This window comes from Centroberyx affinis, unplaced genomic scaffold (assembly GCF_046629955.1).
Source record: "Centroberyx affinis isolate AG114_WGS23_722 - 3 ecotype Tasmania unplaced genomic scaffold, CSIRO-AGI_Caff_v1 ptg000977l_1, whole genome shotgun sequence".
NCBI lineage: Eukaryota > Metazoa > Chordata > Actinopteri > Beryciformes > Berycidae > Centroberyx > Centroberyx affinis.
Window position 1 is genome coordinate 161,501 of NW_027279547.1, and position 121,896 is coordinate 283,396.

Below are 121,896 nucleotides of genomic sequence, written 5' to 3' on the forward strand. Positions count from 1 at the left end.
TGGTGTGCCACAAGGATCAATTGTCTGATTATTCTCCCTGTGTGTTTCCTACAGGTCACTTAATTAGGCGTCATGGCATCTCCTTCCATTGCTATGCTGACGATACCCAGTTGTACCTCTCGGTCAAGCTGAGTGAACTAAAAAGTTGGCCTCTCTGCATAACTGTCGGATCTTAATGTCTAGACCCCAATTTTATTTTTACAATTAAATTCAGACAAAACTAAAATCCTTGTTTGTTTCCAGTCAAATAACACCTGCTCTTGGTCCTAATAGGGGTCCTGTTTGACCAAAGCCTTTATATTGACCAACACACTAAAACGTTTTATCAGATGAGGAACGTTGCATAGGCTTCAAACATTTTTTTTATCATCTCAACAACATTATAAATGAGGGGTCACCCTCAATGGTTTTTTGTGAAATAAAGGTTTGAATGAATGTTCACTGGATTTAAGTTCTACAGGACTATGGTTCTTGTACTATATATATATATATATATATACACACACACACACACACACACACACATATATATATATATATACTGTATATAGGTTGTTTTGGTTTGTTTTTGGGAGGTGGGCATTGAGAGCCTATACTTTAGACAGGCAGACAAGATAATTGGAGGCTGATTGGAGAAGCAGTCAGTCTGTCTAATTATATACACCTACTGTATGTTTGTAGCCTCCTGTATGTTTCATTGTTTTTTTCATAATAGTGTATTTTGAATAATAAAGGTGTTTTAACTTTATACAGAGGAGAGTACCTTGGATTTTTTCTTCTTTTTTTCTATATTAAAAAGTTTGTTCAGTCATACTTTTCCCATCTCTGGAACTGGGGGGACAAACATCACTTCTTGAAATTTACTTTTATCAGAGGGCCTTTTTATAGTCTTTGGCTTTTACTCATTTTTATCCTTGTTGCCCTGTCCTTATTGTGTTTGCTGTATCCCTATGGCTGGGACTATTCATTTTTATTACCATTTTATCTCATTGTTTTGTTATTTTTACATAGCCTAAAGCTGCTTTAAAGAGAGAAATCAACTCAGCATCAAGTCAAAATTATTTTATTTTCCATAAGACTAAAAGTGAAGCACAACATTCTCTACGTCAGTGGAGAAAAAGCCCCTTAGCAATTACTGTCCTGTTGGTGATGAGCTCAAGGAAGCCTGAGTGCCATTTTCAATTAAAGATAATTATGTCAACACAACAGTCAGGATATTTAGTCCTTCATTATTGGCCTCCTTCTGCAGTGTCTCATAATTATCAACCCATAACATTATAATGCTGCTTTCTGCTGATAATCATTTGTAAAACGGAACACAAAACTGCATCTCTCAACCAAGACAACTAGTTTTTGTGTAGTGTGTTGTTCGCCATACAACTTCATACAGAAAAACAATGACAAAAAGGTTTTATTTCTTTGTAAAAACAGTTGAAAATTATCTCTCATTGCAGGCCAATATTCTCCGTATAGCACTGTAAACAGCACCATATGTTTAAAAAAAAAAAAAAAAAGGTATCCGAGTTAGAATTTTGTTCGTTCAAAACATTTACAATCACAAAATCACTCATTCACAACTTACAACTGCACTGTTCAATTTATCAGCCTAGCAGACAAAATTATCACTCTGAATAACACAAAAATAAGGTTTAGTATGTGATAAACCTTTGGCAGCAGAAACGCCATTATGGCTAAGATATGTACATGATTACAATATCCAACTTTTAACTGCGTATTTTGTTTAGAGGAAATAAAAAAGTAGAAAAATGCTACTTTGTCAAGTGTTACAATTGAACATTAAACACCCTAGATTCACCAAGTGGATTTGAATCTAAATATCCCAGATCAATCATCTACAATAAGTGCATTTTCAATATATCCGATCACTGACCTGGAATTCAGAATGGGCAGAAGCTCAATTTCATGGTTTTGTGATGACGGGCTTCTCGAATATCTTTTCAGTTTCAGTTTTATCTCAAACAGCTGCTATCTGAACCCAATGCAAATTAACAGCCAACACTGTGTTGCTTTCCAAAGATATATTTCAGCGTAACGTTTTGGCTTCTAACAAAATGCACACATTAAATAAGTTATAAAACGGGGTCTCCACTGCAGAGGGACAGGTGGTCTTTCACGTCTCCACCAGAAAACTCAACTGTAGTCTGTTCTCGTTGTCCCTTAAGCACTTGGCAATCCATCACACAACAGTAAACAAAGCAGCAAAAACTATTGTGGGATAAAAACTCATGTTGTGCTTGTTGATCGCCTAAACGTATTTTAATGAGCTGTTTAAGGCCAACAGTGCTAGGTCCAGTGGTCTCCTGTCCCCTCATCCGCTGATGCCGGCTCTCTGTGTCCTCAGTGAACTTTCTCCAGCTTGGCCTGCAGGGCCTTGAAGTTGCCAATGGTTTGTTGAAGGGCCGAGTTTGGGCTGAGAGACTGCAGCTCCACAAGGTAACCACAGATGTTGTCAAGACACACGTTAGTGAAGCGTCGTCTGAAATAAAATGAGTGAAAATTAGTCATTAAAAAAAAACAAGTTTGTCCTGGAACAGGCTTTCGTGATATTCGTTCATTTTTGAAGAGTATTTCAGAGGTCAAAAGGGAAAAAAATATCTTAAACCTCTGATAATAATGACTGAAGCTTGTTTGTCTAAGTTAAACTCCACTTTAATGTATAGACAAGACATAATTGATGCTGATGGACACAACGCTGGTTGTTGCAGGGATTGAACCATGGACCTTGTGGGTCACGGCACGGTCTCTCTACCCACTAGGCCGCCGTGTTGCCCGCTGCAGGCCAGCAGCTGAAACCAGGCGACCAAGACAGTGATTTACCTGTCGTAGGTTGGTACTCTGCTGGGGTCGTCCACATATCCTGACAGAAGCACGTGGATACACTCTACCAGGTGGAGAGGCTTCTTCAGGCGCTGCCAGCAGGGATCCTACAGGCAGACGACGGTGGTTTATGGATTAATTAAGTCTCACAGACAATTTAATGTTTTTTACTACAACATCCACTCCTAGTAACAGTAATACGTCTGTTCAAGCACTTTTAAAGCAATATTCCACTTAGTTTTAACATGGCACTTGACCATAATAAAACCATAATAAAAACTTGTCACCAAGATCAGATGCAGGAGGAAACCAAGAGGAATATTGCTTTAACAAACTTACAAAAATTCTGTGTTTAAAAATGCTATGCATTTAATCTGGACAGGTGTACCCGTGTTTTGAAGAGTTGGTCATAGACCTCCAGAAGACGAGGCAGCTGCACTCCAATCTCCTGCATGGTGAAGGTGACAAAGCCCACGTCCCAGTTCAGGCGACACACCTCCTGCTCCAGGAACTTAACTAGGAACTCTGGGAGCACGAGGCAGACAGGTACTTGTTAGCAAAGTATACTCAGTAATGTGGGGAAAAGTGTTTTGCTCTCAGTGTAATTGATTCTGCATGTGTGCGTGTATAAAGTATGTATGGCAATAAATCTTTGTCTCCCCATGGCAGACAAGTTTGAACAGGCCAATTATAAGAGGAGGATAATTATGCAATTTCCCAGAACGCCTGCATGACCCTACAAACATGCAGCACAGAGACGTGTTGACATAAACGATGCATCAGGCAAGTCTAATTACATTACTGTTAACAAAATAGTGAGCTGGAAAATTCAAACGATCAGGAGAGGGAAAATTGAACTTAATTACAGGTAGATGCGGATGCTTACCTAGAGGGAAGTATCTTGGGGTTCCAGCATAAATCTTTCCCAGTGACACCAGTTTCAAACTGAGAGCCCTCATCCTGTCTGCGGGGCTCATGGCTACACTGTCTCCCAGTTCTGAAAGACGGGACAGATGACGCTCATCACCGACATGCAGTGCACTTTACAGCACAGTAATGGCATCATCCACAGTTTTGGTAAAAGGCTCAATTTGTCCAAGGTGTTTTAAAGACATTTTACAAACCTTTCTCCATGATCTCCTGCCACAGCGAGTGCACCAGTATTGGATCGGAGTGTCCAGCGCAGTGAATGATGGCCAGCTTGCACTCAGACAACTTAAAATGGTCCGCAAACTCCCCATAGAGCTACACAGAAGAACATAACAGTGTTTATTAACATTTCTTATTCCCTGTATAAAAAAAGCCCCATAATTTATCCATTACCCCTGGTTAGCTGTTCATTAAAGTCTCCAATAAATGAACTCTCATTACTTTTAATTCCTGGAAATCCATGTATCTTGGTGACCTCATGCTGCACCAGTAGGCATAAATATAAATTCCAACCAATAAAACCATCACAGATTTGTGAACAGTCACACCCCTCCATCCCTCCCATCAAATAAAACTGCCTTTGTCTGCCTGACTGATATTCCTTTGGTTTACACTTCTGCATGATCCCTCACTGTGTTATGTCCCACCCCAACATCCTGTTTCAAGGGGAAATACATCAAATCAAGGAAGTAAAGATGCCATTTCATTGGGTCTTTAATTAACATGTTTACAATCCTTTATTCCTGATCACCATTGTCCTAACATTGCGTGTTACCTTGGTAATGTCCATGAGCTCCGAGTCCAACTGAGAGATGACACTCTTCACTGAGGGATGCTGGGAGTATTGTCTGATCAGGGTCTCCTGAATCTGTACTTGGATACGCACCAGCTAGAACAGGGGGAAGCAGAGAAACAGAAAACCTCTAAGTGACGACAAAGTAACAGCATTCACACACTCACTTGACATCAAATTCAAGGACTTTTCAATGACTTTCAAGGTCCTGTTGAGATTCAAGGACTCAAAATTGGCCTGTTTTTAGCTAAGACATGACATTGGTCAGAATTAGACAACATGGAAGCCTAATTTTTATGGTCATGTGAACTCATTTTCTGAAGTCATCTTCTCATGGTCTTGTGAAGACAAGAAATCCTGGTGACATCCTTTATTTTAAAACTGATGCTATATCAGCACAAATCTCCATCACAGGGTTTTCCTCAAGATGAGAAGTGCTGATCCTAGAACGGACGGTGAGAGGTCCAGAGTCGAATATTGATGGATTTTTTAACCATTTGTTTTCAAACCTTTAAGGCCTCATTTTATTTATCAAATCTAGTTCCTGCGGTGTGGTCACTGCCCCGTGTACCTCCATCTTCTCCTCCAGCTCATGAAGAAACTCTCCATCGGCTCCCTGGGCTGAGATGCAGGAGGAACTCTTCGCAGACAGGATGGCTCTGGAAATGTACTCCAAACGCTGCTTCAGGGAGATCTCAGTGCTGCATGGTCACAGAGAAAAAAGCAAGTAAATTAGTTTGTTTTTTTGTTTTTTTATAATGCTTTCACTTCACTTAAAACATGCATACCTACATAGGAGATCACAAACAATTATGCACCAACATTGGCTGCACTGGGTAATGTCATGCTTAAAATTTGAACTAGACTAAAAATCACATTTCTAAGCTCCTCTGTCCACCAGGCAGCTCAGTTTAGCTAGCAGCAAGAAACAAGACGCTTGTGGCTACTGAAGTCTTGTTTGAACCATGGTGCACTTTTGTTAAAAGTTGAAACAATTTTAACTTCCAGCACTAGGCGCACACACACCATGCTAAGATCTCAGCACTGTCAGGAACAAACAATTGAAAATCATAATAGTAATGTAGACAACACTGAATGTCAGTAGTAACCAGGATGTGTTGGAGGTTGTTCATAAACATACGAAAAACATGCTAAGAAGTGAAAATGTTCTACTAGAATTAAACTTAAGATGCTGTGTCTGTGTCTGTGTGTGTGTGTGTGTGTGTGTGTGTGTGTGTGTGTGTGTGTGTGTGTGTGTGTGTGTGTGTGTGTGTGTGTGTGTGTGTGTGTGTGTGTGTGTGTGTGGACAAACCTGTGCATGTCAGCAAGGCGAGCCAGGACATGAGCTGCCTTGCCAAAGCTACGGCTCTTCTCATAGTAGCGCCACAACAGGTCCATGTTGCGGACCTTACTCTGGTCCTGCTTGATCATGTGCATCAGGTGTTCCTCCAGGTACGGAGAATTTACCTGGACCACAGAGACAATAAAGACCATCAGACAGAAACCATGCTATCGTGCTGAGAATGTTAGCAGACACAATTTACTCATGTATATAGACACATACAAAAACATGTAAGATTCAAATGTTCACAAAAATACACACTGTGATGAAATGATTAATCAATCGACAGAAAAGTGATAATTTATAATTCTGATATCCATTTTAGTCATTTATCAAGCAAAAATACCAAACATTTGCTTTTCTCTGTTTCATATGATTATAAAATGCATACTTTGGGTTTTTTTACTTTGGCTGCCGGTCAGACTAAGTACACTCTAACACACACACACACACAAGGGATGTTAATGATTAATCAACAATCGATTAATCACCATTAATAATTTGATCGATTAAGCATATATTAAATCGATAATGTACATTATGTGCCATTTCTCATTTTTTTCAGAAACGATTTACCGCCAAAAGGGCGCAATTTAACTTTCACCGCCTATACAGAGGAAGGAGAAAGCCAAGCAAGCGGACGGAAGCATAACACCCGAAAAGACAACAGTGTTCATTGGAAACATTGTAATACAAAGTTGAAATACAGCAACTCTACAAGCACAATGAAAGAGAATGCATTCCCCCGGCTGGCGAAGTTGGTGCGACACTATTTGTGTCCCGACCCGGGACAGCTGTTCCCCCGGAGCATGTGTTTCAGTGGATGGACTGACTGTCACCAGGCTGTGCACTGGACTCATCCCTGACCACGTAGATACGCTCTTATTCTTAAATAAATCAGTAGATTGTTGTGCCATTGTTTCCAATACATAAACTGAGGCAGCGCCACAATATCGGCACGGCCGGCACAACATAAACAGTTAATCAATGTATAGAAATTGATCTAAATCGCTCTGTAATGCATCTAATGTGCACATCACGTCATGTCTGTCATTTGGCGATGCAGTAGCTCTGTACTCAACCTGACAGTCCGTCTCCCATTCTGAAAACGTTCGTAAAAAAAATATAAAATTCCACAATTTCTCCGAACTCGCATGTGTTGTAACAGTAAAGAGTAACTTGATACTTTTCAATCAGACAATTCTAACGCTGCTCAACACTCAGAAAGTTAACATGAGTGCAGTGCAGAGACTTCATTGCATATTCCACCAGTTTGGTTCCATTGGACACAATGTAAAGGCAATTTAAAGTAATGAACCCTAAAGAAAGTACATTTTCAGCCTGTGGGAAACACTGACGTCCGTTGTTGGGGGTCCTGACTCTTTTGAATTATGCTTGGTTGAGTAACTTGTTGAGTAGGCTTAAAGACAGGTGTAAAAACACGCATTTTGTATTTTGTATGTCAAAAGCTGTTTTTTACATAATGATTAATCGATTAATTGGTCATTAACGTGACCGACGATCGATTAAGGAGATTTCTGAAAATTTGCATCCCTAACACACACACACACACACACACACACACACTCAAGGCCTGAGCAGATACCTCCAGCAGCTTGTCAGTTTGGTCGGCCTGGATCAGCCAGTTGTAGAGGGCGATGTGAAACAGCTCGTCCTGCGACCTCTGGGCCAAACCAAGCATCTGCTCAAACTGCAAGAGAGCGGAGAACCATATCATTATATATGCAAATCATTTACACTGCGGCCGGACACATGCGTCAGCTGTCCCCTTGTTACTCACATGGGCAGTAGCTTCTTCATTACTGAGCATGTTGGGGTCAGAGGTCATGACAGGAGGCCCAGGCTGCTTCGGGACGCTGGGGGACTGAGGGGCGGCCTTGCTCTGGTTCACCAGCTCCTGCATGGTGTCTGTGATGCACTTATAACACGACAGTCTAGAGCGGAGAGAGGGGGAAAACAGTTGGTGGCAATCGAGTACAAGAGCATCCACCATGCGGCCGATTCTTCCATTTCCTGCGTTACCTTTCCTGGAAGGCCTGCTGTCCCACCCGGTCCTCCTCTGGCTCTCCGTTCTTGTAGAAGTGGGGTCCCAGCCTCTGCGGATCCTTCTTGTCTGCTGCGGTGAGGCAGAGCTCCAGGACACCCTCATAGAAACGGACTAAAAGAGTTTAACATCATTAGTATACATACGAGGTACATGGAGAGAGGAGGGGAGGCAGGGGCAGAGAGAAAGTCATGAAGAGATAGAAGCGAGTGTGTGTGTCCCTACCTTGTCTGTACTGGGAGCAGACCAGCGGCAGGTCTGTGTGGTGGCTGATCTGCTGGTAGAGCCTCAGCGACTCTCTCAGAGTTCTCTCTTTATCTGCCTTGTTCTGGATCTGCCTGGAGCTCTGCAGCAACTCGTTGGCCTGGGAGGGAGATGGAGACAGAAAGTTTAGTGCAAGAACATTTTGGGCCCTACACACAAGTTTCTGGCTGCCAGTCAGGTCTCAACCCTGACAAATGTTAGCTATGAGTAGTGCGTAATTCCATTCATAAATTTCAGCAACCCGCGCTTAGTGGGAAGCAGCAAATGAAGAACGGAGAAAAGAGTGAGAGGTGCTCCGATCCTAGTCGTCACAGATTTCACCCAAAAAACATTTGCTTTAGGATTAAAAACAAATATATGAGGTATGTATCTGCACAACCAGGGAGATGCTTCACTAGAAAAGTCACGCACCAAGAAAAAGTGACCTTTTCAGACCTTTGAAGCCATAATGAAGACAAATGCAACATTTAACTGTATCTTTTAAGGCCTTGAATTTAGATAATTCAGCTTTTAAAACCTTTCAAGGACCCGCAAACACCCTGGAATGAATGACTGCCAAGCATGCATATGTATGTGTGTGTGTGTGTGTACGTACTTTGGAGCAGACGCTGTCATCGCTGCTGTACAGCAGGGGGCAGATGTCCCGCAGGTGATTGCTGATGGCATCCACAGAGGCATTGTCTTTAATGTAGACGTTGATGAGCGCTGTGATGAGAGCTCCAGTCAGCTCCTTGCCCCGGATCACTACATCTTTAAAACTCGCTCCCTTCATTTGCTCCTGGAACTCCTGTGAACGCAGAACAATTTTAGAGCCGAGGCAGATGGAGCAGATGATGTACGAGCTTATGTCCGTGCTGTGGGGATGTGTTTGCGCACACGCATGTACCTTTGGCAGTTCAGTGATGATGAGGCTGAACTGATGATCACAGAGAAGCTTCCAGAGAGCCAGCGTCTGACAGGAGCGATGCACTAACTGCTGGATTCCCTGCAGGGACACCTTCTCATAGACCTGAGCCTTGGCTGGACACAGGAGGAGGCAGAGGTGGAAGCAAGAGAAACACAGAAAGAGAAAAGGTGTGGGAATTGGACAGGAGAGTGTGGGAGTTCAAATAACGAGGATCAGATACAAAGTCAACAGCTTTTTTTCCTGTTGTTGATACCTCCAAGTTTAAGATTTCTGTACTCCTGCTGGATAAGACTCAGAACATCACTGAATCCCACTGCACTATTTCAAATGCAAACCCCCCCAAGAAAAGAAAACGCATCGCACTCATCACTCACTGTGATATTTCCTCTGAAGCTCCTGCTGGACCTGCTGAGAGCTGGCTCCGTCAGGGCGCATAAAGCCCAGCAGCCTCTGTTGTAGGTTGGCAGGGGAGCTGAAACTACCGGGACGGAAGCACAGATGTTATTCAGCAGAGAAGGGAAACAATACCAAGCTCTAATAGAGAGCTTTTGCAGATCTTTATCCCATTTTTATAGGTTCTAATTTAATTTAAGAAGTACTCACAGCGAGGAGTAAAAACATTATGAAAGGACAGTGACAGTGTATTCATTTTCTACATTAGTTATCATAAGTTCAGAGAAGCCTTCATCATTCAAACCTCACACAGCTTATTACGCCCAACACTCATCAGCCCCAAATGAGGTGACTTACAGCATTACATGCACACATTCTTTCAAAATGCTAGTAAAGTAAAAGTAATGAAGTAAACACATAAAAGCTATACATGTAAAAATGAATTTAAATTATGACATGCTCAAATATTCCTCAAAGGTTTTACTGATCTTTATTCTCCTGTGTTGTCTACTTAATTTTCTTTCCTGTGGCTATCATTAAAATTTGACACAAACCGGGGCAGACCAATGGACTAGAACTGCGGTGATTTAGGTTAAAATTTTATGTTTCCTGAGGCAGGTTAGGAAATTTGTTGCAACATAATCGTATTGCAGCGTAATCTGTGCAGACCAAATTCCAGCTGAGCATTACATCTAGACCACAGCCTCGCAAGCTCCCCCCTGTCAAATGGATAGATGATTCATGTGACAGATACACGCTCACAATTTCAAATGGGCTTATTTTGCAGCCAGTCATAATTGGATCAGGAAAGGTGTGTGGCTGATCCATTTATCCCAACTTTCAGGACCTCACATTTTGCTCTGCCAGGCTGAGTTTCAGCTAGTGGTGAATATGGTAGCAACGTTATACAAGTGAACTCCAAGGCAAGCCTCTGCAGTATTACTGAAGGCGGCACATACTAAGTATACACATATTTCAGTCTTCTAGGCATCAACACACCTATGGGCTCAACACACGACTAAGCAGGGAGAGAGAGAGCTGTTACCTGGCGGCACCCAGAGAGGAGGGGCTGAACTGAGAGTTTTTATCAAGGAACTCTCTCAAACCCCAGAGCTCCAGAAGGATCGACTCCAGATCAGACGAGCCGACAGTGCTTTCCAGCTGGGGAGAGAGGGGTGAGAGCATTGACTAGCCACTCTTAGCACCATTTAATCTAAAGTACGATCATTATCATCTGTTGTAAAGGACTGCATAGTGTCATTATGATACTTACAATGCTGACCGTCTGATTGCCTTTGCTAATGGTCTTCTCCACAGCAAGGCTCCCATCCCAGATATTTCTGTTACAGTTAAGTTAGCAGGGAACCAGAGAGAAAGACACTTCCTTCAGTATTACAACATCATCACACACCGGCATCAACAGCTCCCACTGTGATGAGGAACCCTAGCACTTAGGCTGTGACCCAGAAAACACATTCAAAATCTTGCCGACATGTCAAATCAGTACAGGATTTACAGTTTGTTCACTTAACGGACCCCAGAATGCGGGTGAAGTAGACGCAGATGCCGTTATGTTTCCCTGAGAAGACGACCTCTGGGCCAGCTGACATGGGCGTGATGGGGGCAGACCCAGAATGCATCGGTATGAAGGGTGTGGACAAAGCTGGGGGCACAACGCCTGTGGGAAACGTAACAAACATACAACCAGTGTGAAAGGATACCCAAAAGATTTCCACCCAATACTGAAACGCAGGCCTGACCCGGACCAAAAATGCCATTAGTTGATCAAATTTTTTTTTCCTGACCAATCAACAAAGTCTGTATTTAGAACAGAGGAATTTTCCATGAAAGAACAGAGCCCGTATAAGTAAATATCACAACAAATGCACCTCTGTCTCAATAAGTTACAAAGGTCCATGTTAAACAAAGGTAGTTTTGCACAGACTACATGTCTTAACACTTGCATGGCCTCAATGATGGCCCTTTACATACTTCACTGTTAGAAACATAATCATGAAGAAATGTCAAACCATTTCCAAAAGATACAACTTCTCCAGCGCTCATACGCACGCGCACACGCACCACTACACACACACACACACACACACACACACACACACACAACTACACTCCAGTCCAGACGCGCCTCAGGCAGAGCCTCCAACGGGCATCAGACGACTCAAACATACAGTTCTGCTCATCAATGCCTAAACTTCAAATAATTCTAATTCTCTTTCTACACAGCTGCTTTGAGCAGCATAATATACTAAGACTGTTCTGGCTAGTTTGAGTTGCATCATCAGTTAGTGTTTGACAAGGGAAGATAAGTTTAAGACTCTACGCTCTGCAGCTTTTAAAAATAGGTGGAACCATTGCTGACCGTGGGAAAACAAGTGCTTTTATGTTTGACACAGCTTTACAACGGTGGAAAATAACCAAACTGCCACATGTAACACCCCAAGAGTGATTTTCTAGCAAGAGAGGCGACACAACAAATATGATGATGCATTTGTTTCAGCATGGTCTGGAGCATTAGAGAACCTAATTTCATAAATAGCTACAGTACTTTGTAAGTACTTGTTTATAAGGATTACAAAAAGACAGTACTTTTCCACTCATTTGTTATAATCTCTTCAAGATTTACACACCCATGTGCAAAAAATAAAAGCAAGCTTTAGATTTTTACTTATATTTGGCCCTTGAACACATGTAACAAATGTGGTGACATTTGATTGACTAAATTAAAAAGATTGAACATAGTTACATATTTTCAGAATTTGCAATTTCCCTTATTAGTCAAGTTTAAAATTTTGCAGACATGGTGCTCAGTTTGTGTATGAAGCACAGGAGCTGAAGTCTTAACTTGTCAAATTTGATCTTTAAGAACTGGAGAAAGGTCATGGGACAATTTTTGTTCCAAAACCATACTAATTATTCTGATGTTCTTTTCATGGCTCTGTTGCATGGTTGCAAAGACATCAATAAAAAAAACAACATACATATAGACAAAAAGAACATGAAACATGGCAAACAGTCTGGCAGTGAGACAAGTAACCAGCATGTGATGCAATCATTATGTATTTAACAGAAATCTCTGCTCTGGTATTCAGCCATTTACCTGGAGCTGGAGAGCTCATTGTGGGTCCGACGGTGCTGGGAGACGCGATCGCTGAGGGGAATCTCATCTGAGCTTCTCCTCCATACCTGATCAAGACAATGTAGTGAAAACTGACCTTAATTAGTGTGCATAGTGAGAGAGACAGAGAGAGAGCAAGAGCGCATTTCATCTTACACTGCCCTAAGTAGGCTATTTGTCTATCAGAGATGTATATTTCACCATCACTATCAGACATAAAAAAGATGAAAATTGTATTACTAGAGGAAAATAATACACTTGGCATTGCAGCAAACATTGTATATCAGTATCACAAACTGATGATGATGAGTGCATGCATGAGAGGCCGGACATAATAGGAAAACTTAAGTAATTCCTGACATGGACTGAATCTGTGTGTCTTATTTTGTTTTGGTATATTGTTTTATCACAGTATATATGTAAATATTTAGTACATGCACATGATTACTTTTATCCATATATATCTTATATCTAGCCATTCAGAAGAAGGAAAGAGAGACAGAAAGTGAGAGAGAGAAAAATAAATGAAAAAACATAACCCAGTCTGACCTGAAGAAGGCTCTGGTGGCCCACAGTGAAACCTCTCTGTCACAAGCAGCACTGGAACAAGCCAGGATCAGAGCTGTGGCACATGCTTGCTCCTCCTGAAGAGAGGAGAGTAAACATTCAAGGACATGATACACAAAGAGTGTGTGTGTGTGTGTGTGTGTGTGTGTGTGTGTGTGTGTGTGTGTGTGTGTGTGTGTGTGTGTGTGTGTGTGTGTGTGTGTGTGTGTCAAACAATGAACAAGTATGATTCTTACCCTGTGCAGCTTAAAGAAGCGTTCGATCTCTTCACTCTCTCCTCCAGTGCAGCTCACCAGTAGGTGACGGAGTTGGTCCACTGGCCGCAGCTTGTGGAAGATGTGACTCCCCTGTAGGACAGCAAAGAGTTTACACTTAGTATACAAGATTACAACATTATTGTTCCAAGAAACTACAATACATTAAGCCCTGTGCAAAGCAGTAACATGACAACAGTTGAGACTATAACCTTTGCAGAGAGGAGGACAAACTTCTGGGGAGGGATGTTGTGTTGCTGCACCACCACAGGAGAGTCGGTGATGGGGACCTGGTCCTTGTTTAGAGGCGTGGAAATCCTGGACGGCCTCTCCTCGTTAATGGCACAGAGAGCCCAAGAGTGGCCATCTACATTAGACATCATCTGCAATGTAACAGAGAAGTTTAAGATCATACCAGGGGAAAGAGAAGCATTATGTGAGCTTTTGACACCTAGATTTTAAGAGCTGAGATTTTTAGAGCTGAGGTGCATTGATTAATTTGGGTGCTGTATTTTAATTTTTTAAAAATAAAGTACTTTCAAGGCAATCCATTCATTTTCAAAACATTTAAGGTCTTAATTTAACTTTCTCAAATCCACAAACTTCCAAGGATTTTCAACCCTGGTGTCCCTCTTATGCGCCTACCTGAGCCTCCATCAGGGGTTTCTTGAAGGGGAAGGAGTCGTGGTTGATGCACCACAGAATGTCGCTGTCCTCCGTCTCAGACGCAGCCATCAGCAGAACTCCTGCAAGATTAAAAAGAAAGTTATTACAGGCAGATCTGCCTTCTTGCGTCAGGCTGGGAAAAGTACCCAGAAGTGTCCTGTAACTCAGTGAGTTGAGCATGACACTAACAGTATAATTTAGGTTTGAAATATCATGTTAAAGGGCATAAACAGCAGCGTTTTACCTTTGCTGTGTAGAGCCTTGTGGACCTTTGCAGGCTTCTGCAGGGTCGAAGAGGCAGAAAACCCTGGTGGCAGACGGACATGGACCAGGGCTAGCAGGCTTGGTCGCACTGCAACTTGCTTCTGGTGGGGGGGGGCAAAAGGTGTGGTGCTGAAGTACAGACGCACGCCTAAAGAAACAGAAGATAAGTACAGATATACGTAAAGTACAGACAATTACAGAAAAAAAGTACAGAAAAAGAGAAACTACATTCTCTGTTCCCTATCACTACTGTTTGCAGGGATCCTTCGTTATTTTGCAATTAAATTGCAAAACTTTTTCATAACTTTATACCAAATTTTCATGACTGTAATATATAAAGTGACCTTTACAAATGCTATGACATTGAAAATTTGACTATACCTTGAAGAATGACATCTTCTTTTAAATTAAACCCTAAAATTTATTCAACACTTTTAAAGTGCTCCAACTAAAAAATATAAAGAAAATCTGAACAAAGTACCTTCTGCAGTTTTTGCCCTGTCTAAGGAACATATGTCAGTTGCACAAACATGATGCCAAACATTGACAATGTTTTGAATTACATGAAAACATTTTCATGACACAACATTGCCTGAAACTGTATCCTTGCTTCCTTCATCAGAAATTTGCTTTGGTCACTCTAAATCCCACAGAGGCTTTAACCTGCTTGCTGGTTAGCTAGCAACAAGACGTTTTGCATGGCGAGAATGGCAAGAGGTAGGAAGCGTGTGACAAAGTCTCACAGCAACCACGCTACACTGCAACCAGCTGCATCTTAGCCTACTCATTTTTGTTGCATTTTTCCAAATTGCTTGTGTAATTTTTATTGGTAATGTTCACAAAATTGATAAACTTAGTAATATTATTTTAAATTTTCCAAAAGTTTAAATGATATTTTCCAAAACATTTCCAGGCCTGGGAGAAAGATATTAAAATTCCATAACTTCTCCAGGATTTTCATGACCATGGGAACCCTGTGTTTGATATCATTACCTGCATGAGTGACAGCTAGCAGGTGGCAGTCTGAGGACTCAGATCTGTCAATCACAGAGATCTGGACAATGGGTTTGAAGACAGAACGATCGATGGTCCTGTAAAGGGAGATGGGTTTTCAAAGAGCCAGGAATCAATATATACAATCTGGGAACATGATGCCTAGTCTTCCATAAGGAGAAACAATGATAAATGTGAAGGCAAGATATGATTGAGGTGCAACAAACCCAAACGTACCTGGCAATGTTTCCAGCAGCGGCCACAATGGAGCTCTGTGACATGGTTGCCACACGACTCATCCCCTGGCCGTCAGCACCCAGGTCGTACACCTGAGACACACAACAATCTGCTTAACATCCTAATCATCAATTATTTCACCACATCTAACATCAGTAGCAGCAAATATTAATTTTAGATACATGTCAATTCAATTAGAAACTGTCATACATCTGAAATACTGACATGACAGTACATGTTATACCTGCAGGACTCCTTTCTCAGAGCGTGTGAAGAGCGTGTTGCGGGAGTTGTCGATAGCAATCTGCACAATGGGGTCTGTGGAGCACAAGGCAGGAAAATATCTACATTAGTGAAGTTTAACTGGAGCACAGACTCCTTCTGCTCCACATGGAACTGCGTCCCTTTCCTCACCGTCTTCGGAGAAGGAGAACTGGAGCACGGAGGGGATGAGGAAGGAGAGGGTGCTTTTGGAGTGGTTGATCTTTCCGCAGCGCTGGCTGAACCAGCCCGCCTCGGCCTGGTAAGCGATCTCGTACAGGCAGCCATCCTTTCCTGCCATGAAGATGCGGCCCAGGTCTGTGGAGGTGACGGCCAGCATGTAGGTGTTGTCTGTCGGGATTGAGAACAGGGGGTCTGGAAGCAGCTGCATCCCACCGGACATGCTGTCATTCAACCCTACAACAAAAGAGATAAAGATGATTGAGATAAGCCAATGCAGGTAGATGTGGGTAATAGCAGTGTTGGTTTAAAAAAACAAACACTATACATGAGTAATTAATACCAAGAACTGAGATCCTGGGATTTCAGACCCAGATTCTCTCCATTTCCCACCAAAATTTATATCATGTACGGAAAGTAGCCTAAACACAGCGGACATTTCACACACCCTTCATCAGGGTGTGTTGGTTTTGTCCCATTTGACTGTCTTGTCTACTACTGCTTCCTATTGGGAATGGATCACCGACGCAACCTGAGCTCTTGCAAAAATGTCATCGCGTCTGAAGTACAACAGAAATCCCATTACAAGGCAGCATTTTGAAGCAAACAAACTGCACATTAAAAAGTACAATGGCTGTGCTTCTCATCTTCATTTTCATATTTGCCTATCTGATGAATATCTGACACTTCTTTGTGTATATTTGACTATGTGCACAGTAATATATTTAGCTCGGGCCTTCAAGCTGCCCTGCATCCTCCACATCACATTTTTTTTTAAAAGTGGTTGAGACAGCTTTTATTACATTGCTACACAAAAGGATTTTTAAACTGCATTCCTGGGAATACCTAAAGAGAGAAGTTATACTCCTGAGATTGACCGTAACTGATGCTAAAGGCAACAACTGAAATGTGCGGTAGTTGAGGTGCGGAGGGGGGACTCACCCGCCTGGCCCTTGGGAAAACAGAGCCCCAGGATCACTACATCCACAGAAGTGGCCAAGACCAAGAGGTAGTGGATGTGTGGCTGTAAAATGCCTGAGAAGTAAAAAAAAAAAACAAAAATTTAAATTATTCAAAGTAAAAAGGAAAAATTGGTAGTATGTTAAAATGTTACATACACACATACCTTGTTTTGGTTTCACCAGACCAACTGACAGAATGGTTTCAATGAGACCATCAAAATAGGCCACATCACCTCTGCAAGGAAAACAATAGAGATTAAAGTACACAGGGCACTGCTTTCAACTGGTTACTCGTAATGTTGTTCATCTAAGACAGCGGTATTCAACAGTGTGCCATGGAGGGGGCAAGAGTATTCAGGTTGTCTGGTTGAAATGAAAGCCTGAAGACACTCTGCCCTCCACATCACACGGTTAAATACTGCTGATCTAGGATGCTGTCACCCAATTTCCTAAAATGTACCCACCCATCTTCATAATTCCACATGAAGATGTCATTGTCAATGGTAAGCCATGCTCGACATATCTCAGGAAAAACTCCCATCATGCAATTACATTGCATATCTACAAAAATAGTTAAGGTAACTTTAAACTCTCTTGGGCATCTCCTTGGCAACCAAAAAAGCAATCTAGCAACAAACACAAGAAATCAACTTCAGTGTTTCCCATACATAGGTTCATCTATGGCGGCCTGCCACAATATCAGCACGGCCACCACAAAATAATAATAGCTGTTCAGTGTATAGAAATTGATCTAAAACGATTTCTAATGCCCCTGATGTGCACATCGTGTCATGTCTGTCATTTGGTAATGCACAGACCAGTAACACTGTACTTAATCAGACAGAGCCTCCCATTGTGAAACGAAAATGTAACTTTACATTCAACAATTTGCTCCAAACTAGTAATTAATCATAAATAACCACCGCATTGTAAATTGTCAACCTGTGGGAAACACTGAACTTTACATTTTGCATTGCAGGTCTAAGGTAAACTTCTGGGTCCAGCTCAGTGCATTAAATTCGTTTTTGCTGGTTGACAAAAGGATACGGCTGAACTGCTCCACCAGCTCAGGGGGCAGAGGAACCCTGCGGACTGCACTGAGCTCTGGGAGGTTTGGCACACTGAGCAGCCCGGGTCCCTGGAGGGGGTAGTCCATGTCAGACACCCCGGACAGGGACGGCATATCTGCAAGACAAGGACCACAAACAACAACTTTGAATATAAACTAGTCTCAGCCTCCTCTATGTCAACAGAGCCGTCTGCCTAGTGACAGTGCAGTGTTGTCTTGTCTCCCTCCCAAGGCTCCAGGACCTACTGTGAGACGGGACGCAGAGCAGCTCCGACAGGTCGGGGAAGCAGCGGTCCTCCTGCAGGTGTCTGTCGATCAGCCGGCCCGAGTTCTCCAGCGCCTCGGCGAGCGCAGCGGCGGGGCTGCTGGGTCCGACGCTGGACGGCATGGCTGCGCTACCACCGCTATCTGCAGGGAAAGGAGACCCAGCATTAGTCCCACAACAAGACCGTCCAGCCGCGATGGCAGGCGTGTATTCCCCAGGAAAGCGTTGTTAACCTCACCGCTTTCTACAACAATATAAATGTTTCTGGGACTCAGTGCTAAGCTAACCGTAGAATCAGTGTAGTTTAGACCTAGCTAGCTCTCAAATCAGCAGGCAAGCTAAATGCTAGCTAGCTAAGGCTAATATAAACGCGCGCTAAGTGTTTGAAAATAAACGTATTTACTTTACCCGATTAAAATGACTCCGCGCGACAATGACTTTTTTGGCTATGAAGTTTGTTCACAACTTCAGCAATATTTCTTTGAACAAACACAACAAACCCTGCTAGCAGCCCGCCAACCTCATGCACTTGTGCAAAGTTGAAAGGTGACGGCTGACGTATATCCGGTGAATCAATGAATGGAAAAAAAAAAATCTTCTTCTTCTCCTTTATTTTAAGGCGGTTGGCGTGCATTACCGCCACCCTCTGATCTGGAGTGTGGACTGGGGATTTACAATATCGGTAATCATCAAATATTAATAAAGAAAGAAAGAAAGAAAGAAATTAAAATGGTCACACTTTATTTGGATAGTCCAATGTCGATACTCAACTTCCTATCAAGTGACTATAATGTCTACTGAGTTATCTATAGACTACTGAGTAGTCTATAGATATTCAGTGTCTGGACTGGGGTTAATGTTAGAAATAAGGTCAGGGTTAGGGTTGAGTTTAGATTTAAAAATGGGGTCAGGGTTAGGGTTGAGTTTAGATTTAAAAATGGGATCAGGGTTAGGGTTGAGTTTAGATTTAAAAATGGGGTCAGGGTTAGAGCTACATAGTCTGTAGAGATGCACCAAAGTGACAGTTTGTTGAACATCTACTTTTTGTCACCTGATAGCGGAGTGTCAGTGTTGGACTGTCCAAATAAAGTCTTACCACTCAAATTCTATCAGTCAATTTTACCATTCTATTTACATTTAGTTCTACACCCAAATCTCGTAGACTAGATCTTAATATCTCTCTGTCTCTGTTGTATTTACCACAGCTGGATATGACATGATTCACTGTCTCTTCTTCTCCACAATGATCACATCATCCATCTATATGCTTCATCTGGTGGTATAATTTTCCTCTTTTCTATTTCCCCCTCCAGATCGTGGGATCCCAACCAATGGATTAATCCTGAATAAATTTCAACCCTTACTGTCTCTGTTCTATCCTTCTTGCCATCTGTTTTTAATTTGTCTTTTAATTGCCCCTTTAATCTCTGCTTTACTGATTTTCACATCAATTTGTATAGCCTATTGTCTGCTTCTTCGCTCTCTTTAACTCCTACAAGAGCTGATATCCACACAAATTTAACACATAATTCCAACCTCTGCATTCTGAATAGTGATATTAACATTTCAACCAGTGTATCTCGCCTGTGTCTGGAGTTAAATTAATCTAAACTCATTAAAACGGCACAAGTCTGAACAAATCAGCATCCTCCCAGGTCTAACTTCCCCGACCCACTCACTGCAAGGCAGCTGTCATGGCCACCAGGTCACAGAAAAATATAGACAAATCATCTGAAAATCTTTTTGAATCTTTAATTTCAAAGTCTGGAATGACAAAAGCAGCTGACACTCTTCCTGATTTAGGACTTTTGATCCATCAAATAATTTTTATGTTTTGTTTTTTTAATATACACATTTTCAAAAAACCATAAAAATTATTTCAAACGTAATTGTTAACTATAATTAACTAACTTTACTGGATAATTTTCCTTACATTCATCTCTTATTAACTTACACAGTTGAGAGTTATGGTTGTGGGTTAATGTTGCAGTAACAGCCCTGGTGGAATAGCTAGAAGAGCAACTGTAGGACTTCATGTCCTGTTTAATATTCCCATTTCTCTCGCTTTCTTCAACACATTCAACCCAAAACTTTTATTCTTCCTTCTCCCATGCTCCCAACATGGCTCCAAGACTGTTTTTGTTGGGAGATTTCTTTTGTGTCCTTGTAAATTAGCCCAATATGTCACCATTAGCTGTTGTCTTCTGAGTTGCAACAGCATTTCTCCCCATCTCCACTTGCCAGGCTCTGAAGGCACTGAGGTTGTTTTAATTCTCCGCCAGTTGGTGTTTATCATGTCAGCTTAGAGTTCTCAAAGAAAAAGAAGAACCACCAATTCCCCAAACAAGACATATAATTTGCTTTTTGTAGTAAAAAGTTACATTTTGAACGGTAACAGTGGAAAGTGGAAAGACTACTAGAATGTTACTTTGCTTATATTTTACTTAAGTAGAAGTAAGTACTGGTGTAAAAATCTACTTAAGTAAAAGTAAAAAGCAGCTCATCTGAAATGTACTCAGAGTAAAAGTTAGTTACTTTTTAGAAAAGACAATGTTGTTAGATGTGATGTTTTCCACGCAACTCTAAAATTCAGATAAAATTCTGATAAAAAAACTAACAAAAAACGAGTAAAAACAAGACAAGTAACAAAGAGAAGTAAAAAAAATTTATTGCAGTATTTGTTCCACCAGAAGTGCTGGGGCTCCCTTTTCTCTTGCTCAGTGAACTATTACATCAAAATCTATATTTAAAACAATATAACCTCCCCTGCATATAGGCACAGATACTGCATTGCTTTTTAACATAATAAATTATATCAAAGAGACTCCATTACACAGCGTGGGTGAACAAAAAAGGAGTAAAACTGGGAAAAAAGAAAACATTTAAAAGTTGCTGAAACTCAGATAAGCTAAATAAATCCATCTGGTTGTAGGTTAAACTCCAAGAACACTTTATTAAGAACATCATCAACAGACTAATTTCCAACATTCACTTAATGTTTTTGTTTTTTACAGAATTTTTTCAGATATAAACATGTGTTTTTAGTTAAACTATGATACAGTGGGAGTAAAAATCAAACAACCAAGTTGCTGCACAACAGCGAAGGAACTCCCACACAATGTTTTCCCAAACATTTCCTTCTCGTGTGTTTTTTCTGTTTAACTTAAACATGTCCTGGATTAGATTTCACCACAGATCAGTGTCCACAATACTCTCTCTCCCTCCATTAGGTCCTTACATCTTTTGTTCTAATGAGGTTTTGTCTTCTCTCTTGTTTATAAAATATTGGATCCATGTAGAGTTTGGCTGCAAAGGTTTCTGTCTGTCTCTGAGTGACTCGGGTTGATTAACCGGTATTCCCCTCCTTGGCAGCGTACAGTGCGCGTAAAGTCTGCGCCATTCTGTTCGAAAGCTTGTGTCCACTTGTCAAGGCGATTTTCTTGCAAATAATGTCCGACTCCTTGATAGTGTCCACCCAAGGCACCAGTTTGCGACCGTCCCGTTTCTTGGCCTCGGCCCAGGGCCCAGAGTAGGAGCCAGACATCCAGCGTATACTGTAGCCGGCGCTGGTCTTCTGCATGACCTTGGCAATCTGTGGTCGGTCTTTGTATTTGGGGCGGCAGATGGCGATGACGTCCATGGCCTCCACCGTCTCATTCATGTGACCCGGAGCCTCTGCGGAGTCCCCGCTTCTCCTTGATCGCCGCTGAGCAGAGGAGTAACAGAGCGTTAGTACGTTCCAACATGGAGACCAGCCCTACAAACTGCTCATTTCTGTCCCGCAGCCACGGAGCGTTAAAATACTCACCCCAGGCGGTTTGTCGTCGTCGCTCTCCTCGTCATCTGTCTCCGCTGGAGCGGTGTGGTGTCGGTGGTTGTGGTTCCGGCCGCCGGGACTGCCCAGCAGTGACGAAATGGCTTTGTTTCTGGCGTTGGCACTCGCTTCACCCTCCTCGTCCTCTTCATCAGGGTCCAGGTGCTCCATCAGTAACTTGAACTGAGAGATACAAGTGTGCAGAACTTTAAGTCCATAGTTTCTTAACCTGGTATTTTCTATGTAAATAAAAATCACTCTTCTCTGCTTCACAACAAAGATGTCAAACTGCAGAGGGTGTATCACACTGACAAATTCTGTGAAAGTCACTGAAAAAGGAAGCACCCATTATCAATTTCAGATGTAAAGCATACACCTGTCATGTTTAGAGGTGCTGCAATATAATTTTTTACTAACCAAGCACAATTGTTTTTGAGCTATCGGTACTTTCCAATACTGAGCACCAATAAGTTCTTGACAATGACAATTCCGGCTTAACTTTCAAAACTCTGAATCTTAGTAAGTTTGCGAACCTGATTAATATGCCTTTTCCATCTATTTTTATAATGCAGATGGATTTTGACCAGACCCAGCTAACCCAGAGTACACACAGTACAAATACTTTAAAAATACATTGGGCCAATATTTCATGCAGTGTTCTTGCACCACCAATTACATTCCAATTGAATTCTGCACCTAGCAATTTAAGTCCAATAAATTGATTTTGTTATAGGAAGAAAACTGCACAAACACGCATACTACCCCTTTTCTCATCAGCTCTCAGTCTCAGTTCATGTTGTGCAAACCAGCATATTTGTTAATTTGCCTCCATAAAATATGTAAATGTGCAGTTTTACTTCATCTGACAAGATGTAACTGAACAGAGAAGCAAGAGAGAATTTTCATAGAAATCAAGCTGCTATTTCATGTCTTAGCACCAGGGGAACTTGCCAAATGGCAGCCAAGTAAGTAAAGGAACTGGATCAAATGTGGGCTAATAACTGTCCCAATAACTGAAGCAATATTTCAGTGTGCCAATAACTCACTACTTATCCAGAGGTCTATGAAAACCTTACATGCATCTTTAGTCATAAACACCCTCTTCGCTACCATTAGAAAAATAATTCCAGACAGAGGGAAGGGAGAGCTGTGCTCTCGAAGCAAAGTGGGGAGTTTGCATCAATTGTCGGACAGCAGTGGGGAGGTGCTTTGGATTTATGTTGTGACCAGTTAAGGTGCAGACAGACAGCAAGCACGGATTAACTGACAACAAAAAGTTACGTGACTCTCTGAGCCACCTGAAAATCTGTAGCAGGCTGCATTCAGCCCACCGGCCTTGTATCTCTTACATGTGCCTTACACTGAAATAAATTCAAAAACACTCTGAAAGACAAAATGTGGTGTAGTGATGAATGCTTACATCCAAGTACTGCTTCACAATATTCCTCTTGATTTCGTAGCTGAGATCAGAGTTGGCTAGATTACTGTTCAGGAAGTCCAGTGTCTGCCGAGGGTTGAAGTGCACATTAGATTTCCTGTTCACTGCCTTGTCATACACCTTGGCTGACTCCGATGGCGAATACTTCTGGATTTTACTAGAGTACAAAAAAAGACAGGTACAGTTTGTGACAAGTGAACAAATGCACTGATAAAGAAAAGTTAAGGAATGCTGTATTCAGTGGCAATAGCTGTGTTTTCAGTATGGTAAACATGTTAAATGTGTGGTTGAGTCATGTTTCCCCAAGCCTGGCGTACCTGTCTGAGAAGCCGTAGAGATTCTTCAGATGCTGCTTCAGCACCAGCAGCATCAGGATTCCTTGGGAAGCATTGGCAAAGTCCAGCAGAGGATTGGGGTTTTCAGGTAGACGGTCCATCACTTTATCCACATCGTCAATGTCAGAGTCGGAATCAGAAACCAGAGACTGCGCGGATTTCTTTGGCCTGCGGACAACCTCGTCATCCTCATCACTGCTGCTGGATCTGCTGCTGTCCTGCTCATCCTCCTCGTCCTCAGAGCAGTACTTCCTCTCCCGAGGCCGCTTTTTCTTCTTCTTCTTCTTCTTCTGCTGCCGTACCGGCTCTTTCAGTAAAGTCTGCACAAAGAAAAAAATGACTGAAACACTATACTATATCAAACAGTATATTGTGGATTTAACACAAAACGGGATTATAGATGTAATAATACATAAAAGCAACCAACAGGGGCATGTGCAAAATTTAACAAAGCTTGAGTATGAGACTTTCTAATCTTTCACTGTCTATTACAGGTTTCTGCGAATGTTTCTCACCTCCTTGAAGGACTGCAGCAGGTTGCTACCAGAGACAGACAGAGTGATGTCTATGTGGTGCATGATGAACAGAGGCTCCTCCTGGCTCTGGTAAGGGAAGCAGGCCAGGTTGTCTGCCATGAACAGCAGCGTATTCACCTCTGTCTTCTGCAGGGGACAAAGAACAAGACATTTACTATTTAAACCAACTATTAATGTCCAGTCTTCATTGCACAAGAATACAGTATACTTCCCCGTGTTTCCTGTGTAATTTTATGCTGCTGTGGTGCTTGGGGGGGATAGTTCTAGTGTTGTTACTTATCTGTCGCCAATTGGGTCAAAGTTATGTTAAGTTGAGGGTGCAGTGCTAAAAATGTTTACTTATTACTTCTAAAACATCTGGACTATACTTATTTTAGCTTTAGATGATAATAAGACTAAATTACAATGCAAATTTTAATTTTTCTCATTTTCTCTAGCAGTGGTGGTAATTTCCTTGCTGTAGTGGTGCACCACTGCTAAATGAATACAGAGGAAACAGTGGACAAATCTGTAAAAAGAGAAGTGAGCCCATCTGATGGACAGAGGTGAACTTACAGAGCTGTCGTCAAACAGGTTGAGCAGGGAGATGAGGAAAGCCCGTCTGTGTTGTCGGTTCCCACGGACCATGCTGTAGAGATGAGAGCAGAGAGCCGCGCTTGTCTCATCCTGGCGGTAGCCTCGGACCATGGTGTCTCTGGACCCAGTGATGGCCTGCTGCACCTGGTAGGACATCTTCATCCCTGCCACCGCCTTCATCTGTGAATTCACAGAGACACAACACGTCATACACACCAAATGACAACTTTTAAAATCTCTCAGATAATAACAACAACAATAACAATGTGATACTTTATTGATTCCCACGAGGGAATTCTCTTTTCACTTGCCGCCTCCAGAGAGAGGTCAGAGGTCAGAGGTCAGGGACATCAACAGAACAGCACCCCTTCATCTGGTAGGGACTCAGTGTCTTGCACAAGGATACTTCAGCAAGACGGACGCTTGAGGACATCGGGGCTTGAGTGAGCTGCCTCCTTACTTCACCACCCTGCTGCCCCCAGATACTGTTAAATCAAATCTACTGTCTACAGTTTCACAGTTCCTGGTGATCATAAATCAGTGAGTGGCCACTCACATGGATGAAGCCTGAGTATTTCTTGTCGATCTCCACCAGCTGCCCATCAGCCTTGTTCTTCATGGTAAGCTCAGGGTCCGTTCCCATGGCAATCAAGTAGGGCACACACTGAAAAAAAAGTATTCCCAATCCGTGAATAGCTTATAGGTTTTCAATTTTCAACAAGGACTGCACTTGAGTGCTATGAGTAACCTAGTGTGACACGTATGTTTTGGAGATAGGGATAAGATTACATATGAAATAACACTGCCATATTAAAGCCTGTGATGCAAACAAGATAAGAGAGAAAGTCAACACTGTGTGATAGAAGAAAATCCTGAGAATCCTGAGAACATACCTGTACAGGATGGATCAGGCCCTGGTTAAGGGTCAGTGCGATGACGTTCAGGGCAAAATGCCTCACACTGGACTGCGTGTGGAAGAAAGCCTCCAGCACCTGCTTCAGGTAAAGCTGCATGATGGAGCTGCTCATGCCTGATGAGATGTCCCCCATCTCCTTCAGATCCTCCTTCTTGGACTGCTTCTTCCCTGGATAAACAAAAACAAAAACAAGTATCAGACTGAGGATGTTCTACACTATTGGCCTGCTTGAAGATCCACAGTGATTATATTAGGCGGTTGAGTAATAAAGCATAGGATGGATGTATTAAACTCACATTCGCGGTCAGCCTCCTGCATTCGAGAGTCCTCCTCCTGCAGGTACATCTGCAGGTTCTTCAGCACCTGGATCTTCAGACTGACCACTCTCTTTGTATCTGACAGGATGCCATTATACAGAATCTTCACATCCTGCACAAACATAAGTGCTGGGTGCATGATGAACTGGAAGCCTTGAGAGAGACAATGGAGATAAATTAAAAAGAAACTGAAGACAAAAGCACAAGAAAACAAAGGGATCAGAGCTGTTGATGACAGTTTGTAAATATGTTTGAATATATTTATGATTTAGCGTAAGATGAGGTGAAATATACCTAGACCAATGATGGCCTTGATCTGGACCTCCTCATCTTCATTAGTGGTGAAGTACAGCAGAAGCTCCAACACTTTGTCTTTGATGACAACCTAAGAGACATAGGAAGAGAGAGCAGCAGTTGGTTATCAAACATTTTAAGTTTAGCAGCAGTTTTGCACACAAGGTTTAAACAGACTACTAGTGACTACCTTGTTAGCACCCTTGAACTCCTCCTGGTCAAAATCAAAGTGTCGGCAGAGAGCCCCCACAGTAAAGAGCGAGCGCAGCAGAGCGGGTTTGTTAGCAGCCAGAGCAGTGGTGTTGGGGTCCTCTTGGTGCTGCGTCTTGAGCTTTGTCAGAGCTCCTACAGAGTGACACACAGGCAGTGAAAAATAAAGACATCAAATGCTGCTGTTGTTCTTCTGGGTCATACATTGAGCTTTAACTAACAATCTGGGCAGTAAAATATTGTTTGATGCTTTGTTCAATGCTCTTATTAATTTGGATGTGAAAGGAGACAATGACTATAAGGTTAAAGTCTAAGCTGTAAACTTTAATTTGAAGGCTTTTTGAAGACGTAACCCACAAGCAAATGAAAAGGTAAACGACTACAGACCTTTTGTATATGATGCTCACCATTTCAGTGTGCCAGATTAATCAGATTTTTTCAGATTCTGTTTGCCAGCCTTCCATTTTAAGGCATGAGAATTCAGCAGTGATGTAGCTTTGCTCAAAATGTCTGTCAAGCAGTATGCAGTACTGGTTTATGGTTGGTGTGCAAGACAACACAAGGGGGGCCTGAGTTGCCACTTAGTTGTTCATCCAATATTGTCTAATATACTCAACTTTAAAGCTGACAGTTTGCACATTAACTTTATAGTCACTGTGTAATTTCACATCCAAAGTAACAAGAATAAGAGTAAGAGTAAGAAACTAAAACATTAAACCATGTGTTGCTTTGCAAATGCTTATTTCAAAGGCTAATCTGCAGTTAGCAATCTGATAACTTTATCTTCTTTTATTTATTCCAAGTTTATATCAAGTTATTTTATTTATTTTATCACTTCCTGAGTGCCCAAGGACTTTTCCGGGGAAAAACCAACCAGAAACCAGGCCTTTAGAACATCAAATATAAAAGCTTTCATGAACTGGGTATAAACTGAATCACTATTGTGTTATACCAGCGATAAAGAGTAGCAAAATACAAAAATTGGCAAAACGTATTTAAATGAAAATGTTGCACAGTATTACGTTAAGCTCAGTGTATACATAAGCCTTACCGTAGTAGCGATTGAAACAAGCCCAAACAAACTTGTAGTTGTGTGTGACCTTGTTCACAACAGCACCGAGGCAGCTCACACAGTGTTGTACAACCTGAGAAGCAGATCACAACAAATGATATTATCACTGTAAGCTGAGAAGACAGTTCTTTCACATCCATTTTGCGTTTGTTTCTGAAGGCCGTCTCTGAAAGCTGTGAGCTACGTATGAGACTGACCGTCATGCCATATTTGATGATGAGCTTCATTAGGTCTTCTTCTATGGTGGTGAGAAAGGTCTCACTTGGGTGCTCCATGAGGGGCACGACCAGCTCCAGGATCTTGGCCACATTACATATCACCATGAAGTCATTCTGGGTCTGAAATGGAAGTACACAAACACATGACTGCTGCACAGTGGAAAACTGAAATGCCTTTCAGTGGTTGGAAAATAACCTGTTGAATGCTTTAGTGTTGAACACTTGTGCTTTCATTGGCCTGCCACTAGATGGCCCTACAGCACTACATAAAAGTTGATCCTGCTCATTTTTATCCTATGGGCATGTTTCCTTATAGACAATTTTGACCCACTTTCAGCAAAGTAAAAAATAAAAAGATGATACATGAAAGGCTTTGTTTGTTATGGTTCTTACGTTGCACTTGGTGGTCAAGTAAGGCTGCATAGTCATGGCATGTTTGACCATTAACTGCGCTCTGATCTTGCTGAACAGGTAGAGGGTGGTGATGCATGCTACCAGACGACCTGAGTTGACCCCTTTGTTCTCACAGTCTGAAACACAAACACAGACAGCATTGATGTTTATTACAATAACAGCACAATAAGAAATAGTGAAAAACACTCACACACACATTTTCTTTTTAGCAAAAAGCACTGAAGTCCTACCCGATAGAGACTCTTCGTATTTCAGTATGTGTTCCACTAGATTGTCCACCAGCTGAGTGCAGGCCTTCTTGGCTGGTTTATAAGAAGCGTCCTCTTCTGACTTCAGCAGCTAAAGAGTTGGATAACATGGTGAGAAAAGATGCATCACAAGACATGCACACAACAGATATCATAAACAGAAGCTGCAATCATGATGCATAAACACTGACTCACATTTTGGAGGAGCTGCTCAAACCAGTCATAGCCTGAATCTTTACATGCTGACACCTGAGATGAAATCAAAACATGGCAGGATGCAGATTATGACAATATCAAAAACTAAAATGTTTCTCATTTGAACAATGGTGCAACAACTTTTTGTTGCTAGGCTGGACGGCTGGCACTCACCACATCTGTGATGTTGAGGATCTTTCTGGTCATGGCGTCTTTATCGTGACTGGGTGTTGGGGTGAACCACAGCTTCTGGAAAGTCTCATTTACCAGTTTCTGCATGGGCCAAGATGTTAAATTATCTCAAGTATATATTACAAGCTAACAATTACCAACTGTAAGAGGTATTCACACAAAAATAACACACACCTTGATCCCCTCCTCATCGTTGACCCTTCGGATCATCTTGACACACATCTCAGTGATCTTGTTGAAGCTGGGCTGCTCCAGGCAGATGTCCCTCAGGATTTTGATGACCCTCTTCCTCACACTAATACCTGTGTCCTATGGCAAAACGAACAGCTCCAAATTAATATCCAGTGCTTCATTTGCATATTGAGATTTGCGCCAGCATAAATTATCAGTTAATGGCAACATATTGAATGTCATGGCCCAATGTGGATAACAAACACATGTATGTTGGAATAACAGAGAAGGGTAGGGAAAAGAGTGATAAAAGGTAGTAGCACAGCTATAAGCATTTTCAAATCCACTTTGCTTTCATTTAGCAAATGGTTGCCATTCTTTCTTTGATCCTTAGGGGGCAGTGTGGAGAAAAAGGATTTTACCTCAGCTGAACTTTTACACTTAAAGTGAACTCTCAGCTAGAGGTGGCCAATGTCTTGGACAAAGTTCCACTTCACTCTGGCCTGTGAGAGTTACTTCTCATTCCTTTCATCAAAGCCTTCAGAGAGGACATGGTGTGGGTGAATCAATTTAAAGCTTATTTGACCACCAGGGCAAGTGGTAATGCTTTCAAACCACATACTCAGGTGTCCAAAAGGGGTTGAGGGGTTGAACAGGGTAGCTTTAGAAATTTACCAATATCCTCTCAATGAGCATGTCATAGTATTGCTCAGTGAGCTGAGGTCGACTCAGCACAAAACGTCCCACCAGCTCCACAGCTGCCTCTCTCACACTGGTGGAGTTGTCCATGAGGCGACCGTGGACCCCACGCTGCATGTCCAACTGTGAAAGCAGACAGGAGAATATATAAAGGTCAGGCAGAGTTGAAAAATGACCAAAGGGCGTGAGTTGTGGAGCAGCTGATATAGGAGCATTTACCCGTGCCAAAATACTAGGATCCACAGCCACAACCTCCGAGAGACACTTCATGGCTTTAGTTCTGACGGCAATAGCACTCTCACCCAGCACTCTCAGGATCTGTACAGACAGAGAGAGAGAGAACATACTCAGTCCCAGCAGACACAATATAATCTCCAACCTATGTTGATGTTACGCTAATTCTCTTACCTGTGTTAAATAAATATCAAAGCTCTGCGCAAACGGCCTCATAGAGGCCAAATATCTGACAATTAGACAGGAGTCCTCATAGTCCACAGTTTCAGAGTTTATCCTGAAAGAAAGTTAAACGAGACAGTTTAGGACCAAGATATGAGCAATAATCAAAAAGGGTTGTGAAAGAGTAGTGATCCACAGTGACGTAGTATCTACCTCAGTGTGTTGAATTGTGATGGAGAAGTCTTGATGACTTTGCGGAGGAACTTTTTTCGTGCCTCGGCCCTCTGCATAATCTCGCCAGTTGCTTCAATGTCCTGATGATGTCGACCTTTCGATGAGTCCTCATCTTTCTGAGACTTCATGGCTTTGTCTGTCTCACTTGTAGTGTCCCTGTACCACTGGGCAATGTAAAACTTCCTGGCAAACTGGATGAAACAAATGCATGTTACAGAGATGATAAATAATAATTAAATAAAAAATAATTAATTAAAATTAATAATTAAATAATTTAAACATAATTTAAAACATGAAATATTACTGCATGCCAACAACATTAAGCATCCAGTAATCAGGTAATCATTAAGGTAAGCTCAGCGGTTTTTGTAAACATGCATGTTGGTGTGTGTAAATGAAACACTACCACTAGAGATGGGTCTGTCTCTGTGTTCTCATCCAAGTAGTCCAGCAAGGCCTTCTGGAGCTGCTGGGTCTCATCACTGCCTGAAGTCTGTGAATGGATCAATAAACCAGGAGCATCGTGAAAGCAATTCGATAACTGTTCATTTAAAGGAAACATACAGGTGGGATGCGTTCAGATGATTTTGTAAATATCTGGCCTACGTCTTTAAGGATGCGGTCGATTGCTTTTTGGTCCATCTTGCTGGTGACAGCATCTTTACGCAGGCGGGAAGCGACAGTGCCCAGGTAGTCCAGCGATGCCACCCTGAGGGCCATTTCTGTCTGCTTGTTACTGAACTGGTGCACCTGGTGTACACACAGAGGAAGGAAGTGTCAATAGTAGAACTTCTGCTCAACAACAACAACAAAGCAGATCTGCCTTCTCAAAGCAGCTGTCAACTGCTGGACAGATGATAGGTGTTACACTTTGGATTGAATGATGCTACTCACCAACAGCCGGCCCAGTAAACTGAGCAGCAGTTCAGCTGCAGGCCACTCAGGTTTGTTCACTGTAGACAGAAGGTCCTGGACAAAGTTCTCAAACAGAGGGCGGTAGTCTTCCTCTCCCTGCTTACTGCCACACCTGACACACAAAGAGCAATGGTTGAAAAATGAAGTTCTGTCTTGTTTTTCAATAAACAGATATTTTTTTTAACAATGAGGCAAAGTAATACAGCCTATTCCACTACAGCAGAGATTTACAAATTCTTGGATTTGTACCATCCAATATGGTGGATAAGACGGAGTTAATTTAAAAAGATTTGGGCAGAAAGAGGTGCAAACACCAAAATAGGTAAAAGTATTTATAGAGGACATTCAAACTTAGAGACTGCATTCTGTCTGCCAAAGACAAGGTTAAGCTGCTACATTTCTGCAAATCATTTTTCATCATTTTTGTAGTCAGACAAGCAAAAGTTTCCCTTTATAGCAAGGGAATTGAGTGGGTAATATTAATTCCTAAATGTTTAAACTCTGAGGACAAAAGGTAGAATTTGCCGTGAGCTAACTGATCAATAGGAAAACAATTACTTTTCTGGACATTTAATTTATACCCTGTTATACTTCCAAAAGCCATAAATAAAGATCATATATGAGACAGATTTTATTGTATCAAATACATACAGGAGCAGGTCATAAGTATATAAGGAGACTTTGTGTGCAACTACCGAATTAACAGTAGCCAAGAAAAGCCTATTAGCTTTTAGCACTATAGACCGTGGCTTGCATCAAGGAAGACAACTAATTCCGGATAGTTAACCTGGGTGATTTGACAATCATATGAGGTCCAACACAGAATTCCAGTAGTATAACTCAATAATATTAGGGATGCACCGATCAGGTTATCATGGGGCCATTCCAATGCAGATTTTTGAACGGATCAGCCAATCGAAATTGAAATGACACAATTTACCCAGACTTTCTACTAACAACGGCACATCATGTAAAAGTGCACATCAAGCATACATAGTAAATTCACATACAGCACTGTGTGTTTAACAGTTTGTTATTATGGCTGCATGACACAGCTGGCCTTTCCATGTGTAAATAAACTTTAGGTTTCCTCCAAACAAAGTAATTACATGTTAGTGTGTGCTTGATGACTGAGGTGCTTACACGCCTATTGCTATCGGTAGCAGATGAAAAGTGATTTATTGCAGCAGCATAGGCACTGACTTCTGTCCAATATATTAAACTGGTTGTAATCTATGATCATAGCCTATGAAATTCAAAATAAAGTCAGAAATGAACTGCCAGTGCCAGATGGATGACATGCCTACACTACTAATGGTTATAATGGTTATAGTTTTTATGACATACGTTTGACGGAAAATGAAATGGCAATTCTGGATGAATGTCTGGTGAACTAAGTTTGAACTAAGAACTAAGCTTGATACAAACATTAGAGTGGAAACAATAGCTTACTTCTTGAGAAAAACTGATAGGAAGTTCTGAGCTGTTCTCATGGCAGTTTCATAGGAGTTTGTGATGAGGACATCTTGATCCACCTAGGAAAGAATTATCCCATATGTGAAACAATCTATATTAATCTCTATTAGTCTAAAAAAAACATTTCCAAACAAATTTGGCTTAAGTGTCAGTTAAATCTTTGGTCCCTACCTTCTTATCATGCCTATCCTCTGTGTCCTTTTCAGAGGGCAGGTGCACCACACACTGGATGAGCTGAAGAACCAGCGCTGTGACCATCTGGATATACAAGGGCTCTCCATCTTCATCGCTGCTGTTTAGCCTAGGAGAGCGTAAGCAATGAACAGCCTTAGGGTCACTGAACAATACAGAAGCCTTCAATAATCAAATATTCTCATTTATGTCATTTTACTGAGCAAACATTCACTGGAGATATAGTCACCTAAAGTTCCTGAGGCTGCGTTTGCTAGTGGGCAGTCTAGCCAGGGAGGTGAAGATCTCTTCGAGAACGAGCTGCCTGTGCTTCTCATAACGAGAAAACACCTGAGGAACAGCAGAGTGGAAAACACCACATCAAAACACAACAATAGAGACGTCACACAGGGGCACGGCACGTAATAAACTCATAAAACAACACTAAAAGAGTTCCAGGACCCAGGATGACCCTGCCATGGTGGCAGACTTACCGCTGTCACTAGTTTGATGGCACATAGCTGTAGTTCACTGACATTCTCCACAAAAAATGGTGTAATGCCCAGGGAGGACACCTAAATGTGGGACACAAAAACAAACAGGTATATCAGAGTTCAAGGGTCAAAGGTTTAGAAGGGGCCATACATTTGAAAGACCTCAGGTCAGGGTCGGCACCTCACCTGGAGGATGGTGGTGTCAGTTAGCAGCTGGATCTCCAGAAGCTCTGAGATGTTGCCGACAATATCACACACTTTGTTGTACAGCATGACTACGGCCCTCTGTTTGTGTGTGGAACACTTCCCTCTCTTGCTCTTTGAATTATGTATGCCACCTTGGTGAGTAAAATAAGGAGAAAATAAAAGATGGGAGAAAGAGTGAATCATTTCATTAAAAATGAAGAGCAGAATAGCAAGTATCTCAAATCAGCAACAGGTAGTTTAGTAAACCGTTTCTACTATGAAACCGTGTTCAAACTGTTTCAGATACTAAAGAAATTGTAGACTCAGCTAAAGGGTTCAGCATCAGCAAATGTGACTATATTCTGTAGACAACTTTTACTTAAACAAGTGAAACAAGTCTGAGTCCACGACTTTAGATGATAAGTGGTGTTTTCAGGAATTTGCATATTTCTAAATTAGCAACTCCCTGCAGGTATTGCAACTGCTTCCAGTTCTGACTAATCACCAGATTTTTGCCAATTCAATTCCCTCACTTCCAGTTGCCACTTCATCTACTAGGAACAAAAAATTACAGGAACAATAAAAGAAAAAAATCCTACATTTTCCTGCAACAGTCTAATCAAAGAACCTGTCAATACATAAATTGGCACAAGCTGAAGAATAGCTGCTGCAAATTAAGCTTTTTGCAAAATACTAATGGAACCACTTGACCACATTCTGGAGGAACAGAATGAAATTGTTTGCTGACCTCCATGGGGATCCACTCTGTAGACTGGGTCATACTGAGGATAGAGAGTGTTTTGCAGATGGAACTTTGTGTACTGCAACACCCTCTCAATCGTGTCCTCTATATAAACAGCCTTGGGCATGCGTCGAGAGGTCATTATGTTGAGTGTGGTCAGGCAGGCATCAGCAGACTTAGTCACTCGCTCCATGATAAGGTCACGCCACAACCGCTCTTCATCCATGGCATCATTATCCTATAAATTCCAGGAACAATACATAAAAAAAGAAAAGAATAATAATAAATTTACCTGAAACTAACTAACTTATAAATGTTGCGTACACACCCCGGGGCTTGAATGATGCGTATGCCATTCTCCACACAAAAGTTGCGATTTATAAAAAACAAAACTTGACAGAAACTTTGACCCATGCATACACACATTTTGAACACACTGCTAAATGAAGACTTGGATGGCAAGGCAGTGAAATAACGTAAAATGTTGATGAGATTTTAATCAGTCCTTTATGCTTCATATCAAACTACACAGACTTCTAATAATAATATCCCAGAGGAATATCCAGACCTTAATCATTAACTTGTTGCTTTAGTCTAAAAGCCATCTAGTTTGACCAAAAAGCATCTCCCTATTTGCAAGGAAATTCCATTATGGGCTCATAAGTTGTGCGTCCTAGTTAATTGCTAGAAATTCAAGGTTTTAAGCAACTGTACGGAATGCCACAGGGTTATAAAGGGGTTTGCAATAATGGTGCATAATGATGCGTTATGGCTGCTTTTGTGGCGCATGGGGCGGACTCGAGACCAGTTGCACCCACTGTCTGATAGCCTCGAGTCAGAAAATGAGGAAAAAGTCTGTATGCTTTTTTTGAATCAAACCAAATGACTGAAGTGTGACATGTTGAATGTGTGGTTTGGTTCACTCTTTCTAAAAACAAAAGGCACAACAGACCAGTTCTTTTTTATTTCGTAAAGGGTTTGGTGCTCAGAGCTAGCAGCATTAACTGCTACTGTGACATGTTGCCACTCAACAAACATTTCATGGTTGGTGATACCCAAACTACGCCCATCCACCAGTACCTCTCGCCTCGCCCTCCCATCAAGCACTTAATTTCACACTGTGAAATTTCTCTTTTTGGTCTTGTGCTCCGAAATGCAATTTTCTCACACAAAGAGAATGGAGTGACAAGCACATTTACATGCATATCAATATTTATGAAGTACGTTTCATTAACCATTTATGGCTAATTGTGGGAGTTAACTGGGTGGGACGTGAGGTTAGTTCATGTGTGCAAAATTACAAATTAATTGGGTTTCATGAAGGGAAAGCGCACGCATGGTTTTATAAATTAGATGTTTTTACTGTATGCATTTTACCTCTTTCGTACATATGTAACCTTTTAGTGTGGAATCTACACAGTTTTATAAATGAGGCTCCAGGTGATTTCACTGATTAGCACACCTTCAACCACAGAGAAGGAACTAATCAGTTTGGTTGCAATGAAAACCTGCAGACACTCTGCCCTCCATGGCACATGGTTGCCTATCCCAGGTCTAATCAAAGAACCTGCCAATTCTGCTGCAAATTGGGGTTTTTTGCAATAAGTGCAGAACAGTTTCAGGAGAGAATGAGGCTAGACAAACTGTATCACTTCAACAACTAAAAAAAATACTAGGAGGCTGAAAACTTACATGATTCATTAACGTGGAAATTCTGGCTCCATCCTGAATGTTCTTCTCCAGGATGTTCAAAATCTTCACCAATTTGTCAGATGGAAGCTGTGGATCAAACCGACGATGGGTTGATTTCAAAATTATGTAATTGGGAATTCATGGTTTCTTCAACAGCTAAATATCACCAGTAGCCTGTGAACATATAATCGCCTCATAGTGCACACTCATACTCCTCTTACCTTGTAAAGGATGCCCATAGCTTTAATCTTAGCAGACTCGCTGCCTAGCTCGCTCAACTGGTGCTTCCCAAGCAAGAGCTCTTGAGGGATCTCATCATCATCTGTGTGAGGGCACAGGAGAGTTAAATGTTTACATTTATGAACTCAATGCTTAAATTGCAGCAATTGTAGCCTTTTTGTATTGTAGATTGTATAGAATCTAGGAAATTGTAGGAAATAGGAAATTGTATAGCGCTTAATGTTAACCTGCGGCAGTGAAGTCCACATCCTCAAGGTTGTCAAGAATGTTGTCAACGCATGCCGTGAATCTCTTAAATGTTGAGGAGTCCATCAGCTCTATTGAGTAAACAGACACAAATTGATTAACAAAAATCAGTGGGATTTATAGTGTTATAATAGGATCCAAAGGGGGAAAATAATACCGTCTGGTGTTAGCTTGGGTTCATATGCCTTCCTCTTTTTCTGTTTCTCCTTTTTCCTCATTTTTCGGGCAACTGGACAAGGAAGAAAACACAATGACAACATTAATCAAACGCTAGACTGCCACAACTGAAACCTCCAGTGTTGTTTTATGCAGATACAGACTGGGGTGTGCCAATCATGCTACCCTGGGAACTGGCCTGATAACGATTATTGGTTTCAGAAAGAATAAAGTAAATTGTATGACAGCTGTCAGAGGCAAGAATCACAAAGTGCATCGTCTCATCTTCTTGGCACATTATTATTATGAATGGATGAATGATAGAGTATTTCAGAGCAGCCTAATGCGGCATGCATGGAGGTTTATTTGAGTTGGACTGGAGCCAGTGCCCTCCATACTACAGTAAGTTATTAGTCATTTGCTCAGCAAAGACAACAATATTCATTATGATAAAAAATATTCTAACATGTAATTTCACTTTCAAATGTGTATATGTTATTGTGGAATGAAGTCTGTGTGGGAGAGGTAACACATTAGAAGAAAGGAAGAAGGCAGAAGCCATCATAGTACCATCATAATTAGGCCAATGTATGGAAGGCTTATGAACGCACTATTCAACAAAAAATTGGCAACAGATCTCTGAAATAGGGCTGCACAATTAATCATAGTTAATTGTATATCACAGTGTCATTCTTCGATGCTGAAGTGTTTGGGACTTTCAGGGGAACTGAAAAGTGCTTCTATTATGCGTAACCAGTCACAACCTTGGAACGCGCAACATCTATCCATGTGACCAAAATGAAAGCTAAGATAGAGAAGCAGGCAAGAGAGAGATAGTTTCAACAGAGAGAAAAAAGTAGTGGAAAAATGTAGCAACAGGCAAAGTGGAAGAGACTGGATCGGCCAAACATTAGAGCAGAAAGTCTTTCTTCTCTAAGGTCATTTTACTTCCTCAATGTGGATCATCATTTGTAGATACTTTGGTTTTAATAAACCAGATGACAACAAACAAGTACAGATTCTGTGCAAAGTTTGCCTTTTGCCGCAATAAGAGTGAGACACTAAGAGTGAAAACAAGCTTTGAGAAATACTACCTTGAAAAAGCATATGTTAAGGTGCAAAAGTGCAATAAAAATATTTTGTTTCTGGATACTGAGAAAATTATTGTGATTAATAATCATGGTCACAATATTTAGCGAAATATTCGGGATTATAATTTTTGGCATCGTGCACAATCATGCTCTGAATACATAGATCTCAAATGGATCAGAAGCAGTCGGACTTATAGAAAAAAACAAAAACATTGTCCATATAAGCTGTTTGTTTTGTGCAACCACTTTGTTCATAGAATACCCATTACAACCTATGCAAATGAGACTCACGATCACTTATGCTTGGTGGTGGTACAGAGGCTTCATCTGAGTCCTCTGGGCTACGTTCACGGTGGCGGCTACCGGACGACCGGCGAGCCTCGTGAAATCCTCCGCTTCGCCGATGCTCTCCAGAGCCTCTCTTCTCCTCTTGCTCCCATGTCCTGTCCTGGACCTTCTTGTGCCTTTTCCGTGCAGCTGAAATGATACAAAAACATATAGAAAGGTTAAGCCAGAAATCAAATAAAGCTATCCCTCCTCACCAAATATTGCTTTGATAAATATAATTTGTCAAGCACTCCATTCCTTTTTGACTATATTATGGTTGCATGGTAAGAATAATGTTCTGTCAAAAGTGCTGACAGCAAAGTGGATTTCGATTTTTTGCAGTTGTTATTCTTATACATTGTGAATTTTTAAGGTTTGTTGAGGTTGGGTACTCACACTCAGTCGCAGAGTCATCATCATCTTCATCTGAGTCCATCTCGGCATACTTGGGTTTGCTGTTGGTCGCGCTGCGCCTGCGCTTGCCCATCTTCACCCTCTCACACAGTGGCATGGTGGAATCTCTCTCTGCAAACAGACGAGGTGAGCGCTCTTTCAGCACAGAACAATTTGTACCTCAGAAGAAGACACAGCTAGTCACTCCCTGGGTTTGACTTTCAATACTGAATCACTCATGCCGTTTTTTAGAAGACAATATTAAGTCTTAAGACCAAAGCTTGACACCAAAATAAAAGAGAAGGTCTATTCCTTATCATTTACTGTGGATTAATAACTGTGATTCTAATGATTGCAGAGATAGTGGTAAAAAGCAGTACATTAGAAATATGGATAGGAGTAAAACACTGCTTGCACCTATACAATCCAGCAACTCAAAAAACATCAATAAAAAAAATCATATTACACAACACAAATATCCTTCCCTTACAGCATCCTGTACATATTAAATAAACATGAACAAAATTCTTACCTTTCCCTGATTTGTCAGAGGACCAGTGCTTGGACTTGGAGCTGTGTGCAGTCTTGCTGTCCCTCTCCCTAATGATCTTCTTTACCTCATCAACAGTGAGTTTCTGAAGCACAACAACAGGCTTAGCTCCTTTGCTCAAGTTCTCTACTAATGAAACTCTCTCCAGGCTGACCCGGGGCTCGCTCCAGCCCTCCAACAACTTGCGTGGGGGATCCCTATCTCTCCCATCAACCTTTAGTTTAGGAATCACAAACTTCTTCAAACTCCCCGTCTTGCCGCCTAGCAGGTATGCAGGGAAATCGACAGGTTTTCCCTCAAAAGGCTGAAGTTTGTTCCCATCTTGGCGGTTCTTGCTGCCATCCCCAAACCTCCTCTCCTCCTTCTTTCGGGGGTTTTGGAGGCTGGAACTGTCTGTCCTCTGACGACCACTGAGGTCTGCTGATCCTCTGCTCTCCTGCTTCACTCTAGGGATGTTGGGTTTAGTGTGCTGCTCAGGAGAGTGTCTGTTCCGGGTTTCCCCAGACTCAGTCCTGTGTTTCTTTTCCCTGTCTCTATCCTTGTCCCTATCCCTATCCCTGTCTCTATGCTTGTCCCTGTCCCTATCCCTATCCTTATCTCTAACCCTATCCTTGTCTCTAATCCTATCCTTGTCTTTATCCCTATCCTTATCTCTATCCCTATCTTTCTCCCTCTCCTTATCCTTGTCTTGTCCAAATTTGGAGTTCCGTTCCGCCTTGCTTGAGGATTTTAGGGTCTCTGGGTGGGGGACACGGGATTGGTCACTGTCGCGGTACTTTTCCTCTCTGTGGCCAGAGTCAGAGCGCCCGTCATGTTTCTGTCGTGGCGTGTCAGGCCCTCTGCCATCCGAGTGTCCCTTGCCGTTATCAGGTTTGCCATCATGTCGGTGCTTTGAATCCCGTCGGTTTTCCTGCTTGTGTTTGAGGGTTTCTGGTCGGCCATCTGTACCAGGCTTCCTGGAGTTGTCAGCACGCTGTTTGATGATCCCAGGTCTGCTTTCTACATCCTTAACCGTCTCTCCGTCCGTCTTTGACTTTAGGTGCCGTATGCGGTCCTCACGCAAGCACTGTGCTGCCACGGCCACTTCTGGCTGTCCTTTACCTCTGCCAGCTTGCTGTAGATCAATACTGACCATCAAAGCAGGTCGACTGGCACCGTTACTTGCAGCACTAGCCTCCTGGGGTGTCAACTTGCTGCCAACGTTGCCCCCTCCTACACTAGGCCCTCCACTGGCCCCAGCTGTGCCCCCAGCTCCAGGTTCCTGAGGATACGAGTCTTGCTTCCGTTTCTTCAGTGGCTTGTCTGCAATGAAGAACACTGTAGCTTAGTTTCTCTACAAAAACTAACAGACTGAGCGCATGAAAAAAATGCTAGAAGGCACAGGGCAAAGGCGGACACACAGAAATTCACCTTTATCCTGAACTTCTTTAGAGCATCGCTCCTTCTCGCTGGCTGACTCACGTTCTATCCTCTCAATCTCAGCAAGCGCGTCCATCTCAGCATCATCGTCCACAACCCCACTGATGACCCCAGACTGCTTGGAATTTGGGCGAATAGGAACCTGCTGATAGCCTGCCTGCTCCCCAGCACCTAACCTGTGTGACGAGTCCTGGCCTGTCCTTGACAACTGATTATTGTTCATCAAATCAGTATCGTGGTCTGAATCGTCATCTGCCCTAGGAGGGAGTTCTCCGGACTGATCCATCTCTGACTTCACTCGGGACAGTTTTAAAGTCAGCTTGGCAGAGTCTTTAGATGGAGAGCTAACAATGTCATACAAGGCATCTTTGTCCATCTGCTCATTTTCCTCTTTACTCAGTTTTTTCTGCTTCTTTTTGCGGTCAGCAGAGGCGAGGAGCAGGTCAGGAGCTGCATCATGTGGTGACATATAGGGGGGAGGAGACTGCACGATAAGAGGAGGCCTGGACCCTGCTGAAACACAAATAACATTCAAGGAAAGTGAGCACTAGAGCATCAGGCACAACAAAGAATGAATTGTAGAATGGTTTGTTATTTTTGATTCCACAGAATGAAGAAGAATTGCCTATCACTGAGGCAGCATACTTTTTGCAGTCCCTTCACTCTCAGCAGGGGAACAGACAGACTGTGGCGATCTAACTGGGAATGAAGCAGCCCTCAAGGAAGGGTCACTCTCCTGCTGAACATAAGACATTTCTAATTACATTTTAGTGTCAGTGCCTGTTTAGGTTCAGGTCGGAATACCTTGTTTCTCAATATTACCTCATTTCCCAATCTCTGGACCATGTTCATGTAGTCTTCATTGGAGCCTGGTCTCGTATTGTGATTGGATGAGTTGCTTGAGAGTTGTCCAGAGACCTTGTTGTCATGGATATTCCTCACACCTCCAGAAACCAAGGGACTAGCAACTAAAACAGACAGCAAAATAAAATCTCCACTTTATTTGTGCGGTAAAATTGTTCAGGAAAAAATGGAGTTGGTCACTTGGATAAAGTTGGTTGGATAAAGAGAATAGAGAACTGTTCGCTTTACCCTTATGTGTAGTGACCAACTAGAGAGATACTTTATTTAATCCAAAGGGAAATACACATAAAGTGTTTACTGATCAACCACTGATTCAAAGAACTTTTTTTTTTTTTTTAAGATTTTATTTTTGGCATTTTATGCTTTATTCGAGAGATATAGTGAGAGAGAGACAGGAGGTGTGGGAGAAAGAGCGAGGAGAGGACATGCAGCAAAGGACCACGGGTCGGATTCGAACCCAGGTCGCTACGGGAAGGCCTGAGCCAAATGGTACGCGCCCTACTCGGTGAGCCACCAGGGCGCCCCGATTCAAAGAACTTTTAGAATTTTACACTGTATGTAAAGCTGTTGTGATAAGCTTATGTGTTGCACTGGACAGGTTCCCTCTATCTCCCTCTATCGACCTCTCTTCCTCCACCATGAAAAATCATAGGTGAGGGAAGCATCGAGCTATTCACACACAGCAGTGAGACAGATTGAATCCCAATGTCCGCAATCTGGTGCCTTTGTAGACTTGGCTTACTTTTGGCTAAGGAAGTTATAATCAACCACGTCTGCGAGGGCAGAGTCAGAAGTCCTGGGATTCAGGAACAGATATAGAGCAGATCAAAAAGATGGGGAGAATGAGAACACTAAAAATATATAGAGGCAACTATTAATAAGTTATATTACACAATCTACATATAACTTCAATAATCTCTATCACTTTGTGCTGCCACAAATATCTGGTGAGCTAATATTACATGAAAGTCATAACTGGCACAGTGTTGCAGGCAGTCAGGCAAAGTTTGCAAAGAAAGACGACCTGTTGTGGCAGACAGACACAGACCACAGTGCAGGCAGACGGCCACATGTATGGCTCAGCCAATTAAATGCCTTGCAACACAGCTATCCAATCAGATGGCCTCCACTCAGTTTTTAGTTGACAGCTGCAGCAAGCAGTTTTCTATAAGGTAGTTAAATTACTTATTCTGAAGAGCCTTCTGAATGTATCCTACCACAATGTTCACTATGACACACAAATCTGCCGGTGAGACACAAACATTCGAGACCACTGCAGCATGATGTTGTCTGGGAGGCAGTTGAATTATTTGTGATTGTGATGGGCCCTCCGATTGTGAATACAGCCTAGCACTGTGCACTCTATAGGATTAACATTTGTCCGTGAGACAGATATATTTTTTATCACCTTTAGAGGCAGTTGTAGCATTGTACATCTGCCTATGAGATAGATGCACTCCAAATCAGTTTCAGTCAATATCAAGACTGGCAAAATTTAAAACAACAGAATTATGTTATGAAACCAGCTTCATTATCAGCTTACTCCTAGTCACTTAATTGTCTTTAAATGGAAGTAATGTAAAAGTGTTAGTTATGCAAGCTGCTCATAGCTGTTTGCTAGCAAACCATAAAAAGCATAGCCGGCTGAGTTTATCTAAAGTACCATGCTGGCTATGCATAGCTACCAGTGGAATAAAGAAAAGGAAAAGGAAAGATTGCTCCAAAAATAAGTGGGCTGACAATGGTTACAATGTAACTTTTGCTCTGTGAATGAACATGAGTGCCCCTCCTCCCAGTTACATCTTGTATACATGTGGACTAGAGCTGCAACGATTAATCGATTAATCGATTAGTTGTCAACTATTAAATTAATCGCCAACTATTTTGATAATCGATTAATCGGTTTGAGTAATATTTTAAGAAAAATAAGTCAAAATTCTCTGATTCCAGCTTCTTAAATGTGAATATTTTCTGGTTTCTTTACTCCTCTATGACAGTAAACTGAATATCTTTGGGTTGTGGACAAAACAAGACATTTGAGGACGTCATCTTGGGCTTTGGGAAACACTGATTGACATTTTTCACCATTTTCTGACATTTTATAGACCAAACAACTAATCGATTAATCGAGAAAATAATTGACAGATTAATCGACAATGAAAATATTTGTTAGTTGCAGCCCTAATGTGGACTCATGGTGGATGGCTTCTTGCCTTAGTCAGAATACATAAATGATATAGTCATCAAGATGGGAAACGACATAGCAATGACTACAAAGTGTGTGTCTTATTTAACATTCTCCACCTTGAGTCAGGTTGTTGAATAATTGGTTGTGTCTAGTCTGCAATACTGTTCAGCTATATTATTATCCACAGCAAAGGAGAGTTAAATAAGCTCCAGCTCACACAAAGAGAGCAGCTAGGGTGATAATCTGCCCCGTTCACACAAATGTAGATTTAATGCATACATATCTCTTGTGGTTGAAAAAGACTGAAATTAAGTATCCTGGTGGGTTTTTTTTGGAATGTAATTATGGTTCAAAACCTCAGTGCTTCTCAGACCAAATACTCTACACTATCAGCGGTCATCATCATCAAATTAGAACTGCTTGCTTGGGTTGTTTCCCCGTATATCAAGTGCAAATCTCCTCAGACACACTGTTATTTATAGGGCAATTACAGAGTGGAATCCCTTACCTATCCACATCGCATGAATACAGAATAAATATACAAATGTTTCTCGAAATGTTTATGTTGTAATATCAATGTCGACTTTTCCAGTAATATTTTTTGTAGTCCCCAGGAAGACTAGTGGTTACTAAGGCATCAGCTGAAAGGGATCCTAATAAAGAAGAAATAATAAGACACCCATGCACAGAAACAATCTACTGGGGCACTGGGGTCCATGATTTCATGATTTATATATAAATATATACTCTATTTACACACCCCTTTGTTGACAGACAGCACCAGACACTCCCAGCTGGCAGACATGTTCTGCAACCCCAAGCCTGATGCCAGATGTAAGCCAAGGCTTCATTGTCCAGCTGTAAAGGAGTAGAGAGGCTGCTACAGTCAGCCCACCAGATGCTAGGCTGACTGAAAAAGTGAGACACACATCACCCTGACTGAGGCCACTAGTCCTAAGTGGGAAAAGTGATGAGGTTAAAAGACATTGCCCTGGGGTTTAATATATTGCCAGTTTAACATTTTGAAATGTGCATGCCAGGAGGAGTGGCCACAATGGCCCAGCCATCACTAAGGACGCCTAATCCTGTTTCAATACTTTGTAACTGTGAGTGAAAACATAAAGACAGCTATTTGACTAAACCAAATTACAGCTTCATGTTTACCAAGATGGCTCATCTAGCTTGGGCAATTTTCAGCTACAAATAGCTTCTTCTGAAGGTGGGAGAACAAGCCCTGATATCTCCAACTACACTGACTGTGTGCAGACACCACCAGCAATAATGTAAACAAAAGGGACAGCGTAGACGCCTGGCACAAAATCAACAGCAGCAGTGCTCAGTGGCCAACAGCAGGAAACAGTGGTTGTACTGAGCAGCTCTCTGTGTGAATGTGTGATACTGTCTGCATGTGAAGCAAAGCATTTCTGAAGAGCATGCTCAACAAACCTTCATGGGACAAATAAAGGTTAAACAACATACTGGACTGACTTACGGCACAACGATAGAGCTTCAACCAAAACAGAAAGAGAACTGACTTTGAATTGCTCTACTTGTTCATACTGAAACAAATATACAGACAAGTACAGATGCTGTACAGTCTCGCAGCAGGTGTGCAGCATCAACTGTTGCTGTCGTTGAAGTTTCTACAGTCCTGGAATAATCAACCACATCTTTAACCCAATGTATTATCAGGAGGAATAGATCCATTCTACTGTACAGCTACACTCTGGTAGATTAACCGTCTTTCAGCATCACAGTAGCCTGTTAGCTAAAATGTTTTGTTAGCATTGCGGAAACTTAATAAATTCCACATCTGCTAGGCAAAACGTCTTTGTTTGCTTAATCTAGTTGTGATTAGAATATTTGCCAGCAAAAATATTTTTTGTCAGCATAGATAATAGCCATTGAAATTACATAAACACATTGTGATACCAACACTGGGCGAGTAAGCATTATTTAATACAAGGTTAGAGAGTGCCATTTTTTTACACAAAAATACTGCTTTGTAGGGATGGGACGATATATCGAAATTCAGTACATCGCAATACAAACATGAACATACTGTACGTATCACAGAGCAGAAAAATGAATGGTGATATTAGCTATATTTTATTGCTACTACTGCTGTAGTAATCACAATGAGCTGGCTTGCCCATCACAATTTCTCCATCGAAATTATATTATTTGCACTTTATAATGACATTTTTACACTGTTGTTTACATTGTAGCAAGCCAATGCCATTGTTAGAATGATTTATGGCTCAAAAATAAATATAATTCTGCACAGTCATACTTTGTTGTCATTGAACTTTTATTACATAGTATCATGGTTGTATTGAATCGTGAAGCCCATATCGCGTATCGAATTGTATCGTGAGATAAGCATATCATGCCATCCCCACTGCTTTGCCAGCTCAATCTAGTTGTTACTAAATTATTTGGTAAAACATTTTTTGCTACACACAGATTAGCCACCTAACAGTTACCTAACACTGGATGATTATTCAGTTTGCATTATGATAATTTCACATCACGTCTTCTGTCTACATATTTGTCTTCTCTCTGCAGTCTGCAGAGGGGGGCAGACATGTGGGATATGTTCCCTTTGGCCAAATGCAAATCTGTCCCCCTCTCTTTTTTCTCATACATGTCCAATAGCAATGCTCCTTCTAGCGTCAATAAGCAAGCCCTAGCTGCACAGTCATTCACCCACCAACCTAAAACATCCAAACATACTCAACTTCATGTGTTAACACTATTAAGAATTAGTTAAAATGTTCAGAAAGCCAGCAAAAAGGCTGTGGACAGTTGAATATTTCCTCAAATTAGGTGGTGAATTTAAAACACTACCACTAAGGGACTCAAGGGGGCCAAAGTCATCAAGTTTCAAATTCAAATGCTAACAGATGAGATTATCACTATCAAGGTCTTAAGCAAAATCTAACAATCTATATCATAGTTTATGCCCAGGGCACCTGAAATGAGGGAGATCAATAACTTTGATTCACCTGTTGGGTTTGTAATACTACTTTTGTGGCTGGGTTGGCCTTGTTTATGTTTGGACATCATAGATTGGCAGTTTTTTTACTGATTAGCTTTTAGACCCCAGTTGTGATCCCAGTGTGGTTCTCTGCATCACAGCTTGTACCAAGTTAGCATTTTATAAAACGAATAGGTGAAAGCCTGCCTCAATAAAATCATGAGAAGTACGAACAGAACAAAATGAGAAAGTGAAAGTGTCTCATTTTCAGGTATTCTGGAAGCTCAGTAGATCTAAAAGCCAACTTTCTATCGTGGACAAATCTTTGTGATTATTCTGCTTTTTAACTAGTACGTGTCCTTAGCCAAAGTTTTGAAAGAGATGGATTGTTAGTCACCCAGCAATATTTCCTACATACTGTGTTGGCCCACAAGGCTCCTTGCATTAATGCTGACCAGGAGGGCAGAACATGCAGTGCAATGCATGTCTAAATGACGGGGGCAAAGACGCTCATTAACTATCTTTTTTAACCTACATTTATGCAGAGAAGGGTGATTAAGCATGTATGCCTTTTTAGCCCCATGACAGCAGGGGCTCTAAGGATCGCAATGTCAGTCGGTCGCTCTGTTCTCCACTTTTGGTCACGTGGGTGAAAGTGTGCCGCAGGGAGTTAGATTGCAGACTCTCAATCGGGAGACCCGAGTTCAATTTGCAACAGGAACGCTTATAAATGCAATGTTGCACGACTGTTAGACTCTTAATCTTGTTTCAACAACACACCCAGTTCACATTCACACAGTTACAAACTGATGCTTGGGCACTACCAAGCACAAGCACAGTGCTCTACTGTTGGCCACTGAGCAGCTTCATTAGAGCAGCTGGAGGTTAAGTGCCTTGCTCAGGGGCACACTGACCACAGTTACTGAGGGAGGGGAGAGTGTTTCTCACTCCGTTGACTCGCTCAGACTTTCCAGATCAAGGCAGAGCAATTAAAATTGCTCTGACATAAAGTAGATTAATGTGAGAAATTACAATAGCAAGAGAGTGTATTAGAATACGGTGGAAAACCAGTAAGTGTGGCAGCTAGGTGCAAGTGGCAGCTATGTGCAAATCACACTCATCTCACACTCACGTCACATGATAATTTAGCAGAACTGGGATCTTTGTCAGAATAATTGCTAATATAAAGTTAGCATTGTTGCAAGCTATTACACTTTTCGTCAACCCGTGACAATTTTCTGTTCACCTCTCTATATTGTTATTTTCAACAAGAAAGTTTAGAAATTATATTGTGATAAATCTACTGCTGCTACTACTATTTACTTCACTATTCCTAGCATTAAAAAGTTACAAAATTATGTCCTTCTAAATAGCAATATTAAGTTATAAGTGCACTCCAAAACATGCAATCAGAGCTCAATAAGGCACCTGATGATGGTTATTGGCATACACCCACAATTGCATTAAATAATAGAAATATCAATGAAATATAACCAATGCATTTGATATCAGTTTTTTTCATTCTAATAAATGTTTAACTTTGTTTTCTGCAGCCAAGCCAGTGCATTTGTAGTCAGGGGCAAATTTGCTCCAGCTGGAGAATTGTGCAGGAAATTCTGATTTGGGCACAGTTGCATTATTTTTTTTTTTCTTTTTGTTTAAAGTAGTACTCATGTCTACACTCTGATACAGTCCTTCGTTGATATCAGTATGCAAATTTCCCTTGTCACCACGGCTTAAGAAGAATCTTGGCCTAAACATGTAAATATGTGGAAGGTTTTTTCTGCTACCTAGTCAGCCAATGCAAACAAAGACACATGGTTGGCGACAAAACCAAGAGTAGCAGAGGTGAGAAGCTGTTTGAAGCCAGCGACGGGGTATGGACCACAAGGTGAAGATGCAAAAACCTTTCTGTGACCTTCCTCAACATTAACGTTTGCTGATGTCATTCCTGACAGGTATGTGGAGGTTTCATGCATCTGTAAACAGGCAGCTCTTGACACCTTAACTTTGTACTCACCTTGCTGAATCTGTTGGTGTTGAGAATAGCTGGGTGGATGATTGTACTGCATGTAGTTAGCAGGGCTTTGGGGGGCGTAGGGGCTGGGTACGGGGCTGTTCTGCTGGGGCACGAACCGTGTGCCTGACCCAGACTGCGGGGAAGCAAAGCGACTGTAAAAGAGGAAGGTGAGAAGAAGGCATCATTTATGGGTGTGCAGATATATCCAACAGCCCGGCTGTCTTAGTAGAATTATGGATACTTCAACATCTGATAGTATGTTGCCGCTGCCCTACCTCGAGGGGCTGTGTGGGACAGTGGTTTGCTGATAGTTTGATGCTGGACTTCCATGCACGGGATTCTGAGACATCTTGTACTGCTGCATCATTGGCTGCTGCATTATATCTGAGATAAAGAGAAGAGAAACTGATGAAAGAAATACTAACTTAGGAGGAGATGATCATATACATTTCTTTAGCACCAACGCTCAATCACCTCAGTACCAAGAGAAGGGGCTTTCAAGAGATGAGATGATTTCATTTTTTCTGAATCGATTCTGTAAATCCTGATAGATGCTTATAATCCCCACTGTTTTACAGAAGAGCAGTTTTCATTTTTCACTTTTGTGAAGACTCCACTCCTGTAGGAGGCACTCTAGAGATCAAAAGCACAGAGGCTCCACTTGACCAAACCACGTCTGCTTAATAGTAATGGCAAGTGCTATTAAGCCAGTGCCAGCTAATAATCTCAAGGCAGCTGTTTAGGCACCATTTGGATTCAGAAAAAAAAGGTGCAACATGAACGCAATGAAAGTAACATCTGCAAGCTTTGCCATTCAATGTTTCTACTGTGGTAACACAACAAATTTATGCACACAGCTGACTAAACACCACACGGATGTTTTCCAACAGCCTGCGATGAAATCTGACAGAACTGAGCCTGCTTTCTATTGCGTGTATGTAAATTCAACTCACTAGAGCACAAGGAATTGTGCATTTTCCAGGTTATTCCAAGTTATTTCAGTATGCTACAGCAAACAGAAGTCTGCACTGTTTACATTTAATTTACCAAATAAAGAGAAATGGAAATATTTTGGCTTCATTTGTCCCTATTCCATATCAATAATGCATACAATCATGTCACAAAAGATACAGTGTATAGTTGTACAAAGTCACTGCAAATTTCAGTCATATATATTGTAAATAATATTGTTAGAGTGGGAAGTATTGTATTGTATTGTATCATGACTAATACTATCAAAATCATATTATATTGTGCAGTCCTTGACAACACTATAAATACTACAGAAAAATAAAATGATTCACCGCAAAAACAATTTAGAGTTCAGAGAGATGAAGGAGGAGGTTATAGTTGCAGGAGAACGGTGAGTATTTGCCAAGTTTATGACAAGAACAATTTGCACATTGCCTCCTTCAACGTTGAGCACAACTTTGGAGGAGCAGGAGAGCAGTGTCAGACCTACTGTAGACTTGCGAGACATTTCTCTGGGCCAGGAGCACACAGCTACTACTGCCAGCTGAGACAGCACAGATAACGATTCTGTGTTTAAGTGTGTTCATATGCTATGTACTTACATTTGCCTAAAATTGCAGGCTATTGCAGCTGCTCTTACAACAAGAAAGTTTTCCTGAACAAAGGTTAAAAGACAAGTGTCCAACTGATTATGGCAGTTAGTAATATTGTTGTTTCATGACAAATGCAGCCAAGCCACTATTGGTACTGGTACTGGTACTCCTTTTCATTCGAATCCATTAGCTAGAAAACTTCAAAATCCTCAGTCTCCAACAAAAGTCGTCTATGCTAACTAATGTTGCTTCTTGACTCTTGAAACAAAAACAGCCGCCTACACTGTCCACTCAAGCCTAGGCCTAAATTCACAGACTAGGCACTATGAAATCATCATCCAATTTATTGTCACCTCAGAGCCTAACAAACTAGAACTTCTCAGAGTCATACCAAAGAGTAAACAACTAACAAGGACTGATGAAATAAAATGACGACAACTAACAGTGTAGTAAAACTAGACACAAGAAATACATCTGACCCAGGAAATGCTCTGGAGAATAATTAGAGACGGTGAAAAACAACAGCACAGCCAAGAGAAAATGTTGGGGCATGCACTGAGCTCCACTGCAGAGTCAAAGGCAACATCTCCATGTCCCCTCCTTACCACCCCGAACCCTGTGTTGGGTTGGCATACTTTTCTCCCTGAAGATTTTGGGGTTCCTGGACAGCACCGTTTGCAGAAGCACAGGCATGTCGCCCTCTGGGTCATCGTTCCCCAGGTTGTCCTTCAGCTCTCTGGAATGCAAGGAGAAGAGAGACGTCAGGACTATATTTACACACCTCACCCTGGAATGTAGGCAGCCCTTACCATGCATTCAATCAGCTTGCATTTCCATCACTTTACTAAAGTCCAGTCTAAAGTCAGTTTGAGCTAGCTGATGGTAGTGATGTTAGCTAACAGTGTGTTGCAGTAATAGACAAGATAAAAAAAAAACATTAGTCCACGATTGGCCGTCATGAAGCAACACTGCCCATTAGTGCAACTTCAGCCAACTTTTTCTTGTTCACAAAGGAGAAATGATGGTGACAAAGGCAACCATTGTAAAATCAGCCAATGGGTGATGAATTATGTCAAAGTTAAAAAAAAACAAACAAGCATGTAATTCATGATAAGCTGCGATCAGCTTGGTGCTAAATTGACTCACTCAGATTAGATCAGATCAAATTCACAAACTTTCAAGGATTTCAAGGACCCGTGGGGACCTTGTAGTCCTTATTTTTAGAAGCACCAAAGCTACCAGGAAGAAAAGTTAATTAAGAGCCCTGACATCGCTACAGAGCAGAATGGATCTGCTTCATAGATTGGGGTCCTGACAACCAGCAGTGGGGAAAGTTACTTACTAGTTACTTAACCTTGTTACTTTTTTTGTTACTGTTACTTGCCATAAATAGTAACTAGTAATAGTAAGAGTTACTTTACTAAGTTAGTCTTTAATAAAAGTAACACTGAGTACTTTGAAGTTACCCACTTAATAAAATGCCTTTAAAATCTGTCTTCTTCTTATTGTATACAAATCATCACCGAGTTCACAATCTACTGTTATCTGAAGAAATCATTAAGCTCTGAAAGACATGGTAGCTTTCAATTATTTGGTTACCACGGATACAGAATAGCCTTAATTGATCGTGTCTGGTCTTAAAATAAACAGCGCTCACAACACATTGGCAAGTGATTTCAATTTTCCCTGATGCACAGCTTACAGTTAACTTAACAATAATGCTATTGTCTTTTTCTGCGATCGGTTCAAAGTAATGTGAATATTCCCAAGTTCTGAAATTCACTGTTCTGTCCATTCTGAAAGCGAGTAGCAGCCTACAAGCCTCCACCACGCGCCAACCTGCAGCCCGCTGTGTAGTCTGCTTTTAATAACGTCATGCAGCGCAATACTTTCTTTTTTGTTTCTTTTTAATTTGCACCAAATAAAAATAAACCATTTGAAAGGAAAATAAAAGTAATTAAAGTTTGAGAAAGTAACTAATAACTCATTACATAAATTGAAAAATTGAAAATTGATAAGTGTTAAGTTACTCATTAATGGTCATATGGTCTCAACAAGGATACTTCCCACACTTCAAAACTTATTTTGGAGTCAGGACAACTTTATAAACCTAGAAACTATTGGCAAACTTTCTCTCTTAAATTAGTATTGCAACCTGGTGTGAAAGAGTGGGGAGCAGAGTGGTACTTACATGTGCTCGGTTGAGACCTGGTTAAGGCTGTGTGCCAGCTGGGACACCAGGTTCTCATCCCGGCATGCCAACAGGCCGCTGACCTCCTCAGAAATCCTCCCATTGTAGAGCAGACTCTTAGCAGTGGTGGCAGGGAGAGGAGAGGGCAAGGGAAGCTGGTTCAACACTGAAAGGATGATGAAAAGATAGGTTAGAGTGTGTGGAAATGGGTGGAAGCAGGATAGGAGCTAAAGGAGTTTTGGAAAAAGCTCAGGATGTGTTGTGAAATTCTTCAAGTATATACAGGATCAAAATTTGTCCTTACACACAACTAGCCTGTTCTAGTAATGCCAAATGTCAAAGATACCATCAGCAATTTATTTGCCGATGTAAATCTTAGGTATATTAATTTACTTTCTTAAAGAGTTTGACTTGTAAATGGAAAATAAGCTTTTTGCAACTTTGCATACCCATCATAACTCAGAATACAGGTATTTTACTTTGGTGTCTACAACATTCCTAATGTAAATAAACAATTTTACAGCATCAAAATTCCTATAAAACTCATGTTTTGCTGCCAAATGTTGTCTGTTCTTGAGTCAAAAGCTCAGAAAATAAATGTCAGAGTGGAAAAAGGTCTTCAGTAAAATAAATCACTCTGCAAACACAGCCAGTATTAGGGCAACAGTATTTTAACATGGGTATCATTATAATAATCACGGAGTGGGGCTTTAATTTTATGCAGTTGAGTGACGTGTAGCTGCAGGCTTATGATGCCACCGAGAGAGGCGGAAATGCGTAAACCCCTAACCTTAATCAACACATGCTCTTCACTAAACGTTAGCTTTTCTGCCCGGGGCCTAACCCTATCCTTACTCCAAATCCTTGCCAAAACATTTTCTACCCATTACCTCAACCTATACAACCACTGTTTTCCACCTTGCCACGCGCCTGACATCTGGAGGACTGTAATCATGATACTAGTGATGGAGTTAACATCTATGAATGAAAATGACAAACTAAGCCAAATAGTAAGCCAAATAAGTTACCAAACTAACCTGCATGAATCCAATGAACCACATGGACATGTTTAGGCATCTACAGGTGGATTTGATTTAATATGTGTATGCCTTGTACCAGAGACTATAGAATGGCTTTATCAAAAAAGGTAGGCAAGTTAAAATGAATACTAAACGATCTCATAAATACTGTCCATAAAGTAACTAGAAAAATGAACTATACCTGTACTATGTTCTATAACTGCCATATATTTCAAACCGTCACAATCCACAGTAAGACATACAACACTGTGCTACATTTGCAACAAAAACAAAATGGATGTTAATAATATAATAATAACAATTATAACACAATAAGACACATACAACTGTGCTACATTTGCAACAAAGACAAATTTTCACTAATTGCATATTATTATTACATGATTGTATTATATGATTACGTGCTCTAAATATCAAGACTGCAATACTCACAAAGGAAACATTTATCCTAAGTTTTAATACAACAGGAAATAAAGGGAAATTGAAGCTCTATTGAAGCAAGAACTGACTAAGACCTGGACAATGAAGTATTCATATTCAGAACTTGACTAATCAGCCAATGTATTCCCACTTAAAAATGTAATTGAGAAAGTGCCTCAGTTGAGCTATAGATTGTTTGAGATAGAGGCCTTCACAGATCTAAACTATGTTTCTGATCCCTATGAGACCAAACTCAGTCCTAAAACAAAATTGTAAATCTGAAACGCATCCTGACCAAATGGACCCAGGAGCCGCAGACAACAGTTGAAAAAACAAAGAGCTAAATGAGTGATGGAGTCAGCTCTGAGGTTTTACAATAAACAAACGGTTGAAGAATCTAGCGGTTGTAATTGATGTATATCAATAAATTTTCAGGCTTCGGGTTTCCACGTCTTGTTTCTGGTCTGTTAACTGACCACTCAATCAATCACTGAGCTCCTGAAGTGCATGAGCATTTGTGCGGTTTCATGAAGTTATTGCCTGGATTGTTATAACAAGATATTAGTTTCCTCTTTTTTTTTCTTTCATTAAATCTGGTTTGGGGTCCTTAGCCTTCAACTTCCCATCTTCAGAAACATAAGCCTCTTCATCTCTGTCTACCCTTAAATGACCAACGGTGAGCAGCATCACACATGGTTGACTTCTAGTACGACTACGCAGCAGCCAGTTGATATCGGCCTGCTTGCCAGACTAGCATTCCTTAGCCTTGGCAGTTCTTGTTTTGCGTGTTTGTGTATAGGCTTTGTAACAAGCATTGGAGAGATTGTGTTGTACTCACAGTCTGTCAGGCTAGCAATTCCAGCAAGAGTAGTAATGGGAACATGAGGCATATCCCCATTCATGCTGAAGATGGGGTCAGGGGTCGTGTCTATGCACAGGTTGCTCAGTGTCACTGATTCGTCTGTTCCTCACATCTCCCACACGCTGCAATGACAAAAAAGAAGTTCATCAGCAAAGTGACAACAAATGAAGACAAGTTACTCACTATCATACACTCCTGGAAGAGGTTTAGTGAAAACAAGGTGTTTGATTGGATGCAATTACAGGTACCAGTAAAAAAGTCTGTTTGTTGACAACATTAAGATTAAAGAAACAATGCAGTGTTTTGTTCATAGTGTTTTGTGTGCTGTAGTTATGAGAGAGAGAGAACCAATTCATGAGTGAGCATTATGCTTGGTTTGCTGCTAATATGACTGTGCCTCTGACGTAGACAGTTTATATCGGCCTGCTAGCAAGGCTAACATACCTTAGCCTGGGCACTTCTTGATTTATGAGTTATTGATTTATAAAACCTTCCAGTTATGGTGTCAACATCTGCAGGTACACAGAGGCTAGCTATTTCTCCCTGGTATTTTCTCCCAGGGTTCTTCCTGGTTTATACCATAAATAACGAAGAGCCTGTGCATCTTCAATTGTAGCTGGGATATTTCACCCTGCCTAAGTCGTGCATGCAAGCCAGTTTTAGAAACGTGTAGAAAATAAACAATTCAGTCAGACGAAGCAAGCATTTTATCGTGTATTGCAGTTGAATGTGGACAGTGTCACATCTATCGGCTACAATAAAAAGTTACAACGATTAGCCTACGACTTGGGTGGGGGAGGCATTTCTATGCGATGTTTGTACGTACGCTAGCTTATCTAGTTAGAAATATTCAATTCCACAGCTGAAACCTGCCAGCCACCTGGCCACCTAAGGACAAGTCAGAAACCATATCTCATTTCTTCTTTCTTTTGTTACAACTGAAGTAAGGTTGCAGGAGCTGTCTGTCTAAATCCATAACATAACAGAGAAATTAGCCTATCCAGCTACCAACAAATTGTGACCCGCGTGTTAATTACTGAATGATTATTAGTTGGCGTTGCTAGACGGTTGCTAAGAAGACATGTAGTATCTCGCGCATCAGTGAAGTGACCAAATTAACTAGTAGGGTTAGCTGACTAGCAACCGCTGGACATTGTTGCTATGCTAACTGGCTAGGCATATCTGAAAGTTGTTTAGCTAACGTTAAACGGGCATGCATCGACGCCAGTTTGCTGTGGGTCGCCCACATTGAACAGCTCCTTTGTCGCGTCTCTGGTCCAGCTGGTTGTATCCCTACAGGTCGTGTGTGGATCCAGATTTCCACCTCATAGTTTCAATGGCCTACATCGGCGTATTTCCAGCCGACAAAGTGGACCTCGGACTTGCCTAAGGAAGCGTAACCCCGACCCAACGCCGGGGAAGCAGATACAATGCAAGAACCATCAGAATATCCCCTGGCCGCAACGTTTCTCGGTGGGCCAGCCCAAATGCATTTGACAAAACCAGTAGGCGAAACACTTCATGAGGTAAACAGTTGCTTGATAAAGAGGCTGTTGAATCTATCTTATGTGGTCCTTTTTTACCTCAGGATACGATGAGAAAGAGAAGTGGTTCTGAGGGGTGCTGGAGCCGAGTCTCTAGCTCCCTCTCCGTCCTCTAGTTCAAACAGCTCCTCCGAGTAATAATATAACAACAATAATCCGGGTCGGGAGGGTTGATTTTTCTTCCTTCTCACGGCGAACATATGTGCTGGGAGGGGGAAAACATCCCCGCAAACCGGCCTTTGAACCGATTTCTCCCCAACAACGGAGGGCTAACGTTATGCGTGTGAATTCCAGTTGGTTTCGAAAAAACAATCAAACGAGGAAAAAACAGAAAGGCTACTGACGCGGTGAGAAAAAAGGGTTTCACAGACTACTCCCCCCTCTCGCCCCGTCTCTCTCTCTCTCCCCCTCTCTCTCTCGCAGAACAAAATGCCGACCGGAAGAACTGCTGCAAGAAATAACTCCCTCCACCGGTGCGGCGCCAAACCAACTAACGTTAACGCCGACCCAGTTTACTTCCGCTCCTTGCCATGCAGTGGTTCCCAAAACGGGGTCCTGGGACCACCGGGGGTTCCTAACGGGCTGCAAGGGGGATCTCTGGCAAACGAACGAGGTTTGGTGTAATCCCACTATTCCCTTGATATGAAACGTTTGGGACCCTTGATGTAGAGTTTACTGCGTCTTCACTGGTGATCTTATTGTTGGACTATCCACTGAGAGGCAATAGGGCACAACTTTTTCCAAAGCTGCATCTACACATCTCTCCACCCTCTCTCTCTCTCTCTCTCTCTCTCTCTCTCTCTCTCTCTCTCACACACACACACACACACACACACACACACACACACACACACACACACACACATACATTATTATTACTAGGGTTAAATAGGGCGTGCACATACATTTATTAAAAACATTCACTTATACATAGGATCTAATGTAAGTATCCCCTGTGCTATTTTAGGAGGCAGCACTGAAAACAGAAGCTTGAGAGGGACAAATAAAGACTGACACAATTTCATAAATAGGTCTTGGTCTCCCTCTTGTGGAGGAAAAGTTATTGCTCCCCCTGCCTTTTTGAATTGATTCTTGTCTGAGTGTCTCCATGTCCAGTTGCCCTTTTCAGACTTTGACAACATTTCCAATTAGATTATCTGAGGCAAATCTCTGTGCAACAAAGCAGCTGGCCTTGAAAGGTACTTGTTATAATATACAGGTACTTAACAAAACAAACCAAAACAACTATTTTTTTTTGACTGGGCCCCAGTCAAAGGCAAGCATGGGACTCCCTGAAACCTTCACCCCTTTCAGTCCATCCTTTCTATACATTAACTCCGAGATGGGGCTGAGCAAAGTACAAGGCAAGAACGCAGGAGCTGATTCTTCTCCTGACTGAGAAAAAAAAGTAAGGAACTGAGGATTAGTAATCATAATCTAAATATTGAAAGAGGGAGATATAAAAAAAAAAGTATGGGTGCTCAAAGACAAAAGGCTGTCAGGATTGTGAATTGCAAGAAGTAGAAACAGAATTGTACTTTCTATTAGAATGTCCAAAATATGAATGTAGCATGCATAGCACTGCATATAATCACATTTGTGGAATCATATATATCACATTCTCACATACTCTTTGCTTATTGTTTATTGTACCATTATCTACCTGTGAACTTATAAAATGGCTATTGCGTGGTGCCTTTTTTCAGAGCACTGATGAAAGAATCCTCCTGAATCCTAATTATATTCACATGGTAACTCACCATGTTTTGATGCTGGCCATCCTCCTCCTCATCTTCATCATTTTCACTATTTCTAATATTTACTTGCTGTTGACTCTGAGCAGTCAAGTGGTACTATGCTAGAAGTTAAGTGGAATAGCCCATTGAAATAATTTGTCTACAAAAAAGATGTCTACAATGTTAGGTTAGTTCATCTTAAAAGTATGTTCGTGTAGTTATATTATTTCAAATAGCGCAAAGGTCCCCGCAACTTACAGTAGTCTATTGTGATGAAACCTGTTTTTTTATCACCACTTCTTTGTATTGTGTTGCCCCTGTAATCAGTTGGTGCTATTAAGCATTCAGCTATCATACTGGCCCACACCGCGCCCTGCTGTTCGTCAGGCCTGCCTCCTCAGCTGGAATGTGGTGGAACACAGCGGCCTGGACGGAGCTCAGATTACCATTCACTCACAAACTCAACTTTCTGCTCTGTGTCTGGGTCTTTGTATAAGAGAGCGTGAAAAAAGCAGGTATCTGCTTGTTTTGCCTGTCCTTGTGTGTGTGTGTGTGTGTGTGTGTGTGTGTGTGCATGCTGCCCACAAAGCCTCCCTCAATAACCTCTCGTCAACAGCCCCCAAACAGCAATGCGAGAGCAGAGACAGAAGGCACAGAGTGAGCTTCATTGCCTGAAAAATAAGTGGTAGATAGCCAAGGCACAAGAAATAGAATCTTATATTGACAACTTTTACAATGCCATAAGCATTAAGACAACACATGGATCCAGAGGTTGCTCGCTCAGTCCCCTTAAAAGTGTAGATGGGGTAATCCTCCTAAAGGATCAGGCCAAATTAGTCCAAATGCGGGGCACACACTCCAGCACCTCTCCTGTCCACCCTTGCAGCTGCTGTAAGAGCCTACAGCAGTATGGGCCTGAAGGTGAACATATCACGGACAGAGGTCCTGTGTCACTGTTCAGCCACTCCCCCACCTGAAGAGGCCATCTTCTCCATCTCTGACTCACCACTTGCCATTTTACCACACTCCCAACATCGTGGCCTCCTTGGCATCATCTCAGATGATTGCAACATTGACCAGGATATTCAGAACTGCATCAAATAAGCCTCATCCTCTTTTAAACGCCTCAGGAACAGGGTCTTCAACAGCTGCTACCTTCAGCTGTCAACCAAAGTCACAGTCTATCAGGCAGTATGAATCTCATCACTGCTTTATGAATGTGAGACATGGACTCTCTACAGCCACCACCTTAAACAACTAAAAGCCTTTCACATCAGATGCCTCCAGTGCATTCTTAAAGTGACCTGGCAGGACCGACCACACACAACAATCCTACAGGGGACCAACAGCAGAAGCATAGAAGCCACTATCACTAACCATCAGCTAAGGTGGCTGGGCCACACCATCAGGATGCCGGAGGACCGCCTCCCTCGAAGGATCCTCTATGGACAACTAAAGATGGGTCAGCACTCTGCTGGAGGGCGGAAAAGGCGACTGAAGGACCAACTGAAGAGCTCCCTGAAGAAATGTGGGATTGACCCTGCGTCCCTGGAGGCTACAGCTGCAGACCGCACCACCTGGTGCAGTATCTGCCACCAAGGAGTGCAGTTGACTGAACATCGCCTGGTGAAAAGGAGAAGACTTTTGGCCAAACCTAAACAGTGTGCATCACTCATCGGACTTTACAGCCATCAGAAAACACACAACAAGTAGTAGTGGACAACATCATTGGATATGATGGACTGCTATAAGCATGTAAGCAATCATGCGTGTGTGTAAACTTGGTCATTGTTTGCACTGCTAGATTGGTATATGGTACACATAACCGTGTATAATATTTAGTGTAATTTACATGTGTTTTAATTGTTTCAAACCTTTGGTCTACAAATGAACATCATGCTGCCTTGTGCTGTCAGAATTACAAATTGAGCACACATGAATGATATGAACAAGGGGGTTAAATAAATCCCGATAATAATCAGGATTTTCTCTTATCCCCAAGTTGCCGAGATGTGAAAGTGATGGGGGGGTGTTTATTATTATATTTTGAATTAAATTGTATGACTGCTGTAGCAGCACTCCTTCAGTGTTTCAAAATGTGCAACTACTGGGTAAAGTCCATGCAAAAAGCAATGAGTCTGACACGTATAAATCTCGAGAGAACATAACTCCATTTAGAACGTTTAGTGGAAAAACAAAACAGTTACAGACTAACAAGATTCATCAATTGGCAATCATTTTCTCTCGGTCAAAAGACTGTGTTGCTCCGTGGACTTTCTCACTCCAACTGAGTCTAATGATGGTGACATCAATGTAAAGGAGCATTTCAACTCTATTAGGCTATAGGCCTACATAAGAAACTACAGGAAATCTAATGTCAATCTATAAACATTATTTCAAATATACAAATTACAAATATATCAAAATATCTTTTCCCCTAGAATGGCTCTTACAGCTGCATATATAAAAGCCCAACTTAATTTTAAAGATTCTAAAAAAAAAAAAAAAGGCTATATATCTAATAATACTTTGTTCTATACAGTATGTGTCCATATTGTGAAAAGAGGGGTGTAGGGAGGAGTGTGTCGCTTTTTGGCAGTGCTTTCCTTGTGAAAACAATGTGTCAATTTTACTTTTGAAGACTGTGCACAATTGTGTGTCGCGTTTTGCAGAAGATGTGATCTAGAATTGCAAACTAAGTGAACAGTCAGAAAATGTTCTTGTTACAATGTTCTTGGAACATGAATGTCAGGTTTTTGCAGGTCATCCAGTGTGTAAACAAATGAGAAAAACTGTAACCTTCCATTGAGCTATCAGCTTATGCACTGGACATCAACTACATAAAGTCAAAATGATTTCGTTGAGCGGAGATTTTTGTCTAATAGCCCCCAAATACTGGGTGGTTTTAGTACCATAAATAAGAGGCCACAGAAAACCACCCAAAATGCCACGCATTGCCTGCCAACGACGCCAGATGTCGCTAAAAGAAAAAACTAAACTTCTCTGCTCTCTCCACTCAGCATCACCTACGACCAGATAGCGACCCACAGAGCCCAGTGAATTTAAGGGAATATTTCTGCAGAATAAAGAGCATGACCTTACTCGTCGTATTCTCAAGAACAACGTTTTGCATGTAAAACTCAGATGTTACACTTTAGGACAACTTCCATTTCACTCAGTTTAGAAGCTGTTTCCAAATCGTGACTCAAAAAAAAAAAAAAATCACGTGGAAATACTGACAACGTTAAAGCGCTATTGCCAGCGTGTTTTAATACGATGATTGCTGCAAGTGAAGTCTCACTTCAGTTCAGTGTAGAGAGAAAGATGAATGCCAGATGTCAGGGGGCTTTTTGTTCCCTCAGTAAAGTCTGTCAGGTGAGACAGCAGCCTCCTACAAGGCTGACACGCCTCACTTTACATACTTTTTGATAGCCACAGACCTTGCCTGTTTAATTTAGTGAATGCATGGTGTTAAAAACCTCATATCACTTGACTAAACTTTATTTGACGTGAAGGAATGTCAGCCACAGTTAGCTGGCTAGCTCTAGTTGATAAAGTTTTGGAGAAGTGCTGATAACCTGCAGGAGTTCCTCTTAAAAAATAGAATTGTCCCTAACTATAGTGATCATACATGAGAGCACACACTTCAGTGATATTCTGTCACTGCTAAAATATGAACAATTGGGTGAGACACTGGCCTACCAGACTGCATTTTATATAGTTCCTCAAAGGCACCAGGTTCAAAGTGATACTAGCTACATGCAGCTAAACAATACGACCAGTCTTTTAGGAAATGAGCTCCCCCATCCAATAGGTCAAGCTTGTTAAGAGATTATGATCATAAATATTATACCCCAAAACAGATTTTTATGTTTTAATTTGCAATGACACTTTGGCCTTTCTCCTCTTGAACTACTGGGTGATTGGGTACAGCAATTAAATTTAAAATTTTTCATTTTGTTGTATCATTAACTTTAGCTGTGGTTACACTCATTACATACAATATCAAATTAGCACTGTGCCCTAATCATCATATCTGCTGTGGAGGCCTAAGGCAATGGGCAAAGGTCAGGTTCATGTCAAGGATGGGTGGTCTTTACTTTTGTGTTTACTCTGATATAGAATAGAATCTGTTGAAGGTGACTTCATTATTTGTTGCAAAGCTAAAGATTGTGAAGTCGACAAGTGAGTTTACACTAGGGAAGGATGACATCTGAACAGTGAAGGTTTAGCTTTTACTTATTTATAACATGCATTATTTCTAATCATTTTGAGCAAGAGAGAGTTGTCCATTATTCAGCAAGACTTGACTTTGTGTCTCTTGTTTTGAAAATCCACCGCTTGTTGAAAGACCAGAGGTGATACGGCTCTATGATGGGCCAATTCCAGCCTGTGCTGTACTGAGTGTGTCTTGAAGCTATAGGCACAACTGACTGGAACAAATTAAGTACTGAATATGAAAGGTATAAGTTTTAGAACAACTTTATCATTGATAAAGATGAGCTAAAAAGACAGAAGGCTATAAGAAAAAACGCCCACAGGCTGATGACTGTGCATAGAAAATATTTGAGATTCTCCTACTATTCTCAATAGCAGCCTCCTGTATATTTGAATACATGTCAGGGTTTTCAGGAAAGACTCTGGCTTTTGATGCTAGTATCATGTGGACTGGATGTTTGACAATTGTTTAGGTTTTGTAGGTAGTAAATTAGCCTTATACCTAACTACACAGGATAGAGTCAGTTCAGGACTGAATTTATAATGGCTAATTTGTTAACTTTTAGAAGAAGTGAGAATCTCCCTTTATGTATCTTATTATCTATAACAAAAGCAGAGTGAGTGATAGTTTTATTAGTTATTTTACTCCCACAGAGCCAGAAAATATCATATTGTATATCCATTAGTAAGCCATGTAATTTATATCTCAAAGTAAAATATAACAAAATCTAAATCCTGATATGCCACACAAGAGCCATTCAGAAAAGAATGAATATCACTGAACATCTAAAAAGAAAATAGCAAGAGTCTGATGACCTGCAGGCTGACTGAAACAGCCAAAGAAAGAAGAATTCATGTATGTTATTCTGATAAATATGGACTTTTCAGTCAATATTTCTGAACATAAACACGTCTCTCCCAAAGCTAGAAACCAGGGAACAGAGGATCTAATTCGTAGAAGATAAAACATGAAGCCACTCCACTGCCAGTACATTAAAATATGTTATCAATTACACATTAAAAAAAATGTTTTTATCTACACAATTAATTGCATTTGGATAAAGCAGCTTTTTTTTTTTTTTTACATTGTGCTGTGCATACATCCATTACTTATGCTGTATGGCTGTTACAGCCTGTATAACTTTTTTGTTGTTGTTTAATCAGGGGTGCATGTGACTCTGGAGGACTAGAGGTGTAGTGGAGGATAAACACACCTTAACTCAGTTACCCAACCCTTTTATCAATTAAACTGAAATCAGAATTAGAATCACTTCAATCGCCAATCACAGTAAAAGTACAGGAGTTTGTTTTGGTGACACTGGTGCAGAAACATATTGACAACTTATAGTCTACTACAGAGTTTTTACATACTGACATACATGGTAGCCTATAGGGACAGTGAAAGACAGATATAAAGTTTACCCAACTTTTTATGCTGATATCTATATGATATCAGTTTTATCATATCAAGTAGTATATTCATCTGTTTACATGACAATAATCTTTTGAACACACTGTAGCCCTCAAGAAAAGCAATCCAGTATATTTATTCATATCTATAAACATGTCTACATTGAGTTCTCAATTAATATCCAAATAATTACCTCAAATTTTTTAATGCTACACTAGTGAAAAATCACTGTAGTGTTCCCATACGGACTTGAATTGTGTCTGTGGTACTTGATAATGAGTTTATAGGGACCTCATGCTATTTTGTGGCGTTTATGTTCACCATATGATGCCATTATAATATAATATAATATAATATAATAGGCCTATTGGGGCTTGTAGTGTGCTGTGGTTGGCTACTCAACTGTGAGTGACTTAACTTTATTTTCCCCCTATTTATATATCTTCCAATGGGGGCCTGCTGTGATATTTGTATAGTATTGTTGTAAAAATGTTGTATAGGCCTAGTTCTTTTTCATCAGGGTATTCTTGTACAAGTTAGTTTTTAAAGTCATGTTCCTGTGATGAATTTAATGGAAGCTTGTAGCCTGTGCTGTGGCTTAGAGGGTTGAAGGAAAGCCAGCAGCTGACTCTTGTAGTTTCACGAGTGGATAATAGTTTTGCGTTAAGGACCGCGGGGTTTCACGCTAATTACTCCGCTTCAATAGATTTAACCATGAGCCTGTAACCCGTGACGGTCATGAGAGTTTCCTGCCCCTCACTGCTCTCCTGCAGACTGAGGCTCTGGATATTTCAGCAGGGAAAAACCAGTGAACTGAGGACCAGCACTTTGAAGAAGGAGACCCAGTCAGAGGAGCTGTTCTCCGCAATCTAATTATCTAATTTGGGTAAGATGGCCTTTTTTTTCTAACAGAGAATTCCCTGACATAGGCCTAATTTACTGTTGGATGTTTATATATTGTGTAAATGTGTTTCTTTAGTATTATGGGCTACTGTTATTTCACATTACCATAAAATTCCATTATTGTAGGCTGAAATGGGGATCAATTATCCGAATCAACTGTTAGGCTACTAACAGAAAACAAAAGTACAGATGCTGTCTCACAGCACCAAGGTGTGCAGCATCAACTGTTGCTGTAATTGAAGTTACAGTCCAGGATAACTACATCTTTAACCCAATTTATTGTCAGGAAGAACAGATCCACTCTACGAGGCAGCTTTGCTCCAGTAGGATAGCTGTCTTTCAGTATAGATCATAAAGTAGCCTGTTAGCCCAAATGTTTAGTTAGCATTGGGGAAAACTTTGTAAATTCCACATCTGTGAAACAAAACTGCTTTGGTAGCTCTATCAGCTCAATAGCAGTCTACAGCTAGATTGAGTTGCTTTGCTAGCTGCAACTAAAATATTCAAAGGCAAAACATAAAAGCAAAAAATCCACGCATAGATTAAGATTAGTCACTGCAGTTGTAAAGGGGGAAAAGGGGGATTTAAGTCCCCTGGAAAAAGGGAGGCCTATAAAAATGTAACCCAGCCACTATATTATGTCAATACATTGTACAGAGTTTAGTAAGGATTTTCCTATTGACTTTCAGGTGGATGCCGTGTAATCGTACGGACGGGATGCCTCGTGGGGACTTCAACATTTATTTTGCCAGCAGGCGTGGTGGATCCGTCAGAGCTGAGGAGTACGTGGTTTTATTTAATTTCATAATACCCGAACTGAACTCGGGTTTCCCCACTTTTTCGGTTGCATAATAGAGTTTACCACCTGTTTAGCCTGATATAAGTCTATTTGACAAATAGATATGGTATTTTTCAGAGAAAAAGCCATAACCTAATGCATTTCTGAAAGTGTAATTGTTTTTTGTTTCTTTTGGTGGTTGTTTACCATACTATGGTGACCGACTGGAGGTCATAGTTTACCCTTGTATTTATTTACAACTGCTCATAACACAACACTAAGTTCACATCAATTAAAATCCAGTCTCTTAAAATTATTCAGCTCAACGTGATTATATTTGCAGAGTTTCTGATTTCATTCCATCTGTTGATCAACAGTTATTTTCTTTGAACTGTGTTGTGTACCACAGGGCAGTGGGCGTAACTCTGCTGGTGATCATCCTGGCAGCTCTCTTCATCCTGGGCTGCTGGTACTTCAGGAGGAGGAATGGATACAAAATAATCAGGGTAAGACCACCTTCTTTGTACATCCTGTAATCAAACTTTAACCAAGTCCCCTGAAGCCAGTTTTCAAAGTCAGGTTATAAGGACCAGGGGCAATCTGGGTTTCTTTCAAGCATCACAGCACAAAGATCATCATGGCTCTAGACTTACAGTGAAATAATCATACTATCATACCAATATACTTTTTGTGATAAAATGCTTTAGGTCAAGTGCCTAGTACCAGTGCTACCACTAAAAATAATCTTGCATGGTATAGTGATTTCCACACTTCCACTGTAGGGACACATCAATCGATATGATGTTGCATATTTATAACAGAATGAGACGATACTTTATTCAGCTACTTCAAAGATTTATCTTCCTTTTTGTATTTTTCTTTTCACTCTGCTTCTCTCTTATGTCTCGTTTTCACACACTCTGTATTGTCACGCTTTTGCATCTGCATCTCTCTCGTTTTCACACATCTCTTTCTCTGCAGAACCCCAGACCGGGGTCACCAGGCTACACAGGAGGCCAGTACAGTGAGGCAGGAACCTCGGCAGATAACAAGATGGCTCTTACTGACTTCGGCAGCCTCCGACCTGCGGTGAGGGACAGGCAGACACCCCATGACTTCCCTTTCTCTGACACAGGCGTTTTTAAAGTTAGGCAAGAGTGGGTGATAGTAAATTGGGCATTGGAAGTAGTTATTTCTTCACTTCTTTAAAAAAGATTTCATTTCAATACTTCAACAATGAACAACAAACTAGTGTTTCCAAAACCCAGTACAGAGGGTAGTTGTTCAAAACAAAGCCTGGGGTCTCTGACCACAGTGTGGAGCACGTGAGGCTGATGCAATGGATGCCTGCAAAAAAGATTATTATGTCACCAGACTAGAGGTGGGGATTAAAAACCCACACACAATTCCCATTGTGTGTGTGTGTGTGTGTTGGGGGGAGAGGAGGGGGGGCAAATCAGCACCTTCTCATATGAGAGATGCTGTTGAAAAAGCACAAAATCAATGAACAATAACAACAATCTCCATTGCAGCAGTTACCATAGTTTCAGTAAAAGTTAATCTTATGAATATTTAATGTCTCCTTCCTGTTGCAGGTTCCTAATGCCCCTCCTGCCTATGAGAAGATTTCCTCAGGGCCACTGCCTCCTCCCTATTCCCCCTGACGGCCCCTGAAGAAGAGAAGCAAACTGTATATCAAACTCTGAACTTCATATGCTGTCTGTTGATATCAATTTCATTATCAACCTTTTTTCATTTTATAATTATACTAACATATTGCTTGATGCGATGCCCTCTGTGACTGTTAGTAATCACCCAATGCCTATTACTTGTGCATAGCATCGAGTACAATAATTTTATCACTCATTTTGAAAAGTCTGTAAATGTTTTTCCAGTGTATGCACACAATGTATATTGGTTATTTCAATAAACAATCAAAAACAGATTTCACAAAGAACAAGCCTAGAAGGAAGCAGCCCAAACAAAACTTGTCGGGGACAGTCGCATTGTTTATTTCCATGCAGTAATGTCCACATTTGTCCAATGAAAATGTACCTACTAAATATTTTTGAAAAATCTATATGGTAAAAATAAATAAATGTGACTTCAAAACATTTTATATGGGCTCAAACATGTAGTACAAATTGATCTATTAGTTTATATTTCTAAAATGTAAAATGTAGTTTTCAAACAGTTACTGGTTGAAAAAAGGACAATGTTACAGAATCTGGACAGTTGTATTGTTCAAACTGACAGATAAAGTAGAGCAAGTTGTTGTACCAATCAATACAATTCCAATAAATATTTCTTGAAGCAGTATCTAATAGCATTGAAAAGTATTACAAAAACTTTCAGCTGAAATCCATTTTATCTACCATCCCATTCTACTGATTTCTTACATTTCTTATTACTGGCCATGACGTTAAAAAAAATAAAATACAAATCAAGAGTCCGCAACATTCATCTGAGGGCAACCCCAATAGTTTTCACTTCAGAAAACCATCACAGTATACATTTCCAGTCTGCTATGTTTGATTGAGCATACAGTTTACCTACAATATGACCTAACCATAGGGTTTAACCTACCATAGCTTTGACAAATTTAAGTTACGAGTCAAACTACAGCTGAAAAGCAGTTTCTTGACTAACCCCAAGAGCACTAGAAGCAATGGTTACAAGCCCTGACAAAACTAAGCAGCTGAAATATCAGTGGTGTCTGACCAAGTCATCACATTAGCTGGCTCATGGTCTCAGTTCATTGGTTCACTTGTGTCTGCCTGTGAAGGCTGTAAAGAGGAATTATTTGTGTGGGCGGTGGGCAATGCTCCAGTGGAACTGCTAGGGGAGACCACCAGTGTTGCCACTGGTCTGGGGCAGGTTGTCGGGTTGACTGGGCACTGAACTGTGTTCAAAACAGCACCATCCGGACTAACAAGTAGCTTGGATGCTACATTGGTATGCTTACCTGAGGCAGAGGTCTGCAGAGAGGGCTTTCCCAGTGCTTGATTGGTCAGAACAACAGGTTGGTGGAAGGTCTCGTTTGTCTTCAGTGCTCTGATTGGTTGAGCTGGAGTCATTATTACAGTGCTGCTAGATGGAGGCGTGGTTGCCACAGGAGATGCTTGGAAGCTGTTAACAGCGCCTCCAATAGGTGGAACCGTAGCAACGGGCAGCGTCTGCATCCTGGACACCATGCTTACAATTGGTGGGACAGCCACTGTTGGCAATACTTGTGTCCGTGTGCCACCAAGTACTGGTTGCATGACTGCTGCGACCTGTTTGATTGATGTGTTGCTTAGTCCTGTGTGCAGTGAAGCCTGCAGTGTAGTGGAAGGTGCTGGGATCCTAAGTGCTGTCTGCTGGGGCTGTATGCCTGGGCCCAGGGCGGCCACTGATACAACTTGCTGGGCAGGGGGAGTGAAATGCAAACCTGTTGTGCCTGCGAACACAGCTGACGGCTGGGCTATGGCTGAGGGGAGAGGGGCTAGAGCTGGCATGACCGGGCTGGGCAGGGCAACAGCAGATGTGGTGGGTAAAACAGGTGAGGATGAAGGAGGTGTTGAGAACCTGGCCAAGGGAAGAGCTAGGGCGGGTGAGAGGGTGGATGTACCAGGTGAACACTGGGCTCGCGTAGGTGTGCCAGCAGGTAACCTTGCTGAAGTTGGTGCTGAGCCAAGGGCTGGTGTACCAGTTATCACTGGTGAAACTAGGGCCGGTGTGCTACCTAACCTAGGTGGGGCCGAGACCAGGGTGGGTGTACCTGAAACAGGTGATGCAACATTACCAGCTTGGGGAGCTGGTAACCGTGGCAGAGCCGACACTACATTTGTTGTACTAGGTAACAATGGTGAGCCCAGGGCAGGTGTTCCTGCTAGCTGGGCGGGCGTGACATTGGGAGTAGTTGCTAGTACAGGTGAAACAACAGCAGGTGTGCATGCTACAACAGGAGAACTTATGGATGGCACACCAGGCAGCCTGGCTGGGGGTGATCGGGGTAACGCTGGTGCTCGGGGGGCTACAGTAGCTGGGCTGGCCCCTGGAGGGAGTGCTGCTGCTGCAGTGGTGGTAGCACTGGTACTAGGCACTTGTGGTGCAGGGCTGGAGATGATGAGGACATGGCTGCCTGGGCCCAAACCCTGGGGAGGGACCACAAAGCGTGTGTTGTTGAGGAGGATCTGTGTGCCAGCAGCAAGGGGTGTGGTGGTGTTAATGACTATCCTCTGCTGGATTGTGCCGGTACCAGAGGAGGTAAATGGGGTTGTGGTGGTTGTAGCCGAGAAAGGGTTGGTCTTACCAGCGACACTAGCAGGCTTTACCAAGGAGGCGGGTGTTCGAGTGTTAATGGGAGCAAGTTGGGAGGAAGATATGACTGGGGGGGCTTCAGTGCCAGTGCCACTTAGGAAATTTGGGGACTGGTGGACCAGGGTGGGCATGGTGGTTTGTGCTGGGCTACTCTGTGCAGTAGTAGTGACTTGAGCGGGAGGGTGGCTGGAAAGTAGGCCTCTGGTTAGACCGAGGTCTTTCCTGATGATGCATCCTACCGGCGGAGTGACAGCAGTAGATGTGGATGTGGGAGAGCCTGGCTGAGTGATCATGCTGAAGGAGGAGATACCCTGGAGGTTAGAACTGGTGGTCAGCGGAGAGGGAGAGGCAAGCTGGGCAGGACTGCTACTGACCATAGTAGAACTCTTGACCAGGACCAGTCCAGTGGATGTGGCTGCTAAAGGGCCCATCTCAGAGACAGACACTGGTGTGCTTTTAGTAGGAGAATGTGACAGGGCACCAATGGTCTGTCCAAGGCTCGTCGTCCGCCCTGACAATTGGATTTGAACACCTGCAGACACACAAGATGGAGATGTTTATTTGTGTGTCAATCCTCAACAACAGCAAGCATAATAAGAAGTCAATTTAATGTCATAGATTAAAGCTACAATATGCAACTTTATCTTGAGACAGGAGTATATCATGCCCTTCTCCCCCTCAGTTGGTCAAGTTCCCGCACCAACACTTGTCACTCATCTTGATGAGCCATCTACCTGAAACAGCATCTAGCCTGACACTGAGGGAACCGCCGTCTGTAAAGCCACCACAGGCGTTGAAGGAGACAACAAATGCAGGGAATTGGCAATTAAAGAACAGTAATGATATTCACCTGTTTTTCAACAGTTATATTCTTCCTCACGTTTAGCCTTGTTTCACCAAGTCCACCACTGGCCACGCCCACAGCAAATTGTATACACCCAAAAGTGTCCCAAACATAATTGAAAAGGCAATTTCAGGCGGGGGGATTTACGCATGTACACAATGTGTAACACACAGACTGATAAGGTATGATATCCTATTTATTTAATCTTATTTAAATGTCAAAAAGTTGCATATTGTAACTATCTGCTCATTTCTCAATCCACATTTAAAAGTACCAGTCACAGCATAAGTAGTGAGGAACACAGCTAAATGGGGAAAAACAAACCAACCCACCTGAGGGCAGGGTGATATTCTTGACCTTGGACAATGCTTCTGAGTTTATAGTGCCAACAGATTGGCCAAGGTTTAAGCCTATCTTCAACGCTTCACTTGATAATGATGTGGCCAGTGGTTGTCCACTAGCCGCTGTTGCTAGCGCCTGCTTTGGAATGCTTCCTGTGGAGGTGGTGGTGGATGATGCCGCTGTGGGCTGGCTGATGAACATGACTCTTGAACCAGTTAGTGATGTTGCGGAAGAGGAAGTGACTTTTGGTACAGCTGCATTTGTGGAGGAGGAGGAAGAAGAAGGAGTGACCAGGATGAATTTAGTAACTTGGGACCTCTCATCTGTACTGGCCCGTTTCACACCAGGCTTGCTGATAAACTGTGCCTGTGTGGGAACTTGGGGAACACCAGAACCACCCAGTGACGGGACAATCACAGTGCTTTTTACCAGTGAATGAGAACCAGCAATGGTATTCTGTGTTGCTTGTCCTATCTTTGTTGCTACTGTAGATCCAGCTGACATGTTGTAGCCTTGACTTAAGGTTACGGTAGTGCCTGCAGTCTGGCCTCCTAGGCCTGCAAAGGGAATGCTGCCAGTGACTGCAGTGAGCTTGGGAGCTGTGACAGTTGAAGGGGACTTTAATACTGAAGGGGTCTGTTTCTGAGGCTGGGTTGCTGAGATACTTGTCGCTGTTGGGATTGTGCAAGAAGAAGTCTGAGAGGGAGCAGAAGGAGAAAGAGGAGGGGAAGTCTTGGACACTAGAAAGGCTTTGAACTGAGGCGAGATGGTAATGACTGGATTGGTGGGCAAAGAACCAAGTGCATTCTGGTCCGAGGATGTCTGGACTTTGACTATGCCCGTGTTGCCTCCTCTAGTTGTGACGAGAATGGATTGGGAGTCACGGATACACACAGTTTTCAGTTCCTGCTTAGGGTCTGTAGGCTTAACAGGATCGGTAGAAACTGCACTGGTAGGAGTTGTGATGGGCAAGTGGTTTGGCATGACACTCTGTGGAGTGCTAGCTCTGGGACTGCAGGCTTGTGCCCCCTTGAAGCCTGCTGTGTTTAGGGGTCCCTGCTGCAGACGAGGGGAAACGGAGGGAGATGGGGTCCTCACCGTCCTGGCATCATTTAAGGGAGCCACCTGCTGAACAGGGATTCTGTTATCTGGAATGGTAAACCCAGGCACATTGGTGGACATACATAAGGGCCCAGCCACTTTAGAAACAGGGGATTGGATGCCCTTAGACTGTTGTTGTTGATTGTGGGAACACACCTTTTCTTCAGTTTTCTGAATGAGAAGGTTAGAAGGCAGAATCACTACTTGCTGCATGATCTTCTCTCCCGTGTTCTGGTCCACAATGGGCTGAACAGAGATCTTCACTGGGCTGCTGCTGTCTTTCCTTAGGAGGTGACCCAGCCCCTCAGGTACCTTATACACCACTTGGACTGGATTTTTTGGTACTGTCTGAGTCGGTTTGGCCTGTGGGGGTTTAGGAAGAGCTGCTGTCATTGTGGCTATTACTGGCTGTTTAAGTGCTTGTGCCTGTTGTGGTCCTTGTGTCTGCATTTGTTGAGAGTTCTGAGATTTAGATGGAGAACTTTGTGCTTTTGAAGGTTTTGTGGTGGCCACAGCAGAGCTAGGCAGGGAGACTACCCGCCCTTTGCTCTGCCTAACAACACTGCTGACCCCCAGGTAGTCAGCAGGCCGTTTCATTAAGGTCACTTTGTTTCCCACACTCTTAGCCAGCAGGGTGGGGATGGGCGTGTAGCCCTTAGGTAGTCCGATGGTAGGGTGGAGGATGATGGGTCTGGGTCCGGGTCCCAGTGAAGCCTGGGCTGACACCGCTGTTGCCCATGCTGAGTTTGACTCCCTGGATTGGTTTGTTCGGTCTAGTTCAGATTTAGACTCTGGTCCAGAGTCAGGAGTAGAAGTAATGCTGTTACAGCCTGTCTGGCCTCTTGGCAACAGACTGAGGTCCTCGTCTGTGCTGCCCAGAGGGTGTTTTAGGTGGTTGGGGGTAAGGTAGGTCACCATGCTGCCTCCAGCAGACTCAGCCAAAAACTGCCTGTTGCTTGCTGTGAAAATATTGAACACAGATGTTAGGATGCACCGATCAATCGGCCAATAGACATTCTAAATAGGTCATCTACCAGGTCACAGTTTAGGCCTCCAATTCATTTTTTTTGCTTGTGCCATTAGTTGAATACCAGCTTTTTATTTTTTAAATAGAGAATGGACCCATACGTTCTTTAAGTAACCTTGCTGTTTTTGATTTCAGAGAAATGTTGCCATTTCTTTTTGGTCCTTTCCGAACAGAGCATTTTGAGAGTGTTTCATTATTGCTTTAATTTGCTATTTTCATTTATAAATAAACTGACAGCTCACATACTATATATTCATTTCTGACACTGTTTTATGTATTTCATAGCCTATATGATTAGAAACAGTTTAATGTATAGAACAGAAGGCATCACCTATCAGAGATGTGGACTGGAGTCATTGTGACTCGGACTGGAGTCACTGTTTTGATGACTTGCAACTTGACTTGACAGAAAATAAATGACTTGAGACTCGACTCGGAAGTTAAAGACTCGTGACTTCACTTGAGACGTGATGACGCGAATGACTTGTTTGTGTTCATTTTATGTTTTCAGTTTAAATATTAAATATAAAATATTAAAATGTTCAACGTTGTCAATGTTCACATTACAAGTGTCTGTAGTGTGTAACGTTACCCGGTATGCATTTCTTTCAACGAGAAGCACTAGTTAGTCGTTACACCCTCCCGCTCTAGACTATTTCGTATTTCTGGTGGTTACACACACACACAGTATGATCAGATCTTTATACGGTCTATGGATCAGATCAGATCATCATCATCATGGCGGCCACAACTGTGCCAAGAGTCATCACTTTCAGATTCAAAAATTTCACATGTGAAGGAAAAAGGCGAACTGCTGAATGCAAGACCTGCTCATCAAAGAAAGTAAGATTTCTGACAGCCAGACTACAACATCAAACTTTGTTCGTCATTTGAAGACTCATTTGGATCGGTAAGTGTCTGTGAGGGCTGATGTTAGCTAACGTTAGCCAGATACAATCTGTTCTCTCACAACTCCGTAGCTTGCCAACTTTAAAAAAAAGAAAGAAAAAAAAGTGACTTGACTTGGGACTTGACTTGCCTTAACTAAGGACTTGACATAACCTGTGACTTGACTTGCCCAAGAAAAAATGACTTGGGACTTGCTTGAGACTTGGACCAAATGACTTGAGTCACATGTCTGTCACCTATGCTGCTTCAATGAAAACATTTTCCATGCAATACCAGTGGAAAGAGGTGACAAAACAAATCAGTCGTCAAGCACACACTAACATGTAATAACAATTTTTGGTTACAAACTATGATTTACTTACAAATGGTGAGGCCATCATCATTCAGCCATAAGACCAATCTGTTACACACAGTGCTATATTGAAATTTCACTATGTTTGCTTGCTGTGCACTTTTAAATAATGTGCCATTGTTGATAGAAAGTCCAGCTAAAATGCATAATTTCAGCTGGTGAATGGATTGGAGATTGGCTGATCATACTGTTACAAAATCAGTAATCTAATTTAATCAAACTGATGACGTTTGAAAACCTGATTGAAAAAAAAGTGATTAGATGAATGGGTATGAGTGGCTGAGTAACTGAATTAGATTACCTCCTGACCAAAGGCCTCTGGGGACGGCATGCTCTGGATCTTCCTCTTCAGCCCTGCTATAGTGATCCAGGAGTGAACACATCTCCTTTCCTACACTGTCTTCATCGTCTGACGATGATGAAACACACTCCTCACGTACAAAGTTATTGTAGTCTGGATGCTTCTTGAAATCGTCAAATTCTTTCTTCAAACGGAGTCTGAGGTAGAGGGGAAGAAGAAGAAATAGAGGAGGTAAAGATTTCTAGTCCAGTAATAATAATACAAAGTGTTCTAAAATCAAAGTAGCAGTACAATCATAATAGCAAAATCTTTCTTTGCAAAATTCTGCAAAATTCTGCTTTGTGCTAAATTTGTGCTGCTAGCTACAATGAGTCCTGCTCAGCTGTGCCAAAACAGTACAAGACTAAGTAATATCATCATAACAGTACAATTTTTGATATAAGATAATAATATAGGCGTCATCTCATAATTTCAAATGAGCGGTACCTGTTCCTTTGGTAGGCCTTGACAAGTTTGGGCTCCCAGGGCGAGAGCTCGTTCAGTAGTCTGATTAGAGTGATGTGCAGATCCTTCACTGCTTCTCTCTTGAAGTACCACCGGCCCTGTCAGTTCAAAAATACAAAGAATTGCTCAGTCAGGTCACTGACATTAAAATGTGAGGAACCCACTGATTTCAACTGTGGCTCTGTGGGAAGTATGGGTGAATCAGCTTGAATGCACAGAACTGTAATCGCCACTAACCGATCTTTTTTTGGTGCTCTCCAGGTCATCAAGCTCATCCTCTGTCTTACTGATCAGCTCCCGCAACTCCTCAAGACTGGTGCATACCAACTACAGGAGAAAACACAGAGTAAGAAAAACAGAGATGAAAAAAGATGGACAGAAAAAAGGAAGAAGGAGCAAAAGAGGGCAAGAGACATATTACAAGACGCATCAGAAAATTAGACTTTACAAGAATGACATTTACAAATACAGCAACCAATAAATTACCTGCTGAAGAAGTAAGGGATTATATTGCACCATAAGTGTGAGTACCTTAAATGATGGCTCAACTTGGGGTTCTTTTATTTTCTTTGAAGATTCAAGCTTTTTTCCTGTCAAGAAGACAATGGAAGTCTATATTTTGTTTTGATTAGACCTTTTACATGTTCACCAAGGAGATATTGATCGAACCAACAAATTGTTAATCATAATAAATATAATAATAATAATGATGAAGTAAATAATTTGAAGAATATAGTGAAATTTGTAGGGAACTATACCATACTGCATTTTGCCAATGAATCAACATTTACTTACATCTTAAGTGTACTGCCAGTAGAACTGAAGTGGCCAGGGTAGAACTGAAAGCTTTTTCTCACCTGTCTTGTTTTTTTTCCTCTTGTCTTTTCTCTTGATTGTGGTGGCAACTCTCTGCACGGCAGACTTGGCAGCCTGGGCCTGGCACAGCCTCGTCCTGTCCGCATGCCGCAGCTGCCTCTGCTCCCCTTTCACCCCCAGCAGCTGCTCCCTCTCCCGCTTTTTCTTACGCCTTTTTTTTTTAGTCCGGATTCTGTCGTTCACCCTTTCTTCACTCGAATTTTGAGTGCTCTCAGATGACAACTGTGTTGCTAGCCCCGATGTGCCACAGCAGCAGTCGTGTTGTTCAGGTTTAACGTTACCAGTGTTGCTTCTAGAACATTCTAAACAGGAAGACACTTGGTGCCCCTGGCTGGGACTTCCTCCCTCCATTTTGACCTCTGCCACTCTGGCTGGTGAGGCCGGGTTCTTGGAGCGAGCCGGCGACCTGCCTGTGTAGCTGTGCTCTCCCACACTCAGACAGGGCTCCTGGGTCTCTGCCTTAATGGTGCGCCCTGGGGCCAATGACAAGCCCTGCTCCTGCTTTAATGCGAGTCTCTTAGACTGGTGCTCCAACTCTGCTGTCTCTTCCTTCAAATTCGTTTTCACACCACTTCCTCTGAGAGAGAAGGAGTTAGTGCGAATTTTCAAGTTGGATTTAGAGTCTTCACTGGAGTCACCTTCATCAGAGGATCCTGAATCAGACTCCTCCTCCTTCAGTGACCATGAGTTAAACCCCTCATTCTCCTCCCTATCCCCATTTTCCCTATTAAAAACCCTGTGTTTCTCTGCTCTCTCCTTCCCACAGTCTTCAGACTCCCCCCGTTTCCATGGAGACTCCATAACACTTTTCTCCCTCTCATCCTTCATCCCATCCGACTCCTCACCCTCTGTCCCTGCCTCTGTTTCAATCCTCTTCACCCAGACAGGGGGGAAGGGGAAATCGGGGGGCATGCTGGGGCTCTGGCAGTAGATCCTTAAGTCTGCCCCACAAAAATGTGGAAAGTGTATATAGGCATTCTCCATGCTGTCATAGCCCAAAATGGACTCCCTACACTCATGTATGGGCTGGGCCAGCACAGCATCCTGCACATCCTTCTGAGTCTCATACACATTGTCACACAGCCCCTTCAGAAGCCACACTCGCTGGTAGAAGGGCAACAGGTGGAAGGGAGTCTCCTCCAATGGACTCACCTCCCCTAGGATGCTGAAGAACTGGTGGCAGAGCCCCAGCTGTTCGGCCCGGCCTGGCTGATCATGTGAGGCACCGACAGCCCGATACCAGCCCAGGACCCGCTGCCTGAGCTCCAACTCCCAGCGGCAGTAGGGCAGGGCCGGCCGGCGGTGCAGAGTGGCCCTCCTCTGGGGCGGGGAGAGTAGAGAGGACATGATCTTGGAGAGGAAGAGGTTGCAGCGGGGCATCAGCAGACAGCGCTCCAGCTCAAAAAAGATGATCTCTGGGAGGTTGAGGGTGGTCTGAGCCAGGCAGAGGAAGTGCCCGATGGCAGGGAGTTCCCACAGGGTGTCCACAGTGTGGGAGGCGGCCTGTGACAGCAAGCTCTGTTCCCACTCTTCCACCTCCTTGGCTGACATCTCCTCTGCCTCCTTCTTCTCCAGCTCACGCTGCCTGGAAATCCAGAGAACAGATGTTGATGGTGGACGTATTTGCATTTTACAGCAAAGTTTAACACATTTCTTGTAATATATCAGCATGCGACAGAACTATGGCAGCAACTTTTAATCCTCTCTCACATATTCACCCACCTCTTCTCCTCCTTGGCTCTCTGCTGCTCTTCCAGCCGGAGGGTCTGGACCATGACGGATTCATGCCCACCAACAGTGATGGTAGCCAGGCTACGAGGTGCCAGCCTCCTTCTGGTGGAGGTCCCCCCTGAACCCCGTTCCTCCTCTGCACCAAAACGACCTTTAGAGGTCACGGCCAAGGTTGTCTTCTCTCGCAGGGTCCTAGTTAGATAGATGGAGAAGAAAGAATTGTAGTATGAGTAAAATTGCTTCATAGGAGCTGTTGAGGTTGTAAAAAGAAAACATTATGTCCACACCATTCACACAATCAGTTAGCAAAACAGCCATTCAAAATGCATACATAAATAAATGTGATTATTTTAAATTATTGTAAGACTTTCATGGAAATCAGTACATTTTTGATCAATAAATATGATCAATATTTTTGAAATAGGGTGACTGTGTCATCATAATGTGCTACTGACCAGAACCACATTCTCCCATTAAAATATTTGTAATGTAATAAAAATACTGGCATTGAGGTAATTATATTCCATTTTAATAAGTGTATTTTATAAATGAGTCTGAAGCTTCCTTTGCTGTAAGTGCATTTGTTGCCAGGCAATATTAACTTAAAACAAATGAAACAACGTTTGGGCTCTGGTGATTTCAGTGGCATAACTGTTAAACCAGTCAGCGCTGGGCTTTGTTCTGAGGTGTGATAAAGTGTAGTTCACCTGGACAGCAATGTAAGCTTCTGCTCCAGCATGATTTCCAGCTTCTGGGCCTGTTTGGAGATCCAGTGGTCCACCCCGTGGTAGCGATAGCAGTTCTCCAACATCAGCCTGAAGTCTGCAACAAACTCTGTGATGGTTTCATACTCCTGGCTGACAAACTTCTCCTCCATCCGCCGCAGGCACATGGACTGTCTGAGCTGAGCCTGGCCCCAACCCCGGACCCCTCCGATACCATGCTGGGCCTCCAGGTGGCCGATGGGATGCAGGAATGGGCTGGTGATCCCTTTGTGCTTGTCCAGGAGAAAGCCAGTGAATATCCTATAAGCTTGCTGGACCTCATAGTTCATATCTTCCTCAAAGCTAGTGCTGTTGGTGGAGATGCAGACCTCGGGCAGAGAGAGGTCGCTGTTGGAAAATTCTGACATGCCGTCATTGCTCAGTGCAAGGTGGTCACCGACAGCAATAACATCTCCACTGTCGCCGACACAGTGTGATGCTACCATAGTCTCGACCTCGCAGGTGCCGTTACTGAGCCCTTCTTCAGTTATGACCAGGTCTGTGCCTTCAGTGCTGCTGCTGTGCCATTTGGAGTCTGAGGAGGACATGATGAGAACATTGGGCTGCTGGGGCCCTGGGCCTGGCTCTGCCACAGTCAGGTCCTGGTTGTGGAACAGCTGGTGACTACAAACTGCTGTGGATTGGTCTGTCATATCCCCCTGATCCATGGTGCTGACACCAGGTGCAGGCACCTGAGGGGGGTAACAGGTGTCACCTATTGTGAACTTTCATGTTACAATCAGTACTCCTGCAGACAGTTTGAGGAAAGGGAGAAACTACTACCCAAACACAAAAACAGTCCCGACTGAGCACGTAGTTATTTATACTCTAACAGATCTTATTTACTGCAATGAGGTGTTAAAGATCCAACATTACAGCAAGGTAGGTAGATTAGATTAGGTAGCCAAGTTTTCTGCTAGCTTAGTTCCTAATGTCATGACAGCTACCATATCGATGAAGCTCAGTCACACGATAGACTACTAGAATGTTTTACCTCATGCGGTTGTGTCCAGATTACTATCTTACTTACTTTCCCCACCTAATCATAACGAACTTTTCTTTCCCCACGAATCATTGGCTAGCTAGCTTGAAGTTAGCTAATATTAGCAAGCTAGCTAACGGTAGTTACAGACACCATAAAGTCTAGAAAGTTTCTTCTTTTTGCTCATATCGCGATCTAGAATGCACCCATTTATCACTTCCCTTCTCCTGAGCACGTGTAAAAATAAGGCCATAACAAACTGACCAGAGGGAGAGCTAGGTTGGTTAAACAACATACCTCGGCGTTTTCAGTGCGGCTCCAGACACGCACCACGCAAGATAGCTTTTAGCAAGCTTAGCTACCACGGCAGCTTGCTAGCTGGGTTAGCTTGCTATTGTTTCCCAACTGAGGCCTGTAATTGCTGCGTTCGCTGTCCATTAGTAAAAATGTTGTAGTAATTAAATATTTGGGAGAGAAAAGTTATGCAGGCGTCTCATCTCGCCACTGCACAGAGTGATGCCAGTGACAGCAAGTTGGCTAAAGAAACGTTAGCCAAAATAGCTGATTGTCCGACAACAGATTTCAGCTCATCATCACTGGCCGTCTGGCTAACCAGTTAGCCTTAGCTAGTTGACAGCTACTTTACAACAAGTAAACATTGCTATTGTCACTTTTGAGACAAAACTGCGCCGTGTGACACATATTTTCCGAGCACTGTGGGGTTTACAAATAGACAGTAGCCGACTACTCTAGCTTGCTTGAAGAATACTTGGAACGTTATCCACTTCCACCCTGCGTGAGCCCGATGCAAATGTGCGCAAACTGACGTAGTCGCGTGTCACAGAAAGATTGTATTTTGGTTTCATAACGCTGTCACTTTACACACAGCACTAATGGTAGCACTGTCTTAAACCTACAGTGGTTTGTGGCACATTGTCAGTGTCACTTCAAAAGGAGCATCTGGAATGAGACAGATGTCACGCAATTTAAAATCTTTGCAGACTACATCGATGCTGCTGTGCACAACAGTGAGGCAACATTAGACGATTTAATCGCCCATTCATAACTTGTGCGCTAAATGACATCTATCAACGAGTTAAGGCGATGCTTCTGTCCCATGTGGCGTGTGAACGGAATACACGCCTGTCCCACTTTTAGCCACTAGATGTCGCTAGTCACTAATGTAACAGATATGACATGAGTACATGGGTAGGGAATATTGTGGTTGGCCTTCTTGTGTGATTTGGGTAGTAGACCTATGTACTGTATAGGTGGAGGGCGATGGTGGTTCAGGGATTGGAGATGTTTACCATCTGTTAAGATAATAAGTCTTTAATCAGTTGCATCAGACTAATATATGAAAATATAGAGTCCTCAAGAAAATATAAAACATGTGGCACGCTTAATGATAACCGTCAAATATTTTAAATCACATTGCCCCTGTCCTGTTGTTAAAGACAGAGCAGTGAAAACATCTACACATGTGGAGAGCGAATTAATTTTTTATTCTCTAACACTGATGGTTACAGAGTTGCCAATGGCACGTCGAGGATGTCTCCAGCTGGGACAAATGTTAATTAAGCAATAAGCCACGGGAGGCCTGTACTTTACAGTGATTTTAGCGCAGCTAAGAGGCATTGTCAGGCACGACGCAAAGGGATTTTTCTTTTTGATACATAATGATGAAATAATTATTCCGCCAAATTTTCCTTGGACAGTAGCTAATGGGGTTTTCAGTGAACTACTACTGTGGATACAGGTGTGCGTTTATCGGGTATTTTACAACGGTTTTGAACACAACTCAATCAGACCTGAGGTCAGGAAGTATCTGTTATGCAATTTCCAGTATGACACTTTTGTTATGTTAATGAGGCGGTTGGTGCTCACTGACTTCAACTCATAAATCGCCCCGGTTTTGATGTAGGCTAGTACTACATTGGGCACTGCACATGGATGACATTAATCAACCATTGACTATTGTGAATTTGAAAACATTTTAAAGTTATCACTATTCATTACGTTGTTACCACCACGATAACAATGTGATATAGCATCTAATGAAATATTTTTTCCTGATCGAAACACTGTAATAAACTCGCAATGAGGTATTAAAGTTGTAGATTAGACTACAAGATGAATGAGGATTGTGTGGCTGTTTCCTCTCATTGGAAGTGATGCACCTGCTGCCAACTGAAGTGAAGAACCTGATAAAGGCGCAACAGTTTCCTCTATTGTTTGGGCAGAAAAAAACGACGTGTCTATTATAGTCTATTAATAGTTAGTCTCTTGTGATACCATACCAGATATACACAATAAGGTCATTATAAACTCACTATTGAGTACCACAGACCCGCAATAAGTCCCTATAGGAATATTGTAGTAGGCTATTATATAACATTTCATCCAGGAAACGTGGGAGGGAAAAAAGCAAAACAATAACCACACTGTAACATTAATAGCCTACAATGTCATTACACACTTATTGCGCGAGTTGAGGCATACACTAAGCAGTCTTGCCCCCAACGTGTTTTCAGATCCACTGCTATGATACAATTCGGTTCGTCTTTTTGCACGCGCTAAAAGGAGAACTGTGCCTTTAATTGCAAATTGTACTCGCTTAAATGTTATTTCGCGAGATTTGCTTGGCGCCGCGACCCCATGTGAGACACCTCCTGCGTGAACCATTCTACCCCTGCAGAGGAAAACGCAATGGAGCACTGAACATTTTTCAGCTTTATCTCCCTTCCCCCCCCCAAAAACAACCTCGTGTTTGTTTCAGAATACATTTTCTGTTATTTATTTCGGACGGAACAGGGCGGTGCAACGATGTGGATTCAGATTCGTACTATAGACGGGAAGGAGACGCGAACCATTGAGGATCTTTCTAGATTGACTAAAATTGAGTCTCTACGGTTGAAAATACAGGAGATCTTCAATGTAAACCCAGAGCAGCAGCGGCTATTCTATCGGGGGAAGCAGGTAAAAAAGCTATTTTGTGTCATCGGGTCGTGCAACAGTCGGTTTTAATGCTTTGCAGGATTTGGTGCTGGAGTGCCCAGTGGTCTGCTAGCCGTTTCGGACCCGAGCTTCCTGTTTTGATAGGAATTCGCCAATAGTTCTTGCGCAAGAACGTTAGCCCGGGGACGCCGTGTGCCAGTCCCCCCCCAAAAAACGACGATATTGCACGGATGTGTCGGCGGGCGATACATGTTACAGTGTTGCAGCTGAGTAGACCCGCATGCAACAATGTCTGAAAGTCGTAGACATGTTTGTTTACATTGCCGAGAGAACAGAACATCGCCCTCTATGTCAGAACGCAGCCGCTATTTCCACATATGAAGCAGCCGATGCACACAACCCTGCATTTCGTGAGATTGCTCATCGATGTGTGTTTCTCTAATTAATTTAACGACAGCCTATTTTGCATGGTAGCCCGTGTTGTTGTGCAGCTCACATAATGCATTGCTGAAGGCCTTTTTTTTTTTTTTTTTTTTTTTTTTAAAACGTGTCGCACACATGGCTGTAAAGCACCGTAATCCCTTTCGTGAGCCATCATGTCTGTGCATGTGTTTTGTTGTGATGATGTTAATGATAATTTGAGGGAGGAGGAGACGCGTGGCTCCACGTGCCCTGCCATCTAAGCAGCAAGTGGAGTTCTGTTTACACCCGCGCGCTGCTGCCCTCTCGTCTCTATTGTACAGTGTGCAGAGGGCTATCTACTGTAATCTACTGTAAGATGCCTACCTTGGGTTATATTTGATTAATGAGTGGCCTATCGATTTAGTACAGTGTAAATATTCCTTACAGGTCCAGGCAGATGGTTGACATGCACAGGACTTATAGGCATAACCCTCTACTAAGTTAGTTTAGTATGTCAACCAGCATTGTTTTCAGTATGAAGGTATGATAACTGGTTTTCTTTTTGCCAATCAGAACAGTGGAAATCTATCACAGTTTCAACATTAATAATATCCTACAAGTGCATACACATATCACTGAGGATGTATAATATTGTCTGCACACTCGAAGCAGCATAAAACACCAACAGTGCAGAGGAAAAATGTGTTTGGGCCAGTGCTACAATGTCACTTTATCCTTGGGAGGAAATTTGAAACCAATGCAGAGACCAGAATAATTTGGCCAAGACCAAAATGAGGCTGAAACCATACATTTTTTGTTGTTTTGAGACCAGTCTAGCTTTGTTATCCGCTGGCGTATTGGCATGGCAATTCCCCACACTGTTTGAACATGTTGTGTTGGAAATGCCATGATTCATATTACCGTGAACAGATGTTAGTGTACTCTTTGTCCCTCCCACACAGGGGTTGAACCAAGTTTAATGTCACTAAAATGCCAGCAGTTTGGGGAGACAATGGTGTGAAAGCAGTAAACTGCTGGCCTGTGATGGCCACACGTGTGAGGGAGAGAGGGAGAGAGAGAGGCCCACCTACTGTATTCATGCTAACGTGCATGAGCAAGCGAGAGCCTTCATCCTACCAGCCGTTAATCTCACTAATAAGCAGAAGATGCCTAATGCAAGGAGGAGGCTGGGGCAGGTGATTGCTTTAGCAATTTGTGTAGCATTACAAAGTGAATATAAAGCAATATGACTCAGACTGCCAGACAGGCCTCCAGGACGTAAATAGTCCACATGATCTGTTGTTCTCACGTTGTTTACATTTAATCACGCTTTCCTTCTGTCATATGTCATATGGATGTTACAGCCTAAGGAGTTCCTGCAGTTATAACTGGTTTCCTGCCTGTTTTAATTGTCTAACCTACTTCCTGTTGTGTAATTAAAAGATAATGAAGTCTAACAGAAACAGGATTGTGAGGCATGTAAATAGGCCATGATGGGTTGATTTTTTTTTTCGCCTTATGTGCTGTTCAGCTAAAGGATGAATACACTATATGCTGAAAGATGGAGAGGAAAATAGCTTTTGCATGCTGGAGGAAAGACTCCACTGCCTGGAATGCTGTGGCTTATTAATGGTGTGGTGTTAGTTAACAGGTGATGGTCGTTTCAATAGGAAAATCTGTAGGCGCTTGTCCTCAAAAACGGACGTTGGCCTGGTAAAGTCTGTATAAGCTTGCAAAATTACAGATGCTTGAATCTACTGAGTATTGTATAAGAGGATTAGGGAAATGCTTGTGACATTAAAAACCAAATATAACTTTAGAAAAGAGGAGAGAGATGCATAGTTATGTTACGTTACAACTGTCACAACAGTTCCCTTGGATGCATTTTCCATAGGTGGGAATTGCTTTCATTTTAAAGCTAAATGGGCATTTTCTTATTGCTGATGTTGTGTGTTGCTACTTTTATATGTCATTTTTTTATATATACAGTTGTGAGGAATTTTGATCATCCTGGAACCAACAAAACCAACTCAAAACCTATTGTATAGCTTAAATACTGCATGGTCATCAAGTACAAAACATGGCTGTTTTTCTTCAGTTCTTGAAAAGTCGAGGTTTTCAGCCAACAGCAGTTGACGTTGTGTAGTTAAATTCAAGTTGGCCTTATTAAAAGTACAATGGAAAAACTTCATCACATGTCCCAGGCACTCACTGAATTCACTGGATATATACCCATGGTGTACATAAAACACATACATAAACTGATTTATACACAAGCTGATAAATAAACAGTGTATCAGCTGTTATGCTTAAGAATTGTCATGGCCAGCACGTAGCCATAAGAGGTGTCCCACTAGGTTAATACTGCTGAGTATGCATAGGCTAGGCCCATGTAGTAAATCCTGTGCTTCCTTCATCTCGGAAGAGGAAAATAAGTGGGTTGGGTCGATTAGGGGATTTCCATGTGTTAAGTAATGTATGGAATGAGCCATTGACACGCAGCGTACATTAGCTAGCGTCCTTACACGCACACAGTGGTGTCCTCACTCTGTCAGGATTTAGACTTGTGGCAGAATAACTCGGTCTAATTCCTTTTCAAAATGGCGTCTTGTTTTTCCCTCCAGCTCACTGTGCATGCTGCCTCTCTCGTCCAAAGTCATGTTTGCCCTTGAGTCTGAAGGGTCTCGAGCCAACAGCCACACAACTTTGTATTGGTGTGTTTTTTTAAGGATCTTTACTTGTCTGTGCATTCCTCGTTTTCTTTCTGTTTCATTTTGAACACCATCTCATGTCACTCACATTCACCAGCCGGCTCTCACACACGCACACACACACACAGTCCACTGTCCATGCAGCCTTTCTGCTCAACGCCCACTCTCACTTCTAGCCTTCTAATTTGCAAGTTTTCAAAATTGTTTTCCCTGTTCATTAGGTGGTTCAAGGCTCAGCTTGTAATTGTGTTGTGTGCCTTAAGCATGAGGCCATAAGTCACTTCTACTTGAGTTACAAAGTCTATAGGTTGTTTTTACGAAGGGAGCAACGTGTTTGAATAGTTGGGCTGTTTTCCAGTGTTAGCTGTTGCCTAATGTTGGGCTGTAGCAAAACACTACTGACAAGCCCCATTATACTCAGACAGTTGCCTAGAAATCGTTACAATTTGATTATACATGGATTGATGTTATGGCTTCTCAATAGGTGGGCTTCATTGCATGTTGTTGAGCTGTATGCTTTCCTAGGGATTTTTCAGGGGAAGCTGAGTTGGCTGCAGCCATGCATGTACACAGTCACACCCTTCTTCAAGCGGGAGGCTGGCCTAAGCAGGGAACTGAACCTGTTTGACTGAGGGAGGCACTGACCTGGAGTACAATTGCAGGGTTTCTAGCACTCCCACACATTTTCAGGGTTTTACCACTCCTACTCGGAGAAGCTTTAGCTTATTTAGTGGTCAGATATCCTGCCTCTTAACTGCCAGCTCTTATACCTGAAGTGTGCACACTAGGGTTTCCCCTACCATTTTCCAGCCGCGGCGGGGCAGAATACCAAAGGTCCGCCCTGGCTGTCATACCTGCTAATTCTGCCATGTTTCTCGGGTTTGTTCCTCATGTTGGCTTTTTCTCTTTTTGTGCTGACAGGACGCTATTTCCCCTGTTAATCTTGCATATTTCAGAGAAATTCCCATTTGTAGTTAATTAGGATCTTTGCAGCAGTTGTTTGTGCTGGTTGGGCATGCCTTGCGTGTTCCAACTAAAAAAACAATATGGTAAAACAAGACATGCAGAAAATACTGCTGAATGAATTGAGAATTGTTCATCTTTATGCTAATTTCGGTTTGGCATAAGTTTTAAAAAGCAGAATCAGATGTGATCTACAAGAGAAAGTTGGCAATTAGATTCACTGAGCTGCTGGACTGCCAGAAAACACGACAGAGCAGAGAAATGAAAATAGCTGTGTGCGTGTGTGTGGTCTGTGGCTTTGTCTGTTGGGATGGGGGCGTTTTGTGCTGGAAAATGCAGCTTATTTTCAGGTGTCGATACTGGCAGGTATGGATTTGCAGCAGAGGTTGGGGAAAGCGTTCTTGCTGCACCGTCTCAGGACTTTAGGCCGAAAACATCCAGCAACCCCCTGGTGCATTATAGTCCTCATCCACCACCTACTTGTTTAAAAGCATAGATAGGCACAGTAAAAATATGAGACCAATTTTATATTATGAAGGGTAGTGAAATCTACCACCTCTGTATCTCAGACAGGTTGGCAGACAATGAACCTTTTTATGTTGAAGTTAAGTACTATCAAAAAGGTCCAGACACATACAGTACACTGGTGCACTAACATTAGTCTCCAATATTGGCCTTTCACTGATGTATCAGTAATGGTATATCTCTGATCTCTATCCAATTTTACATTAAACCTAGGAACCCCACCTATGGTAAATGGGGTTTAAACATTTTTAGGCATATGGACAAAGGCGTCATGTTACTTTTTGTGTCAGGCTACTATTGGAATGGGAATTGCATTACTGTATGTTAGATGTATTGCAGCCTGACATTATTAGTTGGCCCCATTGTTCTTGTGCTTATCTTAGACTTAAGTTTTATTGTTTTGAATTGCATGGAATTCCAAAACAGTTTAGTAAAACTAAAAGGCAAATTGAGGTGCCATTGCCTTTCACTTGTTTTTTGAAAAACATGTCTTGATGCCTCATTACCAATTAGAGGAATATTGTCTAACCTGGCTTGGAAGACATGCATGGCACAGTACGAGAGGTGAGGCATAGCTATTTAACTTTCCAGGGCCAGAAATTAGGACAAGAGGGCAAAATCAACTAAACTGACCTCTAGCTTGTTAAAAACGGCTTTCAATTTTTTCTTCTTAACACAACGGTTAAAAGCTTGGAACAAGAGTCACTCTGTGAGGAGAGCACCCAACGGACACACAAAACAAGCACCCGTTGCCACCTGTACTGGTAATTGCTGCTAATTAGGAGTGGAATGTGTTGAAAAAGAGCGGATGTGTGTGCAGAATTATGGATAAATTAAGAGATAAAAGATGGAGGCTCGGTAGATGGCAGGCATACAGGCACACCCCGTGTCATTGTTTTTGGAAATGTGACCTATTTCTTCTTTCGCTCTCGCTCTTCGCTAAGGCGGGCGGTGGGCGGAGAGGGGGACGAAGAAGAATTGGGGCTGGGGATGGAGGAGTTGGGGGTTGGATGGCCTGATTGAGCAAAGAGGGCATTTTCTGCCCTGCTATGAAATCTCCAAATTCTTTGTTTAGGGAGCAGCAGCACAATCTCTCCACCAGCAGTGTTGGTGTGGCTTGGGATTCACACCTTTAAACCTCTTTTACCACAGACAAATAGTCACTAAAATACAATGATTTCTATTTCATTATTCAGCCTATTTATTTGGCATAATGTATTTGATCGTGTTTTGCAGGTGTTGTCCATGCAGCTTGGATCAGCTTGATATCTCTTTAAAAGCCTTAGAATACAGTGCTAGGTGCCAACATATTGATACAATATTGGCAAAGTAATGCAATATTAAATTAGCCCCAATGTTTACACTACAATGGTTATTATTGGCTGTGGATCTATCTTAAATACAAAAACATTGAAAATATACTTATATCGGCTGATGTAAGGCAGTTTGAATTATACATTGATGATCTGATAATATTTGTCTGGCCCTAGCTGTTGAATGTTTTTATGGCGTCTAGGCAGCCACAGCTCTCTCTGTTTTCTTTGTTCGGGGTTGTCTTTTTTACTTTGTACTTTGGTGTCTGTTATGATAAGAAATTAGTCTTTGAGAGACTATCTGTTTAAATGCCACAGAGAAATTAGCTTTGTGGAGAGGTGTTAATTTTGTTCTACTGAACGATGTGATACACACACACACATGCACACGCACACACACGCATACAGACCGTTGCCATGCCAAAGATGTTTGACTGTATTTTGTCAATGCCGCTGAGAATTTTTCCAGTCAAGTGTCTCCAGTCGGTGTAAAGCATTTGTGATGATGTGTTACCGTGTTGAAATGTTTCTTACTGGAACACTGATTGTAATGAACATTTCACCGTCATATAATGAAGATACCAGAGGCAGTGTTATTTTTATTATACTGCATCATTTATGGTGAAGGAGAAAATGCCATATCCTTTGTAGTGAACTCTTCCTGATGATGTCATGCTGTCCTACACACTACAGATAATCCACACGGCAGTATTTCTCTACAAGACACTCCGACCTCAAAAAAATATTCCAGACATTTCCATAACATTACCTGTGCAGACGACGGCCCCTTGTTTTGAATATCATTCGGCTGGTTATTACTGATGCCGGGGCTGTAAAACATCGCGGTGAGAAGCTGATTGCTTATTTCAGGGCTGAAATACTGATCGTGATGAAGTTGCCGTGGAGAGCCAGGGAAGCTCAGATATGGTTTATGAGGTTTGATATGGGGGCATGAAATATGTTGCTCTGACACTCCGGATGACTGATTTATTGTCTGTCTGCCTGATTCTCTTTGTCCATCTACCCAATACTTCTTAACAGCAAGCCTGCCTGCTGCCGATCCTGCCAACTATCTTATTCTCTGTGCAGGATGCTCGCTATTTGTCTGTCTGTCTGTCTGTCTCTGATGGTCTGCCCGTCTTTCCTAATGCAGCCCTACAGGACCAAGCGGTCGCAGACAGACAGACAGACAGACAGAGGGAGATAGACAGTGAGTGAGACTGACTCAAAGACCGATCATAGTCAGGCAGAGAGACAGACAGACAAACGCTGAGATAGACTGCCACAGTCAGCCAGACAGACAGGCAGGTGAGTATAGCAACCACTGTATGGCTGTATTTGCACCACTGCTCCTCTGATCTAAATTTCATGAGACTATTAAAAATGGGGAGGGATGGGGAAATTGCGCTCACTCTACTGCGATGCCTCTAGCCGCTCTCCTCCTCGCTCTCTAATAACGAAGAAGAGAAGGGGAGCGAGAGAGTGGCGGCCATGCTTGTCTCCGCAGCACAATGGGCTTGTGGGGTTGAGGACTGAAATGAATAGCTGATGTCTGTAATGAGTTGGCGTGTCCGCCATAAGCTCCATTTCTAAAGCGGTAGTGTACAAGGAAGTAAAAAAATAGTGTTTCTAATCGGCCCTCTCGGTTTTTAAAGAGCTTATGTTTTTTTGAGCGAAGCCATTTTCTGACACCCATATGCCTTTCCACCAGAAAACCACAGAGACGGGGTTGAGGTGTGATGGTGGTGGTGGGTTGGTGTAGACAAAGATTGTGTATATGATTCAGGTTCATGAGGGGGGGCTGCTCTTTATTGGTTGCCATAGCAACCCAGTCATTTCTTTTTTTTTTTTTACCCCCAGCCACATCTCCTTCCCTATCACTTTAATTCGCTCATTCATTTCTTTTTTTTTCTTTTTTTGGAGAAAAACAGAGTGGATGGTGAGTGGAGGTGCAGTTCACCATCCATTGCTCTAAAATTTGATAGGTAAATAAACCATAACGTGACTAATTAGTATTGTCAAGTAGCAGCTTAACGGCCATAGATGGCTACTGCTCCAGTTTTCTTGCCTTTTATTTGGAATAGGCTTAATCAGTTCAGTGGTCCACTTTGATCTGTAGTTAAATGTATTTAATCACTAGCTGCACATAGACGTATTTGAGAATGGAGAACAAATGTTGTTGACGCTTTCAAACAGCATGCTTCAACACCACTGGTGTATTTACAGGTGTGGAGGTTCAGTCAAGTGCTGTGTTCTCCTGATGCCGCTCAGTGCAGTAACAACACATGGTGGTTTTCTCTCACTGAGCTCAACAGTGGCATGTTGTCTCTGTCTAATGTGCTCTTTGTTTGTCCTTGACAAGCAGCCTAGCGTGTTTGTCTGAGGGCGCTCCGCAGTGCGATGGTATTCATTTGGTAACACCCGGGTGTCCATCAGGAAAGAAATCGGGGACAAAATTTGAAAAGAATATCTTTGTGTGCAAATGTGCTTGTGTTCAAATACAGTCTATTTGGGCATGTTGATGCCCAAATAGACTGTATTTGAGTGAGTGAAGCTGCGTACGTTGCTGTGTCTGTGCATCTGTATGTTCATGACCATTCATGTGTGTTTGTGTCTTTTGTTTCAGATGGAAGATGGCCAGACACTGTTTGACTACAATGTGGGCCTCAACGACATTGTCCAGCTGCTGATCCGCTCTCAGACCGACCCTCCTGACAGCCCCGTGCCCAAGGACTCTGCGGGTGTAGCCTGTAGTTCGGCTCCGCCCCCCGGCTCCGGGCCTGCAGGCCAGAACTCCCCGGAGCCGGCCTCACCCGCTGCTATGGCTAGTCCGACCAATACAAATGACAACATCGCAGTCAACAACAAGACCAGCAGCATCACTACCAGCACCAGTAATGTAGCCAAGCCGGACCCCAACGCTACCAGTAACCTGACCAGTACCAAAAATGGGTCCAAGTCCTCCAGCCCAGCACAGGACATCCAGCCATCCACGTCCAGCCGAAACGCACTAACCGACCCGGGAATCGGGATGTACAAGGTGAGATGGGGGCGGGGCAATAACATTTTGGGAACTGGGAAATTTTCCCTGTGTTTTTAAAAGGTTCATGCACAATGATGGACCCAACACAAGTTCATACAAAGGTCTGAAATTGTCCACACTGTCTTTGAATGCGTGAAATGCGTAAAACATTACTTTAATTGATTGGTTTCTTTAATGAAAGGCATTCTAGCCTACGACCATGCGGCATTTATCTTTTGTATATTTTGTTGTGGTACAAAATAATTTATTAATGAAACTATTATTGAGAGCTAATGAAAAAACAAGCATGTAATTTGTGACAAGCTGCGACCTATTTGGCTCAATGAAACCAACTGCACCTCCCCTGCATTGCTGTTTTGATGTGTGCTAATAACGTGATAATCAAACAGCCAATCAGGAAAGGGGAGGGTCTTAAATCACACCACAACTGACAACTCTCCCTCTCCAATGAGCAGTCACACATCACAATGTAGTTTCAGAATCAATAGATAAACACAATCAAAAACAGCCATTCAGGAAAGGGCAAAAAAATGACATCACCAATCAATATGACACTCTGTCCCGAGTCTGATGAGCCATCACTCTGGTCAGTGCAACTTTGGGATCAATAGATAAAGACAATAAAAAAACAACCAAATAGGAAAAGGACAGGAGCACAATTGACATCTAATCAACACAGAACTATCCCGAGTCCGATGAGCCGTCACTCCTGTCAGTGCAACTTTGGGATCAACAGATATAAACGATCAGACATCTCAGTGAGACTTGTGGATCAATAGACAAGCCGTCACTCTGACAAGCCGTCACTCATGTCAGTGTCAGTTTGGGATGAATATAAATGAAAAGCAGCACAACATTTTTTGAAATGTTTGGGATGGAGAGATGTATACTAGCTGCTGGTCACAGTTTTATGTCATGGTACTCAAACTTTACCTTTAGGTTGAAGTTAAGTGCTCAGATTTCTATTTTCTATTCAGTTTTGGAAGCTGTATGATAAGTTAGTTGAGTGCAGCTAGTAGTAGATAGTGTCATACGTTAATGCTGTCCTTCTTGGCTTCTCACAGCTGCATGAAATCCTAACCTGGACTTTATAATCACCAGAACAGGAAGAAAAGTCACCAGGTTCTCCTCCGGTAGTTGTGTCTAAAGCCCAGTGAGGAAAAAGCTTTACTCTTCCATCGGTAATTTGAAATTTGTGGTACTGAGAACACTGAATTATATATCAGGTGTCACATTTAGAAATGGATTCCACATAAAAACAAGCGTCTTTCACTGATCATAGTTAGCTGCAGGCTGCTGAAGATTCAACTGTGCATTGTAGGTTATAGTTATATAACCATATCTATTGAAAATGGGCTCTCTTGTAAGGTTTCTTGTATTCAAGTGTTTTTTTTAGAAATGATTTTGGATTTGCTAAGTGAAGGTTATGTGAAGGTTGAGAGACCGAAATATCATGCTGTTATAACTAAAACAAACAGATTTCTATTTTTCTACTGCAAGAGAGTATTGTGCATTTCTCTCTCAGATTTGGAAGTGGAAAATGTGCAGCATGGTGGCTCTGTGTTTAGGTCTCTCACCTCACAGCAAGAAGGTCCTGGGTTTGAATTTTGGCTTCGGTCCTTTCTATGTAGAGTTTGCATGTTCTCCCTGTGTTTGCCTTGGTTTCCTCCAACAGTCCAAAGCCATGCAGGTCAGGTGGATTGGAGACTCTAAGTTGCCTATAGGTGTGAATGAGAGTGTGTTTGTCTGTGTTTGTCTGTGTTTGTCTGTGTGTTCGCCCTATGATGGACTGACAACCTGTCCAGGGTGTTTCCCTGCCTTCCACCCAATGCATGCTGGGATGGGCCCCAGCCCCCCATGACACTGCATAGGAATAAGTATGAAAAGACCATGCATTAATGAATAATGAAAATTCATGTATATTTTGTCAAGAATTAACACATTTTCCCCTTTGTACCAAAAACATACCAAACTGTGGTCTCACTACCAAGTTATGAACCGAACTATTCTAAATAAAAACAACAACAAACTTTATTCATAAGGCCCTTGAACAAATGTTGCGAAGTATTAAAAAAAATTACAAAGTGTTACATAAGGAAAGGCAAAAAGTAGTGCAAAGTACAGGTGAATAAATAAAACGAAAGTAGATGCAAGTTTATATTATAAGAATTGGCAGTCATAAAAAGGCCTGTTCATGGGCGCTAGAAAGTAAAACAGAATACGAGATGAATCAATAAAATGGAAGAGGCCAATATAAAAATTGGCAGATATAAAAAGGCTTCTTCAAAACCCCTGCACCACAACCTAAATATCAAGTCCAAGTAATGAGTGACATTAAATGTTGGGAAAATATTTGTCAGTGGCAGAATTTAGCTCAAATGAAACAAGGAGGGTGCATGCTTTTGCACACTAGATTTTTCTTAGTTACATTTTTATACCTTTTTATGTGTCTCTTGAATTTTCTTTGATGCAGTGGAGCATTCTGTAATGGTTGCATTTTGAAATTATTTTGTAGCATAACAAAAATACAAAAAGTCAATGCACAAACATTTGAGTGCGACTGTAGTTTCCCTGTGGTAATATTTTCTTTACTCAGCAGTCTCTTTTCTTTTCTTTTCTTCACTGCCCTGTGCTAGAGCACCGCAGAGGGTTTAGATACTGTAGTGTAGCCAAAATGACCTGGGCTCTGTGCGAGTGTGTGTGTGTGTGTGTGTGTGTATGTATAAGTGCGTGCACACACATGTGCATGCAGCTTTCCAGTCTCACTACTTAAGTGTCTATCCATAGCCCTGATACCTTGATTTCCTTGATTTCCGTTCCTTTTGCAGCATTACTTACAAGGAGTGATGACACACACACACACACATGCTCTCTCTCTCTCTCACACACACACACACACACACACACACACAAAGCCAGGCCAGAGGAATGACACATGCTTTGTGATCATCATGATGGCCTGTCAGACCAGCCAACCCACAGGGGGTTTGTGGGTTGCCCTGCCAGAAAGCCACATGCCAAACCACACATTATAAACCGGTCCTAGTCACCCAGGCACTTGCCAAGTCACACATTATAAAGAGGGTCTAGTCACCCAGCGCTCACACACACACAGACCCTGAATCTGTGTGTGTGTCTACTGTGCTCTGCTGGCTGGCTAACGCACCCGTCGGGGGATTATATGTGTTGGACTGGACCTGTTGTGGTGCCAGCAGCCCGTCTAGCAGCCAGGCAGATAGATAACCAAGCAGATGACTTGGGAATTGTTCGACTTCACTGGATATCAAGGTCACATGCCTTTACAAGCTTTAAGCATCTACTGCGGGTTCAACAGATAGTCTCATTGATTCAGGTTTGACAAAGGAATATGTAGCCAGCCAGCGCCAGGGAAGGAATTTATTTCAATGCTGCATAAAAATAGTTGTTTTCACCTAATTTGGCACAGTAGTCTTTGGAGATTGACATCAGGAAGCCAGGCTCCCTAGGTTGAAAGAATTTTCATGCCGATTTGAGAGAATGAATGAACACTTTGATAAACGAATGAATAAATGAACGCTTTATTGATCCCACAAAGGGTCCTTGATCAGCCTGTAGTAGCACACAAGCATTAAACAACAGGCGGCACAAGATCAAAAGAGACCAGGTGTTATTTGTGTGTGTGTGTCTCTCCTCAGATTAACGAGCTGGTGGACTGCAGAGACGTGAGCATCGGTGCCTGGTTCGAGGCCTGCATTGAAAATGTGACACGCGCTCCCAAGGGACAGATATCCCCCCCCACCAAGGGCAAGGTGGGCCGGCCCCCCAAAAGGACTAATGGCAAGCTGGAGGCCGAGCCGGGACAGGCCCAAAACCAGGGCCAAATCGCCACAAGCACGGACAGTAACAGGAATAATGTTGTGTTAAACTCGGACAGTAGCGGAGCCTCCACCTCTCAGACAGACTCTACAGCCAAATGCTCGGCTACAGCTACAGGAGGAGAGGCCAAGGAGAGAGAGGAGGACGTAATTTACCACATTAAATACGACGAGTAAGTATGGCTCATTGTGGCGGTGCATGCTGCTACTGCCGTTAAATTGGTTGTAACAATAATAAATACATATTTGAATGCCGAAACTGTATTTCCCCTAACGTAGTGGTTCTGGAGGATTGTGCACAGCGTAGATCAGAATTTTGCATTCGAGCAGACGCCTGCACAGCGTCGGTGCAGCATCGTTTGGTCCTGTTCATCCTAGACGGTGAAATGCTGTTTCGGATGGGAATTCGCAATACTCTGCCTCCAGTAGGATAGTGAGTGTGTGTGCCTGCCTCTTTGCATATCACATGCAGCGGTCCTGTGTAACACCGCCAACACTGCCAGAATGAGGCGTTTGGTTCTCACCGGGGCCACCCATGTTAAAAATCTATGTGCTCATGGTGCTGTGTGGCATTTTAGATGAAAATGTCCACCATATACATATATAATGCATACATTATGTGTGTGTGTGTGTGTGTGTGTGTGTTTGTGTGGTGCACGCGTCAGTAATGGTGGGTCGGTTTGCTGGGAATTGCAGCCCCGGCTCTCTCCTTGCAATTCAGGGGATGGAGAGAGGGGGTTGGTGTGGTTGATGCTACAATTTGGACTCATCTCTTTCGCTCCCCTTTTCGAGCAAATTCATTCAGAAGCCGACGTTTCCATGGTAACTCGTGAGTTCTCAGGAGCGTTACTTCTTTGCTTCGCTCCTTCCGCTTTGTCTGTAATTGCTGTGAACTGCCACCGGTGAGACATAGCCTCCTCGCTGTGTGTGTATATGTGTGTGTGTGTGTGTGCGCGCGCGTGTGTATGCTGTCATGGGATGTCGCAACAGAAAAACAGTATCAAGGCTTGTTAAGCAGTAAAATACATGTTTTCAACATTCCCATTTGGCATTACTTTATTATCTTCCAATTCCCTGGTATTGTGCTTGTATTCGTTATATCCTTATTTGCATTAGGACAGGGAGTATTCCTGCAGCGGCAGTCCATTAACACACGGCTGATGTGTGTCTGTTTTGTTTTTTGTTTTTTTTGTTTTTTTTGGGGGGGGGGGGGGGTGTTCTTTTATGCTTTATTTGATAGCTGACAGTCAAGAGAGAGTGGAAGGATGGAAGAGAGAGGGGAGAATGATATGCGACAAAGGTCCTGGACTGGATTCAGACCCAGGACGTTGCAGTTATATATGGTATACCGTATGCACCTTGGCCAACTGAGCTGCTGGAAACGCCCCAGTGTGTGTGTCGTTGACAAGCCAATGCCACCAGCAACCATCCAGTGTATTCATTCACTGACGAATGCTAGCAACCTAAACCAGATCGTAATCATCATCTGTATGTTCGGGGCGATTTATATTTATATGCTGCTGAGACATTATACTAATTCTCAGTCTTTTTTTTTTTTTGCCCTTTCCTGAATGCTTGCAACTCCTCTCTGTCCTGAGCGCCATGCCAGGTTTCTTCCATCATTTAATTTGTCTGAGAAAGTGGAGGTTGGGTTTGATTGCCCAGCCACACACACACACAAACACACACACACACACACACACACATCCTGCAAACACCTGCCTGCATAATCTGAGGAAGAAAAACAGCCCTACAAAATGAACCTCCCCTGCTTTGCATGAAGCAATTCTGGACAGCTTTTCAACAGAATGTAATGAGCCTCAAACCATAGGGTGAGATGTTGGGAGAATCTCCTCTACACAGCTCCCTGGCACCAGTGTGTGTGTGTGTGTGTGTGTGTGTGTGTGTGTGTGTTGCTCCATAACAAGCCTCTCAGATCTGGTTTCACGGTTCAACTCTTGGCCCAGCTCAACATATATTTAAGATCCTCATACTGTGGAGAGTGCAACAAATATAGATGTAAAATTGGAAAATGCAATATACGTTCATGCAGTTCATGCAGTTTATCATTACGCAGATGGAATTTGTCATCTTGTTTGTGATAATGCCACATAATGTTGTGATTTCCAGCAGCTTAAAGCTGTTGGCTGCATGAGAGAGAACAAATTCCTGTGCTTAAGATGATTGTAACTTACGTCTTCTATACATTTCTATACATCAGCTATCTTAAAAATTAATCTGGGAGTATACGTCTGTCATTAGGTTTGTTGGAGGTGCTGCAGGCAGGTAGGCACTCAGCTGCCTCGGTAATTTGCAAATTAAACGGGACAGGCATGGTATTTTGGGTGGAAAGTGATTAGTATATTTCTTACCAACACACACAAATTGTCACTATAGAGACCAAAAACTTTAATCACAGCGTAGGCTAATTTACCTGAGGTAAATTACTGCCAAGCCGTGTCTCGCTCTTCTCTCACTCTCACTCACTGTGTTTAGTTATACAGCGGGAAAGAGGGGGAGGGGCTACTTTGATGGTCTACTGGCCTGTGCATCAGCCATCTCTCTATATGTGTTGCTAATTTGACAAACTGGAGATACAAAAAAGAGGGTGTCCTGGTGGCTCAGGGGTTTAAGGCACATAACATGTAGCCATGACCTCCTATGTTCGTTATATAGTAGAGTAAGTCTGGGGAAATGTGCAGAAACCGCACATAGAAATCTATATACCATAGAAACTGATATATGGTGTAATATACCTAAAAGTAACTGTTGAACAAAAGCTACCAAATGTAGAGACAGCACACAAATTTGGTTTCACAAAGAGTACTTTGGCGGTGGGAAGATTGTATAAATGTATGCCTTAGCTATTATTGAATAGCATTTACATGGTTCCAGTAATCACAGCTGAAGTTGATTTCGGCTCCTGTGCACATACTGTGCAGGTGAGAAATTCATGTGGTTGACCATTTGCACATTATTGCATCTTCACAACCATCAGGGCCGATATTGTCAATTAATCAACCTTTAATTCATCGATATGTGACTTTTGTAGTGATTCAATCTGTCTCTCTCATGCCAACTGATGCTTCATACCTGCACTTTCTTAATGCCAGTCACGTCACTGTACTTCCGAATCTCCTCTTTTTCTAAGATTAAAGCCAATTAGATGGATATTTTAAAAACCCTGCAGTTTCCCATTATGGCCTCGATTACTCATTACGCAGAGGTTAAGAGAGACTGCAGTCACTTTGCTTCACTACTATGAAGTAATTATATTCAGATAGCTTGTTTAGCTCAGCCAGCCAGAGCATTTCTAACTCGGCTCCTTATCAGCGGATTGCGGCTTTCTCATTTTCTCCTCTCCCCTTCTCCCTCTTTACAGGGACTCCAGCTAAGCACACAAAGCACTAATGATGGTTTTATAATAGAGGAGGCCGTAAGAGCCTTTCTGCTGATAATTCATGTTGTCTCCATTTCACAACTGATTAAATATGTTTCTAAATTTCATTTTAGCACACATATACATTGATAAGGGTGCTAACACGATTTCTGCTCCCTGTATATCTCCTCCGCTCCTGAAAGCCTTTCTTCCTGCTTCCCACAACCCCAGAGAAAGGTTGTATTTTGCTCTCAATGCCGCGCTCTGGGTCTTGCTACTTTGGCAGCGTAGGCGGCGACTCAGAGTTGCGTTAACTCTGTGCAACACAGATTTAACACCTGTGCTACACGTGTCAGGATCCAGACCTCAGACTTGCACCTTAAGTTCTTTTTATATGTGCGATATCTGGAGGTGGAAGTCTGGCAAACCTAGCAATATTCTGAAGGAGAGCACAATACTTTTATGTGCAGCAGTAGGCCCTGATCTAAAAGGAGTTGAGTGAATTTTGGATATGAATTTTAGCTGATTCATAATAATTCTGATCTCAGCAGGTTACTCATTCAGTTGTCATTCATAAGAAGCCTGTCTAACGTTATAAATGATGTTGATCCTGTCTACTTTAGCAGACATTTAATGTCACTCTATGTATACAAACTGTTTTTCTGCAAACAATTTTGACTTTATAAAAGGCATCGATAAAAAAATGGGACATGTCAAATCTTCTCTTTTATGAGACCAGTATTTTATGTTTTTTATTTGGGCAACAGCATATATAATTAAGGGCAAATGCTTGTTTCAAAGGAGGGGCAAAATGCATGGAAAACCCCTTTCCCCCAAAACTTTTGATGACAGAATCCTTTGCATCACAGCGGGCCGGCACTTTAAATGGATGTAAATATTTTGGATGCATCATCAGCTGAAAAGTTAAGGACCTGAAGTCTGCACAAATATCTTTTCCAGTGTATTGATGAAATGATGTGAGTTTTGTCACCTGCTGGTAGAAACAGGCGTTGGCCTGCTGATAGACCAGTAATGCTTCACACTGCAGAGCCAACAGTGTCGGCTTAATTGATCAAGTACAGTGAACAGTCATGTTTTCCATTAAGATAATTTGCAGTGCATCCATTGCGTGATTCTATTTCCTTTTACACACGGGGTAGAAGGAATCTAATCTTATTCTACGGTTCCACTCATTGTAAGTCCCTGCAGAAAGAGTGTCACTGGATATTCGTGGGTGTAAAGCGGGCCGGTGTGCAGCAGCTCAGTGGGACGGAGCTTGTGTGGTCTTAAACCGGGGTACTTCTGCTCCCCTTGTGTCGCCCCCGTGTTCCCCTTCTGTTCATGCTGAGTCCCATTGTGTTCCAAAGTTGATATTGCTTTCCTGTGCGTGTGTATGTGTATGTGTGTGTGTGTGTGTGTGTGTGTGTGTGTATGTGTGCACATTTGTGTGTGTCAGTGTGTGTGTTTGTGTTGCTTCTGTTTCCCCCCTCCAGAACCCCAGTAATCCCTTGGGCCTAAAAAAAGGAAATCCCTGCCCTGTGCCCCGGCCCCTTCTTCCCGGGAATACACTGCTTGTGTACCACAGCTCCTCCTGCCCATCTCTGCAGGCCCTCTCTAGCCTTTGGGCCAATTTATTGTGGCCTGAACTATGCATCATACTCTTTCACTAATAAAGCACAGGATAAGTACATGATCTGACGGGATAAAACGCTAAAGACGATAAATATTCAGTTGCAGTAACGGTTGCAGTTCTCATTTTCAGCCTGAGCCCAACAGGCCGGAGTGCGTTCTGCGTCAGTGCAGAGTTTCAGAGAAAATACCCGGGCTAGGCTCAGCCTTGCCAAAAAGAAGCACACATGCACTACTCTCTCGTGCATACAATGCTTTGCGCCCCCCTCCTCCTCCCACTGTCTGAGTGAACCTGAGTCTGCTCGCTATTGTGCAATTAAACTTCCATGCGAACACATTGTTCATCTGTAGGCATAAGCCCGGGCATTGGCAAGCAAGCAAGCCATCAATTTATTTCTGAGTTAGGCCTAATATCCACGGCTTAATGATGAGTGGCAGGCAGGAAGACTGTGCGGTCGGCCTCACTGCAGCCACTGAAAGCATAAAGCCTCTCTTTTGGACAAAAAGACATTTCTCCATTGTTTAGATCTTTTTAGTAGAAACTTTTAGTAACGCAATTAGATTCAGTGAATTAAATTGTCCTAATGAGGAGTAAACAATACTAAACGTTAATCTTTAATGAAATGGGCCAAATTCAATTTCTGCATGGCAAAACTGAAACGGTAATAAAATATAATTCATATCAGGTAGTATGATGCATGTTGTCTGCCAAATCAGTTGTGTAGCGAATACTTTAAAACATGCTACATTAAGATCTAAAATCCTGAAGACATGTGGATGTTTTATTGAACCTAATCATGGCATATCTAATTATTTATCTTGTAAAATTTACCTGTAACTCACCTATTCTCGAATCTTCTTGCCTATTGAAACCTCTACATTTGTGCAGTGAACACACACAAGATTATACACCTAATATAGCGATGCTGCTTCGGATAATGACGACCATTTCCTACTCTCGCTCTCTTGCTGTCTAAAACAGTGGTTCCCCAAGGACACTCATGGCCTTCAAAGAGACACCAGCAGCTCCCCAGCAAAATAATAATTTGGAAAAGAGCGGGGAAGGTGCTATGGATCAGTTCTCCTGTCCGTATGTTAGTCATGATATCTGGGAAACTTCTGGCCTAATTTTGACTCCTATTGGGTGAACAGTGTGCCTCGCCGACAGCAGCAAAGTAGCAGCATTCAGTTTATTTTCTGTGTAGATTAATGGGGAGGGGCGGACAGAGGCCATAGTTGTGAGAATCCCCAATAATCCTCTGCTCCAAAACCCCAGTCAGAAAGCAGATGTGAGCGAATGCCGTATGGTATGTGAAGGCGTGTCTCTGAAAACCCATGTGGACGGGTTCAGTTTAACAGTGGGAGGTTGGGTAACATCATAATTTGGTCCCCTCTTTTTAGTCTTCCAAACAAGAAACTTTCATTGATGTATGTGACATTGCCTGTAAAAATGTTATCTTATTTTACTTGTAGAATTTGCCCTGTAGAAATCACATTGTGTCATACTAGTCCAGTCTAAATTGAAATCCCTGACTTTATTGGTAAGAAATTTTTTTTGTCTGTTTTTTCATCATCACAGGAACACTCAAGTAATAGCTTGATTTTGTCCTTCTTCGAATCTGGCTAAAGGCCTAGCTTGTCATTAAATAGACCTGTAGCTCAAAGCTGTTGATGAATTAAACAAAAACTTGTGTTAGTAGTTATTACGTCTCAGACCCAGAGTGCTGGATTTAAAGACCAGCATTTGCCTTTATGTGCAAGCGCTTTGCACAAAAATCAGCTTGGTAATCTCAGATAGCATTGACCCCCCCTGTGCCTGTGTGTGCTTGTGTGGACTTGCATGCTCTTGTACAGACGGGCCAATGTTGTTTATGAATCGCAGTCTGTGAAGTTAATATTGAGAATGTAGTTGAGCCTTTGAATAACTTGTATTTACCTACATTCCCAAAGAAGAGCACATTGTTCAAAATCTGTTTTTGACCAGTCACTTTTTGCTGGACAGAATATTGTCCACCTTGTCACTCAAAATGAATTGACATCTTGAGGCCCTATTGGTGACTTAATATTTTGCTCTCCAGTGGAAGTACATTAATTTCAAAGGAGATAATCTATTGCTGCTGCATGAATCCATAGCAGATGCATCGCGTAATAATTGATCCTACTTTTGCCTTGATTATGCATGCGTAAAATAAATCAAATGTTGTTCTACTCTGTTGTTCTGCTCTCTGTGATGTTTACCTGATGAAGACATTTCATCAGTGAATCAAAGTAGCAATGAAAAATTATGCTATTCTTTCATCAGTAACCGTACCTGATCAGCTTGATCTCAGTATGTTTGAGCCGTTCAATCCTTGTGTTTAACTCGTGTTCGTACGTCGTTTGTGATCGCGGCAAAAATTCTACACATGCAACACTTTCATTGCAAATCAAGGCATCTGCAGCAGTAATGGATTCTCACTTGTAATTCATGAATTTTCATTAGGGAGCAGCACATTCAATGCATTAAGTGTGATCAAGGGGTCAAGGGTTGTCCCTACCTTTACACTCCATTTGGTGCATTTCTTGTTGTTAACGTTGCTAACTGATGAAAACCACATCTTTTATTTTATTACAGAAATATTTGCCTAAACAAATGAAATCAAGCAACACACCCCACACCTGATATATGCAGCTGATATATAGAGAACTGCCTGCCGCCATGAAATGTAGATAAATTTTTTTGGCTGACCTTGAAAAGCTCGTGGAGAACAGAAATATATCTAGTACATGTAGCAGTTAACCTCCACTATCCTTGAGGCAGAAATCCAGTGGATATTAGGCTGATGATGCAAATCACGGCGATTTATAAAGATTTCACACACTTAACCCCCTTCCTTCCCTCTCTCTCCTCGCCTGTCCGCCAGCTACCCAGAGAACGGCGTGGTGGAGATGCGACCGGCGGATGTGCGGCCACGCGCCAGGACCCTGCTGCGGTGGGACCAGCTGAGGGTGGGCCTGCCCGTCATGATAAACTACAACCTGGAGACGCCCGAGGAGAGGGGCTTCTGGTTCGACGCCGAGGTGCAGGCCCTCAACCAAGGCCTCCCGCACCAACAAGGAGCTCCGAGTCAAGATCCTCCTGGGGTGAGGTGGGGTGGGGTGGGGTGGGGATGGAGGACGATTGCTCCTTTGCTCCTCCTTTATTGGAATATCTATTTGGCTACTTTTTGTGTTTGTGTCCCTCACCAGAAAGTAATATGCAGTGCTTCTCTTGTGTGATTCCCTTTCACCTCTCTAACCCTTCCTTCTAACTTAACTAACGTAACTTCCTTCTGTTTCCTATCCTTTTCCTCTATTGCTCTTTCATCTCATCTGTCTCTCTCTCTCTCTCTCTCTCTCTCTCTCTCTCTCTCTCTCTCTCTCTCTCTCTCCCTCCCCCCCCGCCCGCCCCCTCCTCAGTAGGGGTCCAGGAGATGTGATAGGGGATTGTAAAGTTCAGTTTCTAGATGAAGTCTACCAGGTGGAGAAACCAGGAGCTCGCCCCCTCTCTGCTACTGACGGACAGTTTAAACGTATGCACCAGATCTCTCTCACACACACACACACACACACACACACACACACACACACACACACAAGCGCCATATGTGCCATATGTATTCTACAGTGAGAGCAACACTTGCAAAACTTGTAGGCCATATCAGTCATGGGGGCAGAATTCAGTGTGTAGTTGTTACAGCAAAATAAATTATCCTACTGTACAATCTATGTTGTGTGTGTGTGTGTGTGTGTGTGTGCTCTGTTGTTTTTGGCTCCAGGGAAGAGCGGGCCCGAGTGTAAGCACTGCAAGGCCGACCCCGACACCGAGTGTCGCTTCTGCTCCTGCTGCGTGTGCGGCGGCAAGCAGGACGCTCACATGCAGCTGCTGTGTGACGAGTGCAACATGGCCTTCCACATCTACTGTCTCAACCCGCCGCTGGCCACCATCCCCGACGACGAGGACTGGTGAGAGAGTCCATCCGAGAAGCTAGAACAGCTGATTGGCGGTGTTACGTACGATCTGTGGAGTTGTAAAAATGCTTTACTCGAGTAGCTTATCTCCTTTATAAAACAGCGGTAACACACCATTGTAAAAACAAACAACAAGAATAAAACAAATGTACAATAAATATTTAATTTGTGATCCATAGTAATTAATTAAACAATCTAGTATCTCAGTTTCCTCTGTAATTTTATGCAGCTGTGGTGCTTGGGGGGATAAATGTAGTTTTGTCCCTTGTCTGTTGCTGTTTGGGTCTAAGTTATGTTTCAAGGTGAGGTTGTAGTGCTTTTTTAATCATGATAAAATCATTACTTGTAAAACATTTGGGCTATACTTATTTCAGTTTTAGATGACAGTAAGACTAAATTACAATGCTAATTTCATATTTTCTCTAGCAGTGGTGGTAATTTCCTTCCTGTGGTGGCGCACCACTGCTAAATGAATACAGAGGAAACACTGTAGCTATTTTAGTAGTGATCAATATTAAAATGAACAGTAATGCAGTCACAGGTGCGTTTATCAGATACACTCACCAAGCACTTTATTAGGAACACCTGTACACCTGCTTATTCATGCAATTATCCATTCAGCTAATCATGTGGCAGCAGTGCAATGCATAAGATCATGCAGATACAGGTCAGCAGCTTCAGTTAATCAAGCATCAGAATGGGGAAAAAATGTGATCTCAGTGAGTTTGACCGTGGCATGGTTGTTGGTGCCAAGCGGGCTGGTTTGAGTATTTCTGAAACTGCTGATCTCCTGGGATTTTCAAGCACAACAGTCTCTAGAGTTTACACAGAATGGTGCGAAAAACAAAAAAACATCCAGTGAGCGGCGGTTCTGCGGACGGAAAGGCCTTGTTGGTGAGAGAGGTCAGAGGAGAATGGCCAGACTGGTTTTAGCTGACAGAAAGGCAACAGTAACTCAGATAAGCTCTTTACAACTGTGGAGAGCAGAAAAGCATCTCAGAATGCAACACGTTCAACCTGGAGGCGGATGTCACACTGAAAGCTGATACCTACCCACTATTAGTATGGTGTCCCTAATAAAGTGCTCGGTGAGTGTATACACTGGCTTTGAATGTGACTGGAATTATCTGTTATAAACACAGATGCAGGCATGTACCTTGTGTTTTCACACGCTGCCGGTTACCGTACCTGAATATAAAGATTGGTGTGTTAATACAGAGGCGCACACACACACACACACACACAAACACACAGCTGATGTCTTCAGTACCGTATCTGATGACACTGATTGCTGATGGCTGAGTTTTAGATCTTCAAACACTTTTATCTACAGCTTTGTTGCAGCTGTCACCACACACACACACACACACACACACACACACACCCCTCTACATCAGCAGGAGATGATACCCTTTTGTTGTGCTAGGTACTGTCCCACCTGTAAGAATGACACCAGTGAAGTGATCAAGGCGGGGGAGAAGCTCAAAGCCAGCAAGAAGAAGGCCAGGATGCCCTCAGCAACAACTGAGAGTCAAAGGGACTGGGGAAAGGTGAGGCACAAGGACACCCACAGGTACACACACACCGTGCGCACGAACCAGGTAGACACACAGTAGCCTGTAAGAGGGAGAGTAAAATTTAACAGTAAGCTTGAGAGAAAGGCTGTGGTTCTTGGTTCTTACCGCCCGTGAGTGACTGAAGCTGCGTTTGTGTTCTTCCATCCCAGAAAGATTTTTTTTCCCCCATGTTAGTGTTATGTCGCTAAACCATAGTAGCTTTGTTTTCAACTTCCATTCATGTTTCATCAAACATTAAATGCATGCTCAGTTTGTTATTCTCATCTAACTCCACGTTCATTAATCCACTGTCTATATTTCAAGGCCTTTTTTTACACCACTGGATCGTCTACTCCAGTTCAACGGACTGTCAGAGAAAGGACACATTATCTTCCCTTTACCTCGCTCTCTGCTATGACCGGATGCAATTTCATCGGTGCTTCTTGGTGCTCGAGTAAACACAAGAGTGCTGAATTGGTACTTGAGGGAGAAACACCGGATGAATTACAAATAGTCAAAAACTTCAGAAGTAGATTTCCTCTGTAGGGTTTGAATCCAATCACATCTTCCAGTTCTCCCCCACAAGGACCCAGATCTCGCCTATATGTTGTGAAATAATCCTCCTGTACCTCACATTCATTCAGCCAAAACTCAAACTAAACTACACCTTGGACTTCCTGATGCATTCTTATATGGACAGCACTGTTTATGTGTTTTTCAAATTAACCACTTAATGCCTCCCCTCCTTCCCCTGGAGAGAAATCAGTTCTGCTTTCATGGAAATCTACTGTAAAACTAACAAACGTTATACAGCAGTTATTAACTAAAATTGGTACTGTAGACCCTCAACACCAACAATCTGGGCAGACCTATCTGATATATAAACTCAAACTGACTCCCTCAAGTCATTCATTCATTCAGTGCATTATCCATTCCTTCTATTCATTCATTTAATTTAATTTGCTAATTGTTATTTTGTTCTTCATTCTGTGCTAGCATTTATTTATTCTTTACTTTGTGTTAGCACTTGTGTGTGTGTGTTTTTTTTGTCAAGCTCAGTCAAATATTGCCCCAGCTCAGAACCTTAGATCAGACTTAAATTTTGATGATTGTAAGTTGTTAATCCAGTTAACATTGATCAGTATCCACCTCCCTTTAGATTGGCATCCCATTGTTGGTTGATTGTGTTCATACTTAACATTGATTTGATTCGTAATCCTATATATAAAATATGCTCAAACTTATAAGAATATCGACATATTAATTATCAAGCTCTCCTCATATAATCATGGCCCCTTGCACGTTTTTCATTGTTTTAGAGGCCACAAGCCAGAAAATTACATTTACACTCTCTCTGCTTCGCAAAAAATATGTGATTGGATTTATCTTATTCTAGCTGCTGAGACAGAACGAGAATGAGACAGACAGAGGGAGACAGCTGACATGTATTTAAATGTCCCCCCCCAAAAAAAAAACACCAAAAAAAAAAGCATCTGAACTGCATTCTTAAAAAGTTTCCTCAAGAACTGTGGGGCACATAATCTTCTCATAGCAAAATGAAGGGATCGTGTGGCTCCTTTCCCTCTTGGCCGCTCGCTCCCTGACACTCTACTCCATGGTGCAATGTGAACAATGCCATTAAGCATGACTTAGCCACTTTCCTGGAACCGCCAATGGAAAATAACTCCTTTCTTTACTAGAATGCTCTCTTTCTCTGTATACTAATTGGAAACAGCCTAGCCTGTGTGTTTGGGCACATTTAAGTGCCGTGAGTCACACAGCATTCATTTGAGGTTCACATTATCGCAATTTTATATGACTCTTGTATAAACTGCATTTGTTTGTTAAGAGTTGCCCTTGTATTTTTGCTTGTGATATGCTATGTACCTCAGAAATTGAATGCTGATCAATTCTGAATGCATAATCACTGCTTAGGCCCCCTTTCGCACATAAATATTCATCATGAGCTCGAGGCGAAAGTTAACCGCCCCACTCTGAAACGACATGTAGAAATGTGATCTAAACGCTTATGTACTTACAAGATAATTCCACTCAAATTTGATGTGCAAGATGTTATTTTCCCTCAGCATTGGATTCTTGTCCTCTCAGTACTTCATGTAATTGCAGGGTATGGCCTGCGTGGGGCGCACTAAGGAATGCACAATTGTTCCTTCAAACCACTACGGACCCATACCCGGCGTTCCTGTGGGAACCACCTGGAAATTCAGAGTTCAGGTTAGCCGCTGTTACATCCCAAATCCCCTGCAAACATCTGAAATGTTCAAATGCAACAAGCTGCAACCTACTGACTACTGATAAAGGTTAAAGCAAATCTAGTAGTTGGTATAATTATGTGATATTATTGTGGATTATATTGTCATTTTACACTCCCAGCACATTATAATCTCCCTTCTATAATATCTTCTGTCTCCCCTGTTTGTCCTTCATCCTCCTCATCTAATCAATGGCTTTCCTCTACTTTCCTGCCCGTCACTCTCTCACTCTCTCTCTCTCTCTCTCTCTCTCTCTCTCTCTCTCTCTCTCTCTCTCTCTCTCTCCTTTCATCCCTCCAGGTGAGCGAGGCGGGGGTGCACAGACCACATGTGGGCGGCATCCATGGGCGCAGTAACGATGGATCCTATTCGCTGGTGTTGGCTGGGGGCTTTGAGGATGAAGTGGTGCGTTGTTCATGTTGTATTAAAGGATTTGGTTTTTTTTTCATAAACCTGGCATTTCTTTTATGTGAATAGCATATTATTCTCCTCACAAGTGCTTGTTCAAATATGCTTAGCGATGCTGGGGGAATTCTTGGTTTGGGTATGTGGAGAACAGTTACTGATCTGTGTGGATTTGGGCTCCCGCTGCAGGACAGGGGAGATGAGTTCACCTACACGGGCAGCGGGGGTCGTGACCTCTCAGGAAACAAGCGGATCGGAGAGCACTCCTTTGACCAGACCCTGACCCACATGAACAGGTACCACACATCTCTTTTCTGACTCCAAACTGAGCTTCAGTCTACAAAATGAGTTTGATCCCGTGGGTGCATTTCGATGGCACCTCCTCCTGGACCCAGCGGTCTCGGTTCAGACTGAATCTAAATCACTGTGGGTTTGCTCAAGCTCAGGCCCAGCACTGTTACAAAATACTGTCATACACAACTTATCATTAGAAGTAACATTATCATTTCAGGCTAAAATGATATATCCTTTTTAGCATTGCTTTTACTTGAATTTAATTTATTTTCATTTATTTATCTTCCTCTCTTATCTCTCTCTCTTATTGCACTTTGCCTTTTTTTATTTCATCTTATTGTTTTATTTTATCTTATTTCTTTTATTATGAGTCTGTTTTTACTGTAGCATTGTAGTACGGTGTACGAAAACATGCTATACAAATAAACGTTGACTGATTGATTGACTGATTGATATATCCCTGGGGCAGGAATTTGAATGGGCCATGCTGAAATTTTAAAACCCGAGTCAAGCTGTAGTGTGTATCCCCAAACTAGACTTGATAAACATTTCTCTGTCCCTTCTGTGACTCTCGCCCTCTGCTCTCTCTTGCAGGGCGTTGGCCCTAAACTGTGATGCACCGCTGAACGACAAAGACGGGGCGGAGTCCAGGAACTGGCGGGCAGGAAAGCCGGTGAGAGTAGTGCGCAGCTCCAAGGGCCGACGCATCAGCAAATACGCTCCAGAGGAGGGAAACCGCTACGACGGCATTTACAAGGTACAGACAAATACACACGCAGACTCCTGTTTTAGGTTGGAAATGGATGAATTTACTCCAAGAAATATGTTACTTCAAGAACAGAGAAATAATTACAAATATATACCAACACTGATATCATAACATGTCATAAATTTAGGGAGCAGGGTGGCATGGGATATATATATATATATATATATATATATATATATATATATATATATATATATATATATATATATATATATATATATATATATATATATATATATATATATATATATATATAATATATATATATATATATATATATATATATATATATATATATATATATATATTATATATATATATATATATATATATATATATATATATATATATATATATATTTAAAATAAAAATATATATTATATATATATATATATATATATATATATATATATATATATATATATATATATATATATATATATGTGTGTGTGTATATGTGTATATATATATATTCCTTATATATATAACCTTCAGCCCATAGAGATTTTTATTGAAAAGATATGAATTCACATCCAAAAGGGATTTAGTGCACTTACAGAGGAAATACTGTATATCCTCTGACAAACAATACAATATGTGTTAAAAAACTGAGTCTATATAAATATATTAACATATTTACCTTGTTCTTTACATTTTTTGTATTACATGTAATTTAATCCTGTGTGTCCGGGGGTCCCAGGTGGTTAAGTATTGGCCGGAGATCGGGAAGTGTGGTTTCCTGGTGTGGAGGTACCTGCTGAGACGGGACGATCTGGAACCCGCCCCATGGACACCCGAGGGACTGGAGAGGATCAAGAAACTGGGCCTGGCTGTACAGGTTAGACTGTGAGCGTGTGTTTGTGTGTCTGTGTGTGTCTGTGTGTGTCTGTGTGTGTCTGTGTGTGTGTGTTCTTGTATTTCTATACTTGTAGGAACCAAATGTCCTCACAAGGATAGAGAAATTATGAAAATCTTTTGACAGTTCTCATTTTTTCAAGGCTAATTAGGGTTAGGGCTTGGGTTTAGGGTTAAGGTAAGAAGTAGGATGTATGTACACATATATCTATGTACGTATGTATGTATGTATGTACAGTACTGTGCAAAAGTCTTAGGCATATGTCAAAGAAATCCATAAAGCGAAGATGCTTTCAAAACTAATGAAATGAAAAGTTTCTGAATATCAACAATGTACAATAAACAGTAGTCTACTGACACACTAATGAATGAAATATGAAAAAAAATGAAATAAACATCGAAGACTTCTCAGAAATTTATATAAAAAATCTAGGGTGCCTAAGACTTTTGCACAGTACTGTATGTATATGTACGTATGTGTAGGCACACAGTGTGAAAATGGCTTTAGAGATTCAATTGCATGTGACTGTGAAAACCCCTTGCAACTGCTCATTCTGGATTTTTTCTTCATGTGTTATCACTGGTTTTAAGACCTGTGAAAAGAAGTGAAAACAAATCGAAAACAGAAGCAAACTATTTCTCTTTTTCCCAAATAAGTGGTCCTCTTGGTGCTCATCTTGTCTCTGCAGTACCCGCCTGGCTACTTGGAGGCCATGGCTAACAAGACCAAGAAGGAGGCCAGCGTCAGAAGTGGGGGCTCCACCCGGGGGAAGCGGCACGGCGGGAGGGGCAGGCCACGGATACACCCCAAGGCCAAGGAAGAAGAGGAGGAAGAGGAGGAGGAGGAGGAGCAGCTGATGGCCAACGAGGACGAGGAGGAGCCACAGAGTAACGGAGGGCAGAAGACGCCCAGGGAGAGTGGTGGGTGCTTTTACGGTTGAAGCTCAAAGGGAAACTACGGAATAAAAACAAACTCACCCATGTCCTCCTTCTGTCCACTGGCAGCCTGACATTCATCCTATTGTAATTTGTGTGTGTGTGTGTCCTTAAGGCAAAAAATCTGTCACAACGTCGCAGCTCCTCCAAAGTTCATGAATCAAAAAAGAAAATCAGCTACTCTTGGAGAACAATTGACAAAACTTTAATATTAAAACCCAAGGCATTTCGGCTGCAACAGTCTTTTTCGGGGTTACAGGATTGCATACATAGTCAACAATAACTCTTCAGTGACATCCAAAATGTCCACCTCAGGGCCCATAGACCAATCATACACCAGTGTTAAAAAAAAAAGCAACAATTGCTATCATCTATCTGATGTAGGAGACACTATAGAATTTGTGTCTTTGGCCCTGAGGTGGACATTTTGGATGTCATTCGAGATATTTATTATTGACTATACAAGCAATCCTCTAACCCTGATGAAGGCAATTGCAGCCAAAATGTGCTGATTTTTAATATTAGAGTTTTGTTGATTTTTCTCCAAGAGTAGCAGAATTTTTTCATTCTTGTGTGTGTGTGTGGTTACCAGAAGCTTCACCGGTGGAGGAGCCTCCCTCTAAGCGGGTGAAGGTGGAGGAGGCCTTCCAGCTGTCAGAGCAGCAGCAGCAGTTGATCCGGGAAGACGTGGCCAACAAGAAGCTCTGGGACGAAGCCATGGGACACCTTGGGGAGGGCCCGGTACGCATCGCAAACGCACCCTGACGCTGCCTGTGTGATGCATCTCAGGCACCTCAACATTGTGTACACAGTGCATCTCAACGCAACACATAGCAACCTAATAAAAGTCACTGTTGAACTTGAAAATGAAGGGAACGGTCCCTTGGTCTTCAGGCCTTAACTGCCAAACTCAAAGATGGTCAAACTCATCCTGATTTGCAGTCCGATTTGTCACTGTACTGTTTTCTTAAAAGAAATGTTGCTGTTGTGTTTAAAATGGCAGTAGGATCGTTTTTTTGGATAAGGCTGTAATGAATAATTTCTTTGAGCTGTTTCCATGGTAATAATTTGCCTTCCTTCCCTCCTTCCTTCCTTCCATGTGTGTCTGTCTGTCTGTCTGTCTGTCTGTCTGTCTGTCTGTCTGTGTCTGTCTGTCTGTCTGTGTCTGTCTGTCTGTCTGTCTGTCTGTCTTTGTCTGTGTACATATCAAGAATTTCCTGCGCAAGGTGGAGCAGACCTTCATGTGTGTGTGCTGCCAGGAGCTGGCCTACCAACCCATCACCACCATCTGCTCACACAATGTCTGCAAGGTAGGTGCTGAGCGTGTGAGCGAGGAAGTCAGTGAAATCACTATACATTAGTCCAACTATTAATGTACCAAAACGCTATAAAACCCCTGTCTTTTTGTGTCTCTGTGCCTCTCCTGCCCCTCTAGACGTGTCTCCAGCGGTCGTTCCGAGCGGAGGTGTACACCTGTCCCGCCTGCCGCCACGACCTGGGCAAGGACTACATCATGATCCTCAACAAGACGCTCCAGATGCTGCTCGACCAGTTCTTCCCTGGCTACAGCAAGGGCCGATGAGGTCAAAATCACATTTATTAGTAGAACACATACACACACACACACACACACACATACAAACGCATCCATTCTGTGCACCCACCTATACCCGCAAGCACCTAGAGCTCCACTTTAAAAACGCATTGCACACACATACTTACCCGCAGACAAATGTATATTGCGTATACAGTCCTTTATGTATACAATCATTCATACACACAAACAACCTCAGTAGGGACTGACCTCACCTGTTGAACTTGGACTGTCTCCATTAACATCACCAGCCTGAATTTCAACCGAGGACATTTTTAACCGCACCACCCCACCCTGCCGCACCTTAAACACACACGCTCACAGACACACACACACACACACACACACACAAAATGAGCCCCAACCTAAACGTCCCCGCGCCACTCTGCCTATCCAGTTTTCCCTCACCACCATGTTGTCCAGTGACTCCATGAACTGACGTACAGCACATTGTATGACTTCACCTTTTTATCCCTGGCCATATCATGAAATCAACCATGTGTATATTTACATACCTGCCAACCTGAACGCATTTTGTGTACCAGCTACGTAACTTTTAGAACCAAAATACATCGCTATGAGTTGTTACATTAAAATACGCATATGTACAGTTTTTGACTCAACTGGCAAAAAAACAAAATGGAGCGAGGCTAACACAGTGATTTAGGCACGGGAAGACCGACAATTTCACAATGTCACTAAAGAAACACGGAAGACAAAAACCCCTCCCCACGAGACGGAGTGACGCCCACACAGCCCGGCCTGTGGCGCCAAGGTGAAAATTAGGGAAAGAGAGTGAAGAATGCATTTACATATGAAATGAAGCACACAACGTTTTTTGTCCTATGAAGCACTTTATTAATAGACACGCAGAGCAGACTTGTTTTCTGGGTTAATCAGTAGCACACGCTAGCACTGCTGAACTCTGCTAGCAGCTCACGTCAGTTGCAATAATGCCATTACCATGCCTTGAGCTAATGATAGTAGCAAATGTCTAGCCAGGGGAAACTTTCAGTGCGTTTGCAGAGAACACAAATTGGCAGCTGTGTCTGGTTTGTTTTGAGTGTCAGGAGAGTTCTGGCTCAAGAGAAGCAGCAACCGTAGAGATCAACAGGCGCAACACGCTCCTTATATTTTATGGTGGAGTTAAAAACTTTTTGGTCGTTTGGAACTTCATTAAACATACCAGTGACAAGAAAGGCGGGCAAGACATAATCACTAGGACAAATAAATCTGAGCTAGTGGTGAAAGCTACTGTGAAACAGTCGTGTACAGACTGAGTGGGATGGGGGGGGGGGATAACAGAATGAAATGTAAAAAAAAAAGCACTTAAAATATCAAATAAGACCCTACCAAAGTAGTTTGTTTGTTTACCATGGTAGTTTCCATTTCCATTTTCCAGTAACTAAGAAAAAATCTGTTTCTATACCAGATAAGCAAGCAATCAGTCGGTGTCGATATTTCTAGATTATGTCACTTGGTTTATACAAAATAGCTAGCACATCTACAAGTTGCACTACTCCGTCAATAGCAGTCAATACTCAACTCTTTTTGCCCCTGAGAATCCCAGGTGAAACTGAGTCAGGCTGCTGAAAGTGAAGAGACATGTAGAGACTCATTATATTGATAGATTGGCTTTCTATTTTAAAAATGTGGTTGATATTCAGACCAAAAGTAATCATACAGTTAACCATGAGGTGCCGTGAAGGACATAATTCAAACTTTACCTTGCACATACACACATTTATGTCTTGAATACCTACTATATGAGATGCTTACACATTCAAAAGTGATGAAACACTATTGAAACACCCTCATAAACACTTCTGAAGTGTCTTAGGCGCATATACACAACTGAAACACTCTTGACAACCTCTCATATACTATCGAAACAATCTTATAAACACTATTGAAGTGCTTTCATAAACACTATGGAAAACCTCTTGTATTCACTATTGAAACGCTCATATACACTATTGAAAACCTCAAAAAAACTATTGAAAACCTCAAAAAAACTATTGAAAACCTCCTTCATTCACTATTGAAACACTCGAAACGATTCATGCATAAAAATCACTTTTTCTTTTGTATATTTCATATTTTATTACTATGAGATCAGTATAAGTAATGTGATGTTCAAGTATAACAAGGTAAACTAAAGGCAGCTGGTAGAGCGCAAATGTTCTCCAATGCTCTCCAACTTGCAAAGTTGCAGCCTGCACATCTTGCAGGCTTGTAATCTGCAGCCACATCAGTTTCTGTTTGTTTATCATTTGTCTTTTGTTTGATTTACCGGGAGCATTTGAAAGTAGCACTTTCAAATTTAACGGCTGACTTGAAACTTTTTCCCACCAGCACATGAACACAGCATAATAGTTCTGGCTAAAAAACGATGATCGTCTAATGACAGAAATTCCAGATGCAGATCATCAGCAAAATCGAATCAAATTGATCTTTGGGCCAAGGGCAAAGTTATCTGTCCACCAAATTTTAGCCACATCCGGTGGTAACTTTATGCGATATCTTGCTAATGAACAGACAAATGGTTAAATGGCGCTAAAGAGCTCCCTGGCTGTCTGTCACCTCAGCTTTGAACGTTGTCACTATGGCAACAGGGCAGAGTGTGGAAGAGACACACAAGCAACAAATTGACATGCAGTGACGTTAGAGGCATTGACATTGTAGTGACACCTCAACTCAATGTTAGTTGGGAATACACAGCTTGAGTATTAATCTTTTTAATTCACCACTCGCCAAACAGGCTAGTGCTCTCCTTTCTGAACTTGAATACAGTGAGCCAGAGCCATTACACACAGCTTGGCATACATATAGTGAGCTGTAATAGCCATTAGGCACCTAGACCATATGTGAACCATTGATTAATCACATCAGTAGGTCTAATTTATGATCCGATGTGTGTTTTGGTGACAATATGAAACCCATTTACTCCCTATAAATCAGGCTTGTAGAAAAAGCATGTTAATTAAATTTTATATGCAACTCTGTGGGCCGCTGTGGTGTCCCTGTTTGACGTTATCAGTATACATATTACAAATCCGTGTGCACGGTCTACTAATCCGCGGGCATGGTTTAGGACTCTTTTTTCTTACCAAGTGGCCCCTGCAGAGCTCTGTAGAGAACAGCCAAAGCAATGCCACATTTTTATGCTGAATGACGATTGTAAATTGTGAAAGACAGATCACGTTCAGGTCTGTCATTGCTGCTGGAGTGGCAGCTGTAACTATCGCTCCCGGTGTGGTCAGATATCGGAGTGCGCGCATAGAGGCGTTGTGTCTGGGATTTACCTCATGTGGAAAGAGACTTTCTTTCTGCTGGTTGAGCACACAGTACAGAACAAACACCCGGTTCCCTTAATTTGTCGCACCAACTGTCAAACGGTTTCCCGTTTATTCAATCCATGCCTATCGCCGTTTGTTTTTTAGTCCTGTCTCAGTGACACGTGTATCTTTATCAGCTTTCATAAACTTCGTTTCCATATTTTCAGCTGTGCTACACTACGGAATCGGCGCTACATTGTGATAGAAAGTATGATTGGATAAAACGCATCAAAAACCCACGTGGAGTGAGTTTTTTTTTTTTTTTTGTCGAATTTTTTTTGTTTGTGAATCTAAAACGTCCATATGCCAAAAATCCGGCACCTGGACAGAGGTCTTTAAGCCCTGTCTAAATCACAAAGGAAAAGTTATATTGACATACAAACTTCACCAGGGTTTCAACTGACATGAGGTCCCCCTCATCGTAGATAATGACCAAATTTTAATTTTTGGGTGAACTATTCCTTTAATTTCCTGTCCTATTCTCATATACACTATTGAAAACCTCTTGCGTTCACTACTGAAACACTCGTATGCACTGTTGAAACATTCTTGCATACACTAGTGAAATGCTTTCTCACTCATGGTTCCACAAAGTTTAGCACAGCTCCAGGTTTTCCAGTCAGGTGACATGGACTGAACTGTCCCAGTCCACTGGAAGAGCATTTCAGTGGTGTTCCCCTTTAATTTGTCTACCAGAGAAATGTTGATAATGTTCTCATGGAAATAAACAATGCTAGTGAGGATGAGACTCAGAGTTAATGAGCCAAGTTAACTTTTAAGATGAGTTACTTTTTACTTTTAGTTCAGTAGAGTCAGTCATTTTACTTATACTTAAGTAAAATTTCAGCAAGGTAACTACTTCTACTTGAGTAGTACTCTCTCCACCCTGTGAATCTCCCTGGAGTGTCTTTGGAAACAACTTCACATGTGGCTGCACAGCTCCTTGATTTTGAAATATCTAGAGAAGTAAAAAGTAGAAATCGTGTAACCCTCATGTTTCAATAGCATATACTGTATGTGAGTGTTTCAGTGGTGTATATGAGCATAAGACATTTCACTAGTGTTTATGAGTGCGTTTCAATAGTGTGTATGAGAGTATTTCATTACATTTGAATGTGTACGCATCTTATATAGGTATATGAGGTGAAATGTGTGTATTTGCAAGGTAAAGTTTGAATTATGTCCAATACGGTGCCTCATGGTTAACAGGCTACAGTGGAAATACTTTGATATAAATGCCCTTCAGACTGGTTATATGCCGCTTTTAGCTCATAGGTCCACAGTAGATCGGCGGTAGCACTGTGCCCCTTTAGAAACTCTCTGATTTTTTAGTCTGAAAAGGACAAAAGGGCAGGAGCAATCACCCTCCTCTGACTTTTCATCATCAGCTCAGCTTTGTGCGCGTGTGTGTGTGTGTGAAACAGAGAGAGAGAACTCGGGGGTCACACCGGGGCAGATCTAACAAGACCTAGCAGGAGAGTCTCAGCAGATCCTCAAGATGAGTAGAGAAGAAGGGAAACAGGAATGTATGGTCAGGCATTAATTAGTGCTGATTGTGGGCTGTGCTGAATGAGCAGAGCTTTAAAGGATAAGGCTGGTGTTTTTTAATGCATTGTTTACTGTCAACAAATCCTATGAAAATAACAAAATCAGCAATGATTTTGTTTTGCCAGCAAGTCTCGTCCATGTAGCCGATGCCCAATGAAGCCATGTCCCAGCAGCCGTAGAACTCCATTGTATTAAAAAAACGATTAAAAACACGTCACAGAGCCATGCTGCTGCTCTGGGCAGCATATTTCATCATCGCGATGCACCGGGCCAGCCGACTTTTTCCCCAAACAACTTAATAAGCCGGCTGTAAACACTTTGTGATCTCAGGAAAGTAGTTCCGTAGTACCGAAAATAGTCCCCGGCGTAATGAAGAATTTGTTCCCATTTGATTTGGTAATAACTACAACAGTCTGACTTTTCGTGGTAACAGTTAGTGATTTTTTAAATTGAAACTATGTCTTTGTGAGCTGTATTTCAAGGTTTTTAGCTTGCAATTGGAGCCAATGACTTCCGGGTTGACGGCTAAAAACGGTATGCGGGAAGTCAGAAAGTAACGGGAGTAGAGCAAACGCATTGTTGATTTTGTTATTTTCATAGGATTTGTTGACGGTAAGCAATGCATTAAAAAACACCGGCCTTATCCTTTAATGCTTAAATACTGAAACGGTTTGATTCCCTGACACTGGCAAAAAGCTGGTTCCAGAGAGAGCGGGTCCCGTAGGAAAAGGCTCTGCCACCACCTGGTTTCATCTGGATCGGCTGAATAACAAGGAGGCCTGAGTGGAGGGTGTGTAAGAAATATGTGATGTATTGCAAGTTTTAAATCAATTTGTTCCATTACTGGCAGCTAATGAAGAGAGCCTAAGCCTGGGGTAATGTCTTTTTTTGGGGGGTTTTTGGTCTGGCTACTGAACTTTGAGAAAGTTTAAAATTTTTCGTGTGTCAAGTTGGGACAGCCTCCGAGCGGCTTTTCACACTGCAGCTCACCCTGCTGCGGAGCGGGACCAGCAACCCGGGGTTAAAACCAGGGTTATCACCCTTTGGAACTGGCAAGTGTGAAACGCTTTGTTAACCCTGGGATAACTGCTGAGTTAGCGCAGGGTTAAAGGGCCGGTGGGTTAAGGCAAAAAATATGCAGGGTGAAAAGCCTACTAGTGGTGCAGTGAGGAAAAAAACAAATAAATGCCTTTTGGAGAGGTTTGTTTGGTTATGTTGAGATCACAAAATATCAATAATTTATCAATACATCTGTAAGGAAATCTCCAAATTCTCGAACAGTCGTTGTATGAACTGGGAGGTTTATGGACCATGAGGTAAAGGGTTCAGGAAGTAATCCGTGAGTCTGCGTGCTCTCTGGTTGGAGGAATTGATTTTCCTCTCTTCTGAATAATACCCGTTAACTGTTAAGCATGCATGTTCGCACATTATAGGCCCAGATGGTCTTATGCAGATTGAGATCAGCACATTTGAGCTGTTCCTATTCAGAATTGGCTTCTTTGTCCTTTCTTATTGGTACAGTGGAAAATCAGGCCATGGACTCTTCTGCTTTTCATGGCTTTCTGCTGAGGTGTTAAATACCGAGCGTCTTTAATACAGTTTTTTTAGGACGTCTGTACATGAGGATTGAATTGGCAACATGCAACTGGATAAATCATCAGATATGCCTTAGAGAATCTTAAATGATTTGGGCTGTTCTGCATTTTTGTCTATAAGAAATTACTGAAAGATGTTTTTCTATATCAGAAATAATACGTTTTTATATGAAAAAATGAGTTTCTTAGTGACAACCGCTTTCTACTCAACCTGCTGACAAGCCACTCTCTAATTGCAGTGCAAATTACATTGAAACTTTAAACAAACACTTGTCAGTGGCCATGTGTGCGTCACACTCCGGTTAAATGTTCATGTGATGTCTTTTCCAATTCCGATAAATCTGTTCATGTGTGCCTGGCTCCCCGATGGCCATATGCGTACAGCCGATGGCACCGCTCATGTTTGGAAAGCACCTGTCCGCCGCAACACCTGTTGACAGTCTGGCTTTACAACTCATTGTGTAAAATATGGCACACCTGAATGATCCAAGCCCTATCCATGTGCAAACACTAGATTTACAGCTGGTCCTTTGAACTCGACACATTTAAATGATTTCTCTGGTAGCGCAGCCTCTTTTGACGATCCCTTAGAAATTGAACTTCATTAATAGCTCACACACTGCAAAGGTTCATCGCCTATTTAAATTCAAATTTATAGCACAGAATCTCAGGATCTCATATATGTGAAGCTTGCCTATCATGTGATCAACACCTTATAAACAAATAAAAAAACACACGCCGCTCGACTCAGATCCAGTAGACCCGTAGATTTCAAATCTACTTTTACAGGTTTTGGTCAGGTTAAAACCTGGGGATGATGATGTGTGAGCAGACATAACTTTTTAATTTTTTTTTACTTTTGTATTACTTATTTATTAGTTATGTTTCTGTATATATCATTTCCTCAGGATTTAGCCAGACCAGTGAGGAACTGTCACCTACTTACTTAGGGTTAGGGATCTTTGAAACGCACTTGCAAGCTTTACATAAATTAATACACAGTGTGTCAATCAGTAAGAAAACCTTTACAACAACCTGTGACAAACAATCATGATGTTACAGGTTAAGCCCACATATAGTTTATATTTCATCATTTTGTACACTCTCTCACACCAGGCTTTTGATTCACATTATTTCCCCAATATTTGTTTGTTAAAATTAGATTTTAAAATGCTTTTAACTTGTGAATATTTTTTACTGGCTGGTCCTTAGTGACAGATGTTGATACTATGTGCAGAACACATAGCTGAGCAGGTTGTTGGACAGACAGGGACACGGCCATAACACACTGGGATGAATTTTTGGGGTCGCACTCATCTTTTTTCGGTTGTGGGTTGTCTTCCCGGTCTTCATCTGTGCGGTCTGACACACCGGCTCCCTCCGTCACAGACGATCTAATGTTACTTTTGTATGGCTGTACTTAAGTTTCTGTGGTCGAAAACGCTAACAGGTGCAAGCAGGACAATAGAAAACGGACAAACAACACACAAAAATACAGGATCGGCATCTTTTCCGCTGCTGATATGGTACTTTAAAAAATGTCCAGGGTTGGCAGGTCTGATACCGACCAAAACAGAAACCTACACTCTGCACAGATCGGGTCCCGGTGGCACGAGTGACGTCACCGGTCCGGTCAGAAGGCGACACCGGCACACTCGACACAACCCTAGAAACCTAACAGTCTGGATCGACTTCCCAAAAATCATTTTAAAGTTTATGTATAGTTTTCACGCAAAAAAAAAAAGCCTAGTGGTGAGTTGGTTTTGGGGAAAAATCCAGCTCTTGTTCTTTAACGTTTTATCGTTAGCGTCTTATCGCTCCACTGACATTCAGATCCAAGATGGATTCTCCTTTGAAAGGTTTCTGTCTGATCCCCCTCCTGATGTTTACCAATCCCCCTTCCTTCCCTTTTGTTGGCTGGCTGTTTGTTTGTTTGTGGTGATTATGTCCTTGTTTCTTTCCAAGAATTCAGGATTGTTCTGTTTTGTTTTTTTTGTTGTTTTTTTTTTTTTTTTATTTAACGACATGCAAGTACAAATGCTACTATGGTCTCTAAAGCTAACTGTGATGTGCATTACTTCCACTGTCGCTCAAGCTTGTTCAAAAATTATTTTCTTCCCGCATTTGACTTGGCAAGCTAATAGTCCTCCTTTCTTTCTCTGCTGTGACCTGAGCTCTTCTCTCTCTCTCTCTCTCTCTCTCTGTCTCTCTCTCTCTCTCCTTCCCCCCGTCTTCTGCCCTCTGTGACCTACAGTACTAACGATTTTTAGACGTCTTGTGGACGCTTGGCTTCAGTGTTGTGTTCTATGTTTTTTTTATTGCACTCTATTGAAGAAAAAACTTTGAAAAGACAAGTCACATTTAATTTTCCTATAATGCTTACTATTATGTATGTACGTATGACATTTTTCTATCATTTTAGTTGCTTCTATTCTATTTTAATCATTAGTCA

General features: G+C 42.1%; 5 protein-coding genes across 5 annotated transcripts; 2 read left to right on the plus strand and 3 right to left on the minus strand.

Annotated features, from left to right (window-relative positions):
- Nucleotides 1-1,393: 1,393 nt before the first annotated feature.
- nup155 (nucleoporin 155) lies at nt 1,394-18,920 on the minus strand. Its single transcript, XM_071522333.1, has 34 exons — nt 18,795-18,920; nt 18,368-18,529; nt 18,100-18,237; nt 17,517-17,613; nt 17,217-17,287; nt 17,033-17,125; nt 16,064-16,327; nt 15,894-15,967; nt 15,650-15,741; nt 15,413-15,510; nt 14,400-14,567; nt 14,135-14,235; nt 13,702-13,872; nt 13,472-13,582; nt 13,218-13,312; nt 12,651-12,736; nt 11,069-11,210; nt 10,806-10,872; nt 10,578-10,693; nt 9,514-9,617; nt 9,119-9,252; nt 8,828-9,019; nt 8,194-8,332; nt 7,947-8,082; nt 7,705-7,858; nt 7,510-7,614; nt 5,874-6,028; nt 5,133-5,262; nt 4,544-4,657; nt 3,963-4,083; nt 3,725-3,835; nt 3,227-3,363; nt 2,839-2,945; nt 1,394-2,497 (listed from the first exon to the last, which is right to left on the minus strand). Exons 2-34 carry the CDS (start codon nt 18,507-18,509, stop codon nt 2,359-2,361), a joined length of 4,104 nt encoding a protein of 1,367 aa, XP_071378434.1. The 5' UTR covers nt 18,510-18,529; nt 18,795-18,920; the 3' UTR covers nt 1,394-2,358.
- Nucleotides 18,921-21,033: 2,113 nt separating this feature from the next.
- Nucleotides 21,034-56,808, minus strand: nipblb (NIPBL cohesin loading factor b). The gene is made up of 48 exons (XM_071522334.1): nt 56,473-56,808; nt 54,866-55,011; nt 52,568-52,733; nt 51,012-51,112; nt 49,087-49,195; nt 48,812-48,963; nt 44,593-44,598; nt 41,582-41,727; nt 41,405-41,495; nt 40,751-41,272; nt 39,323-40,642; nt 38,794-38,922; nt 38,362-38,547; nt 36,981-37,052; nt 36,805-36,894; nt 36,559-36,659; nt 36,338-36,424; nt 34,652-34,883; nt 33,904-34,055; nt 33,718-33,798; nt 33,474-33,574; nt 33,224-33,353; nt 33,029-33,111; nt 31,556-31,688; nt 31,268-31,411; nt 31,068-31,154; nt 30,641-30,852; nt 30,440-30,542; nt 30,251-30,349; nt 30,008-30,154; nt 29,336-29,470; nt 29,144-29,242; nt 28,970-29,023; nt 28,757-28,865; nt 28,506-28,642; nt 28,092-28,232; nt 27,874-27,967; nt 26,803-26,957; nt 26,613-26,703; nt 26,298-26,471; nt 25,979-26,169; nt 25,642-25,749; nt 25,065-25,265; nt 24,489-24,635; nt 23,956-24,293; nt 23,621-23,795; nt 22,195-22,383; nt 21,034-22,092 (listed from the first exon to the last, which is right to left on the minus strand). Exons 2-48 carry the CDS (start codon nt 54,927-54,929, stop codon nt 21,733-21,735), a joined length of 7,944 nt encoding a protein of 2,647 aa, XP_071378435.1. The 5' UTR covers nt 54,930-55,011; nt 56,473-56,808; the 3' UTR covers nt 21,034-21,732.
- A 7,775-nt stretch (nt 56,809-64,583) lies between these two features.
- mlana (melan-A) lies at nt 64,584-67,163 on the plus strand. Its single transcript, XM_071522363.1, has 5 exons — nt 64,584-64,684; nt 65,391-65,483; nt 65,889-65,985; nt 66,461-66,568; nt 67,075-67,163. The coding sequence occupies exons 2-5, from the start codon at nt 65,395-65,397 to the stop codon at nt 67,141-67,143; spliced, it is 363 nt and encodes a 120-aa protein (XP_071378464.1). The 5' UTR covers nt 64,584-64,684; nt 65,391-65,394; the 3' UTR covers nt 67,144-67,163.
- A 1,066-nt stretch (nt 67,164-68,229) lies between these two features.
- Nucleotides 68,230-79,219, minus strand: LOC139646348 (uncharacterized bromodomain-containing protein 10). Its single transcript, XM_071522362.1, has 9 exons — nt 78,476-79,219; nt 77,760-77,960; nt 76,019-77,622; nt 75,693-75,751; nt 75,399-75,488; nt 75,144-75,259; nt 74,658-74,854; nt 70,958-73,027; nt 68,230-70,313 (listed from the first exon to the last, which is right to left on the minus strand). Exons 1-9 carry the CDS (start codon nt 79,198-79,200, stop codon nt 68,230-68,232), a joined length of 7,146 nt encoding a protein of 2,381 aa, XP_071378463.1. The 5' UTR covers nt 79,201-79,219.
- Nucleotides 79,220-82,328: 3,109 nt separating this feature from the next.
- Nucleotides 82,329-114,230, plus strand: LOC139646337 (E3 ubiquitin-protein ligase UHRF2-like). The gene is given in 19 exon segments (XM_071522348.1): nt 82,329-82,493; nt 91,013-91,168; nt 91,364-91,426; nt 95,104-95,325; nt 95,416-95,456; nt 103,195-103,366; nt 103,368-103,414; nt 103,733-103,842; nt 104,089-104,275; nt 105,708-105,831; nt 107,965-108,072; nt 108,411-108,515; nt 108,705-108,811; nt 109,404-109,566; nt 110,279-110,416; nt 111,123-111,354; nt 111,962-112,110; nt 112,581-112,679; nt 112,805-114,230. Coding segments are annotated over 19 exon segments (2,523 nt in total). The 5' UTR covers nt 82,329-82,340; the 3' UTR covers nt 112,952-114,230.
- The last annotated feature ends 7,666 nt before the right edge of the window (nt 114,231-121,896 follow it).

Excerpts from the sequence above, each read along its gene's own strand:
- nup155 (XM_071522333.1), bottom strand. The coding sequence starts at position 18,509 with ATGCCGTCCAGCGTCGGACCCAGCAGCCCCGCCGCTGCGCTCGCCGAG. Across the intron at positions 13,583-13,701 it reads TTGTCCTCCTCTCTGCAAAG|GGGAGTCACATCTTCCACAA; the intron begins GTTATAGTCTCA and ends GCTGTCCTACAG. Across the intron at positions 5,263-5,873 it reads CGCCTTGCTGACATGCACAG|CACTGAGATCTCCCTGAAGC; the intron begins GTTTGTCCACAC and ends GTGACCATGCAG.
- nipblb (XM_071522334.1), bottom strand. The coding sequence starts at position 54,929 with ATGAATGGGGATATGCCTCATGTTCCCATTACTACTCTTGCTGGAATT. Across the intron at positions 49,196-51,011 it reads CAAAATCTTCAGGGAGAAAA|ATATAATGCAGCAGCCAATG; the intron begins GTATGCCAACCC and ends TCTTTATCTCAG. Across the intron at positions 26,958-27,873 it reads TTGTTTCAATCGCTACTACG|GAGCTCTGACAAAGCTCAAG; the intron begins GTAAGGCTTATG and ends GTCACTCTGTAG.
- mlana (XM_071522363.1), top strand. The coding sequence starts at position 65,395 with ATGCCGTGTAATCGTACGGACGGGATGCCTCGTGGGGACTTCAACATT. Across the intron at positions 65,484-65,888 it reads GGATCCGTCAGAGCTGAGGA|GGCAGTGGGCGTAACTCTGC; the intron begins GTACGTGGTTTT and ends TGTGTACCACAG. Across the intron at positions 66,569-67,074 it reads TCGGCAGCCTCCGACCTGCG|GTTCCTAATGCCCCTCCTGC; the intron begins GTGAGGGACAGG and ends TTCCTGTTGCAG.
- LOC139646348 (XM_071522362.1), bottom strand. The coding sequence starts at position 79,200 with ATGGATCAGGGGGATATGACAGACCAATCCACAGCAGTTTGTAGTCAC. Across the intron at positions 74,855-75,143 it reads AAGGCCTACCAAAGGAACAG|ACTCCGTTTGAAGAAAGAAT; the intron begins GTACCGCTCATT and ends CCTCTACCTCAG. Across the intron at positions 73,028-74,657 it reads CAGAGGCCTTTGGTCAGGAG|CAAGCAACAGGCAGTTTTTG; the intron begins GTAATCTAATTC and ends ATATTTTCACAG.